Here is a 111,684-nt window from a genome sequence, read left to right as displayed (position 1 = left end):
TGCTACTCGTCTTACCCGACTTAGGACAGTCCTAGTATACCGCACAGGCGGTATCGTGAAGAATAAAAACAGACTATTCGCCATCATTTAAAATTGCAGTAACCAGTAATGGCTACCAAAGTAGGCTACCCCTAATAATAGACCAATTGAAAAATGCATTACGACAAATGGTTAGCTCAAGCACTGTTCCAAAATGTATATTTACTGGTACCGTACATCAACCGTTGCTCCGGGTAAAAATGCCTGAACACTCACGGATCAGTCGTTACGCGCCAGTTCTGATAAACTTATCAAAACGAGCTTAGCTTTAACTTCTCACGCCAGAACCAACTGACAACATCAGTCCTAAATCCGCGGCAGTGTACATCGCTCGCATGCGTGTAGCGACATTTGATTGACCAATGGAAGGCGTGAAGCGATTAAGGAATATCCCGCACAAAAGAGCAGGTGACGCCCAAAACAAACTTGGAACGTGGGCGAGACGCTTACGTTCGTGTATACACTATCCCCAGTTGCGTTTCACATAACCTTGAAATCTGAGTTAAGAACTATAGTATTTTATTTTACAAGTTTTCACCATTCAAGTTCACGGCGATGCATTTACGTTTCACAGTCATTTTGGAAAAATATTAGTTATCACTGCCATCTTGTGATCAGCAATTGTCTTGAGAATAACTTGACGGCTTGGAGAGGATCGCACTATGTTTTTTATGGTGACCCGCCAAGTCACGACTACACCATTTTTTTCTATTATTTTTGGAAATGTAAGAGAACTGTATAGTACTTTGCAGTTTATTGAACACGAAATGTAGGCTACTAGGGCTGGGAATATTAGTGAAAACACTTTGACCGTTAACCGGGTAAAATTAACCGGTTAACCGCCACGTGACGTTTGACGTAATAATTATAATTTCAGCTTGTTACGTCACAATGGTTATAAAGCAATTTCACGTGTTCTTATCCCGGTATCGCTCAAAATTATTCACGAATCGAAATATTTTCATGATTCCTACGCTGCAAAAAATAGGCAGCGTGGTTCGGGCATGTGGAAATATTTCAGAAAACCCGATTCCGTTGTTAAACGTCATTTATGTGACAAATTTTGAGTGTTCTATGTGCAAATTCCACTTCGAGATATATATATATCATAAAAAAACGGCATCAACTGCACACTTATTGTATGACATTGAATATCCGATTTTGCAATGAAATCGTGAACAATATATTTCGAAATCGACCGAAAACTGATTCTGAATTCATCATTGTAAATTTTCATTATCAGCAACCTTGGTGCTTCCATTATTTTTCACATTTATTGATTCCTTACCCACACAGTTAGTAATATTTTTTTGAATTAAACGCCGCAAAAGATAAATTTGCGATGACGTAATCATATTTGACGAAATTGTACGGTATAAAGATGATTTGTACCTGAGATGTCAGTTAACGGTTAAAATAAATCATAACCGTTAACCATATGAAATCGGTTAACCGGTTAACCATTCCCAGCCCTATAGGCTACATATAGGAATCATTTTGTTATTATGTTGTAGCTGTTGATCATCTTGTTGGAAGTATTCCTTTTTTTCTTGTTGTTGTTATGAAAAAATCGCCTTTCTCTTCAATTGCTGGACCAATTGCTTTGAAATTTTCAGTGGTTGAAGAATTGTTGTTGTCGCTAGAAGGCTATTACCTTTATTCGTTCCTAAATTTCCTATGAGATCTGATATTTCATCTAAAATTCCGCTGTTTTCTATTTATGGGAACGCGTCTCTGTATACTTAGTACGGTAAGTTATTGTTAAAGATAATGTACTCGGAGACAGGAGTTTTTATGTTAAGCTGAAGGTAGGCTACAGGTAATGTAAATGATTTGTAGCATAGCTCTCTTGTCAAGTACTAAGCATTGCCTCGGTCCCAACATAAGTTCTGCATGCTGCAAGCTCAATACCATGCAAAGGTTATAAGACTTGCAGATACGATGCAACAGCAAGTTTGTCGTTGATGCGGACATTTATCAAATACCTATGACCAACATGTCTCCTTTTCCATACTAAAAATATATTTTTAACCAATTCATTAAAAAGTTTCGACGTCGTTGGACTCGTATCAGACCTGAATTTGATTGAGTTTTATATATAAAGCCAGCAACATTTCCCATACAGTCAAAATTCAAGCTTGTTACCCATCACTAGTTAGAATTAGAAATGATAATATTATTATATGGCCAATCATCACACGAATTCCCTATTGTGGCGTGGTATGTATATTTGTTGGAGCTACACAACAACGCGTGTCGGTTAAGTCTACAAATAATACACTCTAAGCGAGCACAAATTTTGCTGGACGAATTCCACACAAGTGTATTCTATTTTAACCTAATATGACAATCGTCGTCAAGCCTTTAATGACCAATAAATCATCTACCCGCATTTATCAGGTTGGAATAAAAGTATATAGATACGTTTAATTTGATTATTGTATAAATACACATCAAATAGAACGGTAAATAAACAACAGCAATACAATGATATAAGACAGAATAACTGAAGTGATCAAAATGTTTAAAATGCGGGATTGCTTACAAAAAGACTCAAGTTCGAATCAAAACCAATCATTTGAAAAAGAAAGAATAAATCGTTATACCTGGAACAGGGGCGTCAGGAATTTTGAGGGGGGGGGGGGGGCAATCGCCAAGTTAGACCGCAACAGCTAGCGGACCCGGAAACGTCGGTGTTTAAGACTCTTGAAAAAGCTACGAAAAATTCTTATGTATGATACGGAAAAATGTTTTATTTTTTAACATTTCAAAAGAAGGAGGTTTCGACCCCACCCCTGATAAATATCGGGTGTACCTTCAAATAGTGAAACGATGTCAAACGCGAATCAATCATTCAAATAATTGATAATTACTTTCACTGTCAACGATATTCAATTAAATTCACTAATTGTGAACAAATAAATGACAATTGACGTGCTCATTTCTTATAATCACAAATACAAAAGACTTTCATCTCACGGAATAAAAGTCTGACACCCATATCGTAGTGACATTGAGATCGCGTGCATTTGTCCACGTCTTTCATCTCTCCCGTGATTAATATAATAGTAATTGACTGATAATGAGACATACCCAAACCACAAGCATGCGACTGTTAATAAGGTCGACTGCAAGTTTGTTAGAAAAGCAGCAATCAGCTGCTGTATTGACATTTCTTTCATCTCATGGGATTATTTAAAATACACCTAGAAATGGACGTGACTTGTCGATCGTTTTGAAGGGTGTGTCAGAAAGTTTTCAAGTTGACGTAATTGACTTTCGGTTCATAAATATAAAAGCAGGGACTTACAATTGAAATTTTTCACATAGAAACTTGAAACCCAGCTTTTAAATTTCTTGCAAAACTTTTACATTTTATCACACTTTCGGAATAATTTTTTTTTAATTCAAATTGTGTTTTTGATAAGACAGACGCGCGCTGCAACTACAGCAACTAATAATGTATAGATTTAATTTCTGTATTGACAAACTTCTCATTTTCTGTCGGTAAAGTGGAGTAAAATTTTGCAGCAGTAGTTATTTTGCAAAATTTAAAATTGTATGGATACATATTCCAATCGACTCCACCATAAACAGTTCTACATAAATACGATTTATTTATAGAAATTGTCGATGTACAGTTTATTTACAAGCATTTTACATAAATACTAATCTTGGTCAAACAAAGATTCACAATAATAAGCAACAGATGCAAAATATTCTGATTTCCATTTATTGAATTTGCTACACTAATATCAACTAAAACAACTCCTGCTTTTGATAAACGCCAAACATGGTCAGACTTTGACAAGTTCAGGAAAAGAAAGAGAAAACAACTTCTATCCAATAAGAGACAAATCACCAACATTCAAATCTCCGGATTCCTTTTTTTTTGTCCGGTTTGCATATTCGGTTGCAATTTCGCTCTTTTCATCCCCTTACTTTTAGTATATAATTACCAACACCTTCGATTTGGTACCAGGAAAGCCGACGAATGACCTTTCCCCCCGTGGTGAAAGATAAATTGCTTCTGCCATTAATATTACGTTTCTCCGTTAACAAGAGAGTACAAAAATAAATATTTCGTCTGCATGAAATCCCACAAGCATACCAAGAACACGACTTTGACTAACTAAATGTAGCTGAGACTGCGATGCGGGATTTTCTCGCGCTACACAATTAGTCTTGTCGTAGTTGTCTTTTTGCAATTAAGTGCGCTTTAATTTCTTAACTTTTTTGTATTATCAGGATGTATGATTTACAAACATTACGAAAAGACTTGGGAGGTTTTCTATTGTCTATAAACACTTTTTCTCGCTAGTATATTAATCCGTATATTAATCTGTTAATAAATCTGTGCTTTCCTTATCGTAAAAAATAATAAATTGGAACTAGAGGAGCATAATTTCTGAAAATACGTTTTTCATTCTTACACTCAATATCATCATTTTTCTTGCACTTTTTTTCTGAACATAACATGTCGAATGTTCAATTACCTCTTAAAATGTGGATGTGGGTTATTCTTGGTGATCTTCTGACGTAATCATACGATATAATATTCATTAACCACAGACTATAGGCTACCGAGGGCGCAATGGGCCATGCTGTCAAAATAGAGATGGAACGAATATGTCTACATGTTGTTTATCTAATTTGCGCACTAATCCGTGAACTCATGGATGAACCTTTTACATCTTATTCCAAGCATGGGAGGATTTCAATCACATGTACGATGAGAAAGCAACTATCAATCTAACGTGATATTGTACAAATCTCGCGACAACATATTTGGTACTATGCCCGCAATCTGGACGCAATTTGACGTCACTACACCTGGTGGCGACTGCGTGTGTGGTCGATCGAACGGACGAGTGATGTGCTAGTTTAAAATAAGTCGCTCGCGCGAGTCGCGCCGCTCGAGTTGATATCAATATGCGCCAAACAGTCAGCATATCCATATTTTAATAGGCGGAGGTAATACAATAAATTTAGTTTAGTGTTATGATCAGGGAGTTCCTGATATAATGTTGAAGGAATGTATGATAGATTCTTTTGAAATTTCACTCCACACGATGGTAAAAAGAGACGCTGTGAAGCACTTTCTACACCTTTAGATATTTTTGGTTTGCATTGAAAGTATTTTTACAAAGCGGATTGCAATGCAAGTGCAATTTAGTGAGTTTCATAGTTTCAGACAGAAAAAACTAAATGAAGAGTAGTTTTTAGATTTGTTTTCATTATCTCAATATAAAGGATACCGTACCTTGCTAAGCCAGTACGAATTGATTAAACAATTTTTAATCCTGTTATCTGTTTGTTCTTGCAAATTTTATTATTATTTCACAAAATCATGATTTATTTCAAATTTTAAAATATGGAGTATATTTATAATATTGGAATTGTAACTAATTGTAGAAAATGTTTCTAGAATTTTCATTTATATGGTATAATGATACAAAAAAATCATATTGGCGTAATGACTTTTTCTCGAATCCAAAACGGGTACAATATGAGATTCGCTTCTCTCTTTCACACACTCTCGGATTGACAAATAAAATCGTGTTTACACTAGTAAAATTGATTGTTTCGGAAAAAAAAATATAAAAAAAAAATCCGCCATTTTGTCTTAAAACAGATGGCCTTTGTGTATACAGAATTTTCGCTTCAAGCCATCTGAAGAACCATTCCGTTAAACCTTTCTGAAGTTATTTCTACTAAAACATTTTTTGCATTCTTTTTCTTATGACGGAGCAAAAACTTTTTGGCTGCGAATCATATCACAACGATACATTTGTTCGTAACCACCCAGAGATCTCTCAAAAAATCGAAACGCTTTAAGGACCGAGGAAAAATTAGATTGCAGCATTTCAAGATGGTGATTTTTTGTTCTAAACAGTCTCTATATTTATGACTCCGATAATTTCATAGTTCAACTGATGATATGGAGGTGGTTTCATATGTTTGGTGTATATATCGGCTTTCTCATTTTATTTTTTATGCAAACATTCATAAGAATTCTTTCGAAGATATAAATCTATGACAAATCAAAATAGAACACAAACCCAAGTTAGAATTAGACACGAATAGGAACGATATATGATACGGTAATCTGTCGTTCGGCAAAATGAGCAGCGAGGTATTTTCGGGGTCGACCATCGTTATTTTGAAAATATTTTGGAGATTAGTTCTAGCTCGTTATGCAGCGCCAATCTCGCGAGCCGATGGGGACAGGTTTAAATCCACATATAATGAAAGGATGAAGAGTGTTATGTCACCTATGAATCGGCCCCCCGTAGGAGAATTTCGAAATGATAAAACAAATCCGCATCTGAGTATACGACCCAAAGCTCGTCTAAATTCTTTACTATGCCATCGAGACCTTTTAAGTTCAGACAGCGTATAAGTCAAGATGCAAACCCTTCACTTTTCGTATGACTAATTTAGAAATGCAACTAGAAAATGCAGTTAGACAGGATATCAATGAATAAATAAAGCTTTTGCCTTCGAATGCCTTTGCGACCGCATTCATGACCCACTTTTGGCTAATATTACGTAGTTATTACGTTGTTTACTTGTAATTGGATTTACATGTAGTTGGCTCATCGTTTTAGACATCGACTAAATATTTGACAAAGTATATACTATATAATAATTCGACAAAGTATATACTAGGTATAAAACTACTGAGTCAATTAGCCCCAACCCCACATGATGGATTAATTGTTTGTTTGTTTATGTGCTAGAAACAGCCAAATCATTCATAAATTTCCAGATATCCCAATCTGATACTTTGCTATCCATGTTTCAAGAAAATGATCAGATTTTTTGCACTGTGTTGTGCTTCAGGTTACAGGAAGGTACAGTGCCCAGCACTTTCCTGAGAATAAATATATACGTTTTAAAATGGTTGTACTTTGTACTATAACTGCCTCGTGAATGTTTTTTTATTAGAATATTGATGCCTCGGTACGATACCTTGACAGAATAGCTCAAGATTTTCATGTCCACTGCCTGTTTTTCAAGAATCGTTAGCCTCGAGTAAATTTCTTCTTGAATATGTGCCATTTTCATATTGACTGAACGGCAGCGGCTGCGCTGTCATCCGGACGAGGTGTAGTAATTGTCCATTGTGTAATAAAGTTGACTTCTCAACTTTACTCTCTTAATAGGATTGCAGGTTGTACTTGAATGCTAGAAAGTTACCACATTCATTCCATCAAGTCACGTTGGAGGATTTACATAATTCATTGTTCACATTTTAATTATTTGTTTTTGTTCATGTCTTGTTTGTTTATTTTTTCAGTGTATCATTTTGTAATGAACACTCTTTGCTTATATTATAATGAAAAATTAGCAAATATTGTTAGCCGAGGTTAGCTTATGGGAAATGTATCTCTAATGTTTATTTAGTAAATTAATATATACTATGGGCATCCATTGCCTAACTGTCTTTTCTAAAACCACGATTATTCGTAACATTTACGATTAAGTCGCTATTGCTTCAGAGAAAACGAATTCTATACATGTACACGAATTGAAATTTTTCCCGATTTCTGTCTTTTTTCCTGGTATGTTAAATACAATTATCCTTTTTATATGCGATCAAATTGTGTAGAGGTGAAAAACTATTTTGGCAGTATGCATTCACGATGAGAACGAGTAGCCACAATAATACAGTTCATAAATAATACCGGGAATAAGAAAATTGTAGTTCAACAAATTTCACGTTTCTCTTTTTTTGCGATATATTTTATTTTTGAATGACACACTTTTTTGAATCATTTTTTGACTGATATTACGTTAAATTTAGCGATGTTTTGAGTATCCCATTTGGTATGCTTCTTTTTGTCTTTTGTCGCAGGAGAGAAAAAATACCGCCCCAACCATTCGCAAAAGGGGAATAACAGGACGTAAATGAGTTTAGCTATGTCTCTATATTAGCAAGAAATTTATGATGCACCAGGCAGTTTCAGAATAGTTGCATAGGTGTAAGGATCTAGAAAACTTATGTAGGAATGCTTCATACTGGTACTGAATTTTGTATTCGATTTATAAGTGAAGAATTAGAAGTTACTCAAACGACGAAATATATCATAATTTACTTGTTTGCAGCTATAGCTAACATTATTTCAAATGAGTAATGTTAATAATGCAGATATCGAATTTCTATACCAACACTTGGACTCTTTTACCTAAGAGAAAATTACCTATGAAAAATCAAGGAAATTGTATTCAGCAAAGACTGTTTCTTTGGTCAATAGTAGTTATCATATTTACGTGGCACACCACGTCTGCTCGGTTGGATTACGAGCATCGACGGACGATAAACGAGCTCGAAGATATATTTGAAATCTTGCGGAAAAATCAAGCGTCGACGACGGTGAGGGAAGGGTCAAAATGGTCGGACGCGGTCGACGCGTGGGTAACAGAAACCCAAGGAAAGAGTATCACTGGAAAGTACGGTTCTACAAATGAACGGAATCAAAAAATATCAGTGACGAGGGAATCTATTTGGAAAGTTTGGAATAGTTTACGTACTGGAACTAGGGAACTGGTGATTAAAAAATTGTATCCGTTACTCATTCCCCAGGATTCTTCGGAAGAATTAAACTGGCGATTGCATTGCGCAGACGCTTATAAACTTTGTATGGCTGATACAAATTGTTATTGGAAATATAAAAATTTCTTGTCTTCGTGTACTGATAAAGATTTGTCAATATTAAATACAGAAGACGAAGAATCAGATGAATTTTTCCCTAGCGATGCTTTGGAAACCAAACGAACTCGTCGCCGTCCAATTCCAGATAGAAAACGTCATCACAATTCGCGCAGGAGAAGCGTGAAAAGAGATGTGTATGAAGTAGAACAAAAAATGAGAAGCGAAGCAAGAGTGACGAGAAGACGGAAAAGAACGCAGAGACAAAAATCTGTATTTTGGATGGGGCAATACTTTCTATCAGAAAAATATACAGACCCATACTCGGTATTACGATATTTTTCTATGGCTTCTCGAAGCAGCAAATGCTCAACAAAATGCGTTCATTCTTTGATGATGCTAAATGAAACAGTGTATGGTGCTCTTCTGGCTCACTGTGATTGTCGAGCCCAAACCATGCCGTCTGCGTATCAGGTTTCAGGATCAGTGCTTCAAAAAAATCAAATCGATTCAACGGATGGTTCCCAAATATCTCAAGAGAAATATCTCCAAGATTGGGAAAATACATGTTTCATTCACCAAAGGTCAGCTCAGACATGTCGTCCTCGAACATTTCGCAGAACATCAGGAATCATTGGTTGCACCGAGGCTCGACAAAGATGTGAAAAAAACTCTATTTGCAGGATAGCTCAGCAGAATTTTCTCTCAAAATGTTCACAGGTAAGGAAATGATTTTAAATATTTATTGCAATGATGTTGGTTTTTGGCAACTTTTTTGATTGATAGCTTTGATCATGTTTTTATTTGGATGTTCACTTTGTTATTGAAAGTCACTGTGTCATGCTTAATTTTATTCAATTATATATTTGCGTTCCGAATTGCCGCATGCCAAAATGGGGAAAAGAATAATTACTTAATTCAATTTGAATGACTGAAAACGGCAATAAAGTAAAATTATATTTATAAAAATACTAAATAAACACGCAAGTCCTTATTCGCATTTGATTTATTTCAGGTTATAAATGGTATTCACTGCAGCAGCTCTTGTAAAGAAAGCGTTCGTAGATTGCGTCAAGCGACTTCACACTATGATACATGCGTCTGTGATACTTCCGAAGGTCCAACGTGTCAACAAATAAGAAGCAACGTTGTTCATCTCTGCGATATCCCCCTTGGAGACAATACCAAAGACTTTCAAGATCAATCAACAAAACAAAATTTAAAAGTTGACAAAAATCCGACATTGACGGACCAAAAAACATCTGCGCAAATATATTCACAAAATTCAAGAAAGTTTGGCGGTAATTCTACAAATGTTTTTAATCGTTCTAATGAAAGCCGAAAGACTCTTAATTCAAGCGCAGCAAGTTTTTTTATTTCTCAGTATCATTTTATAATATTGCAATTTTTTGCTGTTATTATATCAGTACTATTTACGGAGTAGTGGGATAAAATAACTTTAATATTATTGGTTGGTTGAACTGGATAAATTTAATAACAATAAATAGATTATAAATCGCTGACAATCATCCCAGAATTCATATCATCAAGGTGTAGATAAACTGACCGATTGATTTTGTAAATTGCTATAGTCGGGGTTCCGGGTTCCGGCTGGTCCGGTGATCTGATAAGGTCAAGAAGCGCATGACAATTTATATTGTACAAAACCGACGTATAGGCAAAACCATGTACATTCTTGTTGGGTACTATACTTCAATTAACGGTCATTTACAACTGGCCACTAAAATTCCTTGTAGTTTCAGGGAGTCGGCTTATACAACGCCAAACGGCATTTAGATTGTCTAATTTATTTGTCCATGGGTAGACTTAAAAGGAGTTTGTGTAGTCTTATTATATAAAACAACCCATTTACTTTCTTAATTTGAATTTTTACGATATTTTTCAATATTCGAGTGTGTTAGAGTAAAAACGTTAGTCAGTAAATATGTTGCACTTTTTATTCTATTTTTCATTTCAAGCCTCAAAATAATAATCAATGTTAATATTAACTGTCTTCAAGTTATTTTTAAAATACATGTTCATTTTTTAATACTCATACATATGTTTTAATGTTCTTTTATTGTTGAATAAAAGTTTCGAAAATGTTCGAATCAATTTTTTTTTACCCTTTCGTCGGTGAAGATATTTAAGAAAGATCTGCGTGAAGATGTTTTTGAAAATGTAAGGAAAAAAATTTAAAGACAACATACATATCCAAAACAGTGTTGTTCCAGTACTTGCAAGTACTTGTCACAGATTTATTGCAAAATGCCTTTTGTAATTTATAGGCATCGTTGAATAAAAGACAAGTCTTGCTTCGATATTATCATTTTCTTCACAAGGAAAATATGAGACCGTTATTATCAGCGCGTATTGAAAATATAAAGAAATTTTTGCAATCAAACTTGGCTATCGATTATAGTTTAGTTTCTCGACCCATTCTATATGCTTTTATGCATTTTTAAAAGCACTAAAGTGCTGGGTTTTGTAAGCAACAGAAATGGACCACCCACAATTGTACAAATGAGGTTGCAGGTGGTGGTGAAGATTTGTCAATGTAGTTGTGGATTAGCAAATAATTAATCCTCGTCGTTTAGAAGCAAACCATCGGAGGCCGATGCCCCGGTGAGATTTTGCTTTGACATTTGTGTTTTTTATCCATCCGGGCCACTGCTGACGCCTTGAACCCAGAAGTTTATGTTTTTACAGTAAGATGTATAGGATTCGTGTATGGTAAATGCAAAAAAATAATAATAAAATTTGTGTATGATATAATATGAATAGAGCAAATAATCTGAGACGAGAAAATGTTAATTGATTTTTTTGAGAAATAGGTAACTATTCTATAAATATACCTTGCGTGGTAACGACACGTAATTACAGGAAATTTTATACGAAAAATATCGTAATAATAAGCAAAATTACGACCGATATAAATTGCAAAACTATTCCGAATTTCTAAGAATTTTTGTTTCTTGTATTTCGCCATTATAACGATTTCACATATTTGAAAGCAATTTTGAAATGATATTTAGGCAAGATACCTGCTTGATGTCCATTCTAATATTTCACACATCTTACGTTCCGATGGGGCATTTTATTTTATGAGACGAGTTCCGTTGCGCAACCCACATTCATCAATAGGGCATTTGAGACTCATGACTACTTGGCTATCAATATAATTTGACCCCCGCAAGCCCGAATTCATCACATTTTCGCAATTATTCCACGTCATTTACACGTTGTTCCTCATAAATCGCCGTCAACCAAAAATACCGCAGAATTATTACATCAGTATGAAGGATGGGCATCGAGGCTTGGAATAGAACTATATATATATAAGCATTCATCGCCTATGGGTAACGAATCATTGTCACCTTTTAAGCTGCGTTGTAGATTCCAGTATTCGAGAGCACATCTATTTAACTTGCGCTAATGATTTGGTTTCTGCGAGACTAACTACGTATCCTTCTTTTATGCTGTTGTGCCGGGGGATCCGTATGCATATATTGCAAGGATGCTGTAGCAAGAATAAAGATAACTATCCCAAGTGATTTAAGTCTTGCTGCACACTAACACAAATATATTTCTGTAACGTTTCGTCTGACCTAGGTCAGACATCTTCAAAAATATACATAGTTCAATTATATATATAGCAAGACTCTTGAATCACTTAGGACTTATATTTAAGCCGTAATTCAAACGACAAAAAAACGTTTATTCTGTGCGGATATTCAAGCTCATGTATGTACTAGAATGCCCTACAAAATCATCAGCAGACTTTGGGTTTGAAAATACGGTTTTACAAATTATTGTACATAGGTAGTCGTACCAGTCGCGATTTATAAATAGAAACACAGAACCGTCGAAATTAGGTTAACACAGCGCTTTCTAAATAAACTAACTAAATTTATTCGAGCTTGCATTATAGTACAATAAATAAAAAAATCCGTTTCATCCTCGCCACGCTTTTCGGTTGAACTTTCGCAGCCCAGAACAATCGAGTTATGTTGACATTCGATGCATCAAATTGAACATGATGCGACACTGTGTTTTCGTAAATTCAGTTACACCGAGCAAAGTTTGACAGGTGTTTTGTGTACACCAATCCGATTAAGCTATAATATTGCCTAAGAAGAATTTGCCCTCGATACCATGAACTGCAAATGCTTATATAAAAACATAGACATTAAATGAGGGGCAGAGGAGGGGTAATAATCCTTTTTCTAGATTTAAAGTTATGGAACGGTGGAAATTCCGCGTACTTAAAGTCCAACAATATGCTTTTGTGTAATACTATCGAAACATTTGGAAATTGGTCAATATGTCCATTAGCGGCATTTTAAACTGGTTTGTTTGCTGAATGGTTATTTTTATACGTGAAAAACGAATTATTAAAAAATCGTATTTTGTAGAGCGTAGAGACTAAATACCTCAAGTTAGATTATTTCTATATAGAATAAAAATCTTTATTAGTTTCAATGTTATTTTGGATTCTCGTAAAATATGTCCACGGCACTTTCATAATATGTCACGTGATTTAAACTGGGAAACAACACTGTTTATTATTACTTATTCAGAAATTCGACTTTTACAAAAGACCACACACTACGAGACAGAGGTATTTACATAGCACAGTAAATCGGGTTTATTACTGCTTAAAACATTTTTCAAAAAGTAATTTTTTGTATCGGAAGCATGAAGTAAGTATACAATTCGATTTCACGGATGCGGTGGACTTCCGCATGTTTCGGGTACTTCGGGGCGGCACTTGTGATACCACAAAGTTTTTTTTTTAATTATATAGGGAACCAATGTTGTGACGATAGATTGTGTATGAAACAAAGTATATAACGAATGCGAGTGCCGTTGGTTGTTGTTATTGAAATTTACGGGAATTTTCTATCAACTGCACAACACAGAATGACCTAAGTATAAGCAGGGCAAATTGAAGTTTTTTGTGTGAGTACAGAAAGCAGCCCGTGTCCAACTCTTCCCCCAGATCTCAATTGTGCGTATCACGAGCCAACAATCCTTCCAAGTCAACAACTATATGCGCTTCGTGATTTGGTAGAATAGAGCCTTGCTCGTATCGAAGGCGTGGAATATCTCATAAAAACAATGATGGTTTCACGATTTGCAGCGCTCGCTATCATATGACCAATCCCCACCTTTTTTGAACTGGAACGGCGGAATGACAAGAATTATTATGCAAAATTACATCTAGGAAAACATTCGTGTGTGGTCCTAAAATTCTTGGGAAAAAACTTTTTGACTGACGTGAGTGACGTAGAAGTGTGCGCTGCGTGGTTGACGCCATGCTGAGTTGATTCGTAAATCGGCTTAGAATGTGTTCATGGAATTTGTGAATCACAAATATTCTGTCCAAATATTGTGTTCAACTTTAGTACTCATTTCATGGAATTTTATTATTCTTTTTAGCCAAACAAGTGCCGCAGAATGTAACAACTTGTTTTAACTTCATTTGTATTGTAAAGGATTGTTCATTGGGCACCTATCACAACTCGTATTTTAATGTATCTCAATCGACGCTGTTACGAGTGGGATGTGATAAAATGATTTTCTCAATATTTATATAGATATTGTCTCCCAAGTAGAGCTACTTTCATTTGCTGAACAAGCCAGGTTGTATTGTTTAGTCATTACATATCAACGGCTTATCGAGGTTTCCGACAAAAGTTACCACACAATTACATGTTCATTACAACCATTTCACTTTTTATCAAAGCAAATCCCGGCTTTCTGGTCTGATTCAGAACTTGATTTTGTTGAGTTAGAGTTTGTGCTGGTTGCCTATAAAAATCTTTGTTATATTATTACAAGCCAACACTTGAATGGAACAAATCATACGCTACCTCAAGTGCAATAGCTTGCTTGCTATTCTAACTATAGTTGGTATTTGGCTGAAACGGATAAAATACAGCCTTTAATAGCTTTTTGTTGCTTGAATTGTTGAAATTGCAAAAACGTTTCATAACAGATGTTCTGGGAGAAATGTGGACTTGATAGCTTATACTTTATTCGGTTTTATATTTCTTCCGGTATGTAGTAAAAATTTATCATGCATGCACTGTAGGGTATCACATCACGCAAAACACTTGATAAATATCTTAAACTATATAAAAATACCGATGTTTTGAAGATATAACCACAAAAATATGTGACAATTTGTCACGGTTCGTATAAATATTTTCCTAACTTATCATTGTCAATTGACAATTTCTCTGAACTAGAGACAAGTTCACAGCAAAAAAAATAGCAGAAAATTTCTTTATTGCTGAGCATAAACAATAAAGGATTTGCAATGGAAATTAGTAGAATTCGCCGGAAAATTGGCTGTGGGGTTGCAAGTCGGACGACCGGATTCTGCGCGAGAGTTTGGGGCGTGTACCGGATTCGTGCTTGAGCTTGATTCCAATAGCAAGCAACGATTTAAAAGCCGCAGAGCAGGCTGTAAACACGCTATCAAATATATTGCTAACATTAATTTAAGTAATTGTGTTATCTAACTAGACTGTGCTTAAGTGCGTCCACTGAAGAACATTGTTGTATTGTGGTATCTGGTCAAAGCCAAGTTTGCACCTGAATTTAAGCCGACCAAATTAGTAAATTCACAATTAATTTTTTTGGAAGATAAAAATATGCACAAAGCAATGTATTGCACAATGTCGTACACAAAAAAGAAAAACTCATTACACCAATCAATAATCAGTTTGAAAAACAAAAATATACATTACAAAAAGTACATTACTCCATTGATGATTGCAGGTAAGATGAGGCATCTACCATTTGAAATCCGGAATCAATCTAAGCAGTTAGGCGTTTAAGGACATTGAGTCATAATTCCACTCGTCCCTTCAGATGATATTGTTTCGTACATGTTATTATGTCGTTACTTTCAAATATAAATGAATTACGTTTTCGCGATTCCTAACAAAATCATCATTTCCAAGTGGTTTTATGTTCAATTTGTGATTGACGTATATAATCCAAAAGTGTCAAAAAAGAACGATTTTCGCTTAAAATTATGATATCGAATATCACCGATGCATAATATAGTATCTGATTACTGATATGGAAATTTATCATACACTACTAATAATATTAACAAAAAAATCGTTTTCGATATGTAACTTGAGTTAAATATGGTTGACCCTGGAGGCCACATCTTTGTGGTGGACCTTTAGTTGACCTAAGACTGAATCATTCAGTTTCAAAATCTGTGAAACTTAATTTTATTGTAGCCAATATTATAAAATTGTCTAATGGTATTCAGCCCGTACTAAAAAAAAACAAAATATAATTTTACAGCAAACTGTAGTGAAACCTTGATTTTTTAATTAATAAAATGGCGTGATCAGTGTCGCAGTCACAGCCCGGATTTCAGTCAAATTTACAGTTCTTTCTCATACTGATGAAAAATATATAAATTTGAATACAAAAGTTACTGTCACGCGTTCGTGGTATGCTAGCTATAGATTATTGTTTGATTGTCAGACAAAGGTTAATTCTTACGCGCAATGTCCTTCAATTTATTTGTACGGGAAAGATGATTCCCGATTTCTCGTGCATTGTTTTATTTTAAAATATAATTCCTTCATACTTTAAAGATTTAAGGTATTTAACAACCCAAGGAGGTAATAAAACTCCAATAAAAAAAATATGCATTCATAGTGTTCCAAAAATAAGTTTCGTCGACGGACATAAAACTCCAAAACAGGAGCGTGATAGAAATAGTACATGTCTACTTACATTCGAGATTTTGCAAACAAAGTTGAAAATTGCGAAAATCTCAATTTTTATGTAGCATATCCGGTCACTTTTACTATATGTAAAAGATATCGCGCTAGTCTCCAAATGTTCCAATTAAAAGAAATATCCATATATTGTAGTCAGGTCATCACGTAAACTCGTCAATAGAACGTAAAACACATTTCTTAGTTCTCTTATTTTGATTTTGAAACAAAATGGAGTCAGTTTGTTATCTATCCTTGGTGAGTGAGTAAGAATTTCTTATCGTTTACGCTATCATATACTTTGATATTTACTTATTTACAATGACATATTTTTCAGCCTTCGGAAATCGTTTTTTTTTTTTGCGTTCAAATCTTACGATTTTTGTCTAAAACTACAACCAAAATATGAACAAATATGTTATTACGAAGAACTCTACGTGGGTGGTCTCTCGTTGTCACCTACCTAGCTACCGTATAAACCTTTATCTACCAATTTCAATTTGTTTTCTTTTAGATATGAAATTAAAAGCTTTCTCGGTTTGAAATATGATGGCATCGTACACTCAAATAACACAAAATATAGCGGTATTGATCCCTGAACGTCAGTACAAATTGTGTTTCTTGAAAAAATGGCCACACACGTAGCCTTGAACAGAAAGCGATGCGATGAACATTCACGGCTAGGAAAATTGGTAAATATTGGGCTTGTTTATTTTAATCACATGCACTTTCGGTGAAATCATGACTCGATAATATACCCATTAGCCTAACTATACAGTACATTATATACAATACAGTCGAGTCAGAGATACTAAATATCGAGTTCATCTTTGGTAAGTCTTGTGGTCGCCACGTCATTTGCATTTTATTACCTGTAAGGGAATGACACATCTGTGGGTATTCGAAAAATATGGTGTTTGGCTGGTACTCCCGAAGTATGTGAACCAAGATGGCGGACACCGGAACGTAGTATGTGTACCGGGTTAGGCCATAATCATATTTCAATTTTCCTTATTTCAGTTCTATTAAAAGTTCGGGGACTAGCCAAGTGACTCCCGTAGTATTTGTACCTGAAATTATGGTCTAACCCTAAGTGGTACACATACTACGTCCCGGTGTCCGCCATCTTGGTTCATATACTTCGGGATTATCGTTTGGCTTCGTATAAACAGCTGTAAGTACAGAATCTTGTTCAGAAGGGAAAGTTTGCAAAATTTATTAGAAGTAAATCTCATGAGCAAAACATGCTCAGAATTAATGTTACATTCTGATATTGATCTCCGTAAAATTGATCATGGTTAGTATTTTCATTTGGAACATCATTATTCCAAATGGAACCAATCAGGCGCACAATATGATATGAAATTTTTATATTAAGACATAAATTATTTTAATTGGTATCTTCGTATTTTTATGGATTTTTCATTAAATTGTCCATTCCATTGACATCGATCAATGGGGTGGCTGATATTCGGTCGCAATTCGATCAAACACGTAATATGGTCGTATGATAACGTATCATTCATATGCATTGCTTTACTTGCATTACTTCAACGGGTTTATTTTCGGGAGAGAACTCATTTAGTCACCCTACCTTGACCCGCTATGTACGCAGAACAAAGTATTAAGTTTTACAATATATTTGCAACATTAATAGTTTCTGTTAATGACCATGATTACACAATAAATGATAAATTGCGGTAGATCATACAGTACATACTTCCGGGCGGTATCATCAATTTGTTCTTCAAATTTTCTGTTTGATTTAAGCCAATACATACCAGCTGAGGTGACAAATCTGTCGTACTGTTTATTTTGTCACCACGTTGGTTGTCTATCTAGCGGTTTCACTAATTGATGATTGATCTTCCGGCTATTTTGAATGTAGTTTACCCCACCAAGGTGCTTGACTGTGTAAACATTCCACCGATATAAACCTGTAGTTCATCTTATCATGAAGCTTCGATTGACAAGTGTTTAAAGCCATTAATTAAAAATATAGACTCTTGGACGGTGTGTTCATTTCAGGGTACTCCCGAAGTATTCATACCAGATTAGGATTAGGCCATAATTTTATTCCAATTTTCCTTATTTTAGTTCTATTACGAGTTCGGAGACTAGCCAAGGGACCCGTAGTATTTTTACTTGAAATTATGGCCTAACCTGGTACATATACTACGTTCCGGTGTCCGCCATCTTGGTTCACATACTTCGGGAATACCCAATTCAAAAATCATAAGCAAACGAGTTATACATTTTTCGTCATAATATTTGAACGTTCCCGGTGATAACGATAAAACAACATATTTCCGAGCTCCGAGCAATTTACATCATAGTACCATCGTGACTTAGAATATATACCCTCGCAAAAAATTTGTATTTCTTCAGTGCCAATGTTCATGAATTGTAAACATGGGATAAACCCAGTGGTGGGATTCAATTTTTTTGTCAGTCGGTTCCATCACAAAAGTCATATTTTTTACCCGGTTCTGTTACAAAAAGTCATTGACAGTAACCAGTGATGCTAACCGGTTCGCTGATTTCATCAAATTCCGTGAGACGGTTCTATAGAACCGGTGCGAACCGGCTGAATCCCACCACTGGATAAACCCCCACAATGGTAATCTAGAAATATCGTAATGTTGTGGATGTTATTAGTCTCTGGCTTTGTTATTTCTTAAATAATAAAATACCTTGCTCTGTATTTATGACAAATCGAACGAAATCGTGCTCAATGACATAGTATACCGTTATCAGATACCTTTCTATAATGTTCAATGGATGGTTTAACATTACGATATCCCAACGTGTGTGGTCTCTCTCATCAAGCCATATGGGAAGGTCAGTTTATATATTTTGTGTATGCCTGACCTTGAATTCTGATAACGGCACCGCGGGGTAATTGAATCAGCAGATATGACATCATTAGCTTGACCCACATCGTGAAGTTTGTAACTTGTTTTCGTTTTTATTGAAACTCAGGGCCAGAAGACAACAACTTTTTTCAAACTATTTCGAATTAACTGTTCAACAAGTAAAAAGACCAGTACAAAATAAAAGACAAGTTTAAAAATATACAACATATCACAATAATTGAACAAAATTTCTTAACAAGCTAATCTAGGACAATATTACCAGGGAAAAACTTATCACCAACTTTTAGTTTACGATAAGCTAAATTGTCATGGTTATTTAATTGGGATCTCTTGTACAAAGCCCGACACGTTTTAAAATAACAAATTAGTGATTACCAATTACCAATTAATTTAAGGCTGGGAATAATTTGAAAATCTGAATTTCCAGCTCAATTTGCATTTTAAACTCTATCCCAAAACCTAATCGGATAACTACTAATTTCCTTGTACAGAAGATAGTTCAATTATTGCAAAATATTAGTAAATTTACCGTATCAGTTGACCTATATTGTTCGCGTTAAACTAACAGAAAATGACGTGAGCAGTTAAAATCGTAAATTTAAGATATTAAATTATTGCACTTATCACCCAAATCTCAATTCAAATGAGATTCAAATATTTATACAATGAAAAAGTTTCAGCAAGCTGATTTTAAGAAATGGAGTAATTAATTTTGTAATGAAAGACAAATAAAACAGAACTGATGCAAGTTTACAATCGAAAGGTCGTGCATACATGACCCAAAAAGATTAGCCAGTGAGCAATTTGAAGGAATACAGTTATACACAATTAGAAACCCGATATGATAACGTAGCAGAGGACAAATATATCTCAAATTCCATTATACATTTAGCAGCATTTTTATGATCGTATTCATCTAGAATTGCCCAAAACAGGGCCATGATCTCTAAGCATAAAGTGGAAATAATACTAACACAAGATTTTTAAGCGACAATTCGTGTTAAAAATGTAATTATATCTTATGTAAATCTACTGCTGTGTCCTATTGGCATGAATAATTTGACTTACATAAAATTTGATGCAAGTTACGGAATGTACATTGGACGTATCAATTTTGTTGGCTCGAAATCTTCGGTTTAGGGCTGGATACAACTATAGTCTCTAATCTAGTAAACGGCTGAGGAGAGTTAACTGCGAGAAATCTAGAGATTATTGTTTGAAACTGCATCAAGATAATGAATATAGCGTGGCGTGCGTCACCAAAATGACATCCAATAATCTATCCGAACTCCGTCATGCAATTTGAATTTTTTTTAATTTTTATTTAGCATATCATGAACACATAATTTGGAGATTTGTCGTCATTCGTTTTTCATCCGCTGAAATATTTTGTCGTTTTGAAGTATATAAGTCGTCTTTATCTTGCGATTATAGTTATACGAAAATTCATGGTGGGTGTGTCTGGAGATTAAAGTCTAGTGGTAATACGTGCGATAAATATTGTTTCATTCTTTGATACCACAATCGTTGAGCTTTTTATGGAAATTAAAGAATCACATAATGCGCTTGTATCAAAATATCATTATGATGTGATTTTTCCATGTGTTGTTTACCTTTTTGTTTTTCTGTTTGTTTTTGTGGTTTGATTTGATTATTACTCCGTTTGTTGATGATTGCCGCCGAACGTGAAGGCATGATCTGGCACGTTTTCTCTGTGACAAGCAGAGTCGTTTTTGTGTTTAGTGTGAGAAGGTTCTGTTCGAGTTATCGTTGTCCACTTTAAGTTGTATTTTTGATATTTGATGAATATTAAAGCCGTAGTCGAACTTCGGAACTTTTTGATTTTAGAGTAGTGGATGTTTAGAAAAGATAAAAAGGAAAAGCTGCGACATCCTTACCTCTGCAATATATAACCCAACTTTATTCGCGTTAGCTCCGACAATACTTCTAGTACTTTACAAGCGAATTATGCGATGTCCCTGATAAGATAAATACAGATGATTAGATAATAACGCTGTAGATAAAAGGATTTCATTGTTCATGACCAATTTACATTCCTATCCTATTCACGGTGACTTAACTCGTTGAACTTAATGCAAGTATAATTCTCTATTAAGTGCCGCTTTCAATGTTATATATTGGCTAACGCGTAACACATTATCCATATCCCAACCTTTTTTATTGATTCCCTAACGAACAGAAAAATTTTAATATTCTGATTAGTATTATATTGTGAAGTGTAAACATTTCGTGTTGAAGGCATAGCATGTATTTGAAAGCGGTTAATTAATAAATCAGACGACACTTGTAAACTTGGTGCATTTTACTGTAAATAAGACAATCACTCAAACCAATGTACAGCATGACGACACCCTCGAAAGCTGAGGTGCTGCTGGTTGGATCACTTCTTTACGTTTAAGCGCTCTCAATTTTTGTTGTTATCAAAGTCTATTCTAGTAACCATTTATCCAAAGCTCTCCTCGGTCTAATGTTAGCAACTATAATCAATTGAGTTTCATTAGTTTGAGAAGATCGAACTTGTACACACTTAGAGAAAATGTTCACCGTATTGCACACTGATTCAGTCAATTGTGTTATACCAGTAACACATATGAATAGTAATTTTCACAGACTAAGCCTCGAACCCCAAGATTTTAATTCTAAATAGGAAGACAAAAATCACGCATATAATATGTGTCTGTTTGTATCTACAATAAATTAATTATATTCCGAAAAAAAAGTATTTTCATTATTGCACATCATTGTAAAACATTTCCACCTGTTCGCAACTTTCTCCTCGAAGCATGATTTTGCACTCTGCTTACTCATTGTGGATAGATTTGAGAACTCGAATTGCATTCATCTCCATTCAAAGAGGAGGTATAGACCCCGACCCCTTTCACTTCAATATAGCGCGACGAAATGCGTTAATCTAGATAAAGGGTGGGGTCGGATGCTATTGACATATATGTAAACATCAAGTACAAAATCGATAAAATTTAGAGAAATAAATCCGACAACTGACGACTTACACACGTTGACTTCCTGGGGGTGTGCGGGGGAACTAATGCTGCGTTGAAGGCTCAGAGAGCGCCATCTCCCAATGTTATTGTTATAACTTTCGTGACTTTTATCGAAAATCATTTAAAAATATTGAAAACGCCTGATTGGTTTTGATTTGAAACTTAAGACGTTCAGATCTTAACATTTGGGGCACTCGATGGTACAAATGCGGAGAGCAAGTATTCTAAAGATCATCATGTGTTTTTGCATTTTTGTTGAGCTTCTCATTAAAATCGATATTAATATAACTCCTGACAACTGCCTTCTCCGCCAAACACGTTCAGCCAAGAGCAGTTTGGCCATATACGTTGCACAAAAATTTTAATCTTTATATGAATTGTTGGGTGTAATTAATCCATTTCCGTCCGGCAAATCACGAAAAAATACCAGTTACATGTTTTTTCTCTGTTTACGCCACGTTGCCTATTGTATCTGCGTTACCACATTTATCATAATGCACAAAGCATTAACCGGAGATAGAAACGAGCATTCGTCCGTAAACATCCTTAGATTTAAGCCCTCCCGGAGCGGCCTAGTTCTAATCGGATAGTTGTTGGGCGGCACTTGCATTTTCCCACGCCTAATTTGCTGTATTCAACTGTAAAAGCGAATGACATAATACCCTAACTCGTAGATGGAATCTTCGATGGTCAAGATTGGGGGGAAAAACATACATAGAGTAGCGCACCGTCAAATTACCTTGATTTTTCTTATTTTTTGATAATTTCACCTTTACAATTGGGTTGAAAAGCTAAATTTATTTGAATTGTAAGAAATTTATTTACGATAATTGATTAGTCGACCCATTGAAAAATACCGAGGGCATGTCCTATATAGCAGGGCTACTCAACTATTTTCACCAAAGGTCCGTTTAAAAAACTTCAAAATTACTGGGGTCCGGACATTACAGAAAATTTATTTCTTTGAATAAACGAGACTTTAAATGCAATATTAAATTAAATACAAGAGCAATGAATGGCTCACAAATATGGACACAAATGTTGCACATCGGTAGCTGCGTATTTAAATCGTATCAAAGTCATCTAAAACTTTATAACGTTACTTATATTGCCAAAATATATAAGCAGACGCGGTCCAAATTAAATGGTCGAAAGGTCCGGATTTGGACCACGGTCCGCTAGTTGAGTAGCCCTGCTATATAGTATATATAACAAATGGAATTTAAATGTCTTTTTGAGTTAGAGCCTTACAAAGATATGGTAAAGTCGTTCCGTCAAATGCTTATAAGCATAGGTAAATCGTGTTGTTATTTAATAGAATGATATTAAAAAATCATTTCTTGTATCCTATTTTTTTGAATAGTTGTACTCGCAACAAACGAAATATGTAATACATTGAGAAAAAAGTCTATCAAATTTGCATACAGCTGAATTTCACCAGAACTAAACGAAAGAGGTATAATTAGATTGACTATAATTGAATACGACACGATTTACAAAAACGCATTGAAATGTGAAATCACCATTAATATAATCAAATGCATGTAACGAACAGTTTGATTCCCTAATTTTAGTCGTACTAAATGTACATCCAGTTCTTGCTGAGCAAAGTGTTATCGCCTACATTGGGACGATGATGTTATTTTCGTACGACAAACAGACACTGTCCGATAGAATGAAAGGGTCATTCACGATAAGAATTCTCACAAACACAGAATTCTTCAATGAGAAACCTTGTCCATTAAAACCCAACATGATGCAAGCATGTCATATGAAAAGACTGCTTCCGACTGTCCGTCGGCAAAATCAAGTCAATTAGTTTTACTGGGCATCAGATATAGGGAAAACGAATTATCGGTAAGCTTTTAATAAAGGGTTTCAATCGAGCGTGGTCGACGATATACTGCGTAATGGCGCTTAAAAACATACCACCAACAATGCAATGCAAGTTGTGAATTCTTGTCAAATATAAAACGATTGTATTAACCAAATTGAAACCACGAAATTGAAACCAAATTGAAAGACTTCTACTTGACATTGAATCAGCATACAATTCCACCTCTTGTCATAACCAGATTGTGGCAACTTCAAGGTCGAATGAAGAATTCTATTAATGTAATAATGTTAAGAATATTTAACTCTAGCATAATAAATGATTGATGTATTGAATAAATATAATTTTTTAGCAAAACCTCGATAAATATACAATTAGTTTTTCACCATATGCCTACATACTTGTGCTGCATATTTAGAACATCAAAGGCATTCCATTTACACAATATTTAGAGAATCTCATAAAATCGATCACGGACTGTGGCGCATGAAGACAACAAATTTTCGCCAGCTGTGTTTTGCAATTCCTTTACAATTCATGCCATATCATACATGAATGCTGCATAATTTAAACACACATACTATCTTTTCATCAGTCCAAATATCAACAAAAACAATCGGATCTAGTTCTTCATTTATAATCGACTCTAAAAATGAGAAACCATTCTCAATACAATATATATCACAAAAGGTCGCTCTTAAAAAGGCTCCACACAAGCAAATCCAAACACCAACCATATTTAGGGAATTTTATGTTTTCGTCTGTAAACAACGAGGATTTTCAATACATAACCGATCGTGACCAAAAACCAGAATTGTAAGTCGAACCGGATTTTTTCGCCCATTATGAAATAGAGTACATATAACCTGTTTTTAGGGGCAGTTTACCTCAAAATCGGGTAAAAAATCGGTATCAAATAAAATCTTTTTTATAGGTTGTTTTACGCCTCGTTCCAAGCATAGGTCTATCCAAACAGCAAAAAAACAGACTTGCTACACAGCCGTAAAGATTATGATACTCCGTTAATACGCTGTGGCTCCCAACGTAAATATGATAAAGTGGAAGGAACCCTGATTGAAGCAAAGAACGAGCACAAATCATGAATTACCCGTTGCATACATTTTTTGTATTTTATTAAACTCAAAACATATATGCTTCAATTATATGATTGGCATTAGAGATTCAAAAAGTTGCCAGCGCAGTGGTATCGTTTTTGTAAGATGATACGTATGCCTCTTGTTTGCCTATGTACAGCAGCTACGTCAGCATTCTTCGACAGCACATCCTTCGTGCGATTCATCCGCAAATTCATGGTTGATCAATTAACAGAGAAGAAGATATAACACATGAAAATGACGTTCAACTTGACCCCTAAATGGGTGTCAAATTTTTGCAAAATATTTTGGTGAGCTATGCAAACATTGTGAAAAATTACCCGTCTAATCTGGTCCAATGTTTACAAAGTTTTGAAAATGTGGTCAGAAGGAAAATATTAGATTAGTCATATTAAGCTCAGTTTATTTTTCTGTTCTACGACAATCGCCATGAGGCATTCACTTTACGTTACTACCATAAATACAACGGCGTGTGAACCAATTATATCCGAAGGAATCCGGACAATCTGCATCATTCGATTTCTACATCGGTACGTATATGATTAAAAGTTCTCAATTAAAACAATTTAATGAGAATTAATCAAAGTATATATATTACTTAATTTAAATTTAGAATGGTTCTTTGTACGTTTTATTTAAACATTTACTCAAACTTTATGTATATACATATATTTTTTTTATAATTGGTGTGCGATAATTGTAATCGATCCATGTTCGACTCGACATTGAAACCTAAAAATGAAATGTATATTTTGGAGAAAAATTTAGCGATATTTCTCACTGCAGCAAACGAATAAAATTACAGACAAAATAAAAGTGATGAAATCACACGACAAATTACTGCAAAAATATCATCTTCCAGCACTCAGTAACTTCTTCCTCGCCATATACATTGAAAATATAGCATTAAATTTTATACTCAAAAATTAATCAGCTTGTATCAAAATTTCTGAAAATCAATGATATCATCAGTCTTGTGTGACAAAACTACATATATATGAAATTTTTATGGGTGTGGTTCCCTAGGGATGCACCTGATGTTTTGTTGGGTAAATAATGCGGTGTCAAAGGGCGAGACCATGCGTTTAGTGACACTGGATGCGGTGGGATGAGGTTGAGGTTTAACCCGAGTGAAAATTAACGGTAAAAAAGACAGTGCGTTTTTAAGCAAAACGACATAGCTGGGAGGTGCCTCTTGCACTGAAGGCACACACAATTAATCACCTGCCTTGGTCGGATGAGCTTACAAATTTTATACCAAAAAACAACCACAGAACATTCTATATTTCCCACTATTCAGTTGTGTATTAAGCAGAGTATTTGTCAGTTTTGGCTGGCGTACAATAATCATCAGTTTCAACAATGTAAAATTTCAAATAATCATTAAGTGGTATAAATAGACTAAAAATTAAAAGTTATGTCCAGGTAAAAACATTTTAGCCGTTTGAGTTTTGCTTCATTTGGGATGAATGTGATCTCCTAAAGGGGAGGCGGTCCCGTGCAGTAAAGTTTCACTTGGGAACTAGTAAACTGATCAGAGGGTAATGTCGCTGTGTCATTTTACCCGCGGCTAACAGTCGCAAACTTGTCAGAAGAACGGTTCAAAGGTAAGCCGTTAAATAAACTACAATGAGTATCAGGAGGTTTCGTGTCGAAAGCTTGAAAGATTGAACCGATATGAAGAATCGCCATTTTTCTACGGTGACGTCATATTAGTCATTTATTGAATCCCATCACAGGTTGAGCCATACTTGGGATCTCATATTCCCACTAGAAGCACATTTTTATCTATAAATTAAGCAAGATACAGTCTGATATTGTGAAGTGATTTTTTCCAACATTGAGTGATTTTCTTATCTTGACAAGTCGATTCTAAAATTGCATTTTGGAAATAAAAGAAGTTGATTTAAAGTCGACAAGTTTAAGTAATGGGAATTAATTTTTGGTCGAGTGCAATGGCAAATGTGTGTTTTAGTGTCCAACCGTAACCACCTAAAGTAGATTGCCTATGGGAAAGGTTGGGCACAGTAATATGTACAGTTTGTTATGTTATGCAAGGCGGACAATTTCCGGTGACCAGTCACGGCCCAGCCAACAATGCAAAAAAGGCCTCATTGACAATTTCCTTCTTGTTGACGCATCAACAAAATATGGCATGGCATGAATTACCTCAAAAATGTTTTTTGTTTTCAACAATACTTTGCTATATATGCTAAAAGCATCTCACGATATACCACAATAAATATTCGTGAGTTGGTTTGCATGCTCAGCGTTACCTTCTCGAGTTGATGAGGGGTCGAATGACGTTGAACAATTGAGTTTAAACCTCAATCCAAACGTAGGGTCTCCTGTGTTTGTAGAATCCAAGAATTACTGCGTTAATACAACCAAATACTAAGCTAAAGCGATAATCTTTTTGAGCATGAACGGAGATTGAGAGGTATCAGTAACGGATGAGCGAACAAAGACGTCCGAAACGCGTGCGCGGTATGCACAGAGCAAATATGACATAGGAATTAAGAAATTACGTAAATCCGATATAAGAGGGTCAGAACCTCATAAAACATGAATAACAATATTTTTTATACGGTGCTTTTATTTTAATGCATAGCCAAATCTGTCGCCATAAAAATGAAAGGAGTAAAAGCTGAGAGAATGTGGAAATAAACCGGAAACATGTTATGCGATAGCACGCAATTCCTGGTGATTGGGAGAAGAGATGTGACGTATCCAGTCAGCTTTGCACCAAAGTAAGGTCTTAAACCAGTGTAGAATTACGATTGCTTGAAAATATTTGAATATTGTAATTTGAACTCGAAATTTCAGGTCAAATCGAACGTCTTGATTAGCTGTCGAACGTGGGTCATTCTTGAACAAAATCACTTCTGGATGAGCTCTCGTGAGCCTAGTGCTATAGGACGAGTAGCTTGAATAAGCAAATACTTAGAGAATGAGTATTATATGTGAAATAAAGAATTCCATTCACTATGATAAGTAAATTGCCATAAAATAAAGTTACCATACACACAGTTGATCGGGGTTCTTTGGTGCACATTCAACTTCAAGACAACCCACAGTTTGATACACAAACGGGATAACCGCACACCGCCACTGCAACGATCGCTCTAAGAAAACCTGCATGACACTGATGGTATACTACCATATATGCCCCGAATTCTAAAAGTATTCATGTTGGCAAACTTTAACGCCAGAGCGAACCCGCATGATCTTAACGTAAACATGCCACCGTGTAGGCAGCGCCTATATTATGTCTGTTACGTGCTTTCGTCGTGTGTGGTCACATACCACAACAATAGCATTAATGAAGCACGGCCAGTAACGTGACAAGCGTTATTACACCATATCACCATTATCGATGGTCGTACTCCCGAAAAAAAATAACGTCCGAATGATTTGCGTAATTAAAAACATTGGAAATTGAGTTAAAACAATTCTGTATTCAACTATATTGCATAACATATTCGAACCCCAAACAATACTGTCCTGTTTTCACACATAATTCCACACATAAGAAAGACATCCATCCAATCTGTTGTAGTAATATTTTACGTATACCATATATTTATGTAAGCAGAGCTTACCTAAAATATCCTATTTTACGAACGCAAACAACGTTCAACGCAGTAACGTAGAACGGATTATCGAGTTCTAAAATCAAAGGGACAGTAGGTCTGAAAGTCAATCCGTAAAAATTAAGAGTGGGGATAGATCAGGGTGGTCCAAACCCAGGCCCACGGGCCACACGTGGCCCACAGCTTCATCATATGCGTCGCATTTGCTGGAGGGTAATCAAAAATTGCATTTTGTGTTGTTTCGTCATAAATATGAACCAGAAAAATATGATGATCAATTCAAACAGATTTTTAACTGGGTATGGGAGCGAAATACCACAATGCTTGCTTGATATGTCGGCAAGTTGTCCCGGTGACAAAAGAATATTAAACGGCGTTTAAGAATCTTCTGAGTAATGAGCATTTTCCAAAATTAAGGGATTTTGCTTTAAGAATATTATCGATGTTCGAAAGCACTCATATTTGCGGAAGCACTAGAAATCTTACACTAAATGTAGATTAGAAAGACTTTTGCACGTTACAGTGAGCTTTTGGTGGTTTTAGCTTAACAAATGACAAATAATGTCAACATAATGTTTGCACAATAAAAGTTTTTTTTTTTTGCACTGTTTACCTATTCTTGGTACAATTGTGGCCCGCGAGCAATGCAAAAATAATTTTGTGACCCCCGAAGCTGACAATCTTGGAGCACCCTGGGATAGATGTACATCACAAACCAGCTCTCCAGAGTTTCAACATCTTCATGGGCACACGGAGTCCTCAAACGTCTTGTTTTCAATGCCCGTCGTGTGACGTTTGCAGGCATGGACGTTATGGCGCGCTAAATTTCCGGGTATGCTATGGGTCAATGAACAACATGTTAGGTGAGGTGGGGTGAGTGTGCGGTCTTTGCCGCCCGAATCCGTTGTAAACCTATCATCGCAAGCTACATAGGTGATTTTGATACTATAATTAACCACATTAAATAAACCGTTTCACACTTACCACTTCTAGCCACCAAGTATTTACTCTCTTTCTATATCATTGTAACATATCTATATGACATTTTGGGCCTATTTACCTGGTTTTCAATGATTAAACTTACTTCGCGAAATGGGAACAGAACGCATTTTTTCTCTTCTATTATAGCGGGACCAGTATTTACGATTGGTAATAAAAATAAAGTTTTATCCCGAAAGCGAGAGGAAGACCACAAGACAATGTAATGTACTGAATCAATCAAAGTCAAAACAGAATGATGATGACTTATCATGTATTGAACGAAAATAAAAACTGTGTACACAAAGTTGAAGGATCGAAATTCTATTCAAATGCTTTGTTTATTATGAATAATAGAAAAGAAATTTCTGCATTTACACTGCAAGAACAATTTTGAAAGGATAAGAAATGATACAAAATATAAAAGATTTATGAACGCTAGAGCCATTTAAGATAAGGTTTATATGTATAAAAATAACCAGGCTTGCGTGGTTACATACAGGGAATACCAACCACAACAATACTTTCTAACTAATTCTCTTCAACGAGATTTATTGAATATGTCATTTTGATGAAACTTTCCCGTGCGACTATTTCAATTGCAAGGTTCTCATATAATTGTCGACTAGATGTTCTTGACCTTAGAATATATTATAGTAACTAATATATTAACATCCTGACGCGTCGTCAGTTCACGGGATCGCTGTAACACTAATCACCCACATCGACATAAAAAAAATTCGGAAACCACGTTGAAACTCAATTTCAAATGACTTTTTAATATTTAATTTTATAATAACCAACGCAGTTATACAAAGATCAAATTCCATATAAAGTTTCATCGACTGATCAACCTCCAAAAAGTTGATTCGGAAACCGTGTTGTGGAGATAGTATAGGTGTCGCATTGAATTCGGCACAGATTACAACGACCCACTCGAAGTAATGTAAATTGAAATAAAGAATAAAACTTGGAAAGATTACAGTATCGATGTATAAAAAGTTTCCAAATATTTTTGATTCTTTTATCTTATAACTTTACCAAAGATAAATTACAGTTAACGGTGCTATTAGGTTACTATATCAACTATGTATCGTTCAGTTTCGTTCATTGCTGTTTATAGGTTTTAGTATAAGAGTTAGGTCGTTAGACCCAACTTGACATCGACGGTTATGATTTGCAACTCGCGTGCCTAGGGAGCATACATAACATATCGTCGTGTGTTGCTAGTAATTTGTCACAAAACAATATTAGAGCCTTTTAGGCGTCATACATTCCTTGAAAGCACAATCGGCATCGAATCTTGGGCCAAAACTGGGCACAGATGACTGATAGATGGCGTGGACCACGTGGGGACGATGTAAGTATGATTCGCCATAATCAGTGTTCGCATACTTCGTCGCATGAAACGTAATTGCTGTTATTATTGTCAACAACAGATAGCTTTTGTGAAAAACGAAGTATAATTTCAGGTGGCAACTGTCTGACACCTGTCACCAGTAAAAATAAAAACTAATCACACACCCGCTGTTGACAGAGTATTTACTTACTCTCAGTAAATGGATTAAAACCCACTAGTACAGTAAAATTTCGTGCTAATTTCAATCGAATATGTTACAAAATAAATTACTTTATATCACCTTTTTTCCATGTAGACTACAGATATTGATATTTGATACACAGAACATCCGCGAACGCAGACTTTCACGTTTATCAAAATAATCAAATGAAATAGTATTTGTCTTATTTGAATTTGAGGTCTGGTTCATAGGCAGAGAGCACAAACTTGATACCGTGCGATCAAAATTTATCTGACCCGAGACATATAGCAACAAGCGCAATGCCTATCAAATTGTAATTCGATTCTTTTGATTATTATAACATTTCATGCAAATGTCAGATTTATCAAGGTTGTGGTTGAAATATTCACCAACTAGGATTAGTTGAAATAGCTCTCAAGTACGGCCTGGAAATAAAAACATTTTAATCTGATTGTGCGTGCAGTATCGTTTCCAGTCTGGCCTCAAGATCTTGTTTTAATGGTTCCCAGCATTGTTTAGTTATGATGACATATTGTTGAATATGAGCCAGATAGCAAACTGTGTTCATAGGTGGAATTTGGAACAATGAAATTATAAAAAAAAAACATGGGTAAAAAAGATACATTTAAAAAGGTCCAGTTTGGCAAAACTACACAGGAAGTTTTTCGAAACTGACAATTTTATTTTCAGTACCTGGAACAATTGAAAACATAATATGTGATTAGAAAACTTGAATTAAGTCGGTAAAGATAAGATAGGCACCCATAACTAAATTGATTCAATACCACGTAATTATACGCGCCTTACAGCGCATAGTTTCTATGCTATTTTATTAGTTCAATTTTTGAATATACGAAGTTTTATTGCCTTACAGATTAAAATTATGTTCACAAAAAGATTGTTTATATTCAACGAGAACATTAGGTAATTTTCAGGGCAAATTCAAAACTATTAGTATTCTATTTTTTAAGTGTGGGAATTGAAAAATATGCAATGAACCCCATATATTTAGCTCAGATTCAAGTTCGCACACTTGTTGGCACGGCGGTAATTTAAAAACATCGAACGTAAAACAACATTATTAGTTCAATTAAATTGAGTTGTTACTTAATGATCTTAAGATATCAAGTATGTTGATAGGTCTTTGTCTGTCTGTCTGTTTGTTTGTCTGTTAGATGGACGCGATATCTCACGAAGGCGAGGTTGAATCTGCTCCAAATTTTGTATGTGCATTCATCATATCTCGGACCAGAAGCCTATGAATTTTGGATGATGATTATGTCGTATAATTAGCGAGTTATTAATTAATTAGTGATGGGACACGCGGTGTCACTATAGAGTTATGAATCGAAACCGCAGTTTCGATCGATAAGTCTTCGGTCTCCGACCGATATTCTCGTTTTCTTTCTTGGTGCGTTCTGAGGAATTCTAGTGTACGTATGCAGGTGGTTTGAACGGCGAATGGCCATATTTGTTATATTTATGTACTTAGTTTGGGCAAATTTGCATGATAGAGTTTGACAACGACACAAAATCTAGCCAGAATATTACCTGACATAAGATAACATATTTGTTTAATTAAATTATTTATTTATTCAATGTTACGCGCCAAGCTCGATTTAGGTCATAAGTCGCCATGCTTTTGAATACAGTGATAACATATTTACAAAAATTCTTGCCTGGCATAACTAATATTTCTTTGAGTTGTTGAGCAATTTTGCTGTCGTTAATACAATTAATTTCATGTCCATTTTTATGCTCTTTCAAAGTCAACGCAGGTAAAATACTTCGTTTCTGACGCGAAAAATAACTGATTGCCACAAATATGCCAGGTGAAGATGTGGTCTTCCGCAATTTTAAGGCGGTTCAGGTTGTTTACCAAATACTTGGAAAATTACCGCAGTGTGGTAACCACATATATTCGATAATAAATCTTGGCCTAATATAGCATAACATAAGATGATTTCGTCAGAAAAAAATAATTCGACAATTTTTGGCATGGTTCAGAAAAATTACTGTTGCCCGTTTAACCCATGATATACTACATTGAGGGCATTTTGAATTTATGTACATACAAAATCTAAGTGTTACTTGAATGACAAATACAGGTAAGAGATCATAAAACATTTAGTTAGATGATATCGCTCACACCGAATTGATATCATCACCTCATTTTCGCTACAGCATTCACTTAATCAAAATCAGTAGCTTGAAAAAAAAATGACTTAGTTTGAATCTTAAACATGTGATACGGCCTGAAAAAGCAAGTTATGTTCAACAAACAAAAGTTTATTCCTAACCACTAATTCATATATAATACGAAGAAGTCATACGTGCATGTGCTTATTACGAATGCATCATTTACCAAATGTCATAATACTTGACGTTCGCCTTTCAGCATATTTAAAAGCTTTTGAGTATTCGGCTGTCAGATTAAAAAGTTGCGTTGTAATGGGGAAAAGAATCAATACTTACTACTAATGCGGTCAACCTGTCCATTTTGCCATCAGACGCAGCTCTCTGGCGCATCCAACTTATGGCGAGGATATATACACGAGGGAAATTGCAGAGACTTCTTTTTTTCAAGGAAAATAGTTCTGTTTCATGTATCATTTCCACCTGCCTCGCATTTTCTCATTTCTAGCCGAGAATTTGGTCAAAGATAAACCGCCCAGCATTGCCCTCTAACGGTGCGGACTGTATTTTGTTGCTGAAAGCATCGGTTCAGACATTTCAACGCTGTATTGAATAGTCGAAAGTTAGCTAGTTGCGCGATAACTCCGCACTTGGATACGGTAAATAAAACACTTCCGGACGAATTTGGATACGAAAATTTGTAATCGATTGGATAATTAGTTTAGAAAAAAAGCGATTTGTTTTCACAACAGCAACTTCAAATACCTCAACAACAATTCCGCAAATTGTTCCATTGGTGCACTTTGTGTCCAGCAAAAGATATGGATTAAAAATAGTAATTGGGTAAAAAATGAGGTAGAACTACGTCTTCGTTGTTCATGTTGGAATAATGTTCTGAATCAGGTTGGTCCAAACTGCGGCCCGCCGACACATTCCGTGCGGCCCATAGAACAATTTTAGCGTACACTATTACACCATTGGCAGATATTTGTATGTTTTAGCAGAACAATTTGATTTATTTTTGAATTATTCCAACTGGGAATATTACTATTCCTAATTCTGATGTCGGGATTAATGTTTCTTTAAATCACGGAATTTCACTGTTGTATCTATAAACGTCAAGACGGTGGCTGTATGAAAATGACGTCCTGTGATCGGTAAAAGAGGAATGAATTGTCTTGTGCAGACAGGACCAATCCGATAAGATGAGCTCGCGTCAAGTAACTCTTCATTTGAGGAAACGTTTTGTGCTTTTATTTTGGTCAAAACACTCCTCTATTTTTCAACCGTTGGCCATGTGACAGCAGTGACGAACCGCGAAGCTGACTTGGCGCCGCGCGACTCATTTTTTTAAATCTGGATCCGAGTTCCCAACTTAGACGGACTTGGTTGTTTTTTAACGGGGTTATACAGTTTCCTTTAAAAACTGATTAGAACGATAATTCTTAAATATATTTAAAGCGAGTGAACAACTCGCGTTGTTTTGATCACTTTTAGGTTTTCTCCGACTGCGGCCCGCGAGACCTCCTCAGAAGTTTTTGCGGCCCTTCAACCTCGCAACCTTGGACCCACCCCCCTTTTCTAAATTATTTATTTGGTGAAAATCTATTTCCTCTCTCGCTCGTACATATGGATCGTTTTGTTATTCTCTTGATCATCTTGTTGTTGGTATTTCTTTTCTTCATGTTGTCACAAAAATCGATAGAAGGCTATTACTTCTATTTATTTTAAAACTTTATGTGGCCTCTATGGCAGCGGTTCTCAAACTATGGGTCGCGACCCGCTGGTGGGTCGCAAAAACAATCTTAGTGGGTCGTGAAAAGATGTAGAAAGATTTGATTAATTATACTGGTTATTAGGATCGGTGGCAACTTGAATACGTAAATCTTCAAAAAAATAAAATAAATGGAATTTTAATTGCAATCTGTGAAAGTTTCCTTTTTACTCAAGGAACAAAAATTTGCTACACAAAGAATGACCATGTGGCTTTTTTACGCATAGCAGTTTTGTACACTGTACAGCACTTCTTACCGTTCTGTTCCCCGAAATTTAGACAAGATTTGAATTTATTTTCTTTTGAATAATAACACTATGTTTTTTTTTTGAAAGAGGTCTTTTGTGTTCATTTATCAAAAATAAAATTACATTGTAGAAAATCACGAGATGGGTCGTCATAAGCTGTGGTGGGTCCCAAGTCTAAAAAGTTTGAGAACCACTGCTCTATTGGGTTTTTTTTGTGCGATGACGTCATCAAAATTGCGCAAAATTTATTTTAATCTATTTGCTATTAATTTATCAGTATTTTGTAATCGCTGTTTAGAAGGGAAATTGACCTGTAATTTTTATTTCATCCATCTGTTCGTTTTTATGTGTAATTGTTGTGTACCCCGTTTTTATTTTTTGGTCATGGTGCATTGCTCAAACTTTTCCTACATATAAGTTAGGGGGCCAACACGTCGATCGCCTCGTCCTGAGTAGTCGATGGCGTCGCCACGCCCGAGAATTCTGTAATACACATCAGAATATTAGGCTACTTCGAACAAGTTTCATGCAACGCATGTTGTGTGCTTTTAAAACAGGAATTATACAGTACTGTGTATGCGCCAAATACGACACAGTATACACATATACTATTTATGCCTGGACAAGACCGATAGAGCATTGGCAAGTTCATTACTTAAAATTGGCAGCGGCGAAACTTGCCTTTTTTACTTAAATAATATGCTCTATCGGTCTTGCCCAGGCCTGAATAGTATATGTGTATACTGTGTCGTATTTGGCGCATACACAGTACTGTATAATTCCTGTTTAAAAAGCACACAACATGCGCTGCATGAAACTTGTTCAAGGCAATATTCTGAGGTGTATTACAGAATTTATCGTGTCCATATATTTGAGCATTGCTCTCTTGTTTCATACATACAATACAGTACGATTTTTCCGAATTTTCGTCTACAGGGTTGTCCAACCCGTGGCGCGCAGAAGCATTTCGAGTGTCCCGCGCTGATTTTCAGAATTGAATAAAAAAAATTGAGTAAAACAATTTTTCGAGTGATGTAGTAGGCCTATACAAAGATGTGATACAAACAATTTGTTTATTTCCCTGAAATGAGCTCTGCCAGCCCTTACTATCGAAGCCATTCTCAGATAGAGAAGTCGTTAGGGGTTGTATATTATGTATTGTTTGGATTGCCAATGTTTTACGTCCGGAAATAAAAATAACCGTGTCAAGACATACAATAACTCGTCGTGTTAAGGAGCTTGGGAATTCTATTGCGGAAATTCTAATTACAAAAGCGGGAAAATTTTCATCGTTGGCGACTTGCGGGGAGTTGATGATGATATGAAAGTACCGTGGAGCTCGCAGCCATTGTCCATATTAAGAGAACGACTAGAGCTAGAGGCATGGATCTGTTAAAAGCTGCGATCAAAATGATCAAACGTCTTGGCTTGTCTTTGGCGAAACTTTCGGGAATAACCCCTGAAGGCACCCCGTCAATGTTTGGGAAACAACAGTTTTATTGTTCTAATAATTGTGAAAGTTTGGTGTGAGGGTATTGTTTGTTTTTTCATTAATCTGTGGTCAGTGTAGCAAAACTAGACTACAGATTACCAAAACTCATAACTACCATGTCAAGTGGCCCGCGCAATTATTAGTGAACCACATGTGGCCCTTCGGCCCAAAAGGTTGGCCGACCCTGAACTCTAGACTGAGTAATTAGCTGCGGTTTTCCTTAGTAAACAAACAAAGCCAAATGGAAAACAACAAACATAAAATCTCGAAAACTAGTTTCGGGCGTTACCTCTTCTTGTAAAATTAAAAATTTTATATATCATATCATTCCATATTTCGGACCATATGTTCAGTGTCCTTGAAGTGTTCTTAATTTTGAATTTTTAATCGAGATTCTGATACCAGGTTTATAATTTTTTATACTATAGCGGATTTCAATCATTTCAGCAATCCGACTGCTAACATCAGTAGATGCTTTTTCGGTACTCTACCCGTTAGTCGCGTAGTATGTGAACCAAAATAGTGGACACCGGAACGTAATTGTGTACCAAGTTAGTAGTATATATTTACGGTTAGGCCATAATTCCAGGTACAAATACTACGGGAATCACTTGGGCTAGTCCCCGAACTCGTATTAGAACTAAAATAAGGAAAATTGGATTAAAATTATGGCCTAACCTGGTACACATACTAGGTACGTTCCATCTTGGTTCACATACTACGGGACTACCGCTTTTTCAATTCCACCCGTGAGTCTCGCTGTGGTTTCCCACTTCCCAGTTGCTACCATTGAGGTGTATAGGCCTATAACCTCAATGGTTGCTACACTTGATTGGCGATGCTTGGTTGCGGCCTCTGCTTGTACACCAATACATTTTCTTCCTGTTGTTGTGAGAAACTCGCTTTTTTCGAGCAATTGCATTGAAATTTCAATGGGGGGGGGGGGGGGGGGGGGTATTTCGTTTTGGCTTCCGTGTCCGTATGCGGATTATTTGAGCATTGCTCTCGTGTTTAGCTTGTGTTATAAGGGCCAACTGCTTAACAATGATGTTTAGATGTTATCTGAATTTTAAATACTTTAGCTAGACAATTTTTAGCTGTGAAGCAGTCTGACAGTGCCCATAAGTTGATAAAATATCAGCAAATACAATAAAAAAAAAAGCCACAGCATCCACCGAACTGCAGGGTCTGGTATAGTTTAGTACCGTACCACATGCACTTCTAGTTGATCTGGCTCAACAATTTTTGCATATGTCATTCCTACCCCCCACCTGACTATTCCACCAAAAAATTACGTCACTACGACGCCACAGTGGCGTAATGAATACCTCCAAAGTGTACGGACGGTCGTCCAAAACACGCAGACGATAACCCGAAATCGAGCAAGCTATTTCTCTCGTTTTCTCGTCGCAACGATCCTGATATGAGAGAGACCGCTGGCGTTGGTGAGTTTGGTATCGTCGGCGCAGATGCCATTTCGGACGATAGTAGCTATAGCTCTACATGACGTGATTGTGACGTCGTAGTGACGTAATTTTTGGATGACATTCAGATTGGGGTTAGGAATAACATATACAAAAGTCGTTATGCTACGCCCACCGGAAGTACTTGTGGTACTAAACTACACTAGACCTGAGCTGCCTTTGCAGCTGTACCGGTATGTGAACTATTAAAGCAGGAATGACTGAAGTACGGTATATCTTTTAGATAGACTATAAGTTAGTTGATAGTGTGACAGTGGATCATATGCTAGTTTCATAGACTTTCAGACATAGGATTAGCAATTGCGTAAAAATCATATTTATAGTCTATTTCAGTTTTTACCTTCATCTGGTCATGCAGTCATGGCCAAAGAATATGATTGTATGGTTCATGTAGTAATGTAAAGTAGACTACATGAACTACCGTCCTCCTTTTCATGGTAACATAGTTACTGTAGTTTTTCTAGCCTATATCTCATATTTTTTGTTCTTGAATCTTGCTTTTTATTCTGCAGCACTGACATTTTAGTTTTTCTTGTACTACAGTACGGTACTAGCTATTACTGAGGAGAAAATTTGCAACATTTGCAACACGTCAGAGTAAAACCATACAATACCATGAGCGGAAAGAGGCATGAGGTTGCTGAATTGCCCAAGGGATGGACAAGAGAAGAAGTAATTCGTCAAAATGGGATGTCAAGAGGAAAAACAGATATATATTATTACAGGTATATAAAAGAGAAATATCCTAAGTGGAATTGAATGATTTTTTTTTTATGTTTGAAGCAAATCCTGATGACTGCCTCTGTCATATTTAGAAAAACTCATATTTAAAATTTTTATTTTCGACATGACATTTTTTGGCTCGCTGACATATTTAGAAAACTTCATGTTTCAATTTTTTTCTTTTCCGCGATGTCCGCACAATATATCAATACTGCAATAAAGTCTGAATAATCTTATATAACACACAACTCAGCAAGTGCCATTGCTGCTGTCGATCACTTTTTTTTTTATTACAGGGTAGGTTAAAAACTGAGAAGAAAGAACTCTTGTTGTTTGTAAACAAATTGATAAGCTAAAACTTTAGTGTAGACTCCTGATCTGTACCCCAATACATTGATAAATAGAATAGATTAGGCAAAGTTAATTGTCCATATGAGATTATCTGCTAATTTGATATTACATTAATAATAATAAAACCCAAGTTAATTCCTCTGTTAGCTTCATTCTTACCAAGTAACAATATTTCTAATAAAACAATTGAACTTGAAAAAAAAATTATTATCAATCTTTGCTTTAAGGAAACATCCCTAAAGAAAAATATCATACCTCTGAGAGACAGCCAATTGAATCGCATCTGAATCTCTCTGTTTGGGAATTTAGTTTTTATCAAGGGACCTCAAAATTCATCTAAATTCTTTCTAGAATTTTATTCCACCTTAGTTAAAAGTTTTCCTTATCATAATTATCATTTAAATAAGTGGAGAATTTTTTACTGAGAAGAGTTTGTTTTAGCTGAGCTATTGTGATTTAGTTTGCATGATAAAAACATTATAATTTATCACCTTGTGTGAATTTGTAAAGCCAGTTTCTCTCCAACGTTGTCATATTATGTTACTTCAATAATAGGATTAAAAAAGTGTGATTTAAGGTTAATAATTTTATCTAAATATCGACAATTATGTTGCAGGATAAATTGGATTGAAGTTGAGTGGCCCCATTTAAGATGCCCATTCTATCAAATTCTCTAATCGTTGATGGTAGCTTGAATTTAACTGAAACTGTGAAAATATAATTTACCGTAACTTTATTTGTTGATATTTTACAGACCGGCTGTATTATTCTAAACCAGTTGCAAATTAATGCAAATTTATGTATTTCTTATGGTATATTTATTGACCATATTTTTCAAATTTTCAGTCCATCTGGGAAAAAGTTTCGCAGTAAACCAGATCTACAACGAGAATTAGGTGTAGACCTCACATATTTTCATTATCGTGCCGGGAAGTACATGAGGGATAAGGTGAAGCTTCAGCAGAGAAATCGTCTACTTGGAAGGGTATCATCTTACTTTCAATCTAATTTTCCTATTGCAAATGATTGTTCCCTATTAGGGCTGGGCATTTTCGACTATCTGATGATTTCAGAATGGATTTGAATATGTTTTTAAACGAATCGAATCGCGAATACTACGAAGATATTCAACTCCAGATTCCTGAATTACTGGAAGCATAGAATCTATCACTCGCTAAGATCGCTGAGTTGTCACGCACGAATATGTTTCATCAACAACTCACTGGAAAGAAAAGAGTCATATGTCAAAATTTCATTTTAAAAATATGATTTCAATTAAAAAAATTGTGGAATTCATCTTGCTTTTTTTACGATTAAATAAAAATTAAGATGGTGGCGATTCAAAACTTTCGTCTGAACCGATTCAAATAATTTACTATTGGATTCGCAAATGCCCAGCCCTATACTAAACCATATTTCACATAAACTCACATCAGTTACATGAAAATGGTTGTTCCCCTCATTTTATCACATGCTCCTGGTTGGTATAACAAAGTTTTGTTTATTTGTTCAAATTGTTTATTTATTATTTGTTTATGAACACATATAAAAAATGGATGTCACTTTCAATTATGCTATGAAAATAAAAGTCTCAAATGTTCTGCCATAATAGATAAAATCATAAGTGAATTATACTATAGTTTTGTACTATTTTTTATGCAAGGTCACAGGCCTTCTTCGGAAAATTGGAAAGATCACTGATATAGTATTGCAACATTGTAAATTTGAATCATTGTTTCAAAAAGCGAAATATAGATCTGTTGTTACAACAGAGATAGTATCACCAATAGACATAGCTTCACAGGCAAAAAATTTTAAACTTGCATTGTTATTGACATAATTGGTCAGGATTTATCAATGTGCCGGAAGGACCAGATATCTTAGAAGTAAAATGCTTCAATTATGAGTTGGATATGAAACTCTTTGCTTTGTGGCTGTACAAATAATGGGTAATCAGTCTTCTGATGACTTCAGTTCTTCAGCATTGTCCTCTTTGTTGTATGCCTCCTTTTCTTTTGACATTTTGTCGATATATTCAGCAATTATATAAAGCAAAATTCCGAATACAAGAATGCTAGTCATTATTATTATAAATACCTTGTTGCATATTACCCCACCTATAGCATAAGCAATGGAAGTTCCTAATGGATCCCATATTGAAAAAGTTGCACTGGCCGATTTCTTATCTTTTGGAAAGAACAAGGTATAAACTGATGTCAAGATAGTCTTGTGGACTGCAAAAAGTATACCATAACACCCAGATACAGCAAAAAATAACCATGTTGAATTTGCCTGGAAAGAAAATGGAATTTTATGTTGAATATCTAAATTTCATCTTTTCTATATTTCATGTCAGGATTGTCAAATGTTTAGTTTAAAATTAGGCTTTTTCCTTTGTTAAGATTTAGGGAATTATTTTTTGGTAGTTAATGTGGCAAAATTTTGAAATTTACGGTAATTATTATATTGAGTTTTTTGGCTAATGGTTAGTTAAGCTTACAATTTCTGGTTCCCAGATGAGCAACGCAATAGCGATTCCAATTTCTATCAAAGTGGCTCCGATCATAATTAAATTTCTTCCTGCTAATTTGGTTAGCATTCCAACAGCATAACTACCTACTGCAGAACCGAGTCCAAAAGCTGCAGCAACATATCCAACGTACCATATTCCTGAAAAAGGGGTTTTTGTATAGCAGTCAGGATGTAGCTAGAATCTCATTTATTGCATAACTTTTTGTCTAATTTCATTAATATTCAATACAATGGGCTGTAATGTTCTGGATTGTATAGGCATAATACAAATAGAAAAATGGGCGCTGCAGAAGTGTGTGTGCCAATGTGGAGATAACTGATGATTGTGTTCGCCTATTTTACATCAAGTTGTGTGAAGTGACTGAAACCTATGGGCAGGGGATATATTCACATGGCTAATACAAGATAGTCCTCGAACTCATAATAGAACTAAAATGAAGAGAATCGGAATAAAACTATAGCCCAACCCTTACCTGGCAGTCTGGCACACACACTACTGAAGTAGGCTACCGAAAAATGTATCCATTAAATAAATAAAGACATGAGGTAAAAATAGGGTACTAAAGCTTAACAATTGCTGTCTAGCATATACAGATCTTCTGGTCGATGCTCTCTTTAGTTATTGATTTTGTGTAGTGCTCAGCGTAGTGTGTAGAGTGCTCAGTTTTAAGCTTAGCCATCACTAACTTGATGAATTGTATTAAATGGCGTAAAAAATATTGAACATGGCTGATCTAATTACTAGCTATTTTTCTTACCTAGTACACAAGTTACCCAATATTTTGTAAATTGTCCGAATACGAATGATTGCAAAATTCCAACATGAAGTGAGATTGGAATCAACAATTTTGCATTATTGTTGAACCACAAAAATTTTGCTGTTGCAAATACCTGGTAATGGAAGAATATCACATGTTAAATTTTCTCCCTCAAGTGTATAATTATCTGCCCATATCTGATATGATACTATTCTATTATAAAGTATTTTTAATATTATATTTTGGAACACTCATGCACTGCTTATCATGCAGGGGAGTTAATTTTAGTTCAATGTGGACTTGTGGTAGTGATGAATAATTTTTGGCAATTGGCACTATTTACTTTGATCTGATATCTTAGAAAAGAGAAGAAATATGCTAACATCAATTCCGAAATGAAATCCTAATATTATTATATTCTGACTTTTATGACGTAATCCGGAATTTTTGAGAAATATAGAAGTTAGCCAAGACTTATATTACTATTTTTGAAATAAGGAACATTTGTCCATTTTTATGACTCACAAGACCCCACAGTTTTTGCATACCTGCTGTGCAATCGTGTTAGAAACTTCTGTCTGTCCGTCTTTTTCATGATTATTATTCAAATTTTGTGAGTTTGTGAATAAACTTTCCCTTTCTATCTCTTCCATCGTTTTTTCTTCGTCAGTTAATTCAATATTATATATGCTGCCATGCTTTGGGGCATCATCAGCTGGCAGTAATAGAATCAAAACTGCCCCGATTTGAATTACAGTAAACACAGAGAACAAACCGTAAAGTATATTTTTTTGTACACTCGACTCCATCACATCATTTGGTTTTGCGATACCTACAGTTTGATCACAGTTATGTAAACCACATGTTAGACTGTATTGGTTTGATTCTGAAATATTTTCATATGTTGAGGCAATCGCGTTATAACTCACTGTGGTTATGGACGAAATATTGACTGTTTCTTTTACTGCTATTGTATTAACATTGCTTGATAGTTGAAACACAACTGAAGACATCACATTTCCAATTACCATAGATAGTGAGAAAATTGCAAAGAAAACTCCAAAAAATTTTGTTGTTGTTTTTGCGTGGTTCTCCTTGTTTTGGGCGGCATAAGCAACTGCCAAATCACTGATATAAACTCTGCTTGCTGACCATAGTACTGAACTTGATGATCCAAGTATTACAGCTGCGGGTATCAATGTGTACCAACGAGGATAGAAATTTGCTGCAATTCAGAAATAACAAGATGTTTATTAAATATTAAAAAAATAAAAAGTCATTTCATATACCATAGAAGAATATAGGTGTTTGTATTCCAAAAATTATTCTTTATTTAAATATTAATTCAAGGGAATGCATTAGAAAGTACCATTGAACAGGGATGCGATGGACTAGCGGCTGAAGCGTTAGACTTAACTGTGTCTGCAACTCTGCATCACAGACTACTGGTCAAGAAAGATTTTGTGCCTTTCAAAAATATAAACTCCTTACATATCATTACCAATAGTATAAACTGCATAGGCTGAAGTTGCCAGTGCCATTGCTTTTCGACTTTGCAAGTAATTCATTGCCAATGAAGGAAGAAATAATGACGTCAAAACATATGATGAGTATAATGTACTCAATGACTGAGTTCCAACTTTATCATTCAAACTGCTTTGAAGGCCTGAAAATATTAAACAAGTCAATGTCATCTGTTACTTCAAATTCTCTCAATATTGATTCTTGTTTTATTTTGTACATTGATATATTTTACGGTATACTATTTGCTGTTTATCTATTCCTTACCTTCCAGTGCAAAGTATGCACTCTCATTCAATAAAAACGAAATTGATACATATAAAAGATTAGCTTTTATTCTACTGTTCTTCATTTTCTTTTTTTTGAACTTTAAGTCTAGATTGTGCAATATCTATTCTATAAAACAAAGTAAATTGTTAATAATAGATCCATTAATTAATTAATCCATTCTTTTGTGGGCGCTTCCGAAGTATGTGCACCAAGAAGGCGCACAACCTGAACCCTAACCTGGTACACATACTATGTTCAGGTTGTGCACCATCTTGATGCACATACTTCTGGAGCTCCCTTTTCTGACTCTGTACACCACCTTATGTCAGATAAAACAATTCATATAATGGACGTAACCATTGTTTTATTTTATATAGGCTACACAATGATTCTATACAACACATCTGGTATTGTGTGTTGCTGACGGGTGATCAATATTTCGGATGTTGAATGCAATCAGATAAATCAATTATTCAATTTAGAAGGGTCTAGTCATAAATGTAATGTGTGTGAAATCTTACTGGCATTATACTGGACACAAATCCAATCCAGTCAATTATGATTATTGAACCAGTATTGTCAATATTAAGTTAAGTACATAGGGAAACAAATGAAAGTGGTATTAGAAACTAAAGCAAATTTTATTCACATGGTCATGTAAGATAGGCAAAATTCAAAACAAGAACATTATTAGTGCAATCAACTGTAACAAACTAGATAACAAAGAACAAAATGTAATAAACAAAGTGCATGCATGCCAGTGCGACCAGTGTCTAATCATACTTTTGCACTAGAGAAGATTTGTTACTGCAGTTCTTAGAAACTATCTGTTCCATCTCTCTTTTAAGTTGTATTTTGATTCAAGCTACACGAACTAATCTTTGTCGGTAGGGTATTGTTTTATCATTGTGGCAATTAATTTGCTGTTATTACATCATGAATGCGCATAGCAATGCGTGTAGGTTCTATGATTATTTCTAGCAATTCAATTATTCGAATTCACCAATCTAAGTGCCCTGATTAAGAAAAGAACCTCTACCCCTGGAATAGAACAAAAATAAGGACACATGTCAAAATGAGGACAAAAATATTTTCTAAGATAAAGACTTCCGAAATAAGGACAAATCTTAGAAATAAGAACGTTATTGCAGCCCTGACTATAATGTATCTAAATCTCCAAATCCTGAAAAATACTTTAATTGTAGCCTACTTACTAAAGTGCAATCTTCCTATATTTATTTGTGTTTCTAGCATCTTATTTTTTTTAGCTGCAAATGCGTATTCTAAAAGCTCAACTTGCAATCACTGCTACTGGAAACATATTTCAATTAACCTCTACAGTAAACTTGGCTATGAGATGTATAATAAAGATTCACCTCGCTCAGTTCATTTTCAAACTGACGACATATAAATAAATGCAGCGTTTTATCCTGTGTTTATCCTATGTCAGTATGCCTTGACGATTAGACATATTTGCGTAATATTTATAATAACGAATGTATTCTCTCATGGGTTCTCATGACATCCTTATACACTTTTAGAGTCTTTCAACGCTATTGTTTATGTGCTATTCAATATTCAAAGACTTTCTTGGAAAATCGCTTCAGGGTTGAGTGATTGACAAAATTACTGGGGAAACCATAAGTAACCAACAGTATGTAGTGATGCATCATAAGCAAATATGTCAGTAATATCATTATAAAGGAATACATTTATGAATCATCACTGTGTATTGCATATTGAACACTTGGTTAGCTTAATATTTGTAAAAAAAAATTTGTAGTAATATTTATAATATAGATTACGAACACACTCCATAAAAATATAAAATATACCGGTAATACTAATTACTACAGAGCCTCTACCATCTACCTCAGCTGCCTCTACTACCCCGATTTCCCCACCATCTTATTAATACTGTACTGTATTTGCTTTTATTCATGTGATATGGAATTGTTTTCTGTTTTTCTAATAAAGTACTTTTTTGCATTATTTGTACATTTTATTACAGTACCATACTTTACAATAAAGTACGATATGTATAGAGTAATTTATGTATAATGTTCCGACTTCGGGTTAGGCCGCGTTTCAAGAACGGAACAACGTCGTAAGTCGAGGACTCCCTGTAGTCACAGTTGTACCATAGAAGGTTTTTGGTGGGGTTCAATATTTTTATGTTCTTTATATTTCATTTATCTCTTGTTTGCAGTAGGTATTGGTAAAAAGGTACAACGAACTGATTCTTTGATACCTATATATAAAACAAGCTGTCTCTAAATCAAACTTATTGAAAAATAAACACCCCAATAAGGTGTTTTATGATGTCATAATAATAAATTTAAAACTTCACATCCCTTGATTCTGTGATGCATACTGAATACTAAACCTGATTGTTACCAGAGATTGGTATCACCTACATTGTATTCTATCGTTGTTCTGGTATATTATCCCCTGCTTGCAACTAAACTGTTACACTGCAATTAGCAAACAATGAAACTACTATTTGCTTTCTTTCAGAATGGTCGAAGTGACCTAGACACGTCACTCCCAGTAAGACAGACTGCTTCAATATTTAAACAACCCGTGACAAAGCGAACCAACCATAAGAGCAGCAAAGTCAAACAAGATGCAACAAGAAATCAGAACAAGAGTCCACAACAGGTTATTGAACTTAGATGCATATTTGTTATACTACTGGGTATTTCAAAGTTGCCATAAGTTTGACTATTACGAATTGCGATTCTTTTCGCTGATCATAGTAGTTTGTCTTTTATGTCCCTGTAACAGTCTCATACTATTGATTTTATTAGACAAAAGGAGAGTAAACAAAATTTTCAAGATTTCAGATCTTGAAATTTTTCTTTTTATCAGATACCTTTGGAGAACTGTTCATATATTAAAATATGTTTTTATGTTTAATGTAGTAATTCAGAGTTTTTAAGTTTAGACTTATAACATGTGATATTGATATTGACAGGTCATCAATTTCTAAATAAATTTTTTGATGCTTCTGAATATCTTTAGAATTTCGTCTTTTGGATTAATTTTTCTGACCATTCAAACATCAACACTATTCTCAAACGCTATTTGGAAACGCCCATTACACCTCATCATTAAAAAGCATCTGATTCATTTTTCATTCAATATTAGGTACTCCCGTAGTATATGTACCAGGTTAGGGTTAGGCCATAATTTTATTCTGATTTTTCTTAAGCTTTCTGGTTGAAATGAAAATATTTTAGTTCTATTACAAGTCAGGGGACTTTCTGTGTTAGCCAAGTGAATATACCCCCTGCCCATAGGTTTCAGTCCCTTCATACAACTTGATGTAAAGTAGGCAGACAAAATTAGCTACCTCCATATTGATATATACACTTCTGGAGCGCCCATTATTATGCTGATCTACTAATGTTCCTTTCAATTACTGGTCACCTTCATTTAAAATTATTATTACTAATACAAAACACGTTCACATACACTGAAATAAGTTGATATGAACCAATTCAATTCAATACAGAATTATGAAATCCCAAGGTTACACAAACAGGCAATAAACCTTTTAGTATCAATTTGATATTCATTTTACAAAATCCAGTACTTTAATATTAAGGCCCAAGGTTATGTAAATAGACATAATCCTTGTCACAATGTATCAACTCTTGTGAAAATTGCAGAAAGTTGAATAGATGATGGTTTTGTGGTGAAAACTATAACCTATGGGCTTTAAAGATATTTTAAGTATGTTTACAGAAAATTTAATTTTTAACAGCTCTTCAAAGAAAAGCGATTGTCTGGTTTGAATGCCATTGATGTGTCAAATAATATCATCACTGCCCTTGATCTGCCTAAAGCTTTACAAGGTAATAAAATAACACATTGTAACAAAATTTTCGTTTCTGCCTTCCAAATATTATTTTCTAATCGGTTACATCCCAAAAAAATTTATGAAAAATAGATAATAAGAATTTTTTTTTCAATAATTTCAAGATTTTTGAGGGGGGTTACCGGGGGCCTGTCCTCCTTATGAAATTCGTTTTTTTAGATATTGTTTTACGCTCAAACAACGTCGTTCTACGATTATAACACTCCGGTGAAAACTACTTTTTCCCAGTGCTTTATCACCTCAACGTAATTTAACACCGCCCGACTCCAATCATACCTTATTGCTGTTAGTTGCCTAATAATGACGCTATATTTGTTTGCATTCCAAAATGACATATGTTACCTCAAAAAAGTAGAAATCGCACGCACGCTGTCGATGCTGTCGCTGTCGAATTGAAAACGACAATAGGATCACGCAATCTCCCTCTCGACGAATACTCTCGTGCTTCATCAACTTGACCCAATTTAACGTCTTCATGTTATAATACTGCAGTAGAAACTCTGAAAATCTGGATACGAAAATTATTTTCGAAATAATATTGCTTTGACTAAAGTAAGATTTTCTACATATTAAAGGTCGAAAACCGAAAAACCGAAAAAACGTGTGTGATGATATTGGTTTATTTTAGATTAATTTAATGCAGGAATGTCCAATTCAAATTTAATATTCGAAATTTCACAACGGCGTAATAATGCGTTTAATAAACTAAAATGCGTGGTCGTTCACAGCGAAATTCCACAGGTACGTGTAGCCCGCCCCTCTTTGCCTGACGGTGTTTTTAGTGAATATTTTGCAAGTCCTATTTCAAACATCGACCATTAATCCGTAGTCAGCGGTACCCGCATTTAAAAATAAAACAATAAATATCGCGAAAATTTTAATTTTAGAGCAAGTGTGAGTAGAGTCATGATGGTTTATAGTACAAAAAAACACGCTCGCATGTAGCGCCGATCAAATACATGAAATGTGAAACTATTACTTGGAATTTATTGTTAAATAGGTTGATTTTTTATTGCCATTCAATGATTATTTACATGCGCGGTGATTAGTGGCGGGTCAAATCGTATTTTTTTTACTAGAGTTATTCGAATATTTTCAACGAACACCGAATAATGAGTATTGTCATTTTAAACATTAATTTGGATGGAGAATAAATATTTGTTATTTCGGATTTTACTAGAAGACTGAAAACTCCATAACAATGCGGCGTTTTTTATTTCATAATTTTGTCATAATCGAAGGCTGCAGTAAATTTTTTGTCACCGCGATCTCTTCGGCGGCCGACATTAATGTTGTTAAATTATATTAAAGCACTTTTTTATTCAAATATTAATCCTCACGCAACGGCGGATATCGTAGTTTGGTTTTTATTTTCGGACCGTATAGTTAGTTCACATCGGCGAATATGTTAGAGACAACTATTAAGGAGTGCATTCACAACACAAATTAATTTTATTCTCCTTATTATCTTCTGTGTAGGATTTGTATCCCAGTTTGTAAATTACGGTCCCAGTTTTAAGCGAACAATATTATCATTACTGACCCCGGGATGCGATATTTGTGAAGCGGATAGTGACATTTTTATGCCTTTAATTTTAGATCGTGTCGGTGTTATTTTCGTATTAAATAATAATTAAAAGCTCTGCAAATCGGTAATCTCTTGAATAATCGATGTTGAGTATTTACGTAACTCGGCTTTGGGTTAAAACACTGATACTAAACACATGAATAAATCGGCAATAATTGCATTTCTACGTGGTCAAAATAATATATATTTCTTCCCAATATCTCAAGAAATTTCCATAAAATACATTATTTACCTATCTTACTTATCTGGTTTGACGTTTCTAAATTCACAAAAACGGTGTTGACGTGCTTAATGCAAAATTAGGAATTGAAAAAGATGACGCAAAGAGGCAAGGCAATTTTGTTTTTACATTTATCGTTTCTACCAGTTAGCGATAGCCGTCGGTAAATTCTCACACGTAACTCATTGTAAATTAATGTTAATAAATTCTATTTTGCTCTTCAATGCGCTGTGATTTGTATTAATAAAAGTGCGCGATCGTAAAACTACGTCGTTGCTTTTTTGTAAATGAAATTCACATCAAAAATTTTTCCATGTACCCCCCCCCCCCTCCCGCTGGCTGCGCCCCTGGGCCGGACCCCCTACCCCCTCGTTGAAAACGGCCTGGTTGCGCCACTGCTAGGAATACCAAAAACACATGTTATAATAACAGTTTTATGGGGAAATTCTCCCCATTTTCACAAGGCAAAAATTACTGTGATTCTCTGGAAGTACATATCAAGGGCTAACAGGAAATCTAGGTGAAAAGCTGAGAGAAAAAAATTATTTTTTGTTATGCAGTGTAATGATTGATTTGTCACTAACAGAAAATAAACAAGTTATCTTACACCTATTATTCAAATTTTTTTACCAAAATGTGTTAGAATGCTTTTTTTTAATATTTTATTGAAACTTTGTTTTTTTTCCTATATAAAGGTTTTTAATAAGATTTATTCCAATTCCATTCTTACTTCATGTTTAATTTGTGTTTTAGCTGTAGGCCCAGACACAAGTTCGGATGCATTATTACGAAGAATCGCCACCCAATTACATCATGGAGGACCACCAATAACAGGACAGACATCTAGCGTTGTTATGAAGGATGCTTGTGTCTGGTTGAACACTCAACAACCACTCTGTAAAGCATTTGTTGTTACTGAAGATGATGTTAGGTGGGTATTTCTAGTAGTAGTTGCCATAACAATCTGATGTAAGATATTTGCTGCATAACATGTTCTGTATTAGTCCATTTCGCAATATTATGTCAGTACTTTAGCTACTGATATTTCAATTTCTTCAATAGCCAAAACCAGGGTAAACTTATTAGTAAGTTATGCAAGTCTATGTGTTCAAGATTCAGATAAGAGCCACGGGCAAAGGCGCCTAATGTGACTATCTAGCTACCATACTTGGAAAAATGCTTCTATGGGTATAGCTAATTACCAATTCCTTCAATTTTATTGGCTTTCCCCGTCTAGCTCAAGGCAAGTCTCGGCCTGTGTTCAAAAGCCTTACACATGTAGGTTGTTGCGAAAGGCAATAAAATTTTTAATTCTGACAGCAACGGATATCGTTCGCAACGCTCAACCAAAAAGATTCAATGGCTTGTTTATCACAAATCAATTATTAAACATCGACCAAACTATTTTTATATCGTTGCAGACCCCTGTGCAGTCATCACAGAAGTGACCACAGTTGGGGAAACCCTGCTCTAACATGCAAAAAAAAATTATTTAATAGTACAATTGAAATATTTTAGAATTATTTGTAAAATATTAAATAGTGAATTTGACAAATTTATTGCAGTGACATCTAAAAACAGCAAAAATATTACTATACTATACTCAACATAATTTATATTATATTTCAACTGAGTGGGGCAAAAATCGTTCAACTGAAAACTATCTCATATTGTTTCTATTATAATATTAGAGTAATAAATTTTATATTTAGCAATTAGTAATTATTACCAATCGTTATTTTACACCAATCGCTTCACAGACAAAAAAACTACACTGCCAGCAACAGTAAGTTTAAACAGCATTGATTAAATACAAACCTAATATTAATCAATCATATAAACCAGGGGTGTCAAACTCGTGGGTGTTCCAGGGATGCATTGCATTTTCGGAATTGTGAAAAGGGCCGCAAACAGTTGTATACTTGGAGCATATTTTTAGATAGGTGTAGTTTGTGACATATATTGTGATGTTATTAAACAGCCGATTGAAGTTTTCTTAAAGTAAAAAATCCCATTCACATATTAGTTTTTGCATTTCACTATTATTGCAATTTACCGTATTTATTGCAAAAAATCATAAATTTTTATGTACAACATTTTTGAACAAAGTTTTGATAAGAAAACAATAATACTTAAACTAAAAATGACTTAATTTATTTAAAACCCGAAAACAGAAACGGCCATTGAAGCGAACGGCCGGTGATTTCGACGAATAAATACAACTTTCCATCTGTGACATCATAAGGAACGTCATTGTCAAATGGTCAATTATGACGATGAGACTGGCCAACTTAGCAACTTGAAACAGTTTACTTATCTTCAAATACAATTTAATGTACTATAAATGCAATTTAGCAAACATAAAAGGATATCATCATGTTCGGATGAGATTCAAAACGCGACTTTCAAAATCTTTCTACGTAAAATATTAGTGAAAATGATAGGTACGTTTCAATAATGGTGCACAAACTTTTCATAAGGCGCCATGTTATATGGCCGAGAACAATTGGCACAAGATGGTGTCCATTGTCTGAGCGTTGCCCCGCTTGTATTATATATACGCTTTGGAAAGACTACAGTATCATGTTTTTATATACAGTGTATTTATATGCCTTTTGCTCTGAAGAAGTCCTTGCACAGACAAGCAATTTTATGTGAGGACCTATTGCATTTCAAAAGGACTGATTTGACCTTGGTAACCCAATTTATCGCACCCTGGTGGTGGGCATGGGGTTCAAGCCCGAGATTTTAACCTGTATAGTTAAGTCTAATGACTTAACAACTAGGACACTGCAAGTTTGTCTTTTTCTAACCAATATATAACAAAACTATACAATCATTCACGTGTCATTGTCAAAGACAAACTTTTTTTAATCAAATCAAATTAGATAGAAAATGACAAAATCAATTACATATTCACTCCCTCTTGCACTATCATGCTACCATAAAATATATTGCACAATCGCGAATTTTACAAAAATAAAACTGTGACAATCTAACTACCGTACGTGGGGTCGAAGTTCATATTTACCACCAAACATTCATAATCGTGAAAAAAACTAAAGAGATAGGGGTAAAAAAAAATTAATTGAATATATATCTCTATTTTCTACTAAATATAAATGATAGCCCATCTAAAACAAGATGTTCACAATTAATAGGCAATCATAGAACCAAGAAATCGGTTGGTAATGATAAACTGCAGCTTACTATTATTTAATTTTTTAACTACTATTTGAATCAATTATTTAGCAGTACAGATAGCATTTTTAAAAAGCTTTCGGCAAACAATAATTCAAATTGATGTCAATGCTTATTGAAAACATTATGTGTCAGGTTAGTAGCTTTATTTACCTAACTGTTTTACTCTGATGCAGGGGTCACCAAACTTTTTTGACCGCGGGCCGGGTATGACTCAAACTGTGTTGAAACGGGCCGGAATACAATAAATTCACAAAAGTTGGGAAATCCATTCGATTTATTCAACAATATATATTCTACATTTCTGAAGAATATTAAATTCTATCTATATCGCAGAATATATGTCGAGAACATCCTAGGAAAACAAATATACAAGATTTCTATATCTAGACAACTATCCTAGGATTAACTGTTATTAAAACGTTGCTGTCATGAATTAGGAATGTTACAAAATCCGCTTTTTCGCGCCAAATAATGTACGCATCACGACTGCGGACTGCCTGCTGTAGCTTGGAATTCCATGAAATTTTGACATAATTTAGATAAAATAAATGACTATTATCTGGTATTTGATTTTTTTCATTAGTGCATAAATTTCCCAACATTCAAAAATTATGCTCCGGTTATACGTAGTGCAAATTAATGATATTGTTTATAGACACCAATTAAATTTATATGAACTTACCAATTTTTATGAAATTTTTACAATCAGAACATCGTTAATTATTACCCACAATGAACCACTGTCAAACTATCATGCAAGACTCCAGCGTTTATTTGCGACGATCTTTCGGCGGTGTCAATGACCGTTGCCATAATAAAATTCTGAAATAGTCTCAATATTTCATAGATGTGACGAACATCGAAAGATTAGTGATTGATATGTGTTCTTTTTTCATATTTATTAAAGTTCTTATCAAAAAAGTAATAATATCCTTATGGGAAAAATTGGCCTGTCGGGCGGTACTAAAATTACAACTCCTGAGGAGGCAAATCATGATTGACTTATTTGATTCATACTTAAATTTCCGAAACACAACCAAAAACTAACGAATAGCATTCAAAGTCGCAAAAACGAAGTATTGTTTACAACCACAACTGAAATCTGTCAGGGTGACAAAAGTGTCTGAGCGGATGCGAAAAGGCCTATTATTATTAGGTCACTTTTTGCATCTTGCAGATTGGCGAATGTTACGAAATAAACAAGAAAGACGATGCTTGGGGAAAATCTCCCTTGGAACAAAATTATGCCATTTTTGCGTGTTATTGCGGGCCGGATAAAATGACGCCGCGGGCCGGATCCGCCGTAGTTTGGTGACCCCTGCTCTAATGCAACATAAATATAGATGATGTACTTACTGTTAGGGATGTTAGTTAACAAAGAATAATGACAGAGAAACAACACATAAGCATGGTACAATATAAATCATATTTCCTCTAACACAGCTTTGTCTTAACAACTTTATCTGTCTTTCAACTTTTACTAATGATTTGGTTTCTGCGAGACTAACTACTTATCCTTCTTCTATGCTTTTGTGCCGGTGGATCCGTATGCATATATTGCAAGGATGCTGTAGCAAGAGTAAAGATAACTATCCTAAGTGATTCAAGAGTCTTGCTGCACACTAACACAAATATATTTCTGTAACGTTTCGTCTGATCAAAGTCAGACTTCTTCAGACATACATAGTTCAACTATAGTATGGAACTATAGTTGAACTCTACAAGTCTGACTTTGGTCAGACGAAACGTTACAGAAATATATTTGTGTTAGTGTGCAGAAAGACTCTTGAATCACTTCCAACTTTTACTCGTTATTTTTCTTTTGTGACAATAGTTTACATCAATAACATCCATACTTCCTATGTTAAAGCTAATTACATCACTAACTTCCATGTTTATTTATATTTGGTGTGGGGAGAGGTTGCCTCTGGCATTTCTATCATGATTTGTTTGTATATTGGAATATTAAGCGTCTGTGACCTTAGTTTGTTTTTCTCGTATATCTATATTTATTTATAATGTGGTCAGACATCTTGTCATGTACAAAACAAAGAATTACATGAATTGCTAATTTCAAGATCAAATTTACAGTGATTATTAATAAGCATATATTTCATGTGGAAAGTAACATTTAAGTTAATATGGGAAATACAGCATACAGATATAAAGGAATAACTGAATCATTTTGTTATTATAACTTGATGGTCAAACATGCTGAATTCCAGGGGACACATTTTCATTATTGCAAATTTGATAAATTTATATTTTTTGCATTCTGTAGTATCTAGAATAACATATATATTTATGCTTTGGTATAGGTCACCTAAATTCATTTTGTGTTATTTATATTATTTTATTAATAATACCATCGTTCAAAATAATGTTGAGTGCAATTTTTTGGCTGGAGATATTGTATTGATCTTGTGCAAAAAAGTGAAAATGAATGCAATTAATTTCATACTTACACGAGAGCTCACATTTCTTATTTTACTATGTATTTTTTCATTGACCATAAATTACTTAGTGTGGCTTTCGTAACTTGTAAGTTCACTAATATCCTGCTTCTTTTGTTATAGGAAACAAGAAAGACGTGTTCAACTTGCAAGAGAAAGGTTAGAAGCCGCTTTACGACACCAAGATGTTTTGCAGAGACAGGAACTTGTATTACAAGGATGACAAAATATTAGGCAATATTGGTAAGATGCTTCTGATATGGGTTTTCTATGACAAAGAATATTTTACAAAGAAACATAATTTACTTGTACAAATCACTAATACTTTCTTGCATGAAATGTTGCTGTCACATTCAGGGGGTGCTCTTATTGGCAGTACAGAACCAGAATGTGATAAAACAAATCAAAAAAAGAATATCAATACATGGCCAAAACCATATTTTACTATTTGGGATACATTCTGAAAAAAAATATTTTTGAACATGAAATATCAAATACATTCTAATCATTCATGTGGAAAATTACATAAATCACTTTATCTTCATGATAGTCATAACGAAAACAACACAAAAGGTCATTGTTTTCTCTGTGTTGTTTCCTACCAGTCCAAATTTCCCACTGACAGCCCAAATCCCTAATTTTTAAACGATCCGTTTTGGACATCCCAGATATCAAATATGATTGGCATTCAAACAGCAAATTTATACAGAATGTTGCCTGTGCATATTTTACATATAATATAACAGTTTTTGTTCCTATCAACTTCCCAACCTTTTTACACTATATGTTATTATGTTTACATTCATCATATTTAGATAGCTTTGAGCTCTTGTAGTTGACGACTAATAGGCGCGACTTGCCAAGCGCCAAATAAGTGCAGAAAACTTTACGGCTTTGTCTCCGAGCTGCTATGAAACTGAAGTTTGGTTTATTTGCATTACATAACACGGGTAGACAGTGGTAGTACTTAGTGGTGCGACAAGATTCGGACTCGTGCTCGGATTCGTGGCCGAAGCACTCGTAATTTGATACTCGGATTCGGCCCGAGCCTTTGATGATTTTACTTTTACCCGAGTCCGGGATATCAAACGTCACGCGATAGTCAAGCGCAGACTGATGCGCAAATTCAACTTTTTTGTTCTGTTTTGCCCCGAGACAGTCCAGCCCATTTTCTCTACGGTGAAATTAAAACAAGGCGCCAAAACTGCAAATTCACGACGCCGTAGGAACAAAAAAATGTCAGCGAAAGACTGCTGAATAAATTCCTGAGTTGCATGTAGCTTGCCTACCATTGCCAGACGTAGTTTGGTGAATGTTTACCACGTCCTATTTCAAGCATATACTTGCTAATCCCCGAACAGTAATTAATCCGTAATCAGCGGTAACCATGTCACGCTGTTCGCTATTTATTGTTCCACATATGAGCTCGCTATTTCCGGAGAGAAACAGATGTTAGGAATGAAACGATAAAAATAGTGAAAATTAATTTTGAGAGAAAAGTATAACTCGCATATGCTGGTGGCGTTACAATCGTATATATGTATAAAAAGGTGACCGTACATTTGAACCCACGTACATTTGAACCCATGCGTATATCCACGGGTTCAATCTATATGCGGGTGCTAAAACCCATGGGTTAGGGTTAGTATGGGTTTAACTATTCGTGAAACAAAAAAAATCCATAGGTGCAATAGCATACAGGTGCAATTGTCATGGGTTCAAATGTACGTGGGTTCAAATGTAATGGAACCGTATAAAAACGATCTCGCTAGTCGCATCGAATAAATGTACATGAAATGTTAAACTATTACTCGTGGTAATTTAATGTTAATCGGGCCGATTTTTTATTGTCATTCAATAAGTATTTACATACGCCGCGATAAATGACGAGCAAAATTTTTCTTTATCGAATAATTCGAATATTTTTTTTTATTTACAGATAGTAGAAAATTACTAGAAGACTGGAGATTCGATAACAACGCGGCGTCATTACTTCTTAAATTTTTTTTTTGTCACCGCGATCGTTCGGCGACCGACATCCTAAATATTGTTGGTGAACTATATTTTAAAGCACCTTTTTCACTAGTATTAGTTCTCACGCAACGCCGGACACCGAAGTTTCGTTTTTATATTTCAGGCAGAAGTGTGATTACAAATCGGCGAAGATATTAAAGACAGCTATTAATTAGTGAATTCATATAAACATATTAATTAAATAAATCGACAATAATGACATTTCTACGTAGTTGAAATAATATTTCCGTATAATACATTATTTACCAGTCTTACTTAATCTGGTTCGAGATTTCTATATGTGAAGAAGGTGTTGGCGCGCTTTATGCAAAATTGGGGGTGACCGTACATTTGAACCCATGTGTATATCCACGGGTTTAATCTATATGCGGGTGCTAAAACCCATGGGTTAGGGTTAGTATGGGTTCAACTATCCGAAAAACAAAAAAAATTCCATAGGTGCAATAGCATACAGGTGCAATTGTCATGGGTTCAAATGTACGTGGGTTCAAATGTAATGGAACCGAAATTGGGAATTGTAAAGATAACGATAGGCGCAGAAAGAAAACAAAGAACACCATAATAAATCTCACATTTATCGTCTCTGTCTGTTAGCGAGAGTCGTTGGTGAATTCTTAATCGTAACTCTCACTTCTAAATTAATGTTAATAAATTCGATTTTGCTTTTCAACGCGCCGTTATTTGTATTAGGAAAATGATTGTGTCAGTTTGAACAGACAGCCCCAAATTAGCATATAACACGTTTCGCCCTTATTGAATTACAATCAACAATTACACATTCTTCTATTCCGCGGATTCGACAATCGATATTGATGGTTTTTAAACGAGAAATAGCTATTTTGTTATGATAAATTTTTAAGATACATTTATTCGATGCTGCCACAGTTGGCAATTCTTTATTAATATCTCAATTATCACGGAGATGGGCGTCTGTATCAGCGCCGACTAAAAAAGATAACATATACCGGTAAGTGAAAAGTAGAAATTTTGCATAAAATTTGTCTTACAAACGTGGGGGTTACGATTACGACCCATATTTATCAAATTTATCGCCATAGAACCAGGCTTGCAGCAGTCGACGCGGTGGTCGATCAGAGCGCATTGTTACGTAACAGTATTCTTTCGACGGGAATAGTAGGACGTGTTTGAAAACTAATTTAAACCAGCCGCTCAGCGAATGACTGTCCCGAAAGCAATAGTGTTTATGTGCAACGTTTTGAATTACATAGTCTATCTTATCTTACAGAATGTTTAATTTACGGCCAATATACGCGACCAACAGGTAGGTACACTTTAGGTATTTATTTCTGAGCTATGTAAAAGTATTGGACTCGGGATTCGGCCGAGCCGAACCTTTTTGGATTCGTCGCATCCCTGTACAGTGTGTAAAAGAGTTGCAGAAAACGAATAAAGCACTGTAAAACAAAATCAATTCTATATATTGCCTATTGGGTATATTTACAATATGACCTTTAAACGTCGTGCTTTCCTCCGCATGAACGCGAGAATAACCTTTTCTGTTGGAAATCCAATTTCCCTATTTATCAGATGCAGGGCTAAGCGATTCAGCCGAGTTTCCATGGTGGTGTTCCGCAAATATGTTTTCTAACCACGTAGCTGTAAAACAATCTTTCGGTAGATGCAGTTTGGACCGGAAGTGTGAAAATCATTTGCAGTAATTTTCGAACATTGGGATATGCTTTGGCAAAAGCATGGTTCAGCGCATCCTAAGCGGTTTTCGGCAGATTGGCCAGTCAATGTGTAATGCCAAGTATGTCTTCCATTATACGCAATATGCATACACTGGGAAACGTATATTTGAAATATAAATTCAGAATGGGTATTATTTTCATTTATTATACCAATGGCCAAAACATAATCAACTATGCCGAATGTACCGGTAGTCTGAAAAAAAATAAATTGAATACCCAAGTCCCATATTAGTAGTCCTATAATCTTAAAATTTATGATAAATGTCTTCAGACTATTGCTGAACTGGCACATTTCTGGGACAGCCAAATACAATTTTAAATAAAATAATCTCTATTCTTCTCGAAATCTAAATAAGTTTACGGAAGTGAATGTAACTGTTTGAATATATTATTCAGTTTAGAGTTTCTTGATTCTCAATTTATTGTTCAAAATCGACATTATTCTAAAAAACCGTCTGCATAGATTGAATTGAAATGAGCAGAAATGTTATCATTTAGGATTTAGTACCATCTGTTTTATGGCCTGTATATATTACCATTGATCAGGGACCGAATCCGGACTATTTGAGTAATAAATTTAGACCAGGTGCTATGAGGACGAATATTTCACATCTTTTTAGAAAAGTTTGCTCTCACCTACACAATTAAGCCTTGTCATACCGAAGCGCGATATTAAGCATTTGCCTTGTATTTTGTTGAACGATACATTCGAAATTTTGTTTGCATAGTTGAAATATATTTCTCGGAATGACCGGAACACAGTAATTTTTGAATATTTTGCACGGACCTTTGGTGAAAATAGTTGGGTAGCCCTGTTATGGATTACTTGACCCTTATAACAAGTTTAGGTGGTAAATATAGTCAATGTTTTCGCAATCAATTGATTGTGTTCAATTCAATCAATCTTTTGTTCGATCTGTCTGCATCTCCGTCAGAGTTCATTGTATTTTGCAAAAGGTACATAACATTTCGTTTATCTTTATAGTTGGTATGATCCATTTGATTCCATCCGATACATTATTTGCTCAAGTTACATTCGCAACCTTGTAAATTTAGTGATTTTGCGAGCAAGAAATTCACACCTTTCTCTACTTAGGGAGTAGGCTGTTGTTTTCTTTCACAATGTGATCAAATGTGGCTATTTTTCGACATCTGAAGTGTACATTTCTACATTAAATGTCCTTCCTTTAAAGCTCTGCTTCCCCAGTAATAATAATAAGTCATTTTTCAAATTTGCGAAAGCATAATAAGAGAATAAAGGTGCCCACTATTCACTATAACGCAAGACCACAAGAAAGCAAAATAAAATCAAAAATATGATGTGTGCAAAAGGTATGAACATTGCATGGTAAAACATCGGTGGGTAAAACAATTCGCTGATGTCAGCCTTTATCACAATCGAGAAAATGGCGATGCCGATGCCGGAATATTTTTCTCGCCAGCAAGTAATTCTTGTGTAATAACTATTGTTCTCAGTAAATTCGGCAACGTGGATTTTCAAGTAAGCGCATTGGAACTTTTAACCGTTTCGGCAGACTGCCAGTCCCGTGAGCTCTATATGCTGCAAATTTGATTAAACGTGGTCTTTCGTAATACCTGTAAAATGAAAAGAGAACTTGTCAGAAACTTGTCAACGAGCGACTGAGTGCGCTTAATCATTTACCAACTTTTCTCCGGTAGATGGCGCGGTTGAGAAATAATTTGACGTTTGCTGATTTATGGAGATTTTGGTATATCATTTAGTCAGCAAAACGTTTTCCTAACGGGAAAGCTGAATTTTTTTGAATGCCGATATAAGCAAAATTACGAGTCAATATGACTCTGCTAGTTTGAAAAAGCAGGACCAATTGGTTAATGACTCTGCTAGTTCGAATAGCAGGACCAATTCTTTATAATCACATACAACCCATATATCAAACAAAATACATTTTGTATCCCCTACCCTGTGTGTTTTTAGTTTAAAAATATGAAACTGGTTTGAAATTTAATTTCCTGTGAATGAAATTTGCTTATGTTTCATGAAAATTTATTAGATATCAGAGAAGTTACAAATTTCTCACTTTTTGAGAATTTTTATTCTGGGTATCGTTGTTACAATAAACCCATTGATTGGTATGTTTTTTTCGACTGTTCTCACCTACTAGAATTGAACAGTGTGGTATACTTGATCATACCGGTTGTTTTGTTTCCTATTCTAAAACGTATCATATCGCACTTTTGTTCGCCGGAGTACTCCATCATGCGATTACTACGAATCCTAACGACTTCGGAAATGTAATAAGATCACTGTTGAAGCCTCGTTTTGGGTCTTTCGTTAAATGTGAACATCTCGTTATGAATATTTAAGGAAATACCGGTTTCGGATTGAAATTGCCCAATGCCTTTACAAACCTATATGAATACAGTTCCGAAAAGGAAAAATCTGGGATGACATCGTTGTTTATTGACAATTTTATTGATTCTGCGATTCACACTATTTGCCAGTCAATTAAAACCTATATTGCCACATAGCAATTTGCATATATTCATCTCGATAAAATATTTTATATAATTGAATATAATAATGTTAAATCTTTATATAATAATTACAAATTTGTTGGGCGCTATGTGACGGTGCCCCGTATTTTTTAGGATCTTAATGAAGCAATTTGAAATTGGTATTATTAAAATGGCATATACATTAATAATAGGGGCACCAGAAGTGTGTGTACCAATATGGGGGTAACTAATTTTGTTCGCCTACTTTACATCAAGTTGTGTAAAGGGACTGAAACCTATGAGCAAGGTTATATTCACTTGGCTAACACAGACAGTCCCCGAACTAGCAATAGAACTAAAATAAGGAAATTCTGAATAAAATTTTGGCTTAACCCTAACCTAGTACGCACACAACGGGAGTTCCCATTAATTAGTGCATAACAATGTGTATTGACCTGACTCCAAACGACAATTCCGTATACGTATAGAGTGCATAAAGCATGGCATGCTCGTGGCGAATTTGTCGTCCTTTATTTATTATATCAAGTAAATGTGCGAGAATGAAATCGTTTACCTACTTTTTTAATGGGTCTGCAACAAATAAATTTTCAGTTGCAATTTACGCTTGTGCCTGTGCAGAATTTCCACTTTGTATTTATATATCCATTCCTTGGTTAGGGTTCTTGTTATTTTTCACGATTTATTCACGAGATTTAATACATTTATATCACGTTCGAGACGGGAAATATCCTATGTCAGCTTCCTGATTGGTGTCGGTGTTATTATTTCCGTTTTTATATAAGTCACTTGTTACTATGCTCAATAATAACTTCATGCAAATTTCGTCTACTCTATATTATGGATTGTGCTGCCACATCCTGTTGCATAAATACCCTTAGCACTATTGATATTTTTATAGTAATTAATATTCGAAATCATTGGTGACTCTTCTGAAATATTGTTAGTGTTAGTATTTCAGTATCAGTATCATCTGTTGAAATAAGGCTATGCACTGGGATATAGTAGTGGTTCCTAATCTTTTTTTCAAGTTACCCAAATTTTTAAAAAAATAAAAAACATCTCGCAACCCAAGGATGTGCTCGAATACCAAACGGCACGTAGTCGCGTGGCTTTACATAAACAAAATAGACGTTGCCAAGTTTTTACGCTTTTGTATTTATCACATACAATTACTACTGAACAACTTTTAATTTTTTGTTTAAAACAAAGCGACCAGAGAGGATTTTCAGGCAACCCAGCTTTGGGTCGCGACCTATAGGTTGGGAAACACTATGACTAGAATATAGGAATATTTAACGGCTGACTTCGATTCTCATATCTTCCAAATCTTTAATTTTTTCAAACTCGGGAACCATGTCAATTGAGGCAGAAAAATGCTTGCAAACATTCCATTCTCGAAATTCTGGTATCGCCATGTGTTTCAAGTCTGGTGACGTCGGTACCTTGAATGACTCGGAGTAAAACATAATCCGAGCACTTTTCTCAAACTACACAGATCTCACAAACAGTGTCTTCTTTGAAAATGCATTCATATACCTCATTTCAGGAAAATGCGAACATAAAATCCACTCAGTTTTTTTTTCAAAAGTGTAGTCGCGAGTAGTTTATTTTAATTACTGAAACGCAGTTGATCAATAATGTGTTAATATTTAACTCAATTACGCTAGTGCATTCATAAAATACGTCAAAACTAGAGTACAAAAATGAAATACTGTGAGCATTCAATATCATTATTCTCCTAACTCTATTTGGTGTATCAGGTATTGAAAACGTGTCATCTAATTTTGACATGCCATAAATAATTTTTATGAGACTACTGGTGATGGTTTTGGCTCTAACAATATCGGGATATTTTGTACAAATCCCCTGTCAAATAAAACAACGCCAACGCCCAAAAGAAGAAAATTAGTGAATATCGAGTTAGGGTTAGGAATGCTAATTGCACTGGAAATTCGAATTTTCGAATAATTCCCAACCTCATCTCAGCTGAATAATTGCTAATTTATTTTGAAACCTGCCGCGGGCTTTGTACAAAAGATCCCAGTATTACAAAGAGTATATGTTATAGATTATAGAATCAATATTTGTATGTTACTTATTAGCTACAAGGTGGCGATAATGCAGTGTATTCCATCATCCAATCCCAATATATCATTTACATGATTTATCGTGAAAAGAAATTTAAATTGACAACTTCTGCTGTAGCCTATTTAAGTCGGGTGTAATTTTAAATTCTGACAAGTCGTGAAAAGGAAACACTTCCAAGTGAACACGATACTTGCATTTTGGAACAATAGGCTTTTCAATGCTCAATGGTGATTTTTCATATCACAGTGGCGCGTTTGCTTCCGTTTAGGAAAATGATCGGGCACTGTGATTTTTCGTTCCCTTTCAACAATTGTGCAACTTCAGTTATTTATCGCTGAGCCTCATGCAATGCTTTCCCGCGTTTCAATTATAATACGGGTTAATAATTGACTTTTAAAGCAGGCCTTATTTTTGTTCGTTGCTTCCCGAAAACATGTTTTGACGTCCGGACTCGCCTATTCAATTATCGCGACCACGTAACACGTGTTAGCTTGATTGTTTGATTTGTTTTTCTGGATTGTTATTGCAAGGCATCGTACGACTATAATAGTTGGTAAGCTTGCTTGCTATTAATCATTGAATACTTGGTGAATACAAGATAAAAATACGTATTGCCATTTGCAACAAATGTTTCACAAACGATCACAATTTAATTCTGGTTTGCTAAATTAATCAATATTCATATTCGAGTTATAAACTTAGAAATAAAGAGGCCCTTTTCAAAAATTTCACAAAAAAAAAGTTAACCGGGTTTATTCTAATTCGTGCCCAATAGCAATTGTGTATACGACCCATATAATTCTTAAATCGGGTGTTGTTTATTTTCGTTTTCGAGTTTCAGGCTCTTTATCCATACGCTCTAAGAATGAATAACAATTGGGCGCCTCGCGGGATTTCTATCCTATTTTCTAAGTATAATTGGGAAACTGTATCAACAAGTACATGATTTTCGTTTCTTCTTGTTTTCCCAGACATATACACAAAAATGGCTGGTTTTGTGCAACGCAAATTTTGAGCGACCTGTGTTATGGACATCAGAACTGTGATGTGTTTCAAGTTGTTACAAAATATGTTTTCATGGTATTACAATGTTTGTTACGATTCCAATAAAGCGTACCTAGAGTACAAATCGGAGTCAAAATAGGAGATACGAAACTATTGAATGGATGAATTTGACACCCTGTCCCAATTGTATAACTAAATTACGAAATACCCAGATTTAAAAACAAATGTAATTGAATTATCTTCTCGTTGTGATTATGACTAGAGCCGATAACTTGCAATTCTAAATTAACACTGAATTGAAATTTTCAAATATGGATCATCAAAATATATTCTAAAATTTGAAAATTTGTCTGGTTCAACAAAGTAGTTTACACAATTGAATGTGGTAATGCAGAATGTTTAAGATAAATATCATTTTGATTATGTCAGAAGTGAAACCAAGCTTTTTTTGCCTGGCTGTCTTATATTGAATACTCAAGATTTATATATCAAACAACGATTCTAAATCATTCTTCACCCAATATTTGATGAATCGAATTGGAACAAGTTTGAATATATTCTATCTAGTATTCAATTCGATTTAGACATTCCTATGGGTTAGTCTTACTTCTACGTATGTGTGTACCTTGTGAAAAAAATTATGTTCTCTTAATACAGTTAGCAGTATTCACGAAGTTTCCTACAACTTTTGTTTATGGGTATTTAGGAATTAGTTGACGAAAATGTCAATTATTTTTAAGTCTGTTATCAATGCAATAGGATGTGTAATGGTCAGCGGACTAATGCGAACTTATTTGGCAATTGCGTATCCATGGACCTAGCTTGATTTATAAAGATAATCGTACTTCTCTTTTAATATTACCACAGAAGGACGCAAATCACGGTCACTGTGCACAATCTGTTAAATTTCATTGTTCGAGTGCGCGACACACACTTCTACATACATGCACATATGGTAGCAACGACCAATTACATGATATTGATGGTTGATTTGGATTTAATTAAATCATTTTTCTCTTTAACGGCGTATATCTTGCAAATCTGTCGAAGTCGTCAAATCTAAACAAAGCAATATGTCGTGAGACACTTGCATTATTAGACGATTGCCATCGATAAACTACTTCATTGTCGAGTTGTGTTGGATTGAATTCAAATTCAAGCAAAATGTTGAGGTATAATTCTCTATTTTGATGGCCTCGTATAGCCATAATTTCATATTGTCAATCACGTCGTCTTCGTCCTCGCTGCCCAAGCCGCTTGAATTGAAAGTGCTCGAATCTGCGCGCTTTGAAACTCTATATCGCTTTATTTGACGTTTATAGGCTGGGAAAAATCCCGTATTTAGTTTAATGAATGTTTGAATAGTTCATGTGGTATATGTGTCGATATGCCACGTACCTATATAACCTCTATTTATTTTATTGTATTTTATATACGGTGAGACTCTTAACCCCATTCTGTCAAGATTTATTTTATACCCCGTTATGCGAAAAATTGGGAGAAATCATCCATCAAACTAACAATAATGTCCATGCATGAACAAGGATGTTTGTTATCAAATCCAGTTGCATAAAAAAGTTTTTAGTCGAATTCCATTTGAATTAATCGACCCAGATCATTTTAATTTGTGACAAATGTAACTGTATTTTTAGTTTAGCTTGATGGTACATGTAAATATATCATATTCTGCCCTATTTTGTCCGTGATCACTGATAATTTTTCATGGAGGCATTTGACGTACAATAGAAATTTCATGCGGCCATTCAAAAATAGGATCACCTCCATACATCTCAGAATTTACTGATGTTTTGCTTGAATAAAGTAAAAAAATCATGTTACTGAATTGACTAACGACTTCCTCTGCTGGGTTATTTTACGATTGATCGATGGTGACGACTATACAAATGTCTACATGAGTTTCAAGCAGCCATTTATCTTAATACTAAGTGAAAAAGTAACGGGATATTTCCAGTGCAAAGCGCGATGTAATATTATTCTGCCATCGTGACCTAATGCGGTCTACATTACTAATCTTATGAGTTCCATATGTGCGAATAATGAATACGTATTTTTCATTTTTTTGATTGTTTGAAACGAACAAACCATATTTTCGTATAGATCGCATTTGAATTCCTTCGAGTGTAAATGGTAAAATTTATTACTGATGTTATCGCTTTGAGAAAATTTTAATATTGCAAATCTTAAAATTTCAAAAAAATATAAATAGGTTGAAAACAACATATTATTTCTCATTTATATGTAAACCAAGTTGTCCCCTTGTTGAAAGCCCTTGAACATTGTTTGTTATCTGTATGTAGTATTTCTTTCTACTTCAAAGCGATTGATTTGTATAGAAATTATACTTCTCTCTAGAGTTACTTATCCAATATAATGGTAAATGTATCGTCACAATTGACCCTATTTCAAATCCTCCGTCTTATCATGGTGTTACGTTATCTGGGTCGTTCGTTAGAAACATAGAAAAGGGCAATAATAAACCTCTTCTATTACTCTTAAATTTTGATGTCAATATCAAACATGGGCATTGGATAATATCACACAGGCACAAGCACTCTCACAGTACGCTAGAAACATATTGTTTTCAGTATAATTAGCTTTACCAAGCATAATCTGTATATTAATAGGCACGCCCCAAGTATGATTTGTATCTAGTCATGTGGTAATCACTCAGTTTTTAGTTGGATTTGAAGAGTTTTAACAAAATATAATTCGAGCCGCCAAACGTAATTGAAAACCATCTATTATCTATTTTAGTGGTGTTTGTCATCAGCCGACGTTTGTAATAGTATTCTTTTGGGTAGCCTCATTAATATCATTATGTTAGTGAAATTGGTAAGACCGCCATTCTACTTTCTCCCTTTGTTGCTTTTGCTTGAAACCCACTTTTTATTTGAATTTCGTTGTTATAGACGTAAGTTGAGACGAAATGGGTAATTTGGTCCCATCTATAGTGCCCCATAATTGTCTGAACAAAGGAGGAGACCTAAGCGACAAAAGCCCCCAATTATAATGGGGTATGTAAAACCCCATTAGTTTGCGGTTTTCAATACAATGTTATATAAGATAAGATTACAATGTTGATAATTTGGCTGGGGTAGGTTACAAGCCTGTGAGCTGTCCCAAATATTCATTGAAATTCTATCTGAACACCATTCTTTTCGGGCCCTGCGTTTTATTTACACTATTTTTCTATCATAGCATTCTTAATTGTGAAACACTGGTTTCTTTCCTAATTTTTTTCTTTGTTCCCACCGAAGGATAAGATTGTACTGTCACACCATTTTAAGTGGCCATTCCAAGTAATATAAATTAACGGGCGTCTGGATGTGGGTATGGTGAGGTTTTGAAATAGTCGTCTTCTCTAGTAATGCTAATGGTGGAATGAATTTTCCATTCAACTCATACCATTATCATTTATTTTTCAGGGTTTAAGTCGATCAGCTTCCAAAGCAATGTGAAGGGTGAAGATTGCACATATTGTCCTATGTCGAAAGCTGCTTATGCTGTATAAACATTTAAACTTTGAACTGCAGTAAAGAATATTGTGCCATCAATGTCCAAAATTTACAACTATAATGATGAACCACTATCCTTGGACCGTTTCACATTTTAAGAAGCAAAGATGAAATGCTCGCATTCCAAACTTTTTTTCATTCTTTGTAAATAGAACAATCGCAATTGTATTTTATATGGAACAATCCTCGTCCATGTGCCTTAGTCTTTTGTGGCGAATTTCTAGACTTTTCCGGCTTAAGATTATAAAGGCGCTAAAAAGGAATTCCTCCGCCCATGTTACGATAACGTTGTTCGGTGTTAACACCATAATATAGACCGCCACTTCCTATCTTTTTATATCTGCAATTCGAATTTAATTGTTCATTATTCATTTCCTCGTAAACTGATTCAGCGACACGCTCCTGGTTGATAAGTGAGTTTGTACCATGGCGACTATTTTGATGCAAATCACCAATTACTCGACTAAGAACGACGTTGACAATGACTGAAGTAAACATCCAAACATCCGGCTTGTTAATGGGATGTTTATTTCAGCCCTTGTGCTCGCAATTCCTTCTTATGCAATTCAAATGGCTAATTTCAAGTCCTTATTTCCGTGACTTGAACGATGTTTACTGTACATACTGTACATTGGGATAGCATGATACAGTTCTGTTAAATGGATTCCCCGTCATAATTTAGGTTCGAAACTTGCATTTTAGTACATATATTAATTTTGCTTAACAATCACTGATTCTATCACGTTCTTTGATGCCTGTTATAGAACATTCCAGTTCTTTCCGTTGTCTTTATTTTATTCTTTCGTTGCATGATGCTGATATCCTTGGATATTCCCAAGCCACGAACAAATTGAGCTCATGTTCGACCGTTGTACAGGTTCTGTTGGTCTTCAATTCAACTAGTGTGATGTATTTCTACCATGGAAGATTTTATTTCCCAACTAATGGAAGGACCTTAACGAGAACGCCTAGTTAGCCTTGTAACAATCATGCTTGGTCAGATGAGTATCCATGATGAATTTGAACTATTTTCCTTTACACATTTATATTCATAATGTGTTTCAAGTCTGTGTAATTTTCTTTTTATTGCAATTAGCATGAAATACAACCGATTTCTTTGAACTTCGTTTCAATGTGGTGTGAAATTCTTTAGAGGCAGTGTTGGCGATCTGGGTTTGGCTTAGGAATGAAAGTGTAATGTCTCATCTTTATATGTGAAATGTTTACATAAATAAATCTGAGGCACAGCACACTTAAAATGCGCAAAAGGGTGACCGTACATTTGAACCAATGTACATTTGAACCCATGCGTATATCCACGGGTTCAATCTATATGCGGGTGCTAAAACCCATGGGTTAGGGTTAGTATGGGTTTAACTATCCGTGAAACAAAAAAAATTCCATAGGTGCAATAGCATACAGGTGCAATTGTCATGGGTTCAAATGTAATGGAACCGCGCAAAAGTAATACGCATGAGACCGCCATTCCCTGTTCTATTCGTGAGGCACCCTAATCTTTAAGACACAGAGTTTAATATTAAGAACACTGTTTGGTATAAGATTGCAGTATTTTTCGGGCAAACCATTATTACTTCTTTCGTCGAATCACGCCATGGCGCGTGTTTATTGCTCCGATATTCCGTGCATTTCATAATTGTCACCAAGAAGGATCAATTATATTTATTACGCACTGTATAAGTTTCCGTTATGATTGTATACCGATCCCGTGGCGATTTTGTTTTGCAATCGCTGCCGCAGAGGGGATTGGTAGAGAGCCGTAATGAACATAGTAGATATGATAATTTCGCACGCGGTTTTATCGCACAACTCGGAACGAATAATAGTGTTTTGCGGACATAATGCCATTTCTTTGTCTTTTATTTTCATGTGGCGTAAGCGGGTCGGTAACGTATTGGCCCACAATCCACGTCCCTGTGTAACGTCAAATAAGTCAACTACTTGCCGCAAGAAGTGGAGAATTATAATATACTTGACCTCTGTATTGGCTATATTCTCCGCCGAAATGATTTTGAAGTACTGTACCCTCCTAAAATACTGTGACACAAGGTGGCGACATTGTATCGAATACTATTTCACATTATCACGTGATCACTGGCGAAAAGTGATTGCATAATCGTGTCTCAAATTCAACAGTAGCAAGTCTCGTGACCGGGATTGCGTTATTCTTCAATGTAGCTCTAACTTATGCAAGTTTGGCGTCGTATTAATAGGTTGTATTTAAATGTGAGTGTAGAATAATGTGATGTTATCGCTAGAATGCTGGTGTTTCCTGAAATGGTTTTATTAGTCCATCTTTAGGTAGCTAAAGTGGTAGAATGTCAGTCTTTTTAATACTTGTATGGGGTTTCAATGCTGACAATTGCACATTATCCAGGCCGGGAATTCCTCGTGGGTAATTGTTTGATGTAATTGAGACGTCTGTTGATGCGGCGGAAATGCAATAATCTCAACTCGTGTCACTAATTTAGAAGATCGCAAAATAACGTGTGTCACGGAGCGGCAGGTTCTTTAGCTCAGGAAGTCTGGAGATACGATATCTGCACTGCAGGCGTTCGCCAGTGAAGCTGCCGATTTAAAAGATATTTAATCGTGTGTCGCTAGCTTTGGATAAAAGCAAATAAATTACATACCTGTGCTTCTAACGTGACAATGGCAGTCTGGTGTGCGTGCGCTAATGTAAACAGTGTTTATTTGTTTAATTTTTTCGATGATAAAGTCCATGGTTCGGAATGGAGTTTATATAGTGTACGATCTTAACCAGTGTATCATATTCTGATTTATTGAAGGATTTATACAGATGAATTTAATTTGTTTTCAGTATTCATTGCTCGTAGTGAAAACTTTCAGCTGATTGCATGCCTAGCTCTATCGCAGTGTCGAAGTGAAACCCGTGATTTTCGCTCCGCGGCAGCACAGGGCCAGAGCGCACGCTTACCTCGCTGTGTGATATTGCGTAACGTCTTCAGCAAAAAATGAAAATACAAATAAGTTGCACCTGCGTGTAGAAGAGAATAGAGCGAGCCGAGTGCAAGAAAAAAGAACGTAATGGCGCGAGAGTCGGAACGGTTCGTTTATGCTGTATTCATTATGTCAAAGTAAGCGTAGAATACCGCGGAAAGAAGGCAGCGGGAGTGAATATAGAGCGAGGATACCTCGTGGGAAAACGTCAATGACGATCGGTCACATGGCCGATAGGAGCGGCCCCATTGGTCGCCCAGGAGCGACTGCGTGCGCATTGTAAGCACATTTGCCTCTAAAAGTGAGTGCATTTGATGCCGAGATCAGTAGTGCATCTCGGCTTGGCGGCGACGCTTTGGCCGCGGCAGAACCTCGCACAAAGTCGGTTTTGTTGGCGCGCTATGTTTCGAGTTAGGTGGGAGAATTTGTAAATATAGTTCATATCAATTTAGACGAAACTGTTCCGTTGACTCTTGAAAGTAGTATGGCTATAGGGCTAAACGTTTTTTGCATATTGTTGAAGTCTGCTAATATGCATTATTTCGCACTTTGTATATAATTTTATTTGCATTTTTTTGAATTTACAGCGCTAATATTACTATTAAATTATTGAAGCAGAAGATGTCGTGCAGCCCTACAATGTTTCAAGAACTGGAAGCTCCACCAGGTAGTGGTCAAGAAGATCAAAGAGCTCTCCAAATTGCGTTGGAATTATCAAATTTGGGACTTCTAGGCACCGGCGATGATGACAGTTCAACATCCAGCTATGATGAGATTACGAAAAGCAAGAAAAGCCAAAATATGACAGAATGTGTACCTGTTCCCAGCTCTGAGCATGTGGCAGAAATTGTCGGCAGGCAAGGTATGTGCGACAAGGCCCCATCAACTATAATTTACCCAGTACAGTAGTATTATAATCTAAAACCAGTTTCAGAATTTCTGAAAATAAATTGGAATAATAATTTACCATTAAGCAGTCAGGCAGTGGTCAAAAATAAAGCTGTTACTGTGTTAATACAGTCAGACAGTGCAAAAATATAGAATATATCTATCGTTGAACAGTTAACATCAAACTGTTCAGATACAGAAACTGCTTATTGCAGTATTGACCTACACCAGTACACTAAAGATAAAAATATTTTTCATAATTTACAGGATGTAAAATCAAGGCTTTGCGGGCAAAAACCAGTACATACATCAAAACACCTGTTAGAGGAGAAGAACCAGTGTTTGTTGTAACTGGCAGGAAAGAAGATGTAGCAATGGCGAGGCGGGAAATTCAATCTGCTGCTGAACATTTCACACAAATTAGGTAAGTTAATCTCAAATTCTGAATACTTTTGTGTATACTTTTTCAGACTGTATTATAATACTGTATTTTGTTATTTAACAGAGCTACAAGGAATAAGGCTGGTGTTCCAAACACAGTTGCACCTGTACCTGGATTAGCACATCCTATGACCGTATCATCTGGAAATTCTTCACCCACTGATCTCACTTCACCTGGTACAATCACACTGCAAGTCAGGGTTCCATACAGAGTTGTTGGATTAGTTGTCGGACCTAAAGGTGCTACTATCAAAAGGATACAACAGCAAAGTCATACATATATCGTCACACCGAGCAGGGACAAAGAACCAGTGTTTGAAGTTACAGGTAGAATATTTTTTATTTGTAGCATTTGAAACTATTACTGTATTAATACTGTTCTCAATGGTATTTGTTAATATTTTAATTTCATGTTATTAATTGTAATTATCTATTTATAAGGTCTTCCAGAGAATGTTGAAAAAGCCAAAGAAGAAATTGAAGCTCATATTGCTGCCAGAACAGGCAGTCAACATCGGGATGTAGATGATGATTTTGCGAGTAATGGAACTGTTGTTGGCAGTCCTGCTAGCTTTGCAGCAAGGTTTGTTCGAATTTTTAAAAATTATATGGTTATATTTTATAGAAATCATGTGACTAACAGTGGTATCGTTTACAGAAACCAGTCTGCATTCACGCCATACCGAAACAGCCCTCTCATGAGCCAGAACAGGCCTGATCTTGGAGATGCCAGCTTTAGATTTCCAATGCAGCCAATTGACAACCCATTCTTCAGCAACTATCAGATTCCAGGATATTCTAAGTTTTCACAAGCGACCAACCAACAAAACACATTGATGGATATGACACAAAATGGAGGTTAGTTATGAATTTTTATTTTGCATCGTGTTCAGTAATTGAACTCGTTATATTTATCAAATTCTAAGTTATTTAATAATATTCTAACTAAGTTTTATTTAATATCTCCATTTTTTCAGCATTGAACATGTATGCACAAAATACAACTTCACCAATCGATCAGCTCGATACTCATCCTGATCAGATTACCTCAAATGCGTTGGGTTTTGATGCATCTGCAGCACCGGCTACCTCATGGGCTCTTGGTGACTACAACAACGGGCCTTTGTCATTCCCAATCTTTTCATCTGCATCTGATGCCTCCATCACTCAAGTGCCCTTGAATGGAGCAGTTCTCCCATCTCGTCTCTCTCCTACCTTCTCAGACAGTGATTTCCCCTTGGCATTACAACCAGCACAAAGTGTACAATCGCCGATGTCGAACTTATCAAGACCACCAATGCGAAGAGTTGGATCAGATTCTGTGGATTCTACTGGTAGCAGCATTCACAGCCTTGATTTCGGCAATGTATTGCACAAGACAGTGTCCAATGGAATTAATATTGAAAGTGGTTACTCTTCAGGTGTGTACAATAAATTTCTAACAACTATGGTTACCTAGTAATGTAGTATTTGATGTATTGCTTAGTAAAATATCTAATGTTAAGCAATGGCTATAATATTAAATATTTGTTCAATTTTGCAGGCAGCACCACTGACAGTCAAACATCTGGCTCACCTGTGGAAAATATTTGTGGCATATTGGGAAATATGCGTACTGCATCACCACCTCGTGTATGTATGATGTGCCACGAAGGATCTGTTATGGCTGCTCTTGTTCCATGTGGCCACAACCTCTTCTGTTATGAATGTGCCAACAATGCTGCTCTCAATTCCGCACGTTGTCCCTGCTGCAACGAAACAGCAACACTGGCTCTTCGTATAAAAACAGAGCCCGTTGCTTGAATTTCAATCATCAGCAGCAAACAAACATTGAAAGCCCTCTGTGGTAGGTTTTTATTTTCTTCCACAACTATGTATGAACAATACCTGGAACCAATAATTATGCTGTTTTTTTACTGTGTTTTCTTTTTATTGAGTTCGGGGTGCGACGTCTTCCTTGGTATTGGGCTTTGCCATTTGTATTTTAAGGTTGACAAATTCTTTCCATTTTGTTGATTCTACAGCACATTTTTAAATTTTATGTGCTCTGAACACATTGCTTAGATTCTGTCAAGGTTATTTCCTCATTTGCCTTTAAAATATTCAAATCATATAAATTAAAGTTAGTTTTTTTTTTTGAGAGTGCATTAAAAAGGCAATAGGGTTTACCTCGTCAATCATTGAAATTCTCCAGGCACTGCCAAATGAGTAGCCTACTTATATACTTCTACTACCGCCATATCCACATTCACAACTTGCTTTCTCACCAGATTTCAACCTTCAACGGCCATAATTTTTATTTCCCACCAAGCATAATCATTTATTTGCTCTCCCGCATGTTATTTTTCAATAGAAATATGAATATATTAGATATATTATATATTTTGTAATTTTGTACGACCGCATTTTATTTTATACCTTGTTTATTAACACTTTTCCATCTTGTAAATTTGATTTTTTTTCTTTTCTCACTTGCCTTGTGGCGTATGCTATCATGTGCACTAGTTGCATACCTATATATTTTTGCGTTACTTATTCAAAATGCACAGTTTCACTTCTCACAATCACATTTTGTTTGGCTTATCCCTCTATGTATACCATAGTTCGTTTCACTTTGTTTTCGCACCATCGTTTGTTAAAATGTTTCCATTGGTGGCTGATTTGGCCTTTCATTCGTCTTCACTGCCTATACTAAAAAAAGTCCTTGCCTGTCGAGGCAAAATGAAACATGTTTTTAAGTTTGGTGGCCATGTCTTGAAAATCAGGATTACATTTTCATAATTATTGTTATCGCACAATATATTCCGTTTGGGACTGAAAATTTCACTGTCCCCTTAAAAATAAAATTTGTTGGTTGTGTGACCAAATAAGAGTTCTTATCAAGTTGATAGTTCTTACTGTGCTCTTAGAAATCATTGGTGCTATCTTATTGCTGCTTGCAACCGTACTTACTGCCTGATAAAAGTAGTTTTAAAGAAGTTTATATTTATTTCTTATTACACGCCTGTCCCTTGATTAAACAACATCCTTTTTTTGTTCGGTTTTATTTGGTTAGACAATATATGAATTCTTGAGACTTAAACGAAACAGGATCTAATTTCCTGTAGTAAATAGTAATACTCCGTCCTTAAAAATTATTTGCCTTGTTGGGTTATTAGGGAAATCAAAATACCAAGACTGTGAACTATTTATAATGTGGGTCTGGCAGTAACAAGATTTGATTAAGCTTGTGTGTATTATCTGACTGTCCACTGTCATATTACTGAGCTAAAGTTATTTTTGTTTTAAATTACAATTATGTGAATCTGAAAAATCATGGATGGTTCGTAACAATCCATGTAGTTTGTATAAGTTGTTGTAGCTGCCAAATAACAGTTCGGTAGAAATCCCATAGAAGGACCTTATTTTGTTCCAAGCATATCTGTATCTTGGCATGTTTTCGTAATCTAAAGATGGTGGGTAAATTCCATTTGTCAACAAGGGTCCTGGCTAATTCTAGTCCTTATTGTTTTTGTTCATATATCTACCAAGAGGTTTTTTACAGCAAAGTCTGCTTTTAACATTCTTATTTTACACTTTTAATTGTCGAAGAGCTGCTACGATAGTTTTTTTTTTCTTAAAGTTTAGCTATAGTTTATAATAACATCCCCTTAATAAGTCTGGGCCTGACACAAATATAGAAATAAGTAATTATTATAACAGTGTTCCTGTAATCGCAAAGATTGAAAAAAGTCTTTCACTTTCCAACCCCATTATGGGAGAATTTGATTGACCAATTTAGTCATGAATATTGAGTAATTAGCAATTATGCTGCATTATTTTGTTTCATTCATGATATATTTACTGTACTTTCAAGTATAATTTCGTTAGAGTTTGTTGTTTTTGTTACAATTTTCTTTCTTCCTAATATCTCATATCCCTTTAGTTTGCTGCTAAATGTATGTGACCGCGAATTTTATTTGTGATGGGTCATGTGTAAGTTGTAGTTGGAAAGTGAATTGCGATATAATTTTTTGCATTCACTTAACCTGCAACTTGGCATGACACAAGTCAAATGACTGGGGTATGGACAAAGTTGTCCAACCCTTGTGTGATTGTGTAGCCATCGATCATTGAGCAAGAGTTAACAAAGTAAAGAGTTTTTTTTATTTTATGAAGGCAAGTTTTGTTATACTTATAATAATAATAATATCTGTATCTATATATTCTATAGACAACTTTGTGGCCAGAACTGAATGTTTATTTGTTTAAAGCTTGAATTATGAGATTGTAAAAGAGTTTTATTTTTTCCCATTAAAATGTATTTCGTTCTTCAATATTTTTGTCTGTGTGATGATTTTATATGGCCTGTTCAGTTAGTTATTGGATAGGTGTTGGATTGATTCCATGGCTAACTTGCGCTTACAGATTGTATTCACGTCAACGCTCGCATTTGACAGTGCTTTCTTGCCTCGTCAGCCTTATCAGTCTCCCAGTTCGTTGGTTACTTATTCAGCGTAGCCAGGCAATTAGGTAATCGTGCCCGCCAGCATTCGATTTCACGACTAGACTGTTTTCCTGTCGACTAGGTTGAAACATTGCGATCTAAGGTCGCGTCGAAGAAAAGCTATCCTGCTTTCTTTCTATCGCAAGTGAGCGCGGTTTCTTAAGTTCAAGGACCGTTCTTAAATGTTCGCTTTGCGACCTGCTGGTTTTGTTTAGTTGGCTGGTACAGCGGTTTGTATCGGAGATGTCGGTAAATTGCTATTCTCTGCTTAGTCAACCGTGGTGTGAACATCCAAGCTTTAAAAGTCTGCATATTTTCAAATCGACGTAATGCTTTCGCTTAGCCACAAATAGTATCGCAACAAGGTACAAATACAGGCGCAAGAAAGGCGCGTACAAATAAATGTCAAACGACATATTCCATCCACACTATGCACAAGCCAGAAAATATGGTCGGCCTATTTTTTTGGTTCAAAAAATATGTCCCTTCTTGTTGGTCTGAAATGGCCAACTTAATCCATTGTAATGTTATGTTTTTCAAATAGGCTCGTTTCGGTAGCGGTCCGCCACTTATTCAGTCTGATAAACAAAATTAACCATTGCCTCGTCTGAAACTATCAACTAATGATGTATGAAGACGGATGGTGGTTGAAAATTGAATTAGAGATGGAGTAGTCGGTGACTAGAGGTCTGCTGCAAGATCAAAGTTAAATCAACCGAACAGAAGCTAGAAAGCGTTCACTTGTAGAACAACTCTGCGTGAGTCAAAATCCCCGCAGTTCAAAAATGATATTGGAACCATGCGATGTATTAGTTTTTACGCGCATTTACTTCACCATATATTCAACGTTGGTGGTCTTGATTTTTTGCTAGATTCAGTTTTAGAGATTGGCGTACAGGAATTGCCAGTTTGTACAATAAAATGGCCCACGCATGAACCATGTGGTCAATTTGGGATTGATGTGTGCGTAATTGTCACTTAAATTTTGAGGTAATCAACTGGTGTGTATGCTGCGGAACATCTTGTTGCTGGCATGTGGTGAAACGCATGCAGTTAGTATTTCACGATTAAGATGCCCTGATGCAATTAGGAATCACCTGCCGTCTTGCGATAACAAATCAAATCGTGGAAATATCTCGTAATTTGATTGATATCCGGCTTAGTGTACTTTGTCTAAAATACTGATCTGTCCGGCGACAGAGCGTTATCATGACTTGACCAACAGCTGTGAATCGAACATTTTAGCTTTGATATGATTCGATAACTAAAACATAATTATTAGTGTGATTACCTGTCACATAAGATTGATATTACATGATTTTGATTGGCTTCATTCATTAAAGTACTAGCACAAATAAATGAGCATTTTATTTTTCTACATAATATACCATTTTTCATTTTTGTATTTGGATGCATTGGCCAATTAAATTTCATTGAAAATGGACAGCTGTACTGCCCACTTTAGAGTTTAGACCACAGAACCTGCAGCTTTTAAGCACAAAGTGCTCAAAACATTACCCGCAACTATAACCCAAACATGTATCTGAGCTGTGTTCTTAGTTAAGTTTATGATATTATGCTGTGATATGATTTCATGATATGTATTGTCAACACTTTCATTTCCCAATCCATGATATGTTATCTCTCATATAAAACAACAATAAATAGCTTTAATTTTGGGTTTATAAGGAGGTTCTCCCTGTTTTACTAACGCTCCTCAAAAGCGCGCCAAACCGTACGGTATTCGTTGCGGTGTGGTGATGATTTTTGAGCCTCACAAAACAATCTTTCTCGATGAGGCTGTCAGCTATGAAAACAGACAAGCGTGGGAGAGAGGTAGAAAATTGGCAGATGACTGTTATTACGGTGCGCACAGTCTATTGTAGGCCTCGTTCAGATTGAGATATAATGAGCCTTTATTCGTGTGACGCGCTTGGTCGAGCAAGAGTGATATTGTTGTACGAGTACCGGTAGTTAGAAATAACTGACAAGTGTTTTATTTTACGCAAAACAAGACTCGACATCGTTTCTGGCCAAACGACTTGTATCTCATTTTATACGTGTATAATATTTACTACAAATCACGATACTCGTTTATATTGAAACGGTCGCCCGCGTCGGACCTGGCGGATACCGAATACAGACTGTATTCAAGCAGACATAAACCATCAACTGATTATACGTCAACGTAATTATTATTGCAATATAGATTTATTGGCAAGATTCCGGCTGTTCGTTGTTTTTCCGGTAACACTGTTGTGTTGCGCAGTTTCGGATATCAATCTAAACGGTAAATATGAAATAATTCGGCATAACGAAGTTAATCTCAAATCACATAGCCAGTATAACTGTTTTTGATGCTATACCGGTATAACTGTTTTTGACGGTTTGGTGAAGATCATTGAAACAGGCAAAATTAACTTTTGATGCCCATTTTGGCGAGAGTTTTTGCAAAATTGACTTTCCAATTTTCCAACCAGCATCAATAGCATGTATGCAAATAGAAGTAGCTCAAATATATTATCTATTTTTGTTATAAGGTTTTAGGTCTTATTTTATCAGATTCTAATGTTGGCAACTCCAACGAACGTGGACTATTGACTACGAAATATTAACATATCAGGAACTTTATTATTCGACAAGCATGTATCGTGTACGTCCAATTTTCAACATAATATTAAATTGAACCTAAAAGGCCGCGTGATATTGTACGATCATGCGTTATTACGCGAGTATGTTTTCATCATAAATTCGTGTTAGTGCTTGGCCTGCTCGTGATATACACAGATTGACGACTTCGCGTTCTACTCACCCAAACACATGCAAGCAGCTATATACTTGAAATAAACGCATGGATTATGTAACATGTTTGTAACAGCGGTACAGTTTCATATCATATATATATTATTTTTTTACGAATTATTTAATTTCACTGACTGCAAAGGCGGACCGGACCGTCCATGATGTATTCCAAGTGCGGTCAATTTGCTCTGGCTTGGATTTTCATCGATCAAACTGATATTTCTTGTTGGAGATTAGATCGGCCCGTGTTAGAAAATAATAGAACAGAATAACAAAATATTAGGTAATCCAAGTTATGCCTATCTGGTTCACTCACTTATATTACAACGGACCAACGCAGAAATGGCTTTGTCTTGTATGATCCCGCCGATTTCTTTGTTTAGAACCACCAAACAAATTTGCAATCGTGATCACACCACACTAATTTAGTCATCAAACAAGTGGAACACCGTAAGCAAATGACTTAAATATAAATACCTTGTCGAAAGTGAAATCCGATTGACTAAAAGTTAAATTCAAATGTGCTCTAGAATAGTTTATACAGGAAAACGTTTGAGGGTACAGATAAATTTAAATTTGAAATGCATAAAATGCAGAATTTTGCAGCATACTTTTGAATAATTTGCCTAAATGTGAAAATTGCTCTTAGAATTATTTCAGTTCTATGTGTACTAATTGAATGGTTACTATAAAAAAATTATAACAAATTTTACTTTTTCTTTTCACCTCTCGTTTATATTTTGAGAGGTGTTGTTTGGGTAATACTAGGAAGAGACTAATCTATTTAGTTGAATTAGTTGTATCATAATATAATGTAAATAATATTAGAGTAAATGATTTGTATATAACAGTGCTGACAAAAAGGGCTTGTATCAATGTTATATTCTTAATACAGTCGGACATTATGGGCAATGTACACGCTTGGAGAGCAATCATTTTTTGTTTCGAATTCCAACTCAGTTTCCACTGAAAATGAGTTTATTTATAGTAAAGTTATATCTATAAATATCGCCATTGTCTGACATCTCCGTTAATCAATCATGCATTTTTGAAATAAAATATTTACGGAAATTGTAATTTTTCTTATTTACGGATGCCCGAATACTAGAGGCTGTGTGCTACATGAACAAAAGCTATATCAGGAACTTAACGCTCCGCATTCTTCGAAGCTGTCACAAAACAGTCTTAAGGTGACACACGTCCAAAAACAATGTACGTACTTTAATATATTTTCTGTTTGTTTTTGTCACGCCCGTCGGTCAGTTACTCTAAATTTGTATTTTCGATAGGAAAACGTGGAAAAGGGTTTTCCCAATTGTCCCTGAAGTTTATATAGAAAAATTAAGTATTGTTATGCAGAACTACATGTTCAATAGACGTGATGATGTGAGGCCACCTTGCTATAGTTACTCATCTTTAGTATGGGCCGAGCTCGATTTAGGAATTCTGAACTGATCATTGAACTTCTGTTTTTTGATGCCGCCCCGAGGGTACAATTCGTTGTCGTATCAGAATTGAGAAATTCGTCGTAAACAAAATTATATAATATTCATCAAAACAAACTTTATTGATCAATTTCATGTTATTAAATATAACATAACAAAATAGTTGAATGAGTCGGTAGCATCTTTGTAAATTATACTTCGTCTACAATCTACATAGTATATTTTTTCTAATAGCATGCAAAATCTCGTGAGGAGCAGGGTGGCTTATAGTCCAATCTTTCATTGGAATGCCTTTCCAGTTCACTCCAGAACTAACATTGCTCATACATATTTGCATTTTAAATTGTACGTAAACACTACGCCTTGTGTAATATGAGATTGATTTTACTCTTGCCAGACAAGATTGATAACGACTAGTTTGCAAATGTGATTCATGTTGATATTCATTACTCAGATTATCAGATACTGTATTCTCTTTTAACAAACGCTGTTAAAATAATCACAAAATGGTTTGCGTTTTCAAGTATGTTTAACTTAATATTTTTATATGTTATGTTGTTGGATCGCTTTAGCAATAACTTCCTGTCTGTGAAAGAATAGATCAGCTTTTCTCAACGATTGAGCACTGCAATTTTACATATAATATCACAGATAGACAATACGAGCGTGAATCCGAATAATAGCATTAGTAATAAAAGATTGGACAATTTATCATCAACTCAAATGCACTTGAGTCAGAAAGCTCGAATTCCCTTTATGTGGTTTCCTAACTATCTGCTTCAATTTTGGTATTTTTTCCATAAACGCTCATTTATTTCCACCACCAGGTTAACATATAGCAAGGACGTCTGAATTTACCAGTTATTATTGAGAAAGGCCAATTGTAGATTTGTATTTAAGCTATTGAATTGTTACCACGGACTATACCAGCTTGCATACAAATCTTAAATGGTATAGTAGTTATCGCAAAATTTCTAAATTTTCTGACGTCATTGGGTTATAGATCTTGTATGCTCGCTAAAATTGAGCACCATCAGGTTTAGGGCCCAATCCCACGAACAAATGGCTACTTGTTTAAAGCTATTTGTTGAAAAGAATGATGTGCTAAACATATCATTGCATATGTAATCTAATTATCATTGTAGTCGATAAAATAACATTATTATCATTATTTATCCTGATGCATTCGTTTTATATTGATTTAAACAGCTAACAGTGTTTTTACATCTTGATCACGATTAATGCAGTGACGTCAAATTTTGATATTGACGTAATAATTCTCTCTAACATTATCGATTAGATCGAGAGGAAAGATAATTTATCCAAAACAGTCGAACTGAATAAAAAACAAGCTTGAAAATAATTATTTCTTCACTGTTTAATTTTCTTCATTGAAGGTTTATTAATTCTTACTTTCACTCATGTATTTATATATTATAATTAATCAAAACGAAATAATTTATTATTTAAATTAAACCATAGAATAAATGGTGTTATCGATAGTCCCCTTTGAAGTTTAAACTAAACTTGAAAGGAAAGTAATTCAGAAGACAAAAGCAGATTGCCAAAGAATTTAGTTTGATAAAATTCAAATTTAACACGTCTTGAAATCGGTGATTTTTAGGATTCAGATATTAAAAATCACCGAATAACTTCAGTCAGTTTAGCAGTACGTCGTGATTTATGTAATTATTTCTCCATAAAACAACAAAACAATTCAAAATCTTTGGAATCAAATTTCTTTAAATGTATCTCAAATGTCGCAATTCAATGCGTTTTCTGAATATCGGCAGCATTATGATGCATCGTCAGCATCCCTAGCGCTGCTAATTTTTTGAGTCAACCAGTTGTATAACAGGAACACTCATCACCATCTTATCGAAAGATATATCATGTGATAATGAGGCCGAACTATTTATATTCGAACCATAGTTGGTATAACATAGCTCCATGGCGAGAAAATATATTGGCAAGGTATTGCGTAATGAAATGAAAATTCTAGAACGAGTGAGTCCTAGATGAATCACCCACGAACTACTATGGGCAATTAACGATTCACTATAATTGCGTTATACAGGAAAATATTTTATCACACAATATATTGCATAAGATTGTGTACAATCCTAGCAGAAAATTCTGGAAATCTGTTTCAAATCATTTTTTACATCGTCGCAATAATGTATGGGTTATAAATAGAACATGCTCGTTTAAACACATATCATGCCGTATCATAGAATATTACTGGTGATTGATTTTTTTGTATGGAATCGTAGCAATAATCGTGATTACGAGTCGCGACAAATTTGTATATTTTTAGATTTACCACAAAATAAAATTTCGGATTACTCACAGGAGGGCATTTAGGTTTAAATCACACACGATATCCACTAAATAGGGTACATCACGAGTCGGTTACGTATGATATAGTGTTATGATATCGACACGTGAATTTCGAATATATTTATGATGTTTTTTAAAAATTCTACTAGTGCTCCCATGCCGAAGATGAGATAGAGTTGTGAACTTGAATGAACAAAATAATGATAGAATTTGTATGAATTTTTCGGTCCGTTCATAATTCATTCATTAAAACTAATTATATCTGCAAAACACCCAGATCTTTACCAAAACAAATTACAGATTTATGAATATATATATATATATATATATTTTGTTTTAAGTTTCCAACAGTTTATGTGGAAATCCTTAGAACACGGCTGTTCTAATAAAAAGTTTTCAAAATTAAAATTTGTCATTGCTTCCCTTATTTCGTCATATGGCTATTTGTTGCGTTTTGTAGTCATGCTGTTTTTCGCTTTCATGTCATTTGATCGGTAGGTGATTTTAGAAGTTACGTTACACTAACTTAAACTATTGATTTCCTTGTTTTCTCGACGTAAATAAGTATTGATCCATTTCCTGCCATCTTTACGTAATAATGGGAAAGGCATTGATTACTTACCAGCTCACAATTGGTTATGGTACTGCGATTCACACACATGTCGTGTTTGCTTGTTCAGGTATGAGTTTCGTTAAAAATGTAGGAAATATCGAATTTAACGAACACCACCACTTTTATACAAAACAAAAGCATTAAAAAGCAAATTAACTCGAAAACAATTATGGCGGCGGAATTAATATCGAAGAAAATATAGATGTTTGACCTATTTTTCAGGAAGGGTATGTACAGAGATGTACTATCTCAATATTTGAATATTATTCCCGAACAAGAAAATACTGGCCAGCATAGACTGAAGAAATAATTATTTAGTTCCTGAAATAACCCAATCAATTGAATAACGTTAATCTCCCTTGTCTGTGCATTGATCTTTCATTGCACAATTACAATTGAACCTGCAAATAGTTATAAGAGAGAGCCTTTGTTATTCATTCTAAACTCCATTTCGAAGCTTGTGCCTAGTGTCATGTTAGGTTCGACTTTAGCATTTTCAGCTACCGGGCGAGCATTACATCATTAGTTTTTCAGTAGATGATTGTATTTTCAAAATGAGGTTAGACAAGACCATTACACAACAAATTTGGACGAAATTTATAATGAAGATTTTTGTAATCTGTTGTTTTTGTCGCTTTAATAATATGGATATAATAGCATTATATTATTTAAGACTTATAAACAACACGCCAAATCAAATTAAAGGTTTTCAAGCAAACCTAACAATTAGTATTATAATTGCTATCGATTATCGAGTTTTATGTTTTACCTAATTTCTCGTTATTTGCCATTGGCGGCGCATTACCTGCTTCTAACGATTTTCAAGAAATATGCAAATACGTATAGACTGTTTCACATGGGCCGTAGTAGTTAAACCACATTTTTCTGACCTCGGCTACGTTCACATTGTTAAAAATTTACAGAACTTTTCTGTAATTTTTCGATGATTCAAAGTAGACCAGAGTTATAAGGAGCCCAATTTTCATACTGTACCCAGAACAAATTCGCAAATACAAACTTGAAGGCAAACATTATCCATTTTAGTTTTGAATTAAGAATACAATGTAAATAAAATGTAGTTACTTGAGCCATAGTAATTCAACCATATTCATTTGACCTTGGTTACGTTCACACATTGGTCACAAATTCACATAAATGTAATGAAAATTTAATCGAAAAAAAATCCTAAAAAGGTTCTTAAACCGAATATAAATCAACATACAAACTCGAAGAAAACATCCATTTTGAACCCTGAAGTGTGATCACAGACCAATCTAATCAAATCACTCAAATAAAATATTAACAAACTTCGACAGCGTAAAAAACGAACTGACTAAAAACGTTTTATGGTGATTTTATACCTCATTCAAAACCCGCCCAAGTCAGGTCTGGATGTCAAATTTGATCACCAAATCGTTGAAATCTTTTTCTGGACTAATTCAAATCATCATTCAATTCCGTAACACAGCGCAACGAAAATTATCAGACGACAAAGTACGTTGAACATTTTGAGTAATAATGACGCATACTGGCATACAATTTCATTTCACTTAATAGAAACATAATTGCAATTGCTTGACAATGACATCCAATATCTGTCGATCAATGATTCATAACTTTAAAGTCCTATTACTTTTTGTCACTAAACAGGTCTTTGAGCTTGAAATTATTATTAAATAGTGACGGCGGCAACTTTTATGTCTTTTTTGATCAACACGGTAATAAAATGAGTTCAAATAACCCGAAACAGAATTTTCCTCAAACAAGCAGTCGCAATAAATCGATCGATGTGTTAAAAATAATGTCGGTAGACCTTTCTTTCACATTTTTTGAGAAAAATATCAGATTGAATAGTTGTGATTATTTATTGAAAAATACAGTAAACTGAATAACATTTTGAAGTTTTTACAATTTCTCCCAATTTAAAAAAGGCTTACCATGTTGATATCCAATGATAATCCACACATATGGTACCCATTTGAGCATCTCTTATCTATAGATCACGCTTGCTCACTGATAATTACATTACTCAACAACAGAACTTTATTTTATTCATTTTCTAAAATTGCGAGCGGCGACGTTTTGATTCGGTAATTTCACTCTTATGAACGATAACCTTCAATTAGCGATGGCGCCTCGTCCAAAGTGGGCTTGCCTAATAATAGAAGGTGATTATTAGAGTTGACTGTTACTGTAGGTTTGGTATGGTGATTTCATAGTGAAATAACACGGCTATGTTGTAACGGGCTTATTTCTATATTCCACCATAACGTTAATAGCTTTCGTGGGTGAATAACTGTCTTTGTGTCAGTTTCATTATGTGTTTATTGTATTGAATTGTTTGTTTCAATAGCGGTATTTATTTAGAAATGAAAACATGTAATTTAGCCATTTTTGGGAAGAAAAAGTGAATACATCACACATCAAGAACTATCACTTATTTGTTTGTTTTTATATGTCGTTGCCATGCATGGGACATGAATGAAGAGCGTGATGAAATTGCGTTTCATATAATCCACCATACTTAGAAAAATACATTTTTAGCAGTGGACTTCTCTTTTCAAGTGTCTTTTTGGTTCATTTCGTTTATTGTTAGTACATTTGTGCATAAATATTAATATGGTATCTGTAGCAAATATTATGATTTCTCATATGTTCGGCTTGTGATGTAGGAACGGAAAAAAGCACTGCTCTTGTGAACGCAATTCTTAGTGTTTCATATACAGTGTTTTTAGTAAAAATCACTCGCAGTTTTGAAATTAAATACCGAGTGTTTTACGTTCCATTGCCATGTCAGTACAATTAAATATACTATAATGAAGAATCTGGGAAAACTATGGTTTTCAATAATTTCGCCATTTCCAAACACAGATGATAACACAATGTGATTTCGTCATCTAACGTAATTTGATAATGAATTCGTTCGCAAATATTGCAGTCCCACCTCAGTTTACAAAATCTGTTTTTTTTCACATGCCAAAACAAAAAACATTTTCTTTCGAATTTCAAAAATCCCAATCATTCGCAAAAAGTTGTAACTTAAAAAAAGGTTATTTTTTTGATAATCATGTTTCAAAAAATTTGCATAGCGCACGTTCAAAGCTTTTGAAAGTACAAAATATCATTTTCGAAAATTCCCCGCGTTTTAATTGTTCGTAATCAATCACAATATTTTATATCAGACGTGATTTATCTACCGGAAGTGGCCGGATGTCCACTACTCATCGGTCGATGGCGACAAAAGAAAAATGATACCAAAGAAAAGGGCACAAAGTTTCACACTAAATTATAAAATAATTGTTAATTAGGTTGTGGTTGCCATTATGGTATTGTAGATACTGTAATATGAAAGATTTCCAATGAGCTAAACCCCGAGTTCAAAATATGAAAATATTCGAAATTTCAGTAGATGACATTGCACGCCGGCCCGTTTTGGCATCACAGCGTAACTATTTTAAGAATAAAGCCTGTTTAATCTGTAAAAAGCTGGCAATGCTAGCTGGCAATGCTAAACCTGAAGGATTTCAAGCAAAGGCGTTAATAAATCTTTAAAAATTAATCACAATCATCGCGACGTATCATGCATGAACATTATCTAAAAGTATTTTTCTTTTAACGCTTTTGAACCAGAAGACTTGCTTGCAAGTTACGTATTATGTGGCAATAAAAAACTCAAATATATTGAGGCATTATGTCGAAGTTATCACGGTCGAAACATTTGTGTAGAAGCGTGATATGGCATGACATTAAATTAGATAGAATTCGTATCTTCGCAAACAAATAATTGAGAAATCTAGCCCTGGCGACACCACATCCAACAGAAATCACCAAGGTATCAGGATCAGCATTTGCATCGTGATAACTGATAAGTCAGGTCTTATTCTTAATAAAGTTGAAGCAGTGAGTTTTGTTTGTACTTCTTTTCTTGAAAAATATCTAAAACCGACAAGGTTAATAATTTGCCAATATAATCAAATCAAACATAAAATCATACTTTCCAAAATTTATCTTATATCTGACGATGCGCCACAGTAAGCCAGGGTATTTAAAATTGACTTCCAAATCATCTCTATATACATTACGGTAAATTCGACAAACAATGGCAGATACTAGTCTAAACAAAATAGCTTTGAATCTGGGTGTGCACTGTGGAAAATAAAGCAATACGCTATCAGAAATATTTATAGTGTAAAAATCTGTATATTTAAATAGCACTGTATGTTATTGTACCAGATTTCATTCATAGTTTAGGAAGTAATTCCTTCGTGGGCGTTAATACATTTTCGGCATCATTAATTTTAAATAATAACACGACATGAGTTCAGTATTTGTCACATTGACTATTCGTTGGCCAATTAAGCAAAACTATTAATGTGATAAGGTCGCTGCGCTGATTAATTTAATTCCCTGTCAAGAGTGAATATTCAATCCTTTTGAAATGTTAATGCGAAGAGCTTAACGAATTACCGTTGCAAATCTCCGTTTAATCGTCGATCATCGCTGCAGGAAGTTATTAGAAGTCGTAAATATCGTTCAATTTACACGATATGAATTTGCAACTGTGGCCCATATGATAAATAAAGTACTTTATAAATTATTACGACAACACAATTCATTCTGATACATTATATTATTCTTATACAGTATATGAATTGCAACCGTTTCCTTATTTTCATTGCCCGTAAAAAGCTACACTGCTGCTTGATTCTCGGATGATTACCAAGTTCGTATTATATATTTCTATCAATTTATATTTCATTTATTCATATTGATTGCGCCGATCATAGGGCGTTTAATTCGGTTGTACTTGGCCATAAGAATGACTGTCTGTCTTTCGCGTAGTTTGGTGACTACAAAGAGTAAAATGATATGTTCATTCTATCGACTGTATTGAAATTTCGGTTTCGCTTCAAACAACTCCAATAGGCCATGATAGTTAGCAATCAGTTAGCCCGTCTGAAATGCACCTTCGTATGAGTACAGTACGACAATTCGCTTTTGACTCTACTAATAAAATGCAACACAGCTTGCTTCACCCAAGCAAAAAGAAGGCCAATGTTTGTGTAGTATAATAAGTGATGCCGCCATTTCCGTATTATTAATTTGCATATAGTTGTATACTGGCGGAAAGAGGTGAGACTAATTGCCGGGAAAGGCTAAAATTAGTTTACTCTTGTTCCATATTATTAAACTGGTGTATTTTGACATTTGTGTAATATAGTGCACCATAAATATACTCCCGGATACCACAATAATTCAGAATCCGGATCCTGAACGTTATTTTACCGACTCTTTTCATATTCCCATTGTTTTGAACTACAAAACTCGCCTACGTGGCCTGATATCCGGACTAGCTCCTTTACAAACTACCCACAGTCAAATATTATTTTGATTAATCCTTATATATAGCGCTATGAAGCACTAATGAACACTAATTACGAAATCGCATACTATTTAACATCCATAGGCAGTAAGAAAACCAATATTTTTGTTTTTTTATTCAAAGTATATAGTAGCACGTTGTGGTTCACACAACATATAGCATTAGTTTTGTATCACATGCAGAGCTTAGGAAGCGTGCAACGCGTACTCTGACATCCTGTAACGTCACGGATGTATTTGAAACAGATGCGTCTATTGACTCTAAGTGATTTGTTTGAATGTATACACCTTCTACCTGTTAGATAAATGAACTGCGAAATATTACAGTTCAGTACATGTTTGCGATTTGTATCCATTCTATGTATTATTTGTTTTATCCATCAAAGATAAAACAAATAACGGAACTGAGTTTTACGCATAGTAAGGGAAGAATAAAGAAAGGGTGCTCCCGAAGTATGCGAACCAAGATGGCGGACATCGGAACGTAACATGGGTAACAGGTTAGGGTTAGGCGATAATTTTTTTCCAATTTTCCTTATTTTAGTCCTATTATCAGTTCGAAGACTAGCCAAGAGCCTCCCGTAGTATTTATACCTAAAATTATGGCCTAACCCTAACCTAGTACACATATTACATTCCGATGTCCGCCATCTTGGTTCGCATACTTCAGGAGCCCCGAATAAAGAGTTCCGAAATAGGCAAAGACGGCAATTTGTCGATAAAATTCGGGAACCACTCTAACGAATTTATGACCAATATCTGTTTCAATGTGCTCCAAAACTTTTTTCAAGATAATTCATTTAGTTCCACATCATGACGGTCCCTTCTCAATCACGTATCTAAAAGTATTTCTGCAGCAAAATACGTCATTTATGACGTCAATATGGATATTGTTATACCATTAAAACCAGCGCATAACTTATATAGGACAGTTTCATACGATTAGGACGATCAATTTCACTTTCGGTCGATCATATTTCTTCCAAGTTATTCATCAAAACAAAAATAACATCAATGATACCCACAAATGCGCCAGTTTGTGCCATTTTTAATCATAGTGGTGAAATACTGCAAACCTAGCATACATAATAAATACACTATTGATAGCACCGCCATCAAGGAGGTCCATGTCACAACCAACTGCGCTATTTTCCGTTTGAAATTTCGATCGAATCTACTGTTATGGTGTAACTAGATTTGGGAACAACTAGTCTGATCGTATTTGGTAAGCTTGTAAAGATTTTAGCAATGTTATTTATTTACCGCGTTTAATTCAAATTTGTGTGAGAGAAGCGCATCTAGGTTTTTTTCATCTGTATGAGATTTGATTGGAAACCGATGCACTAGTGACTAGATACAGATTCAATCCACACCAGTTTCACTTCTGTGATTCGAGTCAAAGAAAATAATAATAAAATTATCGAGTGACGTCTTATCAGCCGTTACACGACACAAAGAGAAATTTCGCGCGCGGTTTTCGATACATATTTCTTTGTCTGGTATTGAATAACACAGTCGTCAGGAGACCGCGGTATCAGGCAGTTTGCGCGGCAAATATGTACCTGGCTTACATTTTCGGAAGTAACCGTTCAACTATAACAATGTATTGCTACGAAATAATGCTGAGTTGTTCTGTGATCCAATTAAGAACTTCAAATTCATTCAATATTATTCCTTACAGCAAAAGTTATATGTATCTTTCAAATCCTTTTTTTTTTTTTAAAAAGGCATGGTCTCGAGTGATATTTGACTGAAAATCAGAGAGAATTGTTAAGAGTAAATCACGAGGGTAGTGTCATATTACAAACAAGATTTCGTAACACGTTTCTAATATTCAATGTGAAAGTGTTTATCTGTTTCTGTGGCGTTCATTCAAATCATACGTTGACCATATTCATACATAAGCGTTTTTATGTCGTGCCATGGTTGCCCATCTGCGCACTGGGAACCGTCTGTAATGACCTATTTCGGAAAGAGCTGTAACCCATTATTACAATACTATTTGAAATATGCCTTGTTCAAACAGTCAAAATTGACTTTATGAATGCTGAATATATTTAGACAAAAATCGATCATTCTTTGCACTCGTATCTACAAAAACGACCCGACCAACCCGACAGGTTTAGAAGTAGTTGATATGAACATTCTGAGATATTTGATGCTAGGAAATCGTCAATTTGGTTTAGCAGACGAATTTCAATAAAATATGCTCGGAATAGCATGGACCATCATAAAAAATGCGAGGTTTTTGGAATATTTTCTCTGAAACTTGGACATGTGTTAAAAAAGTGTTTTTTGAAATCTCTGCCCCGCTTATTAATCATCATTTACGCCGGCTAAATACACGCGATGGGTAGATCTTGTTATGAATTTTGCTTTGTTATGAATTCCGAAGCGACAACCGAAACCTTTAATGCACTTTAATTTAGCATTCGTGTTTCAAGTTTTGAGACTGCATTAAAGTAGATTTCAAAAATATGCGCAGACATGTCGGACCAACTCACTTCTGCACTTCTGATAATGTGGATTCTCAATATGGAGAAAGCAGGATTTCTCCCTCACTCTCCGTCTCACTCGTCCTCGCTTTCTCTCTTTTAGTCTTTCGTCTCCCACCAGAAGAATTGTTATGTAAAGATTACTTGTTTGCTGTTGTGAAGATATATAAGTTTAACATATTTTATGTTAGACAAATTGGTGACAATGTTAATGTTTGAAAGATTTACATTTCGCAAACTTTAAGTTTATAATAAATTGATTCAAATCTAAATATTAGTATTGTTCATTAACTTTTCGTCTCTCGCCAATAGAATTGTTACGAGGAGAATTGCTTGCTTGCTGTAGTGAAGTTAAAAAAAAGTTTAACAAACTTTATGTTAGACAAATTGGTTACAATGTTAATGTTTGAAGAATTTACATTTCGCAAACTTCAAGTTTTATAGTGAACTTGATTCAAATCTAAATATTAGCATTGTTCATTGACTTTCGTTCCGTGCAAACCACATTTCGCGCGGCTTTATCAGGTTAGCAGCAAATGTTTGTCGAGCAGAGAGAATTCAAACCCGTAAAAAATTTAGCAATCTAATCTACCATCATATTTGTACTATAGTAAGAAAATACTTGCTAATATCAATTTGCATTTATGTCAGAATTCTTGGAGACGGTCTACTTTCGTCTGACTCGAGGTTGAAACTTTAAATGTGCTTTTGTTGAGCATCTGGTGCAAACAAGTTCAAATAAAAGTTTACAAATGTCAGTCAAAATAGGTACTACGTGACACAAAGACGCTGTGAATCATACGACATTTGTCAATTTCAACAGCACCAGTTTTTCCCTTTATTAAAGTGTTTACCACAAATTCCATAGACTGCTTATGATTCACGAATGTACTTGAGATATTTTATAGATGTATTTCAAGATTATCGCTTAACTTTTCTAGTACATTACAGGTCTATAAACAGTTGAATCTTTTAATCGCTTTAATTGTGGTTAGTACAAATCACGATGTCAAACCAAAACTGTATTTCAAAAAGATATATTCTGCTTTAGTGGTGATTTATGAAAATGACGTTAACGTGAATTGATGATTTTCATTGTTTCCACTCTGGCAAGTCGGCGATCACGAGGCGGGTTTGACGAGATCTTCTACAAAAATAACTATTGAAAAAACGCTTGCAATGTGTTCATCTCGTTTCTATGTCTTCATGTGAATCAGTCCTTACCGCATGGTAAGACTCAATTAACACATCTGAACATGACTAAAATAAAGTGGGCCTAGTTTTCCTTTATATGCTATAATATCATATGTACCATTCTGAGAAAAATGAAGAGCAATTATCTTCGCCGAAACAAGTTTTTTTTGTATCATGCCAATTCTTCAGAACCCTCCACTCAACTATCGCAGTCCCATCCACGATGATCCAATGATTAATCTTGTCCAACCTAATTTTATTAGGTATATTTTTAATGGCCCATGCCAATCATGTAGCCCTTCTGAATTATAGGCGTGAAAAGATCCAGGATATAAACGGAACCAAAGCACCCAGTGGCTTATTGAAACTCAACCCACATTCACATTCATCATTATTTTACTTGGGAAATATTCCATTTCTCACCAATATGTCAATTTTTACGAGCATTATTTTGGATACGGCAGCTTGCCTCTCAGAGGCTTTCTGAATTCTTGCAGACGATGGGGAGACCTCGTTTGTTTACATTGGGGCAGAGGTGTTGTTGGTAGCGCATTGGACTGTCGGGGGAAGCCGTTTGTTGTTATTGTGAACAACACGCTTGTTTGGAGGTAAATGGTTCGCTCTATGCGTGAACTCATAATGGATATTTAATCATTTTAAGGGTCAGTTTTGTAATAACAGAGAAAATATTGTGGCAAAGTAAATACGAACAATATTGCAGACGACCACACACCACAACTTCCGCAAATAGTTAGAATAAAGCTAAACTACATTATCGTTATGAGGATATCGTTCAACTATATATAAGCCTATACAACTGGTTGGCATGTTTTGGCAACACAATAACATTGCCCAAAAAGTTATTCTTGATTTTAGTCGGGCACATCATAGAGTGTATAGGATTTCTATGTTTAACACCGTTTTGTGTGTTTTCGGAGAGAGGTTTTAAGTGACGACTGAGGACGTACCTAAAACGAAGTTCATAACTTATCGTATACCTAATTTAATTTGGTGACACGACGCAAATTCAATTTGACAACGTGAACTGGTCAGCAAAAAAAAACTTTAATTAACACCAGCATGAAGATTTCGCTATTCGGTCTTGCTCTTTATTATAGAGATAGTGCTGTGAAATGTCCTAATATGTGCGCGATAAGCAACGTTAGTCCAATATAAACGAGGAATTAAGTCTTCAAATTTTGATCGCTCGACCTGAGGCCTTTGTTCTCAACCCTCTATCGATCTTCGTGCGGTGATTTATAACTGCATATTGCCAAAACGAAAGTGTGAGGTTCGCGTGTTACATTGTGGAAACATTATCACCGCGGTTGAAAGATCAAACTGCACGGCACGTTTCCGGTTTTCCTTCACCCAATGTTGTTACTTATACTCATTATATTATGTAAAAATAATTTTCTTGTCCCCTATGGCCGGTTTAAGTGTATTTACTTAAGACAAATTTTCTGGTTCTTGCCATTTCAGGAAATCTTTGAACACGGCTGATTGAAAATGAAAACAAAACCAATTCAAACACACCCTTGTTGAGATATGGTTTGAAATTTCACTATTTTATTATTTGATCGAACGAGGCCAAATATAATTCAGAAGTCACGGAATAATGAAATTTCACTGTATGTTACATCTGAGCATGATGTGACATACCATGTTTCTTACGAAAATTCCGATATATTTTATCTCCTTGAGAAAAAAAGACTGTTGTTACATCGGCATTCTCGAGTTTTCGCGATTTTTGCTGTAATCCCTTGGGTCGTGGTTGCTTTTTGATATCGGTTGGAGGTTTGAATTATGCCAACAAACATAATTCATTTTCTGTCATTATTTTTGCAAACAGATAATCGCTCATCGGCAGCAAAGGTATTTTTATCAATTTAATATTGGTCCAATGGAAGTGTCAAAGCTTCACCTTCTATTTTTTTTAAGTGTTATCGGGGTTGTAGGCTTAGATTTGGACTGGGCTGCAGCACAAAATGTAAGTCCCCTTACCAATGCAAGATAAATTTTTGTGCCTTCATCCTCTTGAAATTCTTAAGTACATTCATTGCATGCATTATATTGAAAACCTACACTTATTACTGTTGGGAATTTAGCGACACCAGACCAAAACCACAACTTTTGAGAGCTAAGTGCATATTAGTTTTCATTGATATCGTTTAACCGAATTTTTGACACAATCGAAATACAATATATACACGGGATAGCGACCCAGCAGATCAAAGATCACGCCGAAATAACCCTGCATTTATTATGCCTGGCATAGAATTATGTCTAGTTCCCATTTGGCAATGCATCCATTGCTCAGTTTCGAGTTGATTACAGATCAATACACGGTACATAATAATCCAAACGTTGAATTTTTTTACATTATTTCAACATATTCATTTGAATAGAAAGGAAACATACCTCGTCCTTCGTGAAACCCCAACTGACTTATATTTCTCGCGCTCCCCCCTAAATTAACGCTCGATGCCTTCTTAGACGTGATGCAATTAACGAAATGTAAAAATAAATGTGTCAAAAAATGGGAAACTTGTCGTTTTCAGGGTGGAATTTTGCTCTGTATTTGCTGCAGTATATTATTAGTTTATAGTTATCACACAAGAAAACTAGTCCAAGTCTGACACGGGGGTAGTACCACGTTGCTAGGCGAAAAAAAAATCATGACTAAACAGCGTTATGTAGTTACAATGCGACGTCGAGGGGTTGACCAATTCTCTTCGGACCAGGTAATGCTGTCATTCAATCACGAGTCCCCCGAATAAAGTAATCGCAATGTGACGCAATTGGCCATACGCAAGGAAAGCCATGCCATTTGCCCTTGCTCTTTCCATAATTTCCCCATATATTTAAACACGCAATTATTGCCCTCCTCGCGTTCCAGACACATTTATCCACTATTTCCACCCAGAAATAATTACCCGCTGACATCAAAACCATAGCGTATCCCTAAATGGCAAGAGTTGTCGCGGAAGTTACGCTTGACTGACCGTTTCGGAATTCAGACGAACGACAAATACTCGTACTTTCCTGAACGCGGGCACAGTTTGACTCGTCTCAGTTATCAAACGGGAATCCGTATATAGTTTAAATGTGGTCGTAAGTCAAACGAACATGTCCGGAAAAAATTAGAATAAGTACAGGGTGAACGTTCTTGGCAGTTTTAAGTAACATTATGTTGGTAACAGTTGTAATTCTATCACATATTTGGTCTGATGATAAATACGATAAATCCATCAAAACTCAACTAAACGATTACGCCAATATCACCTTCTTTGAAATTGAACCTTCAGTTGCTAATCTCGGGATGTGAAATTCGGGTATCAAATGTAATAGATGTGGTAAAACGTCATTCCCATCGTTGTTTTCACATCGACTCCTTTCGTGTTACATGGCACGGATGACAAAACTAAACGATACCTCCTTCGAGTTTTGTGGCAAAACAAAGTCGATATTTAATTATCAATAATAACGTAGGAGATTGTCTCGCGAGGCCTGACATTGGTTGTTCTCAAAGATCACGACAGTGACGCGTCGAACAGATATCGACCATTCATTCTATTTTTACCAACTGAGATATTTATTCTTGGTACAATCTATTTATAAATCATCATTTACGATGGCTATTTCGTGTCAAAATATTGCGCAAAAAAACTTCTAATGAACGCCAAAAGTCAAGCCATTCTATTGAATCGATATGACGTCATAAAAACTGTCGTACTTTATTGTGTTTATTGTTTGCTTTGTATTTGTTGGTACAAAACAAGATTCTGGACCGCAGGTTGTCGATACAGTTAAAAAATCATGCTTCAAATGAGCTTCAAATTCAAATCGAAAATTTTTACTTCCAAATATTGGCCATGGCCAATTTGGGAGGTCCATAAATTGCGCGGAAATTTGAAATCGATATTTTGGGGGGAAAGGAAATATATTGATATTTCATTAATGTTGCACCATAATTTTCTTCAAAATCTTGAATTTTTCGAAGTTTTTTTATTCGAGAAGAGTTTTCTTTTTCGATTATAAAACCGGAAATATTTATTTGTAAAATCCACAAAAATCTTGAGAAATGCTCAATTTCAGAAATGCTTGAAATTTTAATCCTCTTACGAATATTTTCGATCATTGATTGTTTAGCTTTCACGAAAGAACATGGCCATGCCGCAGTCAAGTCATTTTTGCGCAAATGCTATAATAGGACCTAATTAAGACACGAAGACCCCAATAAAAAAAATCATTTTTATACACCATTACACTATGCTTTGGGTAATATAATGTTAAATTCGACGTCACTCCTTCGCTTTTGCTCAAGGCAAACTTTTCTATAAACAGAAACGTTATATGAGTTTACCATTCAGTCAGCATATTTTTTGTAACTGCAAAATGCATTTGCATTCCATATATATGGTGGCAAAAAAGATGAGTCACACAGAGAATTGAGGATTTCAGGACAACAATTTATTATAGTCACTGCTGCTGACATTGCAAATACATTCAAAATTGCAATCGTGCAATACTGAAATCGATCATTATTGGTGTATTTATGTGCTGAAGAATGCCATTAAAGCTGCTACATTGTTTAAAAGTAACGTAAACTTTCGACTGGATACACTTTTCTGGCGAATAATCCCAGTAAAATTTTATATCAGCAAGCGGATGACCAATACTAAACAACGAGTTGATGATCCGTTGTAGAAACCAAATGACTGGCGATAAGTAAAATAGAAAGTACAATAAATAATATATGGTTACATTTCGGAAAAGACTGGCAAATATGTTGGAAGTTTACACACCTAAAGCACAAAGTCGGCCATAGGTTATAAATTTGTGAAGTTAAAGCAAATGGTTGGTATATACTGTATTTCACAAATATCACCCGCCCATGTTTTATAAAAAATACCACGCAGTTTGGTATTATTTCCTGATATACTTCTACTTTTTTGATTTCCTTTACGAAAAATCAATATTTGGGACACAAAAAACTTTACAACATGACAAAATTGTCCAAAGGTCAATAGAAAAGCACTCGTATATCCTTTTTAAAATCAAAATATCGTAATCTTTTCAAGACAATACGAGCTATTTTTGATAGACGGTATTCATGTTTTCGTGCATGTTGGTATTAAGCACTGAGACACCGTGATAAATCTTGACAATTTACATGTTTTTATGTTCCAATAGAAACAAAAAGTGCGCGAAAATGCCATGAAATGTCGAGCCGGACACTGTTGGACAGTTCTGCCCTCTGTATCTGGTCTGGACATGACGTCATCATATGCTTTAGAATGTCTTGAAAGGATGAGACAAGTGAAACGAAAATATATTGTCTTCCAGTAATAAAATTAACAATTAAATTTATATCAACAAACGAGACGTCTAAAGGCATTTCAGGAACAATATTTTAACGTTGGTATTACACGTTTACAATTGATGAACACCACGCCACTTGACGGTATGCTCTGTGTCGGTATAGATTTGAAATTGATTCAGATGAAGTAATTTACAAACCAATTATTACAGCAACAAAGCAATAACGTAAAAGTATATTGTATATAAATCGTAATGAATATGTACCGCACAAATATTGTATTTATCTGGAATGTTTTCTTTTTTTTGTTTTATTTTTTTGGTTGAGATTTTTGAGAGTTGAGAGTGGCAATTACAATATAACAGTTTTATGATTTTTTAAGTGTTTTCAATCCAATGTTTTTGAACTTGGCAAATATAAGTTTGTATTAAATATTATGAATACTCTCAACCAATGCTGTGGATATGGTATGAGATATTCACCTGCAATATACGAACGTGAGTTGAGTTTGCGCCTTGATAAATACATACAAACACGCTTAGCATTCTGAAATAAACCGCCAAACTGCATTAGACAAGTCTCGACATTCAAACCGTGATTTGGCACATTCCATGTCACCGTTTTGAAATGACAATTTTAAATTAAAAGAAGACAAAACCAAAATAAAAAATGTCTGTAAACGAAGACAACTCCGGAATGAATGACGCACAAGCAAATTGAAAGAATTAAAAATAGTTGAATAACGTGTTGTTACTATAATATATGAAAGCTTTTACTGTAAAAAAAGAGACATAAAACTTACTACTTAACGAGCTGTTGATAAATGGCTGTGACAGCGCCATGTTTGGTGCGTAGTTCAAATAAGCAGTATACGTTATTATCAAGCTTGGTTCCAAATTTTTTATTATAATAACATTTGATAATCACAAGAAAAGTTATGAATTTTACTGAATTTTCTGAGAATGAATCTTAATGATTAATTACCCTGTAATGCAGTGTAAGCGACAATATCCGGTTTCAAAAATGCCGTAACCTTGTTGTTGAGTGCGCATTGAGGTGCAACATGCTTTCTGGGTTGTATTGACTCGGAAATGTCAAACGTCGCCTTCAGAAGAAAACAAACGTTTGGTTGATTCTTCTAACCAAAATACATAAAGAATTGAACAATTGATATATGAGTATGTTACATCGATTTGAATCTGTGAATTGCTTGATTTGAGGAATTTCTGATCATAACACACTCGAGAACGTAAACACATTTTTAGGACCTCCTGAAGGATGCGCACCAAGATGGCGCACAACCTGAACTCAGGTTGTGTATCAGGTTAGGGTTTAGGTTATGCGACATCTTGGTGCGCATACTTCAGCAGCACCCATTTTTATTTGTTTTACCATAGAAAATCAAAATCTTCCACAGCCTTCGTATACATGTTAAATCGTGATTTTTATGATTACTTTAGGTATATATTTTTGGATAAATTTTTAATCCATTTTTGTGCTAGACAAAATTTACTAGGGCTGCATTGTCAATCAGAAAATATACTTGTTTATAACTTTGAATGCCGAAAGTAGGTTAGAAGTCGTAACCCCATTTTTTACTGGTCACCGAAACACTGACGGAAAGTTTGACCATACTCGAGAAAATTTATAAGGATTGTTGTTCTCCGAAGGTACTTTCAATAGGAATGGCTATTCTCATTTCCATATGCGTCAGTCTAGCTTCGTCAATTCCAAACTTTATTCTATCATAATTATTACGTTTGATGATCGGTTAAAAAGTTTTGCATGGACTTTTGGACGAGTATTATTAGCACTTTCGCGTAAGTCGTTTAGAGGGAACGATACGTCTTTACGCACTTTCTAAGCCATTGATTTCCAGACAGTCGGGACGCTTCAGTGACTTTCGAGTGGAATGTAATTGCGTATACAGGAGTAAGAATCACCTAACATTGACGCACCAACTTACGCACGTTGCACAGCGGGGCGATAATACCGAAAAAAAATTGATAATCTTGCATGGCAGCACCAAACTATTTACGACTAAGTACCCAAACACCAACGAAAGTTCCTTAATTTATGGCAAACTTTATAATTATAGTTTCGTTATCCTGAGTAAGAAACCATGCTTGATGTTTTATTTGGAAGCAAGTAGAAAACGCAGGTAACTTGGCATAAATGTCACCAGAGTTGTTTGGAGTCACCTGGTCAAAAATAGAATCTATTGCCAAATGCTATTTCAGACTTCGGCCTGTTCAGAATTGACCCGCATTTGCCTATCGCAATTACCAGAGAACTCTTTTCACTTTTAAAGTTCTTATTCATATTTTCCATATTAAAATCAATTAATATATTCGAGTTTAGGTATTTCGTGGAATTCTTTAGTATCAAGAAAGCCTGGGAAACTGAGTCATATTTTATATAAGTTATATATTGGCTTATTTATTTTATGATATGTGATGACCTTTATATCGAGTGAAATCGAAAGTTGGCAACAGGTTTAAGTTTCTATTTCTTAGTAGATGACATAATTCAGTAATATTCACGAAAGAGCAATCAGTTTTCTCGTATACGTGCTCTACGAGAAGACTCTAGTTTCGACTACTTGTAGGTTATATTTGTGTAGATTTATCGCATCAACTACGCATTATTATTATTATTTTTAAGATGCTGTTTTTAGATTCAACAAGTTACAAATTCAGACATTGGACTGATACGAGGTCACATTCCAACCTTCATACGCAAGTACCAATATCTGCTTGTCGCCCGCCCGATTCAATGTGAGGAATGCCGCAAATGTTGGACGGCATTGACGTCTTTATCGAAGTTCTGTCACGTGCGGTAACGCCTTTGACTTGTGACTGCAGGCAAATATTGAGCCAACACGGCTAAACAAAATCGAAAATTCAAACTAGTCTTAACAAAATCAGAAGCAATAGAAAAGTTTGATACAGAAATGTACCGTATTTGTCTTCTGTTACAAATCTTCAAATATGTCTGCCACCATCAAAGGAATTTCAAATGCGCGTCGACATTGACCAAGTTCTATATTTATACCAAACAAACGGCAGCACCGACAATCTCGCTTCTATAAATACTCAATAATATTAGACAAAATAATAGAAGAACGGATTAGATTCTGATCACGTCGCGCGAGTTATTTTTGAACATTCTGTGAAGTCTAATTTTACCTCACGATATGTCGGGGGTCCAGCGTATACCATATATAGAACTTTTGATAATAAGTTTTGAATTATCAACAATAAATCAAATTTTAGCCATATCAACTTCTGAAGCCTTTAAAAATGACGTGGTTACTTCAGTGCAAACTGGCAGTGGCAGTAATAGATGATTTTTCACCTCAAATAACGAAAATACTCACATAAATTTTGTACTTAGACCCGATATCTCATCGAACGTGCTCATTTTTTAATTAGCTCGGAACTTTAAATTAAAAAGCTGAAATATTTTATAATGAAGCTCCGGAGCTAGTATAAAAATTGAAATATCCCAACCGACAGAATGCCAACGTTTTTCTGCATCGCATTTTTAGTTGTTCAAATTTTTTTAATTCTAATAAACTTCAATTTGATCCCGACTCAAGAAGTCCGCCCGACTTACAGATAACATATATAGATAAGATAAGATATATAGTCTCAATTTTTTCGTTTCAGTTTTCCATACCCATGAAAGTGTGAACTACCGACTCAAGAGGTACGCTTTGTTAAAAATGTATTTATTGAGGTACATATTAAGATGTTTGTTGTTTTTAATCTGTATCTTTCAATTAAATAAAATTGTTAAAGTCACTTCTATTTTGTTTGCTATTATTATTGACTCAAAGACACATTAGAGCTTTTAATAATACGAAAAAGCAGGCGCAAAAGTGTAAAGTTCGCATAATATTAAAATATTATCAAAGAAATACAACGCGAAAACAAAATAAAACTTGAAGATTTTATATAACTTGAGGAGTAAATTTATTTTTATCGTGAATGTAATTTCCGCTATTATGGCGTTGGTATAATAATAATAGAGTTATCGTTTGTGGGCGTATAAGTACGAATTGTTAAAATGGAATATGTGAAATAAATTGTTTCAATACCTAATAATTAAATATTTTTTCATACCGATTGTTAGTGATGTGTTTATTTAATATGGTCCTATGAAATGCTATCCTCCACGTACACAAAAATCCGATCTGAATTTATTTGCTGATGGGCCGTTGGGAAGCTGGACTTTTGTTTCTCAGAAAATACAGATTATGGACTCCTACTCGTGTTGCATACAAACAAGGAGTACTCTGAATGTTGCACCAATACGAAGCAAAGCAAGATATGAGAGAATAAAAATGAGATGATGTAGCCAGAATAGGTTTATGAAATCGCCAAAAATGAACATTATTACCTTCGCGCCTCGGGCGTCAATTGCTCGAATGACGTAATGTAAAGAAAACTGCGTTAAGTGAGGAGAAACTACTTCGCCCGCACTCGACGTAATTCTGACGTTCGCAAAACATTTTGTTTTGCCTGCAAGTTTCGCATCGTAATCGGGTGTTTTTGACCGCAAAATACGCAAATAAAAATTGTTTACGGTATTTTTTCGCTTTCAAACTTTATTTCTATCCAGAATATTGGGTTTCTAGAACTTGCCGTAAAATTTTATTGTTTAATTTGTTTATTTTGAAATATACATCATTGCTCGTAAATCACACGTTTGATTTCGTATTTTTCATAAATATTTACGGACACAAGGTATGATTCACTTTTTTGTCGCTTATTGTCTTTTGTGCCTTAACACATGTTTAATTTATGTACACGCCACATGGTTTCCGGCCCTGATTCTCAGTCTTATTAAAAAGGCTGTATAGAGGCTGGGTGTAACATCTACGCGAACCCTGAACTTATGATTCGATAATCATTGTTTGCACGCAGTTTATTAATTGAGACTATATCCCTTCGGCTAGAATAGTTGAAGTGTTATTATTCGTTAGAGATATAAGAGTATTAAAGCTAAGCAAATGATGAAAAGCCTCTTTTTGCTGACAGATTGGTGATTTAATATCTTTTGCTTATTTTAATGTGAATCATAATTGTTTTGAAGATGATGACAACATGATTTACGCACCCTTATGAGTAGACTCGTTATCATATTACTTTCTTTTGTCCATATTGTTCGCCGTATATCATATTCTATTATATTAGTTTTGTTTTCTCCCAACTTGTTGAATCACGGAGTATGCCTTTTAAAGTTACACACATCAGTGATCAGTTTTTAAAACAATCGTACAATTGATAAATACATTGTTATTAGAACATATGTATACATGCAAAAGTTCGTGTGGAGACAGGCAAAGTAGAATGATGTCTCACACCCCGTGACAATATAACGTGTGATAATGTACGGCGAGTGACTTATTATTAAAATGCGTTTGTTTCAAACACAAATTTCAAATAATCCACTTCTCATGGCGTTGCATATAAACTTATTTTAAAATAAAAATTATCATAAAATAAAATTTATCATTTTTGTTCTGAACAAATACAGGAGTCACTGAATTCTGAGATTTATCCAGACATCACTCGAATAAGGTACACCATGAAATATATAGTAAAAGAAAGAGCTCTGAATTGGGATTCATGATAAAACTGACAGTCCTCGCAAAAACGTTTTCTCGCGAAAGATCCCGACCCGAGGTAGGTGTCTAAAATGAGTTAGAAATTATGCCATTGTCATTCAGGCAGTTCTGATTCTGTAATGTATAGAAACACTAAACATATTGTTATTTGTTAACTGAGTCTGCATAATGTCGGAGTAATGAACCTATATGCTGTTATTTATTCAAAATTCAATTTCATGTTCGCTTTGATGCCATACGACAAGTACGTACCTCTTTCAAACATCTGTTAAACACCTTTCAACTATTCCGGAAGATGATCGTTCTTACGCGACTTTCTAATCAAAACAAACAATTATAGGTGAAAGATGTTTTTAAAAATACAGCAAAAATGACCCACATGACCGCACTTGATTCACCACGCTTTGAAATTTGATCACAAAAAAAAAATGAATTTGACTCGGAAATGAAGAATTGAAAACAATACTTCGTACGTGTATGCTCCACCATAATTCAATTGTTTGGGTAATCTGGGTTCGTGTTGTGTTTCACATATTTAAGAAGGGAGTGGAAAGTGAACTTTAATAATTGTATCAACAAAGAATGTAAACCATGTGCGTGTGGTTGATATGTGTATTCACTCACATACGTGGTTAACTCACCATAGCTCAATTGTTTGGGTAATCTGGGTTGCATCGTTGTGCATATATTTGAGAAGAAAGCAGAAAGTGAACTTTCATAACTGTATCAACAAAGTATATAAATCATGTACATGTGGTTGTGTATGGACGATTCTAATAAGAACATTGACAAATGGGCCATATGTACGAAGACACAGTCACACGAATTATCGCCATATTACTTTATAAGGTGTATATATGGAATGTACCAAAGATCCTTTGATTGGATATACGCTATAGTGTGTGTGTGTGTGTAACGCCAATGTTATCAATATGCTAAATTTTCGAGCTTCAAGTATTTGAAATAATAAAAAATTATGGTAAATTCCACTAAAATTGATGAATTTTTCGACAAGGTTGACAAACAGTGTAATTTGGGTATAAATATTGGACTCCGATCCACGAGCAAGAGACCGGCGTGTTCGACTATTTCCTCTTACAAGGTCACAAGGTGCGTTTTAAAGCTAAAATAATAACTCAAGAAGATACCAAACTTACTTTGATCTGCCTCTCTTTTTCTTACCCCCAGATTAAGATTGTTATCAAGACCATAGTTTAGGTAAATATATCCGCCAACGCAAATGTCACATATGTGACGACGCACGAAGGGTGTCAATTTCATATAATTGTATTATTTACCGTGATTTTGTTTGAAATAGATAATTTTTGTGGTAGCAAAACCGACGATATTTGAGTGGCTCTTTTTGGATTGCTCAAAGCAAAGCAAAGGCTTGATCCTTCTTGGGATGCTAATTTTAAATGGGATCGTAATTTTAACTTACAAATATGGCATCGCACTCTGAAGAATTGGGAATTCAGGGCTTACAATGATTACCTTAGTAGGTTGCGTACGAACCGAAATAAGTTATTCAGTTTTATATCACCCTAATAAGACGTCTAAATAGCTATTTTTCTGCGATCTAGAGTAAAAAAATGAAACACGGTGATAAATTAAATCCATGCATGAAAACGGATGTACCCATTGATGAGTAATCTATTTTTCTCAAATATTTGAGTTCCGTAGAACAAAGATCTATATAAACCTAATTAAACAAAATTACCCTTTAGTATAGTCTATGTGCTGCTATTTGAAAAGTAATCATACTTGACTAAGCATGATAAAAGGTAATTTTCACTCAATTTAAGATTGAGTTTTGACGAGTTTGACGCACGATGTGTTCAGCTTTGAATTGAATTCCCCCAAACTAGGTCCAAACATAAATTAATACTTGATTATAGCAGATTAAACCTGGTCGAGTATATCCTGATTAAACATTTATAAACTAATCCGTATCTTATCACAGGAGGTCGAAAAAGTCGTCATAGGTAATTTTAAGTCGTTGATTCACACAAGGTAGATGTAATAATACTATACGTCTTTATAACTGACGCAATTTTTCATTTTAGAAATTTTTAACAGACGTTAATGTGGTTAGATCTTTTTTTAATTATTGCATTATGTATATGCTTAGTTCACATCTCTTGAAAGCCGCATAGATTTCGATTTTTGGTGTCAAGATTCATTTTTTTTAAATCAATTATTAATCTGTCATAAGTTACTTGAAATTTAATAGGGTCGATATATACCGGATAATCCGCATAAAATCGCACTATCTGGCAATTTGCTTTGCAATGAATTACAAAACAGAGACAAAATTGTAGATTGCAATAATGTTGATGCTATTATTAAGTCGATATAAATAACATATTAGATAGTCTAGTTCAGAGTTTTCAGTCGTCGGGACTTGATTGCATATCGGGTTCAGGATTGAATTTGAATTAAGAAACAATCAATTTTAATTATTCTTTGTCATCCACCAAAATATGCCGCAGATGATGATCGAATTTATCTAAATACTAAGTAATTAGGTTTATTCAACTTTGATTTCCGGTTTTTGGATCAAGAAGTGAGCACGGTGACCAAAAGCCAAATCTTATAAAGTCGATTCCGTGTCTCGACTCTGGATCACCACTGATTCACAGTATATATTTTAAGTCTCAATGTAAAAGGGTCCAGCTGGGTCTATTACAATAAAGACTTCAAAACATCCATAATGAAAGCTTCCCCAAAATGTATCGCTATTGCCTGCTGCTGTAGAAATAATATGTTTAGGCAGAATTTAAAGGAGGTGGAACCGTGCAAAATAAATTTGAAAAGTGAATCATAAGATTAATATTAAACTGCAAATATTCTCTTACTAGAATTGTAATGAATATTTACATTTTATGAGATATATGGTCAACACAGTAAATAGCGAAACCGTGTTTATGTGGCATGTATCTGACGCAGGTCAACCGATCGCATTCGCTATCACGACTTGTATTTTGGACTCTTATCTCGCGTACTGTCAATACATTAAATGCTATCTCTAGTCGTTTGACATCACAACGTGATATCGAGCAATCTCGTGAAATGAGATCAACAATCAACATTTGAACAGGCCTGATATTGCTTGTCAATTTTATTTTATTTTTGGCAATTTCATGATAAATATATAGAGTGTGTTCTTGACAACACTCTTTTATATATTCCTTTATCAACATTGAATTTTTGAGTGTCGATAATTACTGGAACGAGCGACAAAGCACAGAGAATATTTTGACCAAAGTGACTGAAAAATTTTCTCTGCACCCAAACTGCCCTCACAAATCCAAAATCGGATTTGAAAAAGGATAGAAAATGCCTCCAGCAGTCACCGCAATGCCAAACGGTTACCACCGGAATCCGTCAAGCTCTTATCGTCGACTTCTTCTCTCTTTTTTTGTGAGTAACGAGACCGTTATTTATTTGCCTACAAGTTTCACAATCGTTGTAGACTGTTCCGCATGTCTGTTAAGTGATGTTTGTAAGAAATATTAAAACTATATGCAAATTTATACTGGTTACCTCATTTCTTTTATTGTTATTATGACGCTACCTCATTGAATTACAGTTTTCAGTCCATAATACGACTACATCCTGCGCTCGGGTGTACCAATTTCATTGTGATTGAATGTATAGTTTACTGTTGCACAGTTGTTCCTCCAAAATACTCGTGTTTTTTTTCTGAATGGATCAAAAATACCCCTACAATTTATTACTTTGCATCAGGCACATAGGCTACTGCATTCTGCTCTTGCTAGCAAATAATTGTCAAATCGAATATCGCCAAAAATTTGGTGGTAAATTTATCCATATTCCTTATAATGTGCAACATGCGTAGTAATATTCTAATATTTTTTTTTTATCTACACACGGATGTTCCTGTCAATTGCTACTATGTTTGCATACGGATATATATCCGGTAATTAAGATATTATTAGACCAGCCTGAAGATTTATTGTCTTGTCTTATGCAAACACTAACAATTACTATGGCTAGAGGTTTCCACATCAAAAGATACGACCACCAGCTTGGCGCCGTAATACCATGCGATCAGGCGTACGTGGGAAATCCTCCAGAAACCTACCTGTTAACGAAGATGGTTTATGAAAAAGTGTGCTTGAAAAATCAGCAAATCTGATAATAATTAATGACTACGAAATTTGAAAATTAAATACTGGAAAGTTTGTTATCTCACGATCGCGAGTCAATTTTGTCATTTGGTATTTAGTCATCCGCAATATTTCAATGCAAATATATGTGTTATCTTTACGGCTTAGTCGTGACAAATTTCTACCGTAGTGTTACAAGTGAAGTATCTCTGTCAACAAAAATGGCCTTTGGTCAGCTGCCCCCTGATTACCCTGCGTGACCATTGCCTTGTTTGAAATCTGACAACGAGACAACCTAATTTTGCCATTTGTCGTATTTTTCGTTCAAGCAACATCTCAAGTGCATATACTAATAGAAAATCAGGTTTACGTGATCCCCGAAAGAGTTGACATTTCATCTTGAACTTGCATGCTTCATTACACGTTCAGGCGTGACCGTTAATTTATTATGTCATTTGTCATCACTCGCAGGTCGACAGACGTTGATTAATAATAAACAAGATCTGATATCTTGAAAATACACGATTGTGAAATTTAGATAGTCACGATAAAAATCAACGCGAATTATTCTTGCCGAAAATTGCGTTCGCGTTTGGTACTTCTACCGTTTTTTATAACTTATAATAGACTTACATTCAAATGAATATAGATAGTTAGGTAATTCAATTTTAAATTTTGAGTAGGCAATTTTCGTCGGCAATGCTTTTAAAAAGTGATCCGTCTTCTTAATGCGACCGCTTGTTATCCGTGTATGTATAAAATTAAAATAAATAATTAAATGAAAGAAAGCACTCATCATTCCGTCATGAAATTCAAGTCCCAGCAGACGATGTTATCTCACGAGATCGCTGGATAGGTCATTAGCAAACCCACGGTGGCTAATTCAACAGAATGAAGAATGGAATTTGTACGACGTGGGAAAATAGTTTTATTTTTTCGTTGTCCGTCTGCCGAGTTCTCAGACGGAAATTACGAGATAGCATGACGGTCTATCAAACACGGCACGAGTGTAAATAAAGGCTATGATAAGATGTTTATACCAGCGACAAGCCTGGTCGATTTTGACGTATTGTTCGCCTATCTCTTGGCGGCAACTTGAGATTTTAATTCTATTTACAAAGTATGTCTGCTGTATTGCAACACTATGTATACTAAAATCGATTATGCTTACATTCGGTCATACATGTTTCGAGAATAAAATGGACATTTCAACAGGTATTTGCAATGGGTAATGCATGGGCGAAAAAATTATAAATATTACAAACTTGAGATTTCATTTCCATCTTATTGAGAATGTATTTTTAGAAAACATTGAGGATAAATTTTCACCGGAGAGTAACCGGATATAAAACCAGACAGACAGGCGAAATGAGACTCTTCAATTTATAAAGTTTGCAATGTAAACCAGCATGCACTTCGGAAACGAAAGCAACTCACTCAAGAGTAAAGTTGGCATCGACCACTAAAATGTGAAGATCTATAATTAAAGCATCTAATATATATCGAAGAGAAAGTGACCATTTTAGTGATTTTAAAATTCCTACCTACTATAGATTAACAAAACATGCAGACTTCATGAAAAAGTCAATAAATTGCAATTTCTATTGCAGATGCAAAATGTCATTTAAAATGCCAATTTTCCTATATGCTGCAAAAGTATGTCGCGATTAAGTTTGCGGCCACTTTCAAGTATGTCGAACGACAAGAGGATTAACTGGAGTACAATCCGATTTTAATCGACTTTACCGTAATGCAAGTAACCACGAGGAAGGTCAGGCATTAATATATTATGATGCGAAAAAAGCAGAGCGTGCCCTCGTCCATGGGTGATTGGATTGTTGGGTAAAGGACAACAGGTCTAATAATCGCGATTTAAAACCCCGAATTATGTTGGAATATAAGTATTAAAAATTGGGAAGACGGAAATATTGAAATGATGTAAAGAGACGGTTTTTATATGTAGACGTTAAACAGCTTTATCGAAATAATATAGTTTAGAGCGAATCCATAAATACTCCCAAACTCGAACCTTATCCCACCCGGCAATTAAGTAAGTCATTTTTTGAAATTGTTAATTCTTGTTTCCGGCATATGGTTTTTTGAATAGATAAAAATGACAATGCATAATCATCTTCTGATACAAATGAACTCAGTAAAAAGTAAATATGAGATCAGTAGAGATATTTTCTTTCTTTAATCACTAAATAAACCTCACGAAATTTAAGTGAAAATGTTCTAATTTTAATCCGCACAAAATTTACGATTTCCGAGTAAAAACATGAAAAATTATGTTCATCGTTGTTATCTCAAGTAGATGTGCTTGTGCCATCAATTTTAAATCACTAATTTACGGAACTATTCGTTTTAAGTGATGTAAATCATATAAGACGATTTGACGCTTCTTTCTTAACAGTGGCGGATACTGAAAAGTTATATATGGTTTGATGTAAAACTTATAAAGAGGGGATTTTCGTTTCGAAATATTAAAAGTGCGAACGCGATTAGTTTTAGACGAAGAGCATGTGGGATCTGCCGGATTTGTGACAAATGTAATTCACATCAGTGGTAATATTTTTTGATATATGCGCGACTATACAAGGTTATA

General features: G+C 35.0%; 4 protein-coding genes across 4 annotated transcripts; 3 read left to right on the top strand and 1 right to left on the bottom strand.

Moving 5' to 3' along the window:
* Window positions 1–8,051: 8,051 nt before the first annotated feature.
* Window positions 8,052–10,800, top strand: LOC120345983 (uncharacterized). Its single transcript, XM_039415605.2, has 2 exons — window positions 8,052–9,415; window positions 9,711–10,800. The coding sequence occupies exons 1-2, from the start codon at window positions 8,180–8,182 to the stop codon at window positions 10,137–10,139; spliced, it is 1,665 nt and encodes a 554-aa protein (XP_039271539.2). The 5' UTR covers window positions 8,052–8,179; the 3' UTR covers window positions 10,140–10,800.
* A 28,242-nt stretch (window positions 10,801–39,042) lies between these two features.
* Window positions 39,043–70,041, top strand: LOC120345313 (methyl-CpG-binding domain protein 2-like). The gene is made up of 7 exons (XM_039414710.2): window positions 39,043–39,271; window positions 40,467–40,605; window positions 47,219–47,362; window positions 48,471–48,561; window positions 51,146–51,323; window positions 56,173–56,292; window positions 68,834–70,041. Exons 1-6 carry the CDS (start codon window positions 39,162–39,164, stop codon window positions 56,270–56,272), a joined length of 762 nt encoding a protein of 253 aa, XP_039270644.2. The 5' UTR covers window positions 39,043–39,161; the 3' UTR covers window positions 56,273–56,292; window positions 68,834–70,041.
* LOC120345312 (protein unc-93 homolog A-like) lies at window positions 41,115–45,073 on the bottom strand. The gene is made up of 6 exons (XM_078114919.1): window positions 44,699–45,073; window positions 44,412–44,576; window positions 43,459–44,135; window positions 42,911–43,043; window positions 42,121–42,290; window positions 41,115–41,912 (listed from the first exon to the last, which is right to left on the bottom strand). The coding sequence occupies exons 1-6, from the start codon at window positions 44,781–44,783 to the stop codon at window positions 41,574–41,576; spliced, it is 1,569 nt and encodes a 522-aa protein (XP_077971045.1). The 5' UTR covers window positions 44,784–45,073; the 3' UTR covers window positions 41,115–41,573.
* A 2,432-nt stretch (window positions 70,042–72,473) lies between the features above and the next one.
* LOC120345399 (RNA-binding protein MEX3B-like) lies at window positions 72,474–77,547 on the top strand. Its single transcript, XM_039414829.2, has 7 exons — window positions 72,474–72,764; window positions 73,058–73,214; window positions 73,296–73,558; window positions 73,673–73,814; window positions 73,890–74,089; window positions 74,209–74,652; window positions 74,775–77,547. The coding sequence occupies exons 1-7, from the start codon at window positions 72,524–72,526 to the stop codon at window positions 75,032–75,034; spliced, it is 1,707 nt and encodes a 568-aa protein (XP_039270763.2). The 5' UTR covers window positions 72,474–72,523; the 3' UTR covers window positions 75,035–77,547.
* Window positions 77,548–111,684: the final 34,137 nt, after the last annotated feature.

The sequence above is a fragment of the Styela clava genome, chromosome 8 (assembly GCF_964204865.1).
Source record: "Styela clava chromosome 8, kaStyClav1.hap1.2, whole genome shotgun sequence".
Classification (NCBI taxonomy): domain Eukaryota; kingdom Metazoa; phylum Chordata; class Ascidiacea; order Stolidobranchia; family Styelidae; genus Styela; species Styela clava.
This window is presented reverse-complemented; position numbering and strand designations above follow the sequence as displayed.

Bases quoted from the DNA above. Each gene is read 5' to 3' on its own strand.
- LOC120345983 (XM_039415605.2), top strand. From the start codon at position 8,180: ATGTTAATAATGCAGATATCGAATTTCTATACCAACACTTGGACTCTT. The intron at 9,416-9,710 runs GTAAGGAAATGA...GATTTATTTCAG, and splicing joins TTCTCTCAAAATGTTCACAG to GTTATAAATGGTATTCACTG.
- LOC120345399 (XM_039414829.2), top strand. From the start codon at position 72,524: ATGTCGTGCAGCCCTACAATGTTTCAAGAACTGGAAGCTCCACCAGGT. The intron at 74,090-74,208 runs GTTAGTTATGAA...CCATTTTTTCAG, and splicing joins GGATATGACACAAAATGGAG to CATTGAACATGTATGCACAA. The intron at 74,653-74,774 runs GTGTGTACAATA...TCAATTTTGCAG, and splicing joins TGAAAGTGGTTACTCTTCAG to GCAGCACCACTGACAGTCAA.
- LOC120345313 (XM_039414710.2), top strand. From the start codon at position 39,162: ATGAGCGGAAAGAGGCATGAGGTTGCTGAATTGCCCAAGGGATGGACA. The intron at 40,606-47,218 runs GTATCATCTTAC...GCTTTCTTTCAG, and splicing joins GAAATCGTCTACTTGGAAGG to AATGGTCGAAGTGACCTAGA. The intron at 51,324-56,172 runs GTGGGTATTTCT...CTTTTGTTATAG, and splicing joins GTTACTGAAGATGATGTTAG to GAAACAAGAAAGACGTGTTC.
- LOC120345312 (XM_078114919.1), bottom strand. From the start codon at position 44,783: ATGAAGAACAGTAGAATAAAAGCTAATCTTTTATATGTATCAATTTCG. The intron at 44,136-44,411 runs GTAATGATATGT...TCTGAATTGCAG, and splicing joins CTATGCAGTTTATACTATTG to CAAATTTCTATCCTCGTTGG. The intron at 41,913-42,120 runs GTAAGCTTAACT...TTTTCTTTCCAG, and splicing joins TCATCTGGGAACCAGAAATT to GCAAATTCAACATGGTTATT.